Raw genomic sequence first — 138408 nt, forward strand, 5'->3', positions numbered from 1 at the left:
CCAAGGGCACAGTGGGGGGCTCGCCGTGCCCGCTGTGCTGCCAGGGGGGTCCTGTCGGTGGGACCCCCCTGTTCGGGGCACCCCTGCTGCCCCCACTGTGGTGCAGGGCGAAGGGTGCTGCCAGGGCCCCCCCCGGGGGCTGTTTTTGGGGGGTCCACAGGGCTGGAGTCCCCCGTGGTGCCCCGAGCACCAGCTGAAATAAAAGTTTACAACAGGGGCTGTGCCCTCTGCCTGTGCTGGGGGTCCTGGGGGGCCATGGGGGTGCCCCAGGGATGGGGGGTGACACTTTGGGGTGACACTGGGGACTGTGGGCAGGTGGCAGTGGTGGTGCTGCAGCCACACAGGTGGGAGCCACGGGACCACGGCCCCCTCCCACCATTTCCCACCCCTCAGAGCCACAGGCTGTGTCCTTTTGCCCCCTCATTTCTTTCCTTTTGCCCCCCATTTCTTTCCTTTTGCCCCCCATTTCCCACCCCAGAGTTGTCACCAAGCCTGTCCTTTTCTGTGCCACTCCCCTGTCCCCAATGCCACCGCCAGAACCAAACTGTCAGGCCGGGGGTATCAAAACTAAACTTTACTGGGGGGTGGCGGGACGGGGGGCACAGCCACAGGGTCCCCCGTGTCCCTGTGTCCCCGTGTCCCCCTCTCAGGGCCCCGGGGCGGGCGGGCGCCGCTCCTGCAGGGAGAAGGACTGGCTGCGGATGCGCAGGGCCACCTCCTGCGTGCGGAACGTCAGCCCGAAAATGTCCTCGTGGTAGCGGTTCTTGTCCTGGGGGACAGGCCTGGGTCAGCGCCAGGGCCGGGCTGGGGTCCCCTGGGGTGTCCCCTGGGGGCTGGGGACTGGGATATTGGGGTATTGGGATATTGGGATATCGGGATATTGGGATATCAGGATATCGGGATATTGGGATATTGGCCCGTGGTGTCCCCTGGGGACTGGGATATTGGGACATTGGGACATTGGGATATTGTGACATTGGGATATTGGGATATTGGCCCTTGGTGTCCCCTGGGGATTGGGATATTGGGATATTGGGATACTGGGATATTGGGATATTGGCCCTTGGTGTCCCCTGGGGATTGGGATATTGGGATATTGGGATACTGGGATATTGGGATACTGGGACATTGGGATATTGGGATATTGGGACATTGGGATATTGGCCCGTGGTGTCCCCTGGGGACTGAGATATTGGGATATTGGGATATTGGGATATTGGGATATTGGGATATTGGCCCATGGTGTGCTCTGGGGACTGGGACATTGGGATATTGGGATATTGGGATATTGGGATATTGGCCCGTGGTGTCCCCTGCGCGGTGTCCCCTGCGCGGTGTCCCCTGTGCTGTGTCCCCCCGTGGTGTCCCCTATGGTGTGTCCCCCGTGGTGTCTCCAGGCGCGTCCCCTGCGCTGTGTCCCCTGCGGTGTCCCCCCCCCTTACCCTCAGCTCGCTGATGACGTCCCCGGCCTGGCCCAGGGTCATGTCGCCCTCCTGGGCCAGGATGTGCTGCACGGTCTGCAGCACCTCGGTGGCCATGGTGACGTCCCCGCACACGTACATGTGTCCCCCGAGCTGGCAGAGCACCCGGTGCACCTCGGCCGCCAGCTGTGCCCGCAGCACGTCCTGCACGTAGGTCTGGGGACACACGGGGTGATGGCAGCCTGAACACCCCCCCTCCCCCCAAACCTGTCCCCAGGTCCCCATCCCTGCCCTGACCCTTTGTGTGCTGTCCCTGTCCTTGTCGGTGTCCCCAGCCCTTCATCTCTGGTTTAGTGAGAGATCATCACTCCCTGTCCTCTCTTCTCCATTTCCATCCTCACCCTGTCCTTGTCCCCATCCCACCTCCCTCCCCAGCTCCGTGCCCATCCCAGGCTCTCTCCATCCCCATCCCAGTCCCCCCCATGTCACCCCTGTCCCTGTCCCACCTTGGGGGTCCCGGGCTGGCGGGAGAAGGCCGTGAGCACCTGGCTGAGGGCGCCCTGCTCCCGGGCCTGCTCCATCTCCTCGCGGTAAATGTGGTCCAGGGCGGAGGAGCGGCACCCGAACACCAGCACCATGGGGCCCAGGGGGCCGCCTGTGGGGACAGTGTCCTCGTGTCCCTGCACCCCATGTCCTACAGACCCGCTCACCCCTGTCCTGCAGCCCCCCTGTCCCCATATCCCCAGCCAACATCCCCATCCCCATGTCCCTCTATCCCCATATCCCCACATCCCAATCTCCATCCCCATATCCCCCCTTCCCCCTGTCCCCACATCCCCAGTCTCCATCCCTGTCCCCACGTCCCCTATCCCCCTGTCCCCATGTCCCCCTATCCCTCTGTCCCCACATCCCACCATCCCCATGTCCCCACGCCTCCAGTTTCCATCCCCGTCCCCATGTCCCCATATCCCCCCCGTCCTCACATCCCTAGTCTCCATCCCTGTTCCCCTTTCCCCTGTCCCCATGTCCCCATGTCCCCATATCCTCCCTTCCCCCTGTCCCCACATCCCCAGTTTCCATCCCTGTCCCCCTGTCCCCCGTCCCCATGTCCCCCCAACCCCTTGCTCATTGTCACCATGTCTCTTGTCCTGTGTCCCAGAGCTGCCACGTCCTTGTGTCCCTGTCCCCATGTCCCCATGTCCCCTCAGTGCCTCCCATCCCCGGGTCCCTGTCCTCGTGTCCTCCCAGCCACCTGTCCCCCTGTCCCCATGTCACCATTCCGCCATCCTCTTCTCCCTGGTGCCCCATGGCGCCTGTTGCCCTGCCCTGCCACGTGTCCCCTGTCCCCAGCCGTGTCCCCAGCCCTGTCCCCTGTCCCCAGCCCTGTCCCCAGCCGTGTCCCCAGCCATGTCCCTTGTCCCCATGTCCCCTGTCCCCAGCTGTGTCCCCTGTCCCCAGCCATGTCCCCAGCCATGTCCCTGTCCCCAGCCGTGTCCCTTGTCCCCATATCCCCTTGTCCCCAGCCGTGTCCCCAGCCATGTCCCCTGTCCCCATGTCCCCTGTCCCCAGCCATGTCCCTCATCCCCAGCCGTGTCCCTCATCTCCAGCCATGTCCTTGTCCCCATATCCCCTTGTCCCCAGCCGTGTCCTCTGTCCCCAGCCGTGTCCCCTGTCCCCAGCCATGTCCCCAGCCATGTCCCCTGTCCCCAGCCATGTCCCCCGTCCCCAGCCGTGTCCCCTGTCCTCAGCCGTGTCCCCATGTCCCCAGCCATGTCCCCAGCCGTGTCCCTGTCCCCAGCCCTGTCCCCAGCCATGTCCCTTGTCCCCATGTCCCCTTTTCCCCAGCCGTGTCCCCAGCCTGTCCCCAGCCATGTCCCTGTCCCCAGCCGTGTCCCCAGCCTGTCCCCAGCCATGCCCCCTGTCCCCATGTCCCCTGTCGCACCTCCGGCCCTGAGCAGGCTCAGCCGGTGCTGCCAGAAGCTGCGGAAGGGGGCGATGCCGGTGCCGGGCCCCACCAGGATACAGGGGGTGTCGGGGGTGGGCGGCAGCCGGAACGAGGGGGCCCTGCGGCATCGGGGGTCACTGGGGGGAGCTGGAGCCCGACCCCGGGGGGGGGGGGGAAATGGGGCGGGGGGAGCTTGGGGGTGTGTGGGGAGGGTAGGGGAGCAGTTGAGGACAGACAGGGAGGGCGGGCAGGGACAGGCAGGGGGACAGAGGGGACAGGGAGGGGACAGGGAGGGCGGGCAGGGGGACAAGACAGGCAGGGGACACAGGCAGGACAGGCAGGGGACACAGGACGGGCAGGGGGACAGGGAGAACGGGCAGGGGGACAGAGGGGACAGAGGCAGGGGGACAGGGGACAGAGAGGGGGACAGGCAGGGGACACAGGCAGGGGACACAGGACAAGCAGGGGACACAGACAGGAGGACAGGCAGGGGACAGAGGGGACAGACAGGGGGACAGGGAGGGGGACAGGGGGGACAGGGAGGGGAGAGGCAGGGGGACAGAGGGGACACGGAGGGTGGGTAGGGGACAGGGAGGGCGGGCAAGGGAACAGAGGGGACAGGCAGGGGGACAGACAGGGGACAGAGGGGACAGGGAGGGGACAGGGAGGGGACACAGACAGGGGACACAGGCAGGGGACACAGGCAGCAGGACAGGGGGACAGACAGGGGACACGGGCAGGGGGACACAGGACAGGCAGGGGACACAGACAAGGGACACAGGCAGGACAGGGAGGGGACACAGGACAGGCAGGGGGCAGGGGGACACAGGCAGGGTGACAGGGGACAGACAGGGGACACAGGACAGGCAGGGGGCAGGGGACACAGGCAGGAGGACAGACAGGGGACAGGCAGGGGACACAGGACAGGCAGGGGACACAGGCAGGGGACAGGCAGAGGACAGGCAGGGGGCACAGACAGGGGGACAGGGGACAGGCAGGGGACACAGACAGGGGACACAGGACAGGCAGGGGACAGGGGGACAGGCAGGGGACACAGACAGGGGACACAGACACAGGACAGGCAGAGGACAGGCAGGGGACACAGGCAGGGGACACAGGACAGGCAGGGGACACAGGCAGGGGACAGTGACCCTCACCCCCGGATGAAGGCCGGCACTGTGTCCCCCGGCTGCAGCCGCGCCAGCCACGTGGAGCACACGCCGTGGTGGAGGGGCCCCTGCCCGTCTGTGGGGACCGGGGGGGGGCGTGAGGCTGCGGGGGGTGGGACCCCCAAAGGCAGCCCCGAGCAGAGACCCCCGGGCAGGCCGGGCGGGTGGGGGGCCCTGGGGACACTGGGGACACTCTGGGAACCCTGGAGATGCCCTGGGGGTGCCCTGGAGCCCCCAATGATGCCCTGGAGCTCCTGGAGATGCCCCAGAGGTGCCCTGGAGCCCCTGGAGGTGCCCTGGAGCTCCTGGAGATGCCCCAGAGCTGCCCTGGAGCCCCTGAAGATGCCCTGGAGGTGCCCTGGAGGTGCCCTAGAACCCCTGAAGATGCCCGGAGCCCCTGGAGGTGCCCTGGAGCTCCTGAAGATGTTCTGGAGCCCCTGAACATGCCCTGGGGGGTGCTCTGGAGCCCATGAAGATGCTCTGGAGGTGCCCTGGAGCCCCTGAAGATGCCCTGAAGATGCCCTGGAGCCCCTGGAGATGCCCTGGAGCCCTTGGGGGTGCCCTGGAGCCCCTGGAGATGCCCTGGGGTTGCCCTGGAGCCCCTGGAGATGCCCTAGGGGTGCCCTGGAGCCCTTGGACGTGCCCTGGAGGTGCTCTGGAGCCCCTGAAGATGCCCTGGAGCTCCTGAAGATGCCCTGGAGCCCCTGGAGATGCTCTGAAGGTGTCTGGAGCCCCTGAAGATGCCCTGGAGCCTCTGGAGATGCCCTGGAGGGGCCCTGGAGCCCCTGAAGATGCCCTGGAACCCCTGAAGATCCTCCAGAGGTGTCCTGGAGCCCCTGGAGGTGCCTGGAGCCCCTGAAGATGCCCTGGAGATGCCCTGGAGCCCCTGGAGATGCTCCAGAGGTGCCTGGAACACCTGAAGATGCCCTGGAGCCCCTGAAGATGCTCTGGGGGTGCCCTGGAGCCCCTGGAGATGCCCTGAAGATGCCCTGGAGTCCCTAAAGATGTCCTGGAGCCCCTGAAGATGCTCTGAGGTGCTCTGGGGCCCCTGAAGATGCCCTGGAGCCCCTGGAGGTGCCCTGGAGCCCCTGGAGATGCCCTGGGGGTGCCCTGGAGCCCCTGGAGTGCCCCACCGTCCCCATCCCTGCCCAGCCCCGCTCACTCTCGCTGTGGTAGGTGACCACGGCCACGGTGAGGTGGATCTCTCCCGGGTGGGCGGCGGGCGCGGAGCTGATGGAGTAATAGCGGGGCTGGAGCAGCGGGAGCTGGGAGAGCAGCAGCGCGGCCGGCAGGGCCACCGAGGGGAACTCGGCCAGAACCTCGGGCAGCGTCGGGCAGCGGAACCACTTCCACTCCTCGTAGAGCCGCGCGTCCTGCGGGGACAGGGCTGGGACAGGGGGACCCCCACTGGGCCTACAGGGACCCCCAGGGACCCCACACTGGGCCTACAGGGACCCCCAGGGACCCCCACTGGGCCTACAGGGACCCCCAGGGACCCCACACTGGGCCTACAGGGACCCCACACTGGGCCTACAGGGACCACCAGGGACCCCACACTGGGCCTACAGGGACCCCCACTGGGCCTACAGGGACCCCACACTGGGCCTACAGGGACCCCCAGGGACCCCACACTGGGCCTACAGGGACCACCAGGGACCCCACACTGGGCCTACAGGGACCCCACACTGGGCCTACAGGGACCCCCACTGGGCCTACAGGGACCCCCACTGGGCCTACAGGGACCCCACACTGGGCCTACAGGGACCCCACACTGGGCCTACAGGGACCACCAGGGACCCCACACTGGGCCTACAGGGACCCCCACTGGGCCTACAGGGACCCCACACTGGGCCTACAGGGACCCCCAGGGACCCCACACTGGGCCTACAGGGACCCCACACTGGGCCTACAGGGACCCCCACTGGGCCTACAGGGACCCCCAGGGACCCCACACTGGGCCTACAGGGACCCCCACTGGGCCTACAGGGACCCCACACTGGGCCTACAGGGACCCCACACTGGGCCTACAGGGACCACCAGGGACCCCACACTGGGCCTACAGGGACCCCCACTGGGCCTACAGGAACCCCACACTGGGCCTACAGGGACCCCCACTGGGCCTACAGGGACCCCACACTGGGCCTACAGGGACCCCCAGGGACCCCCAGGGCGAGGGGAGCGGCCCCCAGGCCGGGGTGGGGGGTGGCAGCGCCCCGGTGTCCAGTGGGGCAGTGGGTCAGGGTCCCGGAGTCCCAGTGTCCCAGTCAGCACCCCAGTGTCCCTCTGTCCCAATAACCCAGTCAGCACCCCAGTGTCCCAGTGTCCCAGTGTCCCAGTCAGCACCCAGTGTCCTTGTCAACACCCCAATATCCCAGTCAGCACCCCAATATCCCAGTCAACACCTCAGTGTCCCAGTGTCCCAATATCCCAGTCAGCACCCCGGTGTCCCAATTGGCACCCCAGTGTCCCAGTCAGAACCCCAGTGTCCCAGTGTCCCAATCAGCACCCAGTGTCCTTGTCAACGTCCCAGTGTCCCAGCCAGCACCCCAGTATCCACTCAGCACCCCAATATCCCAGTCAGCACCTCAGTGTCCCAGTATCCAGCCAGCATCCCAATATCCCAATATCCCAGTCAGCATCCCAGTGTCCCACCCAGTGTCCCAGTCAGCACCCCATTGTCCCAGTATCCCAGTCAACACCTCAGTGTCCCAATCTGCACCCGAATATCCCAGTCAGCACCCCAATGTCCCAGTGTCCCAATCAGCACCCCAGTATCCCACTCAGTACCCTGGTGTCCCAATGTCCCAGTCAACACCCTAATATCTCAGCCAGCACCCCAGTGTCCCAGTCAGCACGCCAGTGTCTCAGTATCCCAGTCAGCACCCAATATCCCAGTCAGGACCCCAATATCCCAGTCAGGACCCCAATATCCCAGTCAGCACCCCAGTGTCCCAATACCCCACTCAGTACCCCACTGTCCCAGTGTCCCAGTCAGCACCCCAATACCCCAGCCAACACCCCAGTCCCCCCCCCCAACCTGGGCCAGGCGCTGGAGCCGCTCCCTCTCCTCGGGCTCCCGGGCCAGGGAGCTCAGGAGCTGCAGGAACTGCGGGCTGGGAGGGGCCGCCACGTCCAGGTAGAAGGTGAGAGCCTGGGCCAGGGTGCAGGGGGGCAGCCGGGCCTGCAGCACCCAGCGGGGCCCGGGGCTGGACCCGCCTGGGGAGGGGGATTGGGGGGCTCAGTCCCGGCCTGTGTCCTCCCCACGGTCATTCCTCTTCTCCTTCTTCCTCCTGCCCCCCTCCCCAAGTCCTGGCTTATTCCTCTTCCTCTGTCCCTTCCCATTACCTTTCCTCAGACCATTCCTCTTCTCCTGCCTCAGTTTCTTCCCTTTCCCCTTTCCTCTCCCCAGTCCTCACCCCCTCCCCATCATCCCCCGGTCCGTAGTGACGGGACCCCCTCGTGTCCCCCTCCGGTACCGCTGGGGTCTCCCCCCCAGTCCCCCCCCGTGTTCCCGGTACCGCTGGGGTCTCCTCCAATCCCCCAATCCCCCAATCCCCCAATCCCCCCCGTGTTCCCCAATCCCCCCAATCCCCCCCATATTCCCGGTACCGGCGGGGTCCCCCCAATCCTCCCGTGCACCCCCCAATCCCCCCAATCCCCCCGTGGCCCCCCAATCCCTCCGTGTCCCCCCAATCCCCCAATCCCCCCGTGTTCCCCTCAATCCCCCCGGTACCCCCCAATCCCCCCAATCCCCCCATATCCCCAGTACCCGCAGGGTCCCCCCAATCCCCCCAATCCCCCCGTGTCCCCCCAATCCCCCCGGTACCCGCGGGGTCCCCGTCGCGGCTCTCCAGCCCCAGGGGCTGCTCGGGGGGCGGGGGGTCCTCCACACGCTCCAGGACGCCCCTGACCAGCTCCTGGCGGTTGGCGGGGAACACGCCCAGGTGGTCCCCGGGCAGGTACCGCAGCCCCCCCTGCTCGGCACAGCCCACCCGGACCAGCAGCGTCTGCCGGCTGCGGGCGGGGGTCAGGGGAGAATGGGGGGTCTGGGGGGTCTGGGGGGGCTGGGGGGGCGAGGGGGTCTGGGAGGTCTTGGGGGGCGAGGGGCACAGCGGAGGAGAATAGGGGTCTGGGGGTCTTGGGGGGGCGAGGGGTCAGTGGAGGGGGAACGGGGGGTCTTGGGGGGCGAGGGGTCAGCGGGGAAAAGGGGGTCTGGGGGGTCTGGGGGGGGCGAGGGGTCACTGGGGGACTCGGGGGGTCTGGGGGGCGAGGGGTCAGCGGGGGGAACGGGGGGGTCTGGGGGGTCTCGAGGGAGTGAGGGGTCAGTGGGGTGAAGGAGGGGTCAGCGGGGAGAACGGGGGGTCTGGGGGGTCTGGGGTCTCGGGGGGGTGAGGGGTCAATGGGGTGAAGGAGGGGTCAGTGGGAGGGAGGAGGGGTCAGTGGGGTCAGTGGGGTGAGGGGGGGGTCAGTGGGGTGAAGGAGGGGTCAATGGAGGGGTCAATGGGGGGTCAGTGGGGGGCAATGTGGGGCACACACAGAATGGGGACACCGGGGTAAAGCAGTCCCGGGGGTCCCGGGGTTTGGGGTCTCCTGGGGGTGTGGAGGGGGACAGGACACCCCGGGGGTGGGTGGGGAGCCGAGGGGGGGGTTATCCCTGTGCAGGGCGGGGGTCTCACCTGGACTCCTCACTCTGCAGGTTCTCCACGGACAGCACCGAGCACGGGAACACCTGGCGCTTGTGCAGCTGCGACAGCCCTGGGGGGCACCGGGGGGGGGGTGGGGGTCAGGGGGGAATGAGGGCACCGGGGGGATCAGGGGGAACACGGGGGGCACGGGGGGGTCATGGGGGAACTGGGGACACGGGGGGGGGTCAGGGGGGACACGGGGGGCTGGGGACACACAGGGGACACAGGGGGCTGGGGGGACGCAGAGGGGCACAGGGAGGGCTGAGGGGACACGGGGGACACGAGGGAACACGGGGATACGTGTAGGGCTGGGGGGGTCATAGGGGGACTGGATGGAGGGGCTGGGGAGGAACAGGGGTTTGGGGGGACATGGAGGGGCACAGGGAGGGCTGGGGGACACGGGGGGCTGGGGGGACACACGGGGGGCTGGGGGGACACACGAGAGGCTGGGGGGACATGGGGGACACAAAGGGACAGGAGGATACCTGTAGGGCTGGGGGCTCATAGGGGGACTGGAGGGACTGGGGTTTGGGGGGACACGGAGGGCTGGGGGGGCTGGGGACACACGGGGGACACGGGGGGACACGGGGATACGTGTAGGGCTGGGGGGTCATAGGGGGACTGGATGGAGGGGCTGGGGAGGAACAGGGGTTTGGGGGGACATGGAAGGGGACAGGGGCTGGGGAATTATGAGGTGACAGGCTGGGGGGCACCGAAGGGTCCTGGGGAGGTCACAGGGGGCTGGAGCTGTCCCAGGGGGGGCTGGGGGGCACCGAGGGGTCCTGGGGAGGTCACAGGGGGCTGGAGCAGTCCCAGGGGGGGCTGGGGGGGCACCGAGGGGTCCTGGGGAGGTCACAGGGGGCTGGAGCAGCCCCAGATCTGTGGGATGCTCGGGGATCCCACAGGATGCTCAGGGTGCTCTGGGGTGTCTCGGGGAGCCACCAGTGACAGGTGGGGGGTCACACGGGGGGTCAGGGGGTCCCGCAGGGTTTGGGGGGGGTCCCGGAGGGGTCGGTACCCGCCAAGGTCTCGGTGGCCTGGGGCTGTGGCACCAGCCGGTGCCTCTGGCGCTTCCAGCCCTGGGGGGGGGCGAACAGCTCCTCGGCCCCCGCCGCCCCATCCCCCACGCAGAACGTCTCACAGGCGGCCTGGGGGCACAGGGGGGGCTGTGGGTGCCCATGGGGGGCTGTGGGTGCCCCCCAAGCTGGGTACCTGAACACCAGGTGTGCCAGGGGGGCTGTGGGTGCCCCCAACCCGGGTACCTGAACACCAGGTGTGCCGGGGGGGCAGAAGGGCTCCCCAGGGCCCCCCAGGCCGTACCTGGAACACCTGGCGTGCCCAGGTGCGGAACGACTCCTCCTGCGCGCACAGCTCGTCGCCCTCGCCCAGGGGCAGCACCCGCTCCCCGCCCAGCTCCTCCAGCCGCGTGTCCACGGCCCGGGCGAAGGCACAGAAATGGGGGTACGCCCGGGACCCCAGCCCGAACACCGCGAACCTGGGGGGAGAGGGGGCCCAGAGTTGTGGGGGTACAACCGGGACCCCAACCCAAACACTGCAAACCTGGGGGGAGAGTGGGGGGAGAGGGGGCCCAGGGATGTGGGGTATCCCCAGGACCCCAACCCGAACACTGTGAACTGGGAGGTGAGGGTGCCCAGGGATGGGGGGCTACACCCGGGACCCCAACCTGAACACTGCAAACCTGGGGGAGAGTGAGGGGAGAGGGGGCCCAGAGTTGTGGAGGTATCCCCTGGACCCCAACCTGAACACTGTGAACCTGGGGGGAGAGTAAGGGGTGAGGGGGCCCAGGAATATGGGGGTATCCCCAGGACCCCAACCCAAACACTGACAAACTGGGGGGAGAGGGCACCCAGGGATATGGGGGTACACCTGGGACCCCAACCTGAACACTGCAACCTGTGGGGAGAGTGAGGGGAGAGGGAGCCCAGGGATGTAGGAGTATCCCCGGGACCCCAACCCAAACACCAACAGCCTGGCTGGGGATGTGCTGGGGATGCACTGGGGGGGATCCTCCCCAAAGTCAGAGGGGTCAGGCCATTTTCAGGCCATTACATGAAGGGGGTGACAGTTGGGGACCCCGTGGGCAGCTCCTGCCCCCACCCCACACCCGCAGGGCAGGCAGGGCTGGAGCTGCCAGGGCTGGGGTGGTCCTTGTACAGGGCACCCCAAACCCCAGCAGGGCAGTGTGAGGGGCAAGGACCCCCTCCCTGCTCCTGTGGCCATGGCCATGCCTCCCTGTGGCCTGGGGGCTGCGGGACCCCCAACATGCCCAGGCTGAAACCCCATCCCCATCCCATCCCATCCCATCCCCATCCCATCCCCGGCTCCATCCCATCCCCATCCCCTCCCCACCCATCCCATCCCCATCCCCATCCCATCCCCACCCCATCCCCATCCCATCCCCATCCCCATCCCCATCCCATCCCCATCCCCATCCCCATCCCATCCATCCATCCCATCCCATCCCATCCCCACCCCATCCCCATCCCATCCCATCCCCATCCCATCCCCATCCCATCCCCATCCCCATCCCCATCCCCATCCCATCCCATCCCATCCCATCCCCACCCCATCCCCATCCCCATCCCATCCCATCCCCACCCCATCCCCATCCCATCCCCATCCCCATCCCCATCCCATCCCCATCCCCATCCCCATCCCATCCCATCCCCATCCCCATCCCATCCCCACCCCATCCCCATCCCATCCCCATCCCCATCCCCATCCCATCCCCATCCCCATCCCCATCCCCATCCCATCCCCATCCCCATCCCCATCCCCACCCCATCCCCATCCCATCCCATCCCCATCCCATCCCATCCCCATCCCCATCCCATCCCCATCCCATCCCCATCCCATCCCCATCCCCATCCCACCCCATCCCCATCCCATCCCCATCCCATCCCCATCCCCATCCCATCCCATCCCCATCCCCATCCCATCCCATCCCCATCCCATCCCATTCCCCATCCCCATCCCATCCCCATCCCATCCCCATCCCATCCCATCCCATCCCATCCCCATCCCATCCCCATCCCATCCCCATCCCATCCCCAATCCCATCCCACCCCATCCCGTGGCCCCGTTACCTCAGGGCTCCCAGGGTTTCCTGCACTGTCTGTGTTGCTCAGCTGCCGCCGCTTCTTCTTCCAGGAGGACACGAGCTGGTCGGACTGGGAGACGCTGTTGAACCGCAGCTTGTAGCTCCTGGGGCATTGGAAGAGTCAGGGGGGATCCTGCCCCAGCCCCAGCCCCAGCAGGGACCCCCAGGGACCCCTCGGGGTGCTCACATGGGCGGCTCCGCCTGGGAGGTGCCGGTGTAGGGCGATGTCATCTCCATCAGGGCCTTGGAGAAGCTCTGCGGGGAGCAGGATGTCACCCCCACATCCCATCCTCATCCCATCTCAGTCCCCAATCCCATCCCATGGCATCCCATCCCACCTCATCCCATCCCATCCCATCCCATCATCATCCTCCCCTTATCCCCATCCCTATCACATCCTCACCCCATCCCATCATCATCCTCCCCTTATCCCCATCCCCATCCCATCTCATCCCATCCATCCCATCCCATCCCATCCCATCCCATCCCATCCATCCCATCCCTACCTCGGCACATTCCGGAGGGTCCCCGTTCCCAAATGTGCTGGTGACCACCAAGACCAGGGTCTCGTGCTCCAGGGCCACCACGTCGTACTCATCCATGCACAGCACCTTCGTGGGAACGCCAGGATTAGGGTCATCCCCACAGGGAACTGCCCCACGGAACTGCCCCATGGAACTGCCCCACAGAACTGCCCCATGGAATGGCCCCCTGGAACTGCCCCACGGAACTGCCCCATGGAACTGCCCCACGGAACTGCCCCATGGAATGGCCCCCTGGAACTGCCCCATGGAACTGCCCCAGGGAACTGCCCCACGGAGCTGCCCCATGGAACTGCCCCATGGAATTGCCCCATGGAACTGCCCCACGGAGCTGCCCCATGGAATGGCCTCATGGAACTGCCCCATGGAACTGCCCCACGGAACTGCCCCATGGAATTGCCCCATGGAACTGCCCCACGGAACTGCCCCACAGGGAACTGCCCCATGGAACTGACCCAGGGAACTGCCCCATGGAACTGCCCCACGGAGCTGCCCCATGGAACTGCCCCATGGAACTGCCCCATGGAACGGCCCCATGGAACTGCCCCAAGGAATTGCCCCATGGAACTGCCCCAAGGAATTGCCCCCTGGAACTGCCCCATGGAATTGCCCCATGGAACGGCCCCATGGAATTGCCCCATGGAACGGCCCCATGGAATTGCCCCATGGAATTGCCCCATGGAACTGCCCCATGGAACTGCCCCATGGAATGGCCCCATGGAACTGCCCCAGGTGTCTCCCCTCACCCAAAGGTGCCATAGGGGATTTTTTGGCCCTTGGGGGGAGGTGGGTGAGGGGAGCTGCCCCATTCTCCCCCTTTCCCCCCAGACCTTGGGGTCGAAGGCCCGTCGGAAGAGCTGGCACAGGTTCCAGGCGTAGGTCCGCGATTTCCCGGTCTCGGTGCCGTAGAGGATGGTGGCCTTGACCCGCCGGGCCATCACGTGCCCCATGAGCTTGGCCGAGATCTTGACGGCGCTGTGGGATCCCCAGGGTCACCATGGGGTTCCCAGGGATCCCAGAACTCCCATGGGATCCCCAGGGTCACCATGGGGTCACCATGGGGTTCCCAGGGATCCCAGAACTCCCATGGGGTTCCCAGGGTCACCATGGGGTCAGTGGGGATTCCCAGGGATCCCAGAACTCCCCAGGATCGTGGGGTTCACCTACTTGGCCACTTCCTTGAAGGTTTTTCTCCGGGTGACTGTGGTGCCTTTGGACACGTAAACCTTCCAGGCGTCCGGCTGTGGGGCAGAACGGGGCAGTTGTGGGGCAGAGGGGCCATGGGGGGCAGCTGTGGGGCAGGGGGGCCATGGGGGGCAGCTGTGGGGCAGAGGGGCTATGGGGGGCAGCTGTGGGGCAGAGGGGTTGGGGTCTGTGGGATTATGGAGCAGAGGGGTTGGGGAGTGGGGGGGTTTGGCTGTGGGGCAGAGGGATTGGGGTCTGTGGGGCTGGACCCACCTGGAATGTGAACTGGGGGTCATGGGGAGCCCTGGGGGTCATGTGGGCTCAGGGGGGGCTGGAAGACTCCCAAAGGGGCTGAGGGAGAGGGGAGCACCCTCAGCTGGTCCCAGGGGATGCCCAGGGGCTGCTGTGAGGTGTCCTGGGGGCATCTGTGGGGTGTCCTGGGGGCATCTGTGGGGTGTCCCGGGGGCAGCTGTGGGGTGTCCTGGGGGCTGCTGTGGGGTGTCCTGGGGGCAGCTGTGGGGTGTCCTGGGGGCTGCTGTGGGGTGTCCCGGGGGCAGCTGTGGGGTGTCCCGGGGGCTGCTGTGGGGTGTCCCGGGGGCAGCTGTGGGGTGATGCCAGTGGAGGGTGATGCAGAGGGTTGGGGGTCCCACAGGGATCAGCGATGCTCAGGGTGGTCCCAGAAAGTTCTGGGGGGCCCGGGGGGGTCAGTGCCAGCTGACTGAGGGTCTCAGTGACCCCCTGGGACAGGGGGCAGAGGGGCTGGGGAGCCATGGGGCAGGACCTGTGGGTCCAACCCCACACCTGGCAGCAGAAGGGGGCTGTGGGGCAGGATCCGTGGGTCCTGACAGGGGCTGTGGGGCAGGATCTGTGGGTCCTGATGGGGGCTGTGGGGCAGGATCAGTGGGGCGGGGACCACACCTGGTAGCGGAAGGTGGGGCTCAGGTGGTAGTTGACCATCTCCTGGTGGAAGACGGGGGTGAGGCTGCCTGAGAGGGGGGGCACGATCCAGGCCCAGTCGGCCGGACACCCCCCCCGGGCCCGCCCCTCTGCCGCCAGGTGCTTCATGAAGGACTCGGTGGCCGCGTGGTGGTCCACGATGGTCACCTGGGCCACCTGCGGGGACAGGGAGAACTTGGGCCACCTGCGGGGATGGGGGGCACAGGGATGTGGGGGTTCTATGGCCCGGCAGTGGGGGGATTCCAGCACTGGGGGTCCCGGCACCGGGGGTCCTGGCACTGGGAGTGTCCCTGTAGGGGGGTCCCAGCAGGGGGGTCCCAGCACTGGGGGTCCTGACACTGGGAGTGTCCCAACAGGGGGGTCCCAGCAGTGTGGGGGTCCCAGCAGTGTGGGGGTCCTGACACTGGGGGTCTGTCAGAGTCTGTCCGAGGATGTGTTATGCCCCACAACTGTCCCCGATGGTTGAAGACCAAGACCCCAAAGAGACTGGAGAGAGCCCCTGGCCTGGCTGAGGTGGGGCCTTGCCGAGGACTGATACGCATCTCCACGAGAATGGAATGCAAGAACAATAGCAGCTCGTTACAGTGGACTGAGCTGACTATACTGACCGTGCTAGAAGGGCACAGCTTGCCGCTTGTTCCTGAGCACCCAACTTTGACGCAGGTGCCTGCACTGGCCCAGTGCCCTCTTTGGCTCCATTCCACTCGCCTTGGTCCTTTTCCTGACCAGCCTATAAAGACTCTGCGGATCCCGTGCACCCTTTGTGATCACCCCACTGGAGAAGATCCCGTCCATGGGCATCTCTACGTCTTGAGGACCTCCGATTCTCCACGTGGTAGCTATAATCCCCCTTCCCCTCTTTCTCTATCTTTCTCACTATTCTCTATTTTCTCTCCCCACTCTCGCATTGTGGGCACTAAATAAAAGTGCATTTTTTGTTTAAGCAAACTGGTTTGTCCCCTGTTGTGTCTTTTGCGCTTTGAGATCCCCAAAACCAACCATCGGGTTCCCCGCATATGTTTGCGGACCCTGACAGGGTCCTGGCACTGAGCGTGTCCCTGCAGGGGGGTCTCAGCTGTGGGGAGTTCCCAGTTAGGGGGATCCCAGCACTGGGGGGTCCTGGCACTGAGAGTGTCCCTGTAGGGGGGTCCCAGCTGTGGGGAGCTCCTGGCAGGGGGATCCCAGCAGTGTGGGGGTATCCCAGCATTGGGGGTCCCAGCAGTGTGGGGGTATCCCAGCAGTGTGGGGGTCCCAGCAGGGGCTCCCAGCCCTGTGGGGGTCCCGGCACAGGGGGTCCCACCTGGAAGCTGTGCAGCACGGCCACGTTCACCTCCACGGCCGCCCGGTCCTTCCAGAGGGAGGAGCTGGTCCCCGTGTCCAGCCCCATGCGCTGGGCCACCTCCTGGGGGGGGGGCAGCAGGGCAGGGTGGGCCAGGGGGGTCGGTCGGGGGGTCCCCGAGGGGTCCCTGATGGGGTCCCGGATGGGGTCCTAGGGGTGGTGTCCTGTTTGGGGCACCAGAGACTCCCAGGGGGGTGCTGGGGGTGATCAAAGCGTGGTCCTGTGGGGGTCTCGGGGGGGTTCTGATGAGGGTCCCCAGGTGGGCCTGAAGGGGGTCCCAGAGTGACGACCCCAGTGGGAATTGCTGGGGGACTCCAGGGGCGCCCAGTGGGGGTCCCAAGGGAAATCTTGGGGAGTACCAGGGGGCTCCCAGAAGGGGTCCTGGGGTTCCCCAATGGAGTCCCAGGGCTGTCCTGGGGCTCCCTGCTCAGTCCCAGTGGGGGGGTCTCTGTGGGTCCCGGTCCAGCCCCGGTGGTCCCGCCCAGCCCCGGGGGGGGGGGTTGGTCCCTGCTCAGCCTCGGGGGGGAGGTGCCCGTTCAGTCCCGGGGGTCCCTGCTCAGCCCCGGGGGTCCCTGTCCAGCCCCGGGGGTCCCTGCTCAGCCCCGGGGGTCCCTGTCCAGCCCCGGGGGTCCCTGTACATTCCCGGTGGTCCCAGTCCAGCCCCGGGCTCACGCCCAGCCCCGGTGGTCCCTGTTCAGTCCCCAGGGGTCCCGCCCAGCCCGGGGGTCCCGCCCAGCCCGGGGGTCCCTGTACAGCCCTGGGGGGGTCCCGGTGGTCCCCTCCAGCCCCGGGGGGGTTCCGGTGGTCCCGCCCAGCCCCGGGGGGGTCCCTGTCCAGCCTCGGGGTCCCTGTCCCCCCCCGGGGGTCCCGGTGGTCCCTGTCCCCCGCTCACGGGCAGCACGTGGTAGCGGTGCGGGTCGCAGAGGTTGCGGGAGCCGATCTCGGTGCCCATGTACCAGCCATTGAACGGCGCCGCGGGGAACTCCAGCCCCCCGATCTCCAGCAGCAGGTTGGACACGGCGGGCAGGGCGTGCCAGCGCAGCCCCAGCTCCGAGAACCAGGGCAGCCTGGGGGGCACGGGGGGCGTGGGTGCGGCCCCACAGCGGCCCCACACCCCTCAAACCGGCCCCACAGCGGCCCCACAGCCCCACAGCGGCCCCACAGCGGCCCCACAGCGGCCCCACAGCCCCAAACCGGCCCTACATCCCCACAGCGGCCCCACAGCCCCAAACCGGCCCTACATCCCCACAGCGGCCCCACAGCGGCCCCACAGCGGCCCCACAGTCCTCAAACCGGCCCCACAGCGGCCCCACAGCGGCCCCACACCCCCAAACCGGCCCTACATCCCCACAGCGGCCCCACAGCCCCAAACCGGCCCCACAGCGGCCCCACAGCCCCCAGAGCCGGGACACATCCTCCATCCCTCCTGCACACCGGGGTCCCACCCAGGGATGGTCAGTGCATCGATAATTCAGTCAGGGAGAGGATCAGCATCCCGGAATTCCAGGATCCAGCCCAGGAGAGGCTCAACAACCCAGGACCCCAGCCCGGGGAGGGTCAACAACCCACTATCCCAGCCCGGGGAGGATCAGCATCCCGGTATTCCTGAATCCAGCCCAGGAGGGGGTCAACAACCCAGTATCCCACCCAGGGAGGAGCCAGCATTGCAGTATTCCACAACCAGTATCCCAGCCCAGGAGGAGCCAGAATCCCAGTATCCCTCAGGGATGGGATCTTGTCCCCACTGGGGTTCCCCAATCTCCATCCCCCAGCCCATCCCCTCCCCAAACCCTCCCCAGGGGTGACCCGGTGGGATTTCAGGGATGACCCGACGGGATTTCAGGGACAACCCAGTGGGATTTCAGGGATCACCCGGTGGGATTTCAGGGGTGACCCGGTGGGATTTCAGGGGTGACCCGGTGGGATTTCAGGGATGGCCTGGTGGGATTTCAGGGATGACCCGGTGGGATTTCAGGGATGACCCGGTGGGATTTCAGGGATCACCCGGTGGGATTTCAGGGATGACCCGGTGGGATTTCAGGGATCACCCGGTGGGATTTCAGGGATGACCCGATGGGATTTCAGGGGTGAGCCAGTGGGATTTCAGGGATGACCCGGTGGGATTTCAGGGATCACCCAATGGGATTTCAGGGATCACCCGATGGGATTTCAGGGATGACCCGGTGGGATTGCAGGGATGACCCTGTGGGATTTCAGGGATCACCCGGTGGGATTTCAGGGGTGACCCGGTGGGATTTCAGGGATCACCCGGTGGGATTTCAGGGATGACCCGGTGGGATTTCAGGGATGACCCTGTGGGATTTCAGGGATGACCTGGTGGGATTTCAGGGACAACCCGGTGGGATTTCAGCCCAGGTCACTGTGAGAGACCCCCGCGGCCCGAGAAGCTCCGGGGGGAGGCTCCGGGGGGTCGCAGCCCCACTCACGTCGGGTGGTGCAGCGGCACCTCCAGGACCAGCTCCGGGGGCAGCGGGAACAGCTCCGGGGACTCCTCGGGGCTCTGCAGCAGCAGCGGCAGCACGTCAAAGCGGCCCCCGCCGGGGGTCCAGCCGTGTTGGATGCAGAGCTGGGGGAGAACAGCGTCAGGGGGGCGTCCGGGAGGGGCCTGGGGGCGCAGGGGTTTGGGGGGGATGGGGAGGATGGAGGGGAGATGGAGAGAGGGATGGAGTAGTGTGAGGAAGGAGAAGGAAGAGAGAAATGGGAATGGAGGGCGCCATGGAGGGAGGATTGAGGTGGGGATGGAGAAGGAAGAGAGGAGGATGGGGAGGTGCTGAGCGGGGCTGGGGGGCGCAGGGGTTTGGGGGAGATGAAGGGGATGGGGAGGATGGAGAGGAGATGGAGAGATGGATGGAGTAGTATGAGAAGGGAGAGAGATGAAGTGGGAATGGAGGGCACCATGGAGGGAGGATTGAGGTGGGGATGGAGAAGGAATAGAGGAGGGATGGGGAGGTGCTGAGCGGGGCTGGGGGGTGCAGGGGTTTGGGGAGATGAAGGGGATGGGGGGGATGGGGAGGATGGAGGGGAGATAGAGAAGAGGGATGGAGTAGTGTGAGAAGGGAGAAGGAAGAGAGAAATGGGAATGGAGGGAGGATTGAGGTGGGGATGGAGAAGGAATAGAGGAGGGATGGATGGGGAAGTGCTGAGCTGGGCCTGGGGGCGCAGGGGTTTGGGGGAGATGGAGGGGATGGGGGGGATGGAGGGGATGGGGAGGATGGAGAGGAGATGGAGAGAGGGATGGAGTAGTGTGAGGAGGGAGAGAGATGAAGTGGGAATGGAGGGAGGATTGGGGTGGGGATGAGAGGGAGCAGAGGAGGGATGAGGGGCTCCGGGGGGCTCAGGGGTGCCCCCACCTCGGTGATGTCCACATTGGCCGGGTCCCCCCGCACGGAGCCGTCGGGCTGCCGGTACCCCGCGTAGCGGATCAGCTGCGGGTTCCAGATGCGGAAATCGCCGCGCCCCGGGGCCCGCGGGGGGAAGATGGTGATGGCCGACCTGGGGGGGACCGGGGGGGCGTCAGGACACCCCGAGACCGCGGGGGGTCTGGGGGAGCCGGGGAGGGTCTCACCGGATGTTGCCGCGGTTGGTGGCGAACTGGATGTGGGAGCAGAGGAGGCTGAACATCTCCCCCAGCCCCGCGCAGTCCCGGGCGTCAAACACCTGCGGGGGGCACAGGGTGGGCGTGAGACCCCTGGGGGGGCACAGGGTGGGCGTGAGACCCCTGGGGGGGCACAGGGTGGGTGTGGGGACCCCTGGGGGGGCACAGGGTGGGTGTGGAGACCCCTGAGGGGGGCACAGGGTGGGTGTGGGGACCCCTGAGGGGGGCACAGGGTGGGCGTGGAGACCCCTGGGGGGGGCACAGGGTGGGGTGTGGGGACCCCTGAGGGGGGCACAGGGTGGGCGTGGGGCACAGGGTGGGCGTGAGACCCCTGTGGGGGGCACAGGGTGAGTGTGGGGCACAGGGTGGGCGTGAGACCCCTGGGGGGGCACAGGGTGGGTGTGGGGACCCCTGAGGGGGGCACAGGGTGGGCGTGGAGACCCCTGGGGGGGGCACAGGGTGGGGTGTGGAGACCCCTGGGGGGGGCACAGGGTGGGTGTGGGGACCCCCGAGGGGGGCACAGGGTGGGCGTGAGACCCCTGTGGGGGGCACAGGGTGAGTGTGGGGCACAGGGTGGGCGTGAGACCCCTGGGGGGGCACAGGGTGGGTGTGGGGACCCCTGAGGGGGGCACAGGGTGGGCGTGAGACCCCTGGGGGGGGCACAGGGTGGGTGTGGGGACCCCCGAGGGGGGCACAGGGTGGGCGTGAGACCCCTGAGGGGGCACAGGGTGGGCGTGAGACTCCTGAGGGGGGCACAGGGTGGGTGTGGGGCACAGGGTGGGCGTGAGACCCCTGAGGGGGGCACAGGGTGGGTGTGGGGGACCCCTGCAGGGCAGGCGGGGTGGGACCCCCCGGGGGAATCAGATCAGGAGCTCCTTTGGGGCGGGGGTCCCCACGGGGATGGTGTGGGGTCTTTGTTGGGGTGGGAGCTCCCTGTGGGTCCTGTAGGACAGGGGTTGTGTGAGTTGGGGTCCCTCTGGGGTGGGGGTCCCCGTGAAACAGGTCTCTGTGGGGTGGGTGGGGGTCACCCACACCCATGGGACATGGGGCGCAGTATGAGGGTCCCCATGGGGTGGGGTGTCCATGGGGTGTCGGTCCCTGTGGGTTCCTGTGAGATGGAGTGGGGTCCCTGTGGGGTGAATTGGGGTGCCTTTGGTCCCCCAAAGCAGGGTCTCTGTGGGGTGGGGGTCACCACAGGACGTGGGGCACAGTATGAGGGTCCCCATAGTGTGAGGGTGACCGTGGGGTGTCAGTCCCTGTGGGTTCCCATGAGATAAGGTGGGGTTCCCATGAGATGCAGTGGGATTTCTATAGGGTAGGGTGGATTGGGGTGCCTTTGGTTCGGCATCCCCAGCAGTTTGGGGTGTCCCCAGCTATCTGAGGTGTCCCCAGGGGTTCGAGGTGTCCCCAGGAGTCTGAGGTGTCCCCAGCAGTTTGGGGTGTCCCCGCGGGCCGCGGTGGGTGGGGGTCCCCATGGGCTGTGGTGGGGGTCCCGGGCCATGGTGGGTGGGGGTCCCCGCGGGCTGTGGTGGGTGGGGGTCCCCAGGGCCATGGTGGGTGGGGGTCCCCGGGCCATGGTGGGTGGGGGTCCCGGGGGCCGCGGTGGGTGGGGTCCCCATGGGGCGCGGTGGGTGGGGGTCCCTGGGGGCTGTGGTGGGTGGGGTCCCCATGGGCTGCGGTGGGTGGGGGTCCCCAGGGGCTGTGGTGGGTGGGGGTCCCTGGGGGCTGTGGTGGGTGGGGGTCCCCATGGGCTGCGGTGGGTGGGGTCCCCATGGGCTGTGGGTGGGGGTCCCCATGGGGCGTGGTAGGTGGGGGTCCCAGGGGCCATGGTGGGTGAGGGTCCCCATGGGCCGTGGTGGGTGGGGGTCCCAGGGGCCATGGTGGGTGAGGGTCCCCATGGGCTGTGGTGGGGGGGGGTCCCCAGGGGCCATGGTGGGTGGGGGTCCCCATGGGCTGTGGTGGGTGGGGGGTCCCCATGGGCTGTGGTGGGTGAGGGTCCCCATGGGCCGCGGTGGGTGGGGGTCCCCAGGGGCTGTGGTGGGTGAGGGTCCCTGGGGGCTGTGGTGGGTGGGGGTCCCCGGGGGCTGTGGTGGGTGGGGGTCCCCAGGGGCTGTGGTGGGTGGGGTCCCCATGGGCTGTGGTGGGTGAGGGTCCCCATGGGGCGTGGTAGGTGGGGGTCCCGGGGCGCACCTGCAGCTTGTTCCACTGGATGCGGCCCACGCAGCGCGCCGCGTTCCGCCAGGCCTGCTTGGCGCCGAAGGTCAGCTCGGGCTCCCGCAGGCGGTACCAGCCCGAGCCCGCGATGTCCGCGGCCACCTCCCGCAGCCGCTGCGTGTGCGCGGGGGAGTTCTCCCTGCGGGGGAGACCCCCCTCAGTGCCCGGGCACGGGGACCACCCCCCAACATCCCCTGACACCGGGACCACCCCCCAGCACCCCACAGTTCTCCCTGCGGGGGAGACCCTCCTCAGTGCCCAACCAGCCCCGGGACCACCCCCCAACATCCCCCGGGCACCGGGACCAGCCCCGGGACCCCCAGACACCCCCCGACACCGGGACCAGCCTCTGGGACCACCCCCCGGGACCCCCAGTTCTCCCTGCGGGGGGAGACCCTCAGTGCCCCGGGCACCGGGACCGGCCCCAGACACTGGGACCACCCCCAGGACCCCTGGACACCGGGACCACCCCCCAGCACCCGCAGACACCGGGACCACCCCCCAGCACCCTCCGACACTGGAACCATAGAGGGTAGGGGGGCCAAGCAGGGACAGGGGTGTAGGGTGCTCTGGGGCAGGGATGGGGGTATGGGGTGTCACAGGGCAGGGATGGGGGATGAAGATATGGGGTGTCCCAGGGATGGGGATACGGGGTGTCCCAAGGCCGGGATGGGGATATGTGGTGTCTCAGAGCAGGGATGGGGATATGGGATGTCCCAGGGATGGGGATATGGGGTGTCCCAGGGCAGGGATGGGGATATGGGGTGTCCCAGGGCAGGGATGGGGGTATGGGGCACCCCAGGGCATGTCTGGCGCTATGGGGGTACCCTGGTGGGGGTGTGGAGTGCTCTGGGCAGGGATGGGGCTGTGGGCACTTTGTCGCAGGTGTGGATTTTTGGGGTGTCCCAAGACAGGGATAGGGATAAAGAGGTGTTTGGGGCAGGGGTGGGGCCGTGGGGTGCCCTGGGGCCGTGGGGTGCCCAGGGCATGGCTGGGGCTGGGCTGGGCTGTGGGCTGTGCCCGCCCTGGGGGCGCCGTGCCCACCCTGGGGGTGCCGTGCCCACCCTGGGGGTGCCGTGCCCACCCTGGGGGTCCTGTGCCCACCCTGGGGGTGCCGTGCCCACCCTGGGGGTGCCGTGCCCACCCTGGGGGTCCTGTGCCCACCCTGGGGGTGCCGTGCCCGCTCTGGGGGTCCTGTGCCCACCCTGGGGGTGCCGTGCCCGCTCTGGGGGTCCTGTGCCCGCTCTGGGGGTCCTGTGCCCACCCTGGGGGTGCCGTGCCCGCTCTGGGGGTCCTGTGCCCGCTCTGGGGGTCCTGTGCCCACCCTGGGGGTGCCGTGCCCACCCTGGGGGTGCCCGTCCCGCTCTGGGGGTGCCGTGCCCACCCTGGGGGTCCTGTGCCCACCCTGGGGGTGCCCGTCCCGCTCTGGGGGTCCTATGCCCACCCTGGGGGTGCCGTGCCCACCCTGGGGGTGCCCGTCCCGCTCTGGGGGTGCCGTGCCCGCTCTGGGGGTCCTGTGCCCGCTCTGGGGGTCCTGTGCCCGCTCTGGGGGTGCCGTGCCCGCTCTGGGGGTCCTGTGCCCGATGTGGGGGTGCCGTGCCCACCCTGGGGGTGCCGTGCCCACCCTGGGGGTCCCCAGCTCTGTCCCGGGGGTCCCCCCGCGCTCACCGCCGCAGGGACACGTAGTACTGGGTGATGAAGTCCCGGGCCAGCCCCAGCAGCTCCTCGGGGGGCCGCGTCCCCTCGGGGGTCGGGGCGGGCAGCGGCCGCGGCAGCACCAGCGAGCCCAGGCAGCGCTGGGCCGAGCAGGGCCCCTCCTGGGGGGGGGGATCATCGGGTGAGCCCCCCGACCCCCGGACAGGTGTCCTTGTCCCTGTACCCCCTGCCACACTGCCCCACCCAGGCCTGTCACCCCACAAACCTGCACCCCCAGCCCTGTTTGCCCCCCAATCTGCCCCCTGCCCTGCAGCCCCCCCAAAGGGGACTCCAGCCTGCGCCCCCATCCCTGCCCTCCCTCCTCCTTTTCACCCCTTCAGCCCCACATCCCACTGCCGGGCCGCCATCCCTGCGCCCCCAGACCCGCCCCACGGCCCCCGGCCGTGCCCTGAGCCCCCCAGACCCGCCCCCTGGACCCCCAGACCTGCCCGGACCCCCGGCCCTGCCCCTCGCCCCCAGACCCGCCCCGCGCCCCCCGGCCGTGCCCTGAGCCCCCCAGACCCGCCCCCTGGACCCCCAGACCTGCCCCTCGCCCCCGGCCCTGCCCCTCGCCCCCAGACCCGCCCCGCGCCCCCCGGCCGTGCCCTGAGCCCCCCAGACCTTCCCCTCGCCCCTCAGACCCCCAGACCCGCCCCTCGCCCCCCAGACCATCCCCGCGCCCCCCAGACCCGCCCCGAGCCCCCCGAGCCCCCAGCCCTGCTCTGAGCCCCCCAGACCCGCCCCCAGACCCCCGGACCTGCCCCTCGCCCCCCAGACCCGCCCCCGGCCCCCCAGACCCGCCCCCGGCCCCCCGGACCTGCCCCGCGGAGGCGCAGAGCGTGTCGTAGCTGATGCTCCCCGTCTCCCAGTTCTTCAGGCGGGCGAAGCGCGGGGGCTCCACCGGGGACGAGGGGGTCGGGCTGGGGCTGGGGGACACACAGGACACCCCTGAGACCTGCCCGGGCACGGGGGGCTTGGGGAGATACACATAGCCCCCTCCCCACTTGCTCTCGGACACCGAGACCCCCTCGGGTGGGGGGATCTGCCCCAGGGGATGGAGACACTCGAGTAATGGGGAGAGGGAAGGACTGGGGGCGTTGTGGGGGGACACTGGGGGAGGTCCGGGGGGTTCCCCAACATTTGGGGCACCGGGGGGGTCCCGTGTCCTCGGATCAGCTTCGTGGGGAGGGGGCTGGTGGGGAATAGAGGAATGGGGGGGCTCAGAGGGGGAAATGGGGATGGGGGACTGAGCTGGGGGATCAGGGGATGGGGAACAGGGGATGGGGAAATGGGGATGGGGAACAGGGGATGGGGGGACAGGGGAACAGGGGATGGGGAACAGGGGATGGGGAACAGGGGATGGGGGATCAGGGGATGGGGAACAGGGGATGGGGAAATGGGGATGGGGAAATGGGGATGGGGGACTGAGCTGGGGGAACAGGGGATGGGGGGACAGGGGATGGGGATCAGGGGAACAGGGGATGGGGGAACAGGGGAACAGGGGATGGGGAACAGGGGATGGGGAACAGGGGATGGGGAACAGGGGGACAGGGGATGGGGCATCAGGGGATGGGGGAACAGGGGATGGGGAACAGGGGATCAGGGGATGGGGAACAGGGGATGGGGAACAGGGGATCAGGGGATGGGGAACAGGGGATGGGGGAACAGGGGATGGGGAACAGGGGAACAGGGGATGGGGAACAGGGGATGGGGGAACAGGGGATGGGGGAACAGGGGATGGGGAACAGGGGATGGGGAAATGGGGATGGGGAACAGGGGATGGGGAACAGGGGATGGGGAACAGGGGATCAGGGGAACAGGGGATGGGGAACAGGGGATGGGGAACAGGGGATCAGGGGAACAGGGGATAGGGATCGGGTGATGGGAACAGGGGATGGGGATCAGGGGATGGGGATCAGGGGATGGGGGAACAGGGGATGGGGATCAGGGGAACAGGGGATGGGGATCAGGGGATGGGGGAACAGGGGATGGGGATCAGGGGAACAGGGGATGGGGATCAGGGAACAGGGGATGGGGAACAGGGGATGGGGAACAGGGGATGGGGGGCTGAGCTGGGAACTCAGGGAACGGGAGATGAAGACACGGGGGGCTGAGCTGGGGGGGTCAAGAGTTGAGGGCTCAGAGGATGGAGGGGGCGCGGGGCGTTCCTGGCCCCGGTGTGAACAATGGCCATGAGTCACACCGGGCTCCGGGCCACCTCCGGGGGGGGACACGCCTCCTGTCCCCTGCCCGAGCCCCCCCGAGCTGTGGGGTCCTCACTCCTCCATCCCCGCTGGACCTCACAGACCCCTCCCCATAAATCCCCCTGTGTGCCCCCACATCCCGTTCACCCCATGGGCTGCCGGGGCCACGCGGTGGGGCAGGAGACACTGTCCCCACGGCACGGGCAGTGCACACAGGGCTCTGCTGCCTGTGGGGTCCTGTCCTGCCCCAGGGCCCCACACCGGCCTTGGGGACACCTCCCCTGTGGGGTCACCTCCAGTGTGGGGTCACCCCCATGCCAGCCTTGGGGACACCTCCAGTGTGGGGACACCTCCAGTGTGGGGTCACCTCCAGTGCGGGGACACCCCCACTGAGGGGACACCCCCACTGAGGGGACACCTCCACTGTGGGGTCACCCCCATGCCAGCCTTGGGGACACCTCCCCTGTGGGGACACCTCCATTGTGGGGACACCTCCACTGTGGGGTCACCTCTGCTGTGGGGTCACCCCCACGCCAGCCCTGGGGACACCTCCACTCTGGGGACACCCCTACATCAGCCTTGGGGACACCTCCACTATGGGGTCACCCCCACTATGGGGACATCCCCACTGAGGGGACACCCCCATGCCAGCCTTGGGGACACCTCCGCTGAGGGGACAATCCCACTATGGGGACACCTCCAGTGTGGGGACACCCCCACTGAGGGGACACCCCCCCTGTGGGGACAATCCCACTATGGGGACACCTCCAGTGTGGGGACACCTCCAATGTGGGGTCACCTCCACTGTGGGGACACCCCCCCTGTGGGGACAATCCCACTATGGGGACACCTCCAATGTGGGGACACCTCCCCTGTGGGGACACCCCCACTGTGGGGACACCCCCACTCTGGGGACACGTCCCCACTGGACTCCTGCCATGTGTGAGTGTCCCCAGGAGAGAGAAGGGGGTCCCCAACAAGGCTCAGAGCTGTGGCAGGTGAGTGCTGGTGCCCCATCCGTCCTTTCCACCCCAAATCCTCCCCGTCCCACCCCTGTGCCCCACCTGGGGGTCCCGGCTGGTGCCCCATCTGTCCTTTCCACCCCAAATCTCCCCATCCCACCCCTTCTGTCCCCCTGTGTCCCCCCTGGGGGTCTCGGTGGATGCCCCATCCCTCCTTTCCACCCCAAATCCTCCCCATCCCACCCCTGTGTCCCACTGGGGGTCTCGGTTGGTGCCCCGTCTGTCCTTTCCATCCCAATCCTCCCCATCCCACCCCTGTGTGTCCCACCTGGGCACCCACCTGGGGGTCTTGGCCGGTGTCCCATCCATCCTTCCCACCCAAATCTCCCCATCCCACCCCTGTGTCCCACTGGGGGTCTCGGTTGGTGCCCCGTCTGTCCTTTCCATCCCAATCCTCCCCATCCCAGCCCCTGGGCACCCACCTGGGGGTCTCGGTGACAGCGGCAGGGCCAGGGGGGTCCTCGGGCGGGGGTCCCCGGGGCCGGGAGCAGAGGCCGAGGCCGGGGCAGGCTCGGGGGGCTCCGGGCAGGACCCCCGGCAGGTTCCCCATGGCGGCCCCTCTGAGCCGGGAGCGGCCGCCTCCCGCTTCCTCCGGCCCGGGGAAGTGACGGGGCCCCCGCCCCGAGACAATGGGCTCGGTCACCTCCCTGTCACCTCCGTGTCACCGCCGTGTCACCTCCGCTGCCACTGCCACTGCCACCCCACTGTCACTGTGACCGCCACTGTCACTGTCACTGTCACCGCCACTGTCACCCCACTGCCACTGTCACCGCCACTGTCACCCCACTGTCACTGTGACCGCCACTGCCACTGTCACTGTCACCGCCACTGTCACCCCACTGTCACCGCCACTGTCACCCCACTGTCACTGTCACCGCCACTGTCACTGTCACCCCACTGCCACCGCCACTGTCACTGTCACCACCACTGTCACTGTGACCGCCACTGCCACTGTCACTGTCACCGCCACTGTCACCCCACTGTGACTGTCACTGTGACTGTCACTGTGACTGTCACTGTCACTGTCACTGTCACCGCTGCTGTCACCGCCACTGCCACTGTCACTGTCACCCCACTGTCACTGTCACTGCCACTGTCACTGTCACCGCCACTGTCACTGTCACTGCCACTGCCACCCCACTGTCACTGTCACTGTCACTGCCACTGTCACTGTCACTGTCACTGTCACTGCTGCTGTCACCCCACTGTCACTGTGACCGCCACTGCCACTGTCACTGTCACCGCCACTGTCACCCCACTGTCACCCCACTGTCACTGTCACTGTCACCACCACTGTCACCACCACTGTCACCGCTGCTGTCACCGCCACTGCCACAGCTACTGTCACCCCACTGTCACTGCCACTGCCACTGTCACTGTCACTGCCACCGCCACGGGACACACCGGGGACACCATCGAGGGGAGACCACAATGTCACTCTCAACCCCCCCGGCTCAGTGGGGCCATGGGGAGGGGACCCAGAGAGGGGACAGGGCACCCAGGGAGGGGACAGGGCACCCAGAGAGGGGGACAGGGCACCCAGGGAGGGGACAGGGCACCCACAGAGGGGGACAGGGCACCCAGGGAGGGGACACGGCACCCAGGGAGGGGACAGGGCACCCAGAGAGGGGACAGGGCACCCACAGAGGGGACAGGGCACCCAGGGAGGGGACAGGGCACCCAGAGAGGGGACAGGGCACCCACAGAGGGGACAGGGCACCCACAGAGGGGACACGGCCTTTGGGGGGACCTGGGGACACACAGGACACCCGGGGGGACACAGCACTGGGGGATATTTGCCACTTGGGGGCCACGGTGGTGTCAGGGACCCCCATCCCGGCCACAGAACACTGTTGTCCCCCTCCCCACCTTTTCACCGAGCAATTGGGGACCTCGGGGGGGGGGGTCCCAGGCCGCCCCCAGCCCCCCCGGCCGTGGGGCGGATGTCCGGCGGGACCCCCCCCCCCCCATTTCCCGCTGCTCCCACCCCCCAATTCCGCCCATTGAGACGCTCCGGGGACCCCCAATGGGGACCTGGGGGGCCCTGCAGGGGGGATCCCACCCCCAGACCCTCCTGGGGACACCCTGGGGTGCGGGGGGCTTCACCCCGGCTCTCTGCGAGGAGGGTCCCCCCTGCAGTGACCCCGGAATGGGGCGGGGGTCGCGGGGGTGGCGGGGCCGGGGGGTCTGTGGGGTCTGTGGGGTCTATGGGGTCTGTGGGGTCTGTGGTGGGGTCTGTGGGGTCTGTGGGGTCTGTGGGGTCTGTGGGGTCTGGGGGGTCTGTGGGGCGTTTGGGGGGGTGTTTGGGGGGTGTTTGGGGGTGTTTGGGGGTGTTTGGGGGGTGTTTGGGGGTGTTTGGGGGGTGTTTGGGGGGTGTTTGGGGCTGTCCGGGGGGTGTGGGGGGTCCCATAGGGTGGGTCCCTCCGGAGGTTGGAGGTGGGGCAGTTCACGCAGCGACGGGAAACCGCGCCCGGTGCCGGCCCGGCGGTTCCTTCCTGCGGGGCGGGGGCTCCGGGAGGGGCGGGGGGGACAAAGCCGGGGCGGGGACACCCAGGGGGGACACCCAGGGGGTCCCATCGCCCCGTCTGGGGGGTCCCGGTGTTCCCCCCGCCCCCCCACAGGGCTGTGTGTCACCACAGAGACCCCCCCCCCTCCCACCATTGTCTGCCCTGCCCGGGGGGGGACTGGGCCATGGGGGGGGGCGGGGGTGATGGGGGGTCAGGGTTTGACCCTCTCTCAGCTCCCCCAGCCCCACAGACCCTCCTAATGCACAGCCTGCCCCCTGTTCCATGGCTCCCTCCGGCCCCACAGACCCCACAGATCCCACAGACCCCACCACAGACCCCATAGACCCCACCACAGCCCTCACAGACCCCACAGACCCCCCAGATCCCACCACAGCCCCCACAGCCCCCACCACAGACCCCACAGACCCCCCACAGACCCCACAGACCCCACCACAGACCCCACAGACCCCACAGACCCCACCACAGACCCCACAGACCCCCCAGACCCCACAGACCCCACAGACCCCAACACAGACCCCACCACAGGCCCCACAGACCCGACAGACCCCACAGATCCCACAGACCCCACCACAGACCCCCCCAGACCCCACAGACCCCACAGACCCCACCACAGACCCCCCCAGACCCCACAGACCCCACAGACCCCACCACAGACCCCACAGACCCCACAGACCCCACAGACCCCACAGACTCCACCACAGACTCCACAGACCCCACAGCCCCCACCACAGACCCCACAGACCCCACAGACCCCCGGCTGGGCTGAGCTCTGGTGGGTCTGGTCTGGCTGTTCACATCTGGTCGGATCTGAATGGTCAGTCCAGTCCAGTCCATTTATGTCCAGTCAATCCATTTGTGTCCAGTTGGTCCATTTGTGTCCTGCCAATCCACTTGTGTCCGAATGGTCCATTTGTGTCCGGTTGGTCCATTTGGGTCCGGTCAGTCCATCTGTGTCCAGTTGGTCCATTTGTGTCCGGCCGGTCCATTTTTGTCCGGCCGGTCCATTTGTGTCCGGCCGGTCCATTTTTGTCCGGTCGGTCCATTTGTGTCCGGCCGGTCCATTTGTGTCCGGCCGGTCCATTTGTGTCTGGCCGGTCCATTTGTGTCCGGCCGGTCCATTTGTGTCTGGCCGGTCCATTTGTGTCCGGCCGGTCCATTTGTGTCTGGCAGGTCCATTTGTGTCTGGCCGGTCCATTTGTGTCCGGCCGGTCCATTTGTGTCTGGCAGGTCCCTTTGGGTCAGGCCAGTCCTTTTTTGTCCAGCCGGTCCATTTGGGTCTGGTTGGTCCATTTGGCTCCGGTCAGTCCATTTGTGGCCAGCCGGTCCACGTGGGTCAGGCTGGTCCGTTTGGGTCTGGCCGGTTCATGTGGGTCCAGTTGGTCCATTTGTGTCCAGATGTTCCATTTGTGTCCGGCTGGTCCTTTTGTGTCCGGTCAGTCCATGTGGGTCCGGCCAGTCCATTTGGGTCCGGTTGGTCCAGTGGATCCATCCAGGTCCGTTCTGGTCCATTCGGGGCCGTTTGGGTCCATTTGGGGCCGCTCGGAGCCGGTCGGTCCGGTCGGTCCGGTCGGTACCGCTCGGTTCTGCTCGGGCCCGGTTGGCAGAGCCGGTCCGGCCAGACCAGTCGGTTCAGCCGGGCCGTTCGGGGCCGTTCGGGCCCGGTGTCTCCGGTCGGGTCCGTTCGGGTCCAGTCGGTCCGTTCGGGCCCGGTGTCTCCGGTCGGGCCCGGTGTCTCCGGTCGGTGGCTGCGGTCGCGGCGGGACCGGGGACGGCGACAATTTCAGCACCTGGGACAGAGACCGGGAGCGTTCCGGGCAGAGCCGGGCTGGGACTGGGACTGGGACCGGGCTGGGACAGAACTGGGACGGTGCTGGACCGGGATTTGCACTTGGGGCTGGGCTGGCGCTGGACCGGCACCGGGACTGGGACTGGGCTGGGCCGGACTAGGACTGGGACCAGACTAGGACGGTGCTGGACCAGCACCGGGACTTGGGGTTGGACTGGGACTGGGACTGGGCTGGGATGGTGCTGGACCAGCACTGGGACTGGGGCTGGACTGGGACGGCACTGGACCGGCACCGGGACTGGGACCAGCACTGGGACTGGGGCTGGACTGGGAATGGGCTGGGACGGCACTGGACCGGCACCGGGACTGGGACCAGCACTGGGACTGGGGCTGGACTGGGACGGCACTGGACCGGCACCGGGACTGGGACCAGCACTGGGACTGGGGCTGGACTGGGACGGCACTGGACCGGCACCGGGACTTGGGGTTGGACTGGGAATGGGCTGGGACGGCGCTGGACGGGCATTGGAACTGGGACCGGACTGGGACTGGGCTGGACCATCACTGGGACTAGGACTGGGCTGGTGCTGGACTGGCACTGGGACTGGGACCGGGATTGGACTGGGACGGCGCTGGACCAGAACTGGGACTGGGACCAGACTGGGACTGGGACTGGGACCGGACTGGGCTGGCGCTGGACCAGCACTGGGACTTAGGGCTGTACCGGGCTGTGACCACCACCGACACCAGGAACTGGAAGAGAACTGGGACTGGGCTGGGTTGAAGTGGGACTGGGATCAGCACTGGGACCAGCACCACGGTTAGGACTGGGATTGGTCTGGACTGGGACAGTGCTGGGACCCTGCCTGGACTGGGACTGACCTTTGATTGTGACTGGGACTGACCTTTGATTGTGACTGGGAGCATGACTGGGCCAGATTCGGACTGGGAGTGGATTTGGGTTCCACTGGACTGCTCTGGAAGTGGACTGGGACTGGAATTTGAACTGGGACCAGGACTTGGACTGGAACTGGGATTCGGACTGGATGGAGACTAGTACTGGGACCAGACCGGACTGGGATTGGACTGGAAAGGGGACTGGGATTAGGATTTAACTGGGACTGTGATTAGATTGGGACTGGGACCACAACTGGGCAGGATGGGGACTCAGTGAGGTCTGGGCTGAGACTGGGACAGGAACTAGAACTGGACAGAGACTGGAATTATGATTGGACAGAGATTGGGATTGGATTGGGGTTGGGCCAAGAACAAGGGCTGGTCTGGGACTGGGGCTGGGACTGGGGCTGGGACTGGGGCTGGGACTGGAACTGGACTGGGCAGAGGATTAGGCTGGGCCAGGATGGCGTGACTGAGGCTGGGAGGCTCCTGTCAGGACCCAGCCGGGGCTGTGCCTGGGGGCTTTGCTGCTGCCCCAAATGTCCCCGTGTCCCCGTGTCCCACTGTCCCTGCATCTCAGTGCTCTGGTGTGCCAGTGTCCCCATACCCTGATGTGCCAGTGTCCCCACATCCTGACATCCCAATGTCCCCATACCCTGATGTGCCAGTGTCCCCCTATCCCGACGTGCCACTGTCCCCCTATCCCGACGTGCCACTGTCCCCATATCCCGACGTGCCAATGTCCCCATATCCCAACGTGCCAGTGCCATGGGGATGTACTTTATCCTGGACTTTATTCTGGTGTCTTGGTGTCTCACTGTCCCCATGTCCCAGTGTCCCGGTGTCCTGGTAACCCAGTGCCACCATGTCCCCATGTCCCGACATCCCAACATTCCTGTGTCCCCGTGTCCTGGTGTCCCCCTGTCCCCATGTCCCCGTGTCCCCCTGTCCCCCTGTCCCCATGTCCCCATGTCCCCGTGTCCCCATGTCCCCATGTCCCCCTGTCCCCATGTCCCCGTGTCCCCATGTCCCCGTGTCCCCATGTCCCCGTGTCCCCCTGTCCCCATGTCCCCATGTCCTCCTGTCCCCCTGTCCCCATGTCCCCATGTCCTGGTGTCCCCATGTCCCCATGTCCCCGTGTCCCCCTGTCCCCCTGTCCCCCTGTCCCCATGTCCCCCTGTCCCCATGTCCCCATGTCCCCATGTCCTGGTGTCCCCGTGTCCCCGTATCCTGGTGTCCCCATGTCCCCATGTCCCCATGTCCCCATGTCCCCGTATCCTGGTGTCCCCGTGTCCCCGTGTCCCCATGTCCCCGTGTCCCCATGTCCCCATGTCCCCCTGTCCCACCTGTCCTCGCCGCAAAGGGGGGTCGGTACCGGGGTGTCCCCCAGGTGTCGCTGGGGGGTCCCCCGGGGGTGTAGCCGGGATCTGGGGAAGGGGGCGTGGCTCGGTATCTCATGGGCGTGTCCTTTTTACTGGGAAAGGGGGCGGGGCCAAGGATCTGCTGGGCGCCCCCGGGCGGGGCGGGGCGGGGCTGGGGGAGGGGTCCCGGCGCCCCCCGCGCCCATTGGCTGAGCCCGCGCTGGCCCCGCCCCCGGGCCCGCTGTCAACACGCAGCGCCCGCCGCGCCCGCCGGGCCGGGCCGAGCCCTGCCGAGCCCTCCCGAACCCGCCCGAGCCCTCCCGAACCCGCCCGAGCCCAGCCGAACCTGCCCGAGCCCAGCCGAACCCGCCCGAGCCCAGCCGAACCCGCCCGAGCCCTCCCGAACCCGCCCGAGCCCTGCCGAGCCCTCCCGAACCCGCCCGAGCCCTCCCGAACCCGCCCGAGCCCTGCCGAACCCGCCCGAGCCCAGCCGAACGGAGCCGGGCCGAGCCGAGTCGAGCCCAGCCGAACCCAGTGCAGCCGAGCCGAGCCGAACTGAGCCGAACCGAGCCGAACCCAGCTCAGCCCGCCCCAACCCAGCCCAGCCGAGCCCAGCCGAACACCGAACCGAGCCGAACTGAGCCGAACCCAGCCGAACCCGAACCCAGCCGAACCCAGCTCAGCCCAGCCCGCCTGAGCTCAGCCGAACCGAACCGGGCCGAGCCGAGCCCGGCCGAACACCTAACGGAACCGAACCGCGCCGAACCGAACCGAACAGAACCCGATCCCAGCCCAGCCGTCCCGACCCATTCCGAGCCGTTCCGAGCCGTTCCGACCCATTCCGAGCCGTCCCGAGCCGTCCCGAGCCGTTCCGAACCGTCCCGAGCCGTTCCGGGCCGTTCCCAGCCCCGGGCTCCCCCCCGGCCGCTCCGTGACTAAATAAGGCCGATGGCGCGGCGCTCACCGGGCGGGTAGAGCGGGGGGGGGGCTCGGCCCCGCCGCCCCCGGAGCCCCCCCGGAGCCCCCCCGGGCCCCCCCGGGCACCCAACACCGAACGGGGCCGGGCTGGGCGGGGGAGGCCCCCCCGGGACCCCCCGGAGCGGCGCCGTCCTTGGCTCAAGGGCAGCGGGACCCCCCCCGGTGCCCCCCCCGGTGCCCCCCCCGGCGCCGCCCATGGGCCCGGCACGATGCCGGTGCGGCGGGGGCACGTCGCCCCCCAGAACACCTTCCTGGACACCATCATCCGCAAGTTCGAGGGGCAGAGTGAGTGGGGGGCGCCGGGGGGAGCCGGGGGGGGGGGATTGGGAAACACCGGGAGACACCGGGGAGCACCGGGGGGGGGAGGGGGAGAGGGGGGTCTGGCCATGGGGGGTTGGGGTGGTGGGGACGAGCCTAATTGGGGAGGGGGCACCACCTGCTTCAACCCCCAGTATCCCCCAGTATCCCCCTGGGTGGGTTTGGGGTGACAGGGACAAGCCCAATTGGGGAGGGGGCACTGCCTGCCCCAGTAGCCCCCAGCAGCCCCCTGGGTGGGTTTGGGGTGATGGGGACAAGCCCAACTGGGGAGGGGGCACTGCCTACCCCAGCCCCCAGTAACCCCCAGTAGCCCCCCGGGTGGGTTTGGGGTGACAGGGACAAGCCCAACTGGGGAGGGGGCACCGCCTGCCCCAGTAGCCCCCTGGGTGGGTTTGGGGTGATGGGGACAAGCCCAACTGGGGAGGGGGCACCGCCTGCCCCAGTAGCCCCCCGGGTGGGTTTGGGGTGACAGGGACATTCCCAGCTGGGGAGGGGGCACTGCTCACCCTGGCATCCAGCTCCAGGTGGGGTTGGGGTGATGGGGACAAGCCGGGTTAGTGGGGGATTACTGCCCACCCTCTCCTCCAGCAGCCCCCGGCCCTGGGGGGGGGCACAACTGGGGCTTCCCCACAGCCCCCAAGGTGTGGAGCCCCCCCACCACCAGCCCAGGCTGCTGCGGGGCTGGGGGTCCCGTGTTCCCCCCCCCCACCATCCCAGGCTGCTGCAGGGCTGGGGGTCCCGTGTTCCCCCCACCACCAGCCCAGGCTGCTGCAAGGCTGGGGGTCCCGTGTTCCCCCCACCTCTGGGGCAGGGAGACCTGGCAGAGGGGGCTCTGGGGGGGCTCTGAAAAGTCTGGGGGTTCCCAGCCCCTCTGTGGGGTCAGGCCCTGAGCATCCCCCAGGCTGGAGACAGGGCAGGGATGGGGAGAAATGCTGCTGGGGGACAGGCTGGGGGTCAGGCCGGGGGGTGTCACCCTGCTGGGAGGTGTCACCCTGCTGGGGGTCAGGCCGGGGGTGTCACCCTGCTGGGAGGTGTCACCGTGCTGGGGACAGGCTGGGGGTCGTGAGGTCTGGCCTGGCTGGGCTGCTGCCCTTAGGATGTGGTTTGGGGGGTTCCCAGGGTCCCCATGGCGGGGGGGTCCCAGGGTCCCCATGGTAGTGGTGTCCCTAAGGGGGCTCTGCAGTTGTGGGGGTTCCCGTGGTGATGAGTCCCTGCTGTTGTGGGGTCCCTGTGAGGTGCCTGTGGTGGTTGTGGGGTCCCTGTGGTTATGGGGTCCCTGTGATGGTGGGATCCCAACAGTTCTGGGGTCCCCCATGGCAGTGGTGTCCCTAAGGGGGTTGTGGGGGTCCCTGTGAGGATGAATCCCTGCTGTTGTGGGGTCCCTGCTGTTGAGGGGTCCCTGTCACGATGAGGTTCCCTGTGGTTATGGGGTCCCTGCAGTGCTGGGATCCCCTGTGTCCCCGTGGTTATGGGGTCCCTGTGATGGTGGGATCCCAACAGTTCTGGGGTCCCCATGGCAGCGATGCCACCAGCTTTGGGGGGTCCCTGGGGAGCGAGCGGGATGACTCATGAAGTGTTTGCCCCTGGGAAAGCCGGACCCATGGACGGATGGAGGGACGGACGGGTGGACGGAAGGATGGATGGATGGATGGGTGAACAGATGGACGGATGGATGGATGGACGGACGGATGGAGGGACGGATGGAGGGATGGACGGACGGATGGATGGATGGACAGATGGAGGGACGGATGGAGGGATGGATGGATGGATGGATGGATGGAGGGATGGACGGATGGACAGATGGACAGATGGACAGACGGAAGGATGGATGGATGGAGGGATGGATGGATTGATGGATTGATGGATGGATGGACAGATGGACGGACGAATGGATGGAGAGGAGCCTCCCTGTGGGGCTGCCGGGCCGGGGGATGCTCCAGCCTAAACCCCCCCATCCCCTTGTCCCCTCCAGGCCGCAAATTCATCATCGGGAACGCCCGCGTGGAGAACTGCGCCGTGATCTACTGCAACGAGGGGTTCTGCCGGCTCTGCGGGTACTCGCGGGCCGAGGTGATGCAGCAGCCCAGCACCTGCGACTTCCTGCACGGGCCCCGCACGCAGCGCCGCGCCGCCGCACAGATCGCCCAGGCCCTGCTGGGCGCCGAGGAGCGCAAGGTGGAGATCTGCTTCTACCGCAAGGATGGTACGGACCCCAGGGGACAGCAGGGGACGGGGGGATAGCAGGGGACAGCAGGACACAGGGGGACAGGAGGACACAGGGAGACAGCAGGGTGGCACCAAGGGTGGCAGGTGTGGGAGCGCAAGGTGGAGATCTGCTTCTGCCACAAGGATGGTACGGACCCCAGGGGACAGCAGGGGACAGGGGGACAGCAGGGTGGCACTGAGGATGGCAGGTGTGGGAGCACGAGGTGGAGAGTTCCTTCTGCCACAAGGATGGTGCAGACCCCATGAGGGACCAGGGGACAGGGGGACAGGCAGGGACAGCAGAGTGGCACTGAGGGTGGCAGCACCAGGTGGAGATCTGCTTCCACCGCAAGGATGGTACGGACCCCAGGGGACAGCAGGGGACAGGGGGACAGCAGGGTGGCACTGAGGATGGCAGGTGTGGGAGCACAATTTGGAGATCTGCTTCTACCGCAAGGATGGTACGGACCCCAGAGGACAGCAGGGCACAGGGGGACAGGGGGACAGCAGGACATGGGGGGACAGCAGGGTGGCACCAAGGGTGGCAGCACAAGGTGGAGAGTTCCTTCTGCCACAAGGATGGGACCAGGGGACAGGGGGACAAGCAGGGACAGGAGGGCTGCACTGAGGATGGCAGCACCAGGTGGAGATCTGCTTCTACCGCAAGGATGGTACGGACCCCAGGGGACAGCAGGGGACAGCAAGGGACAGCAGGGTGGCACTGAGGATGGCAGGTGTGGGAGCATGAGTTGGAGATCTGCTTCTGCCACAAGGATGGTACTGACCCCACGAGGGACCAGGGGCACAGGGGGACACGGGGGGACAGCAGGGTGGCACTGAGGATGGCAGCACCAGGTGGAGATCTGCTTCTACTGCAAAGATGGTATGGACCCCAGGGGACAGCAGGGCACAGGGGGGCAGTGGGGCACAGGGGGACAGACAGGGACAGTGGGGTGGCACTGAGGGTGGCAGGTGTGGGAGCACAAGGTGGAGATCTGCTTCTATCTCAAGGATGGTGCAGACCCCCCTAGGAGGACTGGGTTGGAGACAGGGGGACAGCAGGGACAGGGGGACAGCAGGGACAGAGGGGACAGCAGGCACACAGGGGGACAGCAGGCACAGGGACAGACCTGGGTGCCAGGAGTTGTTGGCACAGGAGGGAACCCAAGGGAATCCCGGGGGTTCACAGTGTTGGTGGCTCCCAGCAGGGTGGCAGCCTGGCTCTGGTGAGGCACTGCCACCCTGTGAGTCCTCAGCCCTTCCTGGTGCCACCATGGCCAGCAGGAGGGACCCCAGGGAGCCCCAGGCTGTGGGTGCAGCGTTGTGGGGTGCAGGGATCCCCCCCAGAGGGCGATGCCACACTCAGGGGTGCTGTGTCACCTGGAGCAAGGACAAGGGAGAACTGGGCTGAGTGTCACAGTGCTGCCATCCCAACCAGGCAGGTGACACCCCGGGGGTCCCTGTGCCCCCCAGAGCTGCCTCCCCACATTGGTGGAGCTGGTGTTTCCCCTCCCCGTGGCCCTGTGCCAGTGCCAGGTGTCCCTGCTGTCACCAGGGCTGTCCCCGCTCTGGGCACACGGCCCCGGTTCCGCTGCTGGAGTAAACAAAGCTGGTGGCAGCTGCTGGTGTGGCCACGGCTCTGCTCAGAGCCACCACCACAGCCCCAGGAGCCCTGGGGGGGTTTGGGATGGGGCCAGGGGCACCTCTCCTGGCCCTGGGACCCTCATCACCCTGCCCGGCACACCCCAGTGCTCTCTGGACTGTGCTGTGGGGCACAGGAGGACATGGGTGCCCCCCTAAAATCTGTGTTGAGCCCCCTTGGGGTGACACTGATCAGCCCTGCCAGGCTGTGCCAGAGGGGTGGGGGATTGGGGTCCTGCTTGGGGCCTTCCTTGAGTCCCCACAGCCCCCAGCTGTGCCCCCCGAGCAGCGTGGGGGTCTCACCCCCTCCCAGCCCTCAAGGGGTGGCACAGGGGGTTCCCAGAACTGCTGAGGGGTCCCAACCTCTGCCAGGCCTTGGAAGCCTCTGTGGGGCCCATGGGGAGTGTGATGAGGGCCCTGGGGGTGCTCTGGGGCAGGGGCAGCCATGGGGACCGGCTGTCCCTTGGGATAGCAGATAGGAGCCTTGGCAGTGAGTTTTCCCTGGATTTGGGGTGTCCTGCTCCCACTGAGGGGCCCCTTGCTGGGGTGGGTGGTGGCCCTGGGGGCTGCAGTGATGCCACCACGGTTGTCACCTCCCCACAGCACTGTGCTGTGTGCCTGGGGGGTCCACTCAGTGCCCTGGGACCCCCAGGCTGTGGGGCAGGGCCTTGTCCCCAGTGCCTCCAGCATCCCTGCTGTCCCATGGGTGCCCCCAGGATTGTGTTGTGGTGCCCCCCACCCCCCTGCAGCCCCCACCCCGAGCCCCCGGCGTGCCCCAGTTCCCTATGCCGTGTCCTGGTTCCCGGAGCCGCCGCGGTGGAGCCGCCGCTGCTGCTGCAGCCATTTGTCTTCCCGACGTGTTGTTTGTGGTGCCGGGGACACGGGGAGGTCACGGCGCCCCTGGGGCACCTGTGTCCCCACAGAGACACCCCAGGGACCCCCAGGCTGGGTGGGGGACAGGGAGAGGCTACAGACCCCCCCCAGTGCTGTTGTGGCTTTTGGGGGTCCCCCCTGTGTGTGGCCCCCTGGGGTTGGTGCAGGGGGGGAGCACCGAGAGGAGCCAGATTGGGGCTTTGTCCTGAGATAAGGGGGGGCTTTGGGGGTCTCCTGGTGCCAGAGGGGTGTCCCCAGCCTGGCTGAGAGCTGGGGGGGCAGGGGTGGGGGTCCCAGGGCAGTGGGGGGGTGGGGGTGCAGGGGTGAGGGTCTCCAGGGCAGTTGAGTGCAGGGGTGGGGGTCCCAGAGCAGTGGTTGTGGTGGGGGTGCAGGGGTGGGGGTCTCAGGGCAGTGGGGGCAGGGGTGGGGGTCCCAGAGCAGGGGGTGCAGTGGGGGTGCAGGGGTGGGGGTCTCAGGGCAGTGGATGCGGTGGGGGGGGCAGGAATGGGGGTCCCAGGGCAGGGGGTGCAGTGAGGGGGGGCAAGGGGGTCTCCCCCCGCTTTGGGGGTCCCGGTGCCCCCCCCTGGCAGTCACAGGGTGCTGGGGGTGCAGTGAGGGGGTTTTGGGGGGATTTGGGGCTCAGCTCTGGGGGTGGGAGAGGGTGAGGGGGGCAGGTCTAGAACAGGATGCCCCTCTGTGTCCCCCCATGGCCCCCACCCCAGGGCTCCCCCCACGGCTTCACCTGCCCCCCTGGGGGTCCCCCCTTTGCCCCCCCACCCCAGGGCTCCCCCCATGGCTTCACCTGCCCCCCTGGGGGTCCCCCCATCGCCCCCTCTCCCCCAGGACCAGCCCCCACCAGGCAGCCAGACCGGGGGGGGTCTCAATATTCCCTGGGGGCGGCTGAAGCCGGCGGTGACAGCGACCCCTGTGCGTGTTGGTGGCACTAATCCCCTGGTGGCCAAAGCCTGGGGCCCCCCTGTGCCCCCCCGGGCTGGCCCCGCGTGTGCCGGGGAATCCCCCCGCCCCGGGACCGTGAACGGGGCCAGCTGGAACCCGCCGTGCCGGGCCCTGGGCCAGCCCTGGGCGGGGGGACACACCGCCTGGGGGGAATTCGGGCTTTGGCATCACCGGCGTGTCCCCAGAGCCCCCTCAGAGCCCCCTCAGAGCCCCCTCAGAGCCCCCTCAGAGCCCCCTCAGGGTGTGGGGTGCTGGAGGGAACAGGAAGCCCCCCCTTATCCCCCAGAGGTTGCCCCAGGCTGCCCTGACCCCCCCCCGGCCCAGCTGTGGCACAGGATTAACGCCACAGCTGTTAACGAGTTCTGAGCGGATTAACCCGGGCTGGCACCCCCAGAGCCCCCCGGGCCCCTCCCCAGCCCCGCTGCCCACGCACAGAAATGGCCAAAATATTTGGGGTGAGAAAGGGGGGGCACTCACACCCTTCAGTGCCTCAGTTTCCCCCCGTGTGGGGCAGCTGAAGTGGGGCTGAGTGGGGGAGTCGGGGTTGGGGGGCACACGGGGGGGGACCCCCAGAGTGGGGGGCAGGCCCAGGAGGGGGTCCCCAGTAGGGTTGGGGTGAGGAGGGGGCGCCCAGCAGGGACTGGGTGGGGCAGTGTGTCCCAGGATGTTTTGGGGTGTCCCCCAGGATGTTTTGGGGTGTCCCAGGATGTTTTAGGGTGTCCCAGGATGTTTTGGGGTGTCTCAGGATATTTTGGGGTGTCCTCATAGATGTTTTGAGGTGTCTCAGGATGTTTTGGGGGGTCCTCACGGATGTTTTGGGGTGTCCCAGGATGTTTTGAGGTGTCTCAGGATGTTTTGGGGTGTCCCCCAGGATGTTTTGGGGTGTCACTGCCCCTGTCACTGTCCCCCCTCCCCGCAGGCAGCTCCTTCCCCTGCCTGGTGGACGTGGTGCCCGTGAAGAACGAGGATGGCACCGTCATCATGTTCATCCTCAACTTCGAGGCCGTGAGGGAACCTGAGCCCGGGGAGGCCCCGACCCCCAGCACCAACCACTGGGTCACCCCGGCCCCCTGGGGGCCCGCAGGTATGGGGGGACAGGGACATGGGGACACAAACAGGTGTGGGGGGACAGGGACATTGGGTCACCCCAACCCCCTGGGGGCCTGCAGGTATGGGGGGGACAGGGACATGGGGACACAAACAGGTGTGGGGGGGACAGAGACAGTGGGTCACAAACAGGTGTGGGGGGACAGGGACACTGGGTCAGCCCCCAGGTATTGGGGGGACAGGGACAGTGGGTCACCCCAACCCCCTGGGGGCCTGCAGGTATGGGGGGGACAGGAACATGGGGACACCCCCAGGTATGGGGGGACAGAGACATTGAGTCACCCCCAGGTATGGGGGGACAGGGACACCCCCAGGTATGAGGGGACAAGGACACAGGGTCACCCCCAGGTATTTGGGGGGACAGGGACACTGAGTCACACCCTCCCAGGTCCCTGCAGGGGCAATGGGCTCAGTGCCACCAGGCCGGTGTCAGCCCATGTCCTGCTGTCCCCATGTCCCAGGTGTCGCTATAGGGCACATGAGGACAGTGGGCAGCACCATGGGGAGGGGGTCAAACCCTGCCCCTGACCCCTGCCCTGACCCCTGCCCTGACCCCTGCCCTGACCCCAGCCCTGACCCCTGCCCTGACCCCCAGCCCTGACCCCCTGCCCTGACCCCAGCCCTGACCCCTGCCCTGACCCCCAGCCCTGACCCCAACCCTGACCCCAGCCCTGACCCCAGCCCTGACCCCAGCCCTGACCCCAGCCCTGACCCCTGCCCTGACCCCAGCCCTGACCCCCAGCCCTGACCCCAGCCCTGACCCCCAGCCCTGACCCCCAGCCCTGACCCCAACCCTGACCCCCAACCCTGACCCCAACCCTGACCCCAGCCCTCACCCCAGCCCTGACCCCAGCCCTGACCCCAGCCCTGACCCCAGCCCTGACCCCAGCCCTGACCCCCAGCCCTGACCCCAGCCCTGACCCCCAGCCCTGACCCCAGCCCTGACCCCAGCCCTGACCCCCAGCCCTGACCCCAGCCCTGACCCCCAGCCCTGACCCCCAGCCCTGACCCCAGCCCTGACCCCAGCCCTGACCCCAGCCCTGACCCCCAGCCCTGACCCCTGCCCTGACCCCAGCCCTGACCCCCAGCCCTGACCCCTGCCCTGACCCCAGCCCTGACCCCCAGCCCTGACCCCCAGCCCTGACCCCAGCCCTGACCCCCAGCCCTGACCCCAGCCCTGACCCCTGCCCTGACCCCTGCCCTGACCCCTGCCCTGACCCCTGCCCTGACCCCAGCCCTGACCCCCAGCCCTGACCCCAGCCCTGACCCCTGCCCTGACCCCAGCCCTGACCCCCAGCCCTGACCCCAGCCCTGACCCCTGCCCTGACCCCTGCCCTGACCCCAGCCCTGACCCCCAGCCCTGACCCCAGCCCTGACCCCTGCCCTGACCCCTGCCCTGACCCCAGCCCTGACCCCTGCCCTGACCCCCAGCACGCAGCCGGTCCCTGTGGCCGCAGCAGCCCCACGGGGGGGATTTGGAGCCGGGTCCTGACCCCGGCCCAGCCCTGACCCGGCGCTGTCCCTCCCCAGGACGCAGCCGCTCCCTGCGGCTGAAGCTCTTGGCTCTCACCGGCAGCCGCCAGTCGCTGCCCCCCGAGCCCCCCGAGCCCCCGGACGTGGTGGTGGTGGACCCGGGGGTGATGGACCCCCTGGCCGTGGACCTGGCCCTCCCTGCCAGCGACTCGGGCCCCGAGGACGCCTCGTCCTCGCTGGATCCCGGCGCCGGGGACCGTCCCGAGGACGAGGCGGCGCTGATGGGGGACCCCGAGGTGACACAGCCGTCCCCGCGGGCCGAGCGCCTGGCGCTGGCCTTTGCCAACCACAGCCTGGCCCGGAGCCGGTCCCGGGAGCGCCGGTCCCGGGAGAGCCTCCGCAGCCTCCGCCGCGCGTCCTCCGTCGATGACATCGAGGCCATGAAGGGGGACGGGGACAAGCGATGCCACAGCCGACACGCCAGTGCCAGCGCCGGCCTGCACCGCGGGTCCAGCACCGGTATGGACAGCCTTGGGGATGGGGACATGGGGACATGGGGACAGCCTTAGGGATGGGGACATGGGGACAGCCATCGGGGCTGGGGACATGGGGACGTGGGGACAGCCTTAGGGGATGGGGACATGGGGACAGCCTTAGGGGATGGGGACATGGGGACATGGGGACATGGGGACAGCCTTAGGGGATGGGGACATGGGGACAGCCTTAGGGGATGGGGACATGGGGACGTGGGGACAGGGGGACAGCCTTAGGGGATGGGGACATGGGGACATGGGGACAGCCCCCAGGGCTGGGGACATGGGAACATGGGGACAGCCATTGGGGCCAGGGACAGCCCCCAGGGCTGGGACATGGGGACAGCCTTAGGGGCTGGGGACATGGGGACAGCCCCCAGGGCCGGGGACAGCCACTGGGGCTGGGGACATCAGGACAGCCCCCAGGGCCAGGGCCAGCCATTAAGGCCAGGGACAGCCCCCAGGGCCGGGGACATGGGGACAGCCACAGCCACACACCCCGGTGACCCCGCTGCCCCACAGCAGTGCCCGGGGCTAGAGGGGACTGGGGATCCCCCCATCCACCACCAAGACCCCCCCAGCCCCTCCCGCAGCCCCCTCGGCCCCACTGAGCCACAGTGTGGGACCACCCTGGGAACCACCTCGGGAATCACCTCGTTGGCCCCGGAGCCCGTTAAGCGCATTAAGATAAGGGACAATTACTATAATGATATTAAAGGTAACTGAGAGCAGCTCTGCAGGTCCCCGGGGGCCGGTGACACACGGCTGGGCCCTCCCCTGCCCTGGGGGCTCCACATTGGTGGGACCCCAACCCTGGAGGAGCTGTGGGATCCCCCCAGGGACTGTGGGACCCCTGTCACAGGGGCCTTGGGAAGCTGTGGGGCCTGTCCCGGGGGGCGCAGGGTCTGTGAGGCCCGGTGGCAGGAGCAGGATATGTGAGCCCCGGTGGCAGTCCCCAGTACCGGTGGCAGTCCCGGTGCCGTGGGACACCGTGGTGACAGTACCAATGCTGGTGGCAGTCTCGGTGCCATGGGACACCGCGGTGACAGTCCTGGCGCCGTGGGACGCCATGGTGACAGTGACAGTGGCAGTCCCCAGTCCCAGTGGCAGTCCCCAGTGCCAGTGACAGTCCCGGTGCTGTGGGACTCCACAGTGACAGTCCCCAGTGCCGGTGGCAGTCCCCGGTGGCAGTCCCAGTGCCGGTGGCAGTCCCGGTGGCAGTGGGACACTGCAGTGACAGTGACAGTGACAGTGCCGTTGTGTCCCCCAGGCGCGGTGGCCGCGGTGACAGTCCCGGTGCCGTGGGACACTGCAGTGACAGTGAGAGTGGCGGTGGCAGTCCCGGTGCCGTGGGACACTGCGGTGGCAGTCACCGGTGCCAGTGGCAGTCCCGGTGCCCTGGGACACTCTGGTGACAGTGACGGTGGCAGTGGCGGTGACAGTGACGGTGACAGTGCCGTTGTGTCCCCAGGCGCGGTGACAGTGGCAGTGGCAGTCCCGGTGCTGTGGGACACTGTGGTGACAGTGGCAGTGACAGTGCCGTTGTCCCCCCAGGCGCGGTGGCCGCGGTGACAGTCCTGGTGCCGGTGGGACACCGTGGTGACAGTGACAGTGACAGTGACAGTGCCGTTGTGTCCCCAGGCGTGGTGGCTGCAGTGACAGTCCCAGTGCCGGTGGCAGTTCCTGGTGCTATGGGACGCCACGGTGACAGTGACGGTGCCGGTGGCGGTGACAGTGACAGTGCCGTTGTGTCCCCAGGCATGGTGGCTGCAGTGACAGTCCTGGTGCTGGTGGCAGTCCCGGTGCTGTGGGACACCGTGGTGACAGTGACGGTGGCGGTGGCGGTGACAGTGACAGTGACAGTCTCGTTGTGTCCCCAGGCGCGGTGACAGTGACAGTGGCGGTGGCAGTTCCCGGTGCTGGTGGGACACTGTGGTGACAGTGACAGTGACAGTCCCGTTGTGTCCCCAGGCGCAGTGACCGTGGTGACAGTGACAGTGGCGGTGGCAGTTCCCGGTGCCGTGGGACACTGTGGTGACAGTGACAGTGGTGGTGACAGTGACAGTGACAGTCCCGTTGTGTCCCCAGGCGCGGTGGCCGCGGTGACAGTGGCAGTGACAGTGACAGTGCCATTGTCCCCCCAGGCGCGGTGGCCGTGGTGACAGTCCCGGTGCCGGTGGGACACTGTGGTGACAGTGACAGTGACAGTGACAGTGCCATTGTCCCCCCAGGCGCGGTGGCCGTGGTGACAGTCCTGGTGCCGGTGACAGTCCCGGTGCCGGTGGGACACTGTGGTGACAGTGACAGTGACAGTGCCGTTGTCCCCAGGCGCGGTGGCCGCGGTGACAGTGGCAGTGACAGTGACAGTGCCGTTGTCCCCAGGCGCGGTGGCCGCGGTGCGCAGCGCTCTGCTCAACTCCACGTCGGACTCGGACCTGGCGCGGTTCCGGGCCATCGGCCGCATCCCCCAGATCACCCTCAACTTCATGGACCTGCAGCCGGGGGGGCTCCTGGCCCCGCCCCCCGCCCCCCGCCCCATCATCGCCCCCACCAAACTGCGCGACCGCACACACAACGTCACCGAGAAGGTCACACAGGTGAGGCCCGGCCAGGGGACAGGGGGACAGGTGACACAGGTGAGGCCTGGAGGGGGGACAGGTGACACAGGTGAAGCCTGGGCAGGGGGACAGGTGACACAGGTGAGGCCCTGGTGGGGGGACAGGTGACACAGATGACACAGGTGAGGCCCTGGTGGGGGGACAGGTGACACAGGTGAGGCCCAGAGGGGGGGACAGGTGACACAGGTGAGGCCTGGGTGGGGGACAGGTGACACAGGTGAGGCCCTGGTGGGGGGACAGGTGACACAGGTGAGGCCTGGCCGGGGGGACAGGTGACACAGGTGGGGCCTGGGCAGGCGGACAGGTGACACAGGTGAGACCTGGGCAGGCGGACAGGTGACACAGGTGAGGCCCGGCCGGGGGACAGGGGGACAGGTGACACAGGTGAGGCCTGGAGGGGGGACAGGTGACACAGGTGAGGCCCTGGTGGGGGGACAGGTGACACAGGTGAGGCCTGGGGGGGGGGGGACAGGTGACACAGGTGAGGCCCTGGTGGGGGGACAGGTGACACAGGTGAGGCCTGGCTGGGGGGACAGGTGACACAGGTGAGGCCTGGAGGGGGGACAGGTGACACAGGTGAGGCCCTGGGGGCTGTGGAGGGCCCCGGGGCTGTGTGGTGCAGGAGGTGACTGGGAGGTGCAGGAGGTCACTGGGTGATGCAGGAGGTGACTGGGTAGCACTGGAGGTGACTGGGTGGTGCAGGAGGTGACTGGGAACACCAGGTGGTGGCAGAGGTGGCACGAGGTGCAGGGATGGCCAGGTTATACTGGACAATTTCAGTGAGGATGTGGCCGGGCTGTGCCAAGGTGGCCTGGCAGTGACAATGTGTCCCGGCAGTGACAAAGTGTCCCAGCAGTGACAACATGTCCAGGCAGTGCTGGAGGGGATGTGCAGTGCTGGAGGTGGCCGAGTGCTGCCAAAGTGTCTGAGTGATGCCAGAAATGTCCCGGCGATGCCAAAGTGACCCGGTGGTGCCAAAGTGACCCGGCAGTGCTGGAGGCAGCCGGGCAGTGCCAGGGAGGCTCGATGGTGCTGGGGGCTCTGCCCCAAACTGCCCTGGGGGGTCTGCCCCAAACTGCCCGGGGGCTCTGCCCCAAACTGCCCGGGGGGTCTGCCCCAAACTGGCCAGGGGGTCTGCCCCAAACTGCCTGGGGGGTCTGCCCCAAACTGCCTGGGGGGTCTGCCCCAAACTGACCAGGAGGTCTGCCCCAAACTGCCCAGGGGGTCTGCCCCAAACTGCTCGGGGGGTCTGCCCCAAACTGCTCGGGGGATCTGCCCCAAACTGCCCGGGGGCTCTGCCCCAAACTGCCCAGGGGGTCTGCCCCAAACTGCCCGGGGGTCTGCCCCAAACTGCCCAAGGGGTCTGCCCCAAACTGCCCGGGGGGTCGTGGCCACGCTGTTCTGGTGTTTTGGGTGCCGTGGCTGGGGGGAGCCGGGTCTGGGACAGTCCCTGGGGGGCTCCCAGTGAGATGTAGGGGGCAGACGCCTGTTAGTGCTGTGATCCCCCTGGCCTTGGTGCCATGATCCACCATCACCCCGGTGCTGTGATCCCCCTGGCCCCGGTGCCGTGATCCACCTCACCCCAGTGTGGTGATCCCCCATCACACCAGTGCTGTGATCCCCCTCACCCCTTTGCCATGGTGCCCCTGGCCCCTGTGCTGTGATCCCCCTGGCCCTGGTACCGTGATCCCCTATCATCACCTGGGTGCCATGATCCCCCAGGCCCCGGTGCAGTGATCCTCACTCCAGTGCCATCATCCCCCTCACCCCAGTGCCGTGATCCCCCTGGTCCCAGTGCCATGATCCCCATCACCCCTCACCTGTGACCCCCCTCACCCTGGTGTGATGATCCCCTTTGCCCCGGTGCCGTGATCCCCCTCACCCGTGATCCCCCTGGCCCCTCACCCGTGATCCCCCTGGCCCCTTTGCCATGATCCCCCTCACCCCAGGGCCGTGATCCCCATCACCCTGGTGCCGTGACCCCCTTTGCCGTGATCCCCTTTTCCCCGATCCCCCTGCCCCGGTTGTGTCCCTGCCGGTGCCCGGCCCTGGCCGTGGTCTCTAATCCCCTGCCCGTTGTGTAACCACCATCTGCCGCTGCACCGGGAGGCGCCTCTTAATTACACCCCGACATCCCTCCGCTAATGATCCGGGGGGGGGGGGGCTGGGGGGGCTGCGGGCATTCCCGGGGGGCCTGCGGGGTGGGGGGGGACCCGCCCTCGGTGCCGCCCCGGGGGTCCCTGGGGGTCCTGCGGTGTCCCCGCGGTGTCCCCGGGGGTCCTGGGATGTCCCCGGGATGTCCCCGGGGGTCTCCAGCAGCCGGCGGGGGATGGAGCGGCCCCGGAGCATCTGCGCGACCCCCCCGGGACCCCCCGGCCTGCACATGCCCGGGCACGTGAGGGAGCCCGAGGGGAGCGTGGCTTCACCTGGAGCTCCAGTCCCTCTGCCGGGGCTCCCACCTGGAGCTCCGGGGGTCTCCAGTCCCCTCCGGGGGTCTCCAGTCCCCTCTGGGGGTCTCCAGTCCCTCTGCCGGGGCTCCGGGGGTCTCCAGTCCCTCTGCCGGGGCTCCGGGGGTCTCCAGGCGCTCTGTGGGGTGTCCCCCCCTCATTCCCCATCCCCAAATCCCCCCAGCTCCCCTTGATTGCCTGGGCCGGGGTTAATTGTCCCCGGGGACATGAGGAGACAGCGGGGACAGGGGGGACAGAGGGGACACTCGGGGTGTGTTCTGGAGTGGGACCCCAGACCCATTCAGGGTGTGTTCTGGGGGGATCCCCGGGTGGGACCCCAGACCCATTCAGGGTGTGAGGACCCGGCGGTGCCACCAGCGGGGGGGGGGCGTCACTGGGGTCACATCAGCGGCATTGGGGGCGGGTTGGGGACTCCAGGGACCCCCCATTGCCCACCCCGGCCCTGCTGGCACCGCCTGGGAGGGCGGGGGCGCTGCCCCAGGTCCCTGTCCTTGGGGCTGGGGGTGTCCAGAGGGGCCGGGGGTGGCCAGGGGGGCCTGGAGGGCACAGCTGAGGGGCAGTGCCAGGCCTGGGGGTGTCCAGAGGTGGCAGGAGGGGCTGGGGGTGTCCAGGAGGGGCTGGGGGTGTCCAGGGGGCCTGGGGGTGTCCAGGAGGGGCTGGGGGTGTCCAGGAGGGGCCGGGGGTGTCCAGGGGGCCTGGGGGGGCACAGCCGTGGGGCAGTGCCAGGCCTGGGCTCTGGCCAGGGACACGGGGACATGGGGACACCGGGAGCCGTGAATCAGCCGGGGCTGCCAAGGCAGGGCCAGCTCAGCGCCACCGTCACTGTCCGTGTCCCCATCCCTGTCACTGTCCCTGTCCCCGTTCCCATCCCTGTCCCCATCCCTCTCCCCACCATCCCTGTCCTTGTCCCCTCCATCGCTGTCCCCATCACTCCCTGTCCTCATCCCCATCCCTGTCCCTGTCCCCATCACTGTCCTTGTCCCCCATCATTGTCCCCATCCCTGTCCCTGTCCGTGTCCCCACCCCCATCAATGCCCCCCATCCCCATCCCGCCGCTGCCGGGGCTGTGCAAGTCCCGCTTTGGGGGTCTCCGGTGTGGTTTGGGGGTCTCCGGTGTGGTCTGGGGGTCTCCGGTGTGGTCTGGGGGTCTCCAGTGCGGTCTGGGGGTCCCCCAGTGCGGTCTGGGGGTCTCCAGTGTGGTCTGGGGGTCCCCCGGTGTGGTCTGGGGGTCTCCAGTGTGGTCTGGGGGTCCCCCGGTGTGGTCTGGGGGTCTCCAGTGTGGTCTGGGGGTCCCCGGTGTGGTCTGGGGGTCCCCAGTGCGGTTTGGGGGTCCCCGGGGGGTTTGGGGGTCCCCAGTGTGGTCTGGGGGTCCCCCGGTGTGGTCTGGGGGTCCCCGGGGGGTTTGGGGGTCTCCAGTGTGGTCTGGGGGTCCCCGGTGTGGTCTGGGGGTCCCCCCTGGGGTCTGGGGGTCTCCGGTTCCCTCCGGACGGGATCAAACCCCGGTTCCTCCCCCCGTCCCTCCCCCGGGGAGTGGCTCAGCCCGGGGCCGGGTTGGGGGGGGGCTCGGGGGTCCCGCCCCGCTCCATCTGCCGCTCTCGGGGCCGGGGGGGGGGGGGGCTCGGGGACCCCCGGAGCGCGGCCATGGCCCCGGTGAGGGGGGACAGCGGGGACCGCCCCGACGGGGAGCGCCGGGACCGGGTCCGCCGGGCGGTGAGGGTCTCCAGCCTGGTGGCCCAGGAGGTGCGGGGGGCTCGGGGGGGCTCGGGGGGGCTCAGGGGGCTCTGGGGGGACCCGGTAGGACCAGGGGAGGGGGCTCGGGGGTCCTCACCGGGAGGGAATAGGGGGACCCGCAGTTTGTGCCACCGCTCGGGTTTGGGGGGATCTGGGGGGCTCTGAGGGGCACCGGGGCGCTCTGGGGGGCTCTAGGGGGCTCAGGGGGCTCGGGGGGGCTCGGGGAGACCCGGCAGGACCAGGGGAGGGGGCTCGGGGGTCCGCACCGGGAGGAAAAAAGGAGAACCCGCAGTTTGTGCCGCCGCCGCTCGGGTTTCGGGGGTCCCGGGGGGTTCCCACGCTGGTGGGGGGGGGATATGGAGCCTGGGGGGGCACCGGGGGGATCTGGGGGGCTCTGAGAGGCACCGAGGGGCTCTGAGGGGCTTTGAGGGGCTCTGAGCGGCACCGGGGGGCTCTGGGGGGCTCTGGAGAGGGTCCGGCGGGCGGTGAGGGTCTCCAGCCTGGTGGCTCAGGAAGTGCGGTGGACTCTGAGGGGCTCTGGGGGGCTCTGAGGGGCTCTGGGGAGGTTCTGGGGGGCTCTGAGGGGCTCTAGGGGGCACCGGGGGGCTCTGAGGGGCTTTGAGCGGCACTGGGGGGCTCTGGGGAGCACCGGGGGGCTTTGAGGGGCTCTGAGGGGCTCTGAGGGGCTCTGGGGAGCACCGGGGGGCTTCGAGGGGCGTTTGGTGGTCCCGGGATTCTCGGGGGGTCTCCCCCCACGGCGGCAGAGGGGACCCGGGGTTTATCCTGCCCTGAGGGGTCCCCGGGGTGTCCCCACACACCCCAATGGGGGGCGCTGAGCAGGGGGAGGGCGCTGGGGGTCTCAGCAGGCGGCTCTGAAGGGCTGGGGGCGCCTGGGGGGTCCTGGGAGGTCCTGGGGGGGTCTGAGTGTCCCCCGTTTGGGGAGGGGGTCCTGTAGCTCCTCACTGGGTCTGGGGTACCCCCACTGTTGGAGTAGGGGGGCACTGCTGGTTGTGGTGGGTGACCCTGGGGGTCCAGGGTGGTTGTGGTGGGTGACTTTGGGGGCCATAACCCCCCTGGGGGGTCCCCGCTGCCCACCCGGTGCCTTGGCCGGGCCCAGCTGTGTCCAGATGTGTCCAGATGTGCCGTGGTGGCTTGTGGGGTGATGTGGGGTAACGGCTCGTGGCTGATGTGGCCTCTGCTTTGTCCCTGGCGGTCCCCAGGGTGTCCCAGGCGGTCCCTGGGGTGTCCCAGGGTGTCCCAGGCAGTCCCCAGGTGGTCCCAGGATATCCCAGGGAGTCCCCAGGGTGTCCCAGGTGATCCCTGGGGTGTCCCAGGCAGTCCCAGAGTGTCCCAGGGTGTCCCTCGTAGCCGTTCCCTTGCCGGTGTCTTTGGGGCGTCTTTGGGGCGTCTTTGGGGTGACTTTGGGGTGACTTGGGGGCGACTTTGGAGCATCTTTGGGGTGTCTGTGGGGCGTCTTTGGGGTGACTTTGGGGCGTCTTTGGGGCGTCTTTGGGGCGACTTTGGGGCATCTTTGGGGTGTCTGTGGGGCGTCTTTGGGGTGACTTTGGGGTGTCTTTGGGGCATCTTTGGGATGGCTTTGGGGCGACTTTGGGGCGTCTTTGGGGCGTTTTTGGAGTGTCTTTGGGGTGTCTTTGGGGCAGCTTTGGGGTGTCTTTGGGGCGTCTTTGGGGTGACTTTGGGGTGCCTTTCGGGTGCCTTTGGGGTGACTTTGGGGCGCCTTTGGGGCGTCTTTGGGGCGACTTTGGGGCATCTTTGGGGCGTTTTTGGAGTGTCTTTGGGGTGTCTTTGGGGCGTATTTGGGGCGACTTTGGGGCGTCTTTGGAGTGTCTTTGGGGCAGCTTTGGGGTGTCTTTGGGGTGTCTTTGGGGTGTCTTTGGGGTGGCTTTGGGGTGGTTTTGGGGTGTCTTCGGGGTGTCTTTGGGGTGTCTTTGGGGCGTCTTTGGGGCGACTTTGGGGTAGTTTTGGGGCGTCTTTGGGGTGTCTTTGGGGTGACTTTGGGGTGGCTTTGGGGTGGTTTTGGGGTGACTTTGGGGTGGGTCAGCAGCACCGTCCCCGTGCAGGGCTCGGGGCTGGGGCGGTCGCACCGCCCCCCCAGGGACGTCACCCCGTCACGGGGCCTGTCCCCCACCCCACCCTGCCACGGGTGTCACAGGCAGCAGCGGGTGCCACCGTGTCCCCGTGTCCCCCGTGTCCCCATGTCGGGGGGTCCCGAGGGGGCTGCGACCCCCCAGCTCAGCGCCGTGAGTACCCCCAGGGGGGCAGCCCTGCAGGGTGGGGGGCTTGGGGGGTCCCAGCATTGGGGTGTCCCCTTGTCCCCACGGCGCCCCGGTGTCACCTGGCTGAGGGTGACCGCCCTGGGTGACACCTGCAGGGGACAGGGGGGGGTCATGGGGGGTGGGTGTGCCTGGGGGTGTCCCCAGGGGGGTCTCGGGGTCAGTGATAAGGTGGGTGTGAGTGTTTAGTGAGGTCTGGGGGTCTCAGGGGGCGTTGGGTGGTGCCAGGCCTGTGTTAGGGCAGGTGTGGGGGGCACAGTCAGGTGTGGGGGGCCCAGACAGGTGTGGGGGGCCCGGACAGGTGTGGGGGGCACAGGCAGGTGTGGGGGGCCCGGACAGGTGTGGGGGGCTCAGGCAGGTGTGGGGGGCCCAGGCAGGTGTGGGGGGCCCAGACAGGTGTGGGGTGCCCAGGCAGGTGTGGGGTGTCCAGACAGGTGTGGGGTGCCCAGACAGGTGTGGGGGGCCCGGGCAGGTGTGGGGGGCACAGGCAGGTGTGGGGGGCTCAGGCAGGTGTGGGGGGCACAGACAGGTGTGGGGTGTCCAGACAGGTGTGGGGGGCCCGGACAGGTGTGGGGGGCACAGGCAGGTGTGGGGTGTCCAGACAGGTGTGGGGGGCACAGTCAGGTGTGGGGGGCTCAGGCAGGTGTGGGGGGCCCGGGCAGGTGTGGGGGGCACAGACAGGTGTGGGGGGCTCAGGCAGGTGTGGGGGGCACAGACAGGTGTGGGGGGCTCAGGCAGGTGTGGGGGGCACAGTCAGGTGTGGGGGGCTCAGGCAGGTGTGGGGGGCCCGGGCAGGTGTGGGGGGCCCGGGCAGGTGTGGGGGGCTCAGGAAGGGGACACTGCCAGTGCTGGTGTTGGGTGTCTGTGGGTTCTGGATACCCACTGGGGCAGGATTTGAGGTTCTCTGGCTGTGGGGTATGTGCTGGGGCAAAATTTGAGGTTCTGTGGCTGTGGGACACTGCCGGGGCAGGATTTGGGGCTCTGTGGGGCACTGCTGGGGCAGGATTTGAGGTTCTGTGGTTGCGGGGTACCCGCTGGGGCAGGATTTGGGTTTCTGTGGCTGTGGTGTATGTGCTAGGGCAAAATTTGGGGTTCTGTGGCTGTGGGGCACTGCTGGGGCAGGATTTGGGGTTCTGTGGTTGCGGGGTACCCGCTGGGGCAGGATTTGGGGTTCTGTAGCTGTGGTGTACGTGCTGGGGCAGGATTTGAGGTTATATGGTTGTGGGGCACTGCCGGGGCAGGATTTGGGGTTCTGTGGTTGTGGAGTATCCACTGGGACGGGATTTGAGGTTCTGTGGCTGTGGGATACCCACTGGGGCAGGATTTCAGGTTCTGTGGCTGTGGTGTATGTGCTAGGGCAAAATTTGGGGTTCTGTGGCTGTGGGGCACTGCTGGGGCAGGATTTGGGGGTCTGGGACTGTCAGGTACCTGCCAGAGCAGGGCTGGGGATCCCTGTGGTATCCTGGGGGTCCCTGCCTAGTGCTGGGGGTCTCTCTTGGGTTCTGAGGGTCCCTGCTCAGTGCTGGGGGTCCCTATGGGGTGCTGGGGGTCCCTGCTGGGTGCTGGGGGGTCCTGCTGGGTGCTGGGGGTCCCTGTGGGATGCTGGGGGTCTCTGAGGGTCTCTGATGTGCTCTGGGGGTCTCTGGTGTGCTCTGGGGGTCTCTGGGTGTCTCTGGGGGTCTCTGGGGGGTCTCTGGTGTGCTCTGGGGGTCATTGGGTGGCTCAGGGGGTCCCTGGGTGTCCCTTGGTGTGCTCTGGGGTGCTCTGGGGTGCTCTGGGGGTCCCTGGGGGTCCCTGGGGGTCCCTGGGGGTCTCTGGGGGTCTCTGGGTGTCTCTGTTGTGCTCTGGGGCTCTCAGGGGGTCTCTGGGGGTCTCAGGGGTCTCAGTGTATCTGGGCCGCCCGTGGGCGCGGGTGTTTTGGGTCGCGGCAGGTGCGGCCCCGCCTGTCCCGGGGGGTGTCGGGGGTGTCACTGTCACCGCAGGTGTCGGGGACGCGTCACCGGGGCGGGAACGTGTCGTGTCGTGTCCTCGGGTGTCGCCGAACGTGTCACCGCCATCTGTGTCACCGTCACTGCGGGGGGGGGCACCGGGCCCGGGGACCCCCGAGCTCTGCGGGGCTGGGGGGCGCAGGGGGGGCTGGGGGGTGTCACCAGGGCTGGGGGGCTCAGGGGGGGCTGGGGGGTGTCACCAGGGCTGGGGACACGTTGGGCTGGGGGGTGGTGGCTTTGGGGGGCTGGGGACCCCATGGTTGGGGGTCCTGGGGGGCTCTGGAGACCCCATGGCTGGGGGTCCTGGGGGGCTCTGGGGGACCCATGGCTGGGGCTCTGGAGACCCCATGGCTGGGGGTCTCGGGGGGCTCTGGAGGACCCATGGCTGGGGGTCCTGGGGGGCTCTGGAGACCCCATGGCTGGGGGTCCTGGGGGGCTCTGGGGGACCCATGGCTGGGGCTCTGGAGACCCCATGGCTGGGGGTCTCGGGGGGCTCTGGAGGACCCATGGTTGGGGGTCCTGGGGGGCTCTGGAGACCCCATGGCTGGGGGTCCTGGGGGGCTCTGGGGGACCCATGGCTGGGGCTCTGGAGACCCCATGGCTGGGGGTCTCGGGGGGCTCTGGAGGACCCATGGCTGGGGGTCCTGGGGGGCTCTGGAGACCCCATGGCCGGGGCTCTTGGGGGGCTCTGGAAGACCCCATGGCTGGGGGTCCTGGAGGGCTCTGGATGCCCCATGGTTGGGGGTCTTGGGGTGCTCTGGGGGACCCGTGGCTGGGGGTCTCAGGGGGCTCTGTGTGTCCCCATGTCTGGGGGTCCCGGGGGGCTCTGGAGACCCCACAGTTGGGGGTCCCAGGGGTCTCTGCATGTCCCCCCCGTGTATGGGGGGCTGGCACAGGGAGGGGGATACCAGGACAGCCCCCCGCCCCTCTCTGCCCCCCCCGGGGCTACACTGGGGGCGGGAGGTGGATTTGGGGGATCCCCAGGTGTGTCTGTGGGGCGGGAGGTGAATTTGGAGGGTCCCAGGTGTGTCTGTGGGGCGGGAGGTGAATTTGGGGGTTCCAGGTGTGTCTGTGGGGCGGGAGGTGAATTTGGGGGGTTCCAGGTGTGTCTGTGGGGCGGGAGGTGAATTTGGGGGGTTCCAGGTGTGTCTGTGGGGCGGGAGGTGAATTTGGGGGGTTCCAGGTGTGTCTGTGGGGCGGGAGGTGAATTTGGGGGTTCCAGGTGTGTCTGTGGGGCGGGAGGTGAATTTGGGGATCCCCAGGTGTGTCTGTGGGGCGGGAGGTGAATTTGGGGGTTCCAGGTGTGTCTGTGGGGCGGGAGGTGAATTTGGGGGTTCCAGGTGTGTCTGTGGGGCGGGAGGTGAATTTGGGGATCCCCAGGTGTGTCTGTGGGGCTGTTTTGGGGGGGCTGTGACTAATTGGGGGGGGGTCCTGGCCACTCTCCCTTCCCATCCATCCCCCCCCAGTTACCTGTGGGGCCGGGGGGGGTCCCCATTTAGGGGTCCCCACTTAGGGGTCAGCTCAGATGGGGTGGGGTCCCCCCCAGCCCACAGGGGGGGCTATAGGGGTCGGGGGGTGCCTGAGGGGGGTCGGGGGGTGCCCGAGGGGGTCGGGGGGTGCCCGTGGGGGGCGGGGGTCTCTCCCCAGGGCCTCCCCCCGCCCCCCCCGCCCCAGGCCGGGGTTTGTCCCACTTTGCCGTGGCAGATGCGATAAATTTAGCGGCGAGAGCGGCTGGTGGCTGGAGCCGCCCCCCGGCCCCCCTTTCCTCCCCTCCCTCCCCTCCCCCCGGCCCCCCCGCCCCCCCCGCCCCCGCTCGAACCGCGGCCAGGAACGGACAGGACAGGGCAGGGGAGGCCGGGACTGTGGGGCTGGGGTCCAGAGTGTGGGGCTGGGGTCCAGACTGCGGGATCGGGGTCCAGTCTCCAGGATTGGGGTCCAGACTGCGGGGCTGGGGTGCAGACTGTGGGGTCGGGGTCCAGAGTGGGGGTTTGGGGTCCAGATTGTGGAGCTGGGGTTCAGGCTCCAGGGTTTGGGGTCCAGACTGCGGGGTCAGGATCCAGATTGGGGGTTTGGGGTTCAGATTGTGGGGTCAGGGTCCAGACTGAAGAGTTGGGGTCCAGATTGTGGCTTTGGGGTCCAGAGTGTGGGATCGGGGTCCAGAGTGTGGGGTCGGGGTCCAGACTCTGGGTTTGGGGTCCAGACTGCAGGGCTGGGGTTCAGACTCCAGGATTAGGGTTCAGACTGTGAGGTCGAGGTCCAGAGTGTGGGATTGGGGTCCAGACTGCAGGGTCGGGATCCAGATTGTGGAGCTGGGGTCCAGATTGGGGGTTTGGGGTCCAGACTGTGGGGCTGGGGTTCAGACTCCAGGTTTGGGGTCCAGACTCTGGGTTTGGGGTCCCCCTCCAGGCCCTCCCTGGGGACACCCCACACTTCCTGCCGGCACCGATGGGGGGCTCTGTGCCGTGGTACCTGTCACCCCCCGTGTCCCCAGGGCCCCGTGTGACCCCGTGACACCCCAGGGGACACCCCAGGGGACACCCCAGGGGACACGTGGGGGGTGTTGGGGTTCACCCCGGAACTGGGTCCCCATAGGCAGGGGACACGTGTGGCCCTGTCCCTGTCACAGGCGCGTGGGGACACGGTGACAGCGGGAATCCCCCGCCGGGGGTGGCGCCTGTGACGCAGCAGCTGCGGCGTGTCCCGGTGCTGTCACCGCGTGTCACCCGCCGAGTGTCACTGTGTGTCACCACGTGTCCCGGCAGCATCGCTGTGTGTCCCTGTGCTGTCACTGTGTGTCCCCGTGCCGTCACTGTGTGTCCCCGTGCTGTCACTGTGTGTCCCCGTGCTGTCACTGTGTGTCCCTGTGCCGTCACTGAGTGGCCCAGTGCTGTCACCGCGTGTCCCAGCGCCATGGCCGTGTGTCCCTGTGCCATCACTCTGTCCCTGGTGCTGTGTGCCCGTGTCACTGTGTGTCACCGTGTGTCCTGGTGTCATTTCTGTGTGTCCCTGTGCCATCACTGTGTCCCTGGTGCTGTGTGCCTGTGTCACTGCATGTCACTGTGTGTCCCAGCACTGTCACCGCGTGTCCCCAGTGCTATGTGCCTGTGTCAATGCATGTCCCGGTGCCATCACCGTGTGTCCCAGCACCATCGCCCTGTGTCACAGTGTCATTACTGTGTGTCCCTGGCACTGTGTCCCCATGTCACTGTGTGTCCTGGTGCAGTCACCAAGTGTCCCTGCCACTGTGTGTCTCTGTCACTGCGTGTCACTGTGTGTCCCAGCACTGTCACCACGTGTCCCGGCCATATCGCCGTGTCTCGGTGGCATCCCTGCGTGTCCCTGCCGCTGTGTGCCCATGTCACTGCGTGTCACTGTGTGTCCCAGTGCAGTCACTGCGTGTCCCTGCCACTGTGTGCCCGTGTCACCGTCTGTCACCGTGTGTCCCAGTGCCATCACCCTGTGTCCCAGCACTGTCACCGCGTGTCCCAGCACCATCGCTGTGTGTCCCAGAGCCGTCGCTGTGTGTCCCTGCCACTGTGTGCCCATGTCACTGTGTGTCCCGGTGCTGTCACTGTGTGTGTCTGGCGCCGTGTGCCCGTGTCACTGCGTGTCACTGTGTGTCCTGGTGCCATCTCCCTGTGTCCCAGCAGTGTCACCGTGTGTCCTGGTGCCATCTCCCTGTGTCCCAGCAGTGTCACCGAACACTCACATATCCCATCACCCCATGGCTGTTCCCACTGCCCCACGAGCCCCCCGGGTCTGGTGGCCCCTGGGGACAGAGGTGACAGGGCCTGTGTGCCGGGAGGGGCTGTGACACTGGGGGACACTGGGAACCACATCCTGGCCCGTGGGCACCACACAGGTTGGGGGACCCCCCTGGGATGTCCCTGGGATGTCCCTGGGTGTCCCTGGATGTCCCAGGTGTGTCCCTGGGTGTCCCTGGGTGTCCCAGGTGTCCCTGTGTGTCCCCGGGTGTCCCAGGTGTGTCCCTGTGTGACCCTGGATGTCCCAGGTGTGTCCCAGGTGTGTCCCTGGGTGTCCCTGACGTGTCCCTGGGTGTCCCTGGGTGTCCCTGGATGTCCCAGGTGTGTCCCTGGGTGTCCCAGGTGTGTCCCAGGTGTGTCCCTGAGTGTCCCTGGGTGTCCCTGGGTGACCCTGGATGTCCCAGGTGTGTCCCAGGTGTGTCCCTGTGTGACCCTGGGTGTCCCTGGGTGTCCCAGGTGTGTCCCAGGTGTGTCCCTGTGTGACCCTGGGTGTCCCTGGATGTCCCTGGGTGTCCCAGGTGTGTCCCAGGTGTGTCCCTGAGTGTCCCTGGGTGTCCCTGGGTGACCCTGGATGTCCCAGGTGTGTCCCTGGGTGACCCTGGGTGTCCCAGGTGTGTCCCAGGTGTGTCCCTGGGTGACCCTGGATGTCCCAGGCGTGTCCCTGGGTGTCCCAGGCGTGTCCCTGGATGTCCCAGGTGTATCCCAGATGTGTCCCAGGTGTGTCCCAGGTGTGTCCCTGGTGTGTCCCAGGCGTGTCCCTGGTGTGTCCCAGGTGTGTCCCTGATGTGTTCCCAGGCACTGTCCCCCCTGTCCCCCCTGTCCCCCCCACACCTGGGGCAGGTGTTGTTGCCCTTGGGGTGCCCAGGTGCCCTCAGGGGGTTGGGACGTGTCACCCATGGGCACCCACAGTGTCCCCACGGTGTCCGGGGAGGGCGGGGGGCTCTGGGGGCCGGGGGGCGCTCCCTGGCCGTGGCTGTGGCAGCAGCCCTGGAGCAGCCTGGGAAAAAAATTAAAAATTTCCGCCCCAATAATTCCTGTCGGATCCGGCTGGAGCGCGGCTGGAGAGCACCGAGCTGGGGGTCCTGCTGCTGCTGGGGGTCCTGCTGATCCTGGGGGGGTCCTGCTCATCCTGGGGGTCCTGCTGATCCTGGGGGGGGTCTCTGCTGATCCTGGGGGGGTCCCTGTTCTTCCTGGGGGTCCCTGTTGTTCCTGGGAGTCCCTGCTGCTCCTGGGGGGGGGGGGGTCCCCACTGCTCCTGGAGGGGTCTCTGCTGCTCCTGGGGGTCTCTGCTGATCCTGGGGGTCCTCACTGCTCCTGGGGGTCCCTCACTGCTCCTGGGGGTCCTCACTGCTCCTGGGGGTCCCTCACTGCTCCTGGGGGTCCTCACTGCTCCTGGGGGAGGGTTCTCACTGCTCCTGGGGGTCCCTCACTGCTCCTGGGGGTCCTCACTGCTCCTGGGGGTCCCAGGGCACCCCATGACCACCAGGTTGGGGTTGGGGGGTCCCTGCCCCCCCCAGGCCGGTGGGGAGTGACCCCTGCCCACCCCCCAGCCCCCTCCCCAGGGATGCTCCCCGCGCTGCTGCAGCTGCTGCAGGAATTCCCGGGTGGCGCCCCCCGCCCCGTGCCCCCCCAGCCCCCCGGGCCCCGTCCCACACTGAGGGTCTCCCTGTGCAGCTCCTGCCTGGGGCTGCCCCCCCGCGATGGCTCCGGGCACGGGCAGGAGGAGAAGGTACCGGGACCACCCCCCGACCTGCGCTTGGGGGTCCGGCTGGGGGGTGGGGGCGCCACAGGGGGGCGAGGGGCCCACCCTGGCATGGAGTGGCTGTGGGGGGCTCGGGATGTGTCCTCGGTGCTTGTTCGGGGGGGTTTAGGGGGTTATATAAATATATATATATTTTTTTTAAATAATATATATAAAGCTCTGGCTTTGTATTATTTATATATGTAAATATATATATTTATTTTTATATATCTCTTTATTTATTTATTTATTTATATAAATATATAATGAAAATATATTATATATTTATATATAAAATATATTTATATATATTTATTTATATATATAAAAATATATGTTTATGACATATTTATATTTATTTATATAAATATATTTATATATATATTTATTTTTATATATTTATATATATAAAAATATATATTTATTACATATATTTATATTTATTTATATAAATACATATATTCATTTAGATATAAAATATATATATTTACATAATATATATAAAGCTCTGCCTTTATATTATTTATATATATAAATATATTTATTTACATATATATTTATATATATAAATATATATTTATTATATATATTTATATTTATATTTTTATATAAAAATAGATATAGATATTTAAATAATATATCTAAAGCTCTGGCTGTGCATGGCAGGGTCACCCCAGCCCCCCCAGTGATACCCTCGGGGTTGTGGGGCCGGTGGGGCAGGTGGGAGGGGATAATTCCCATCCCCTCCCTGTGGGGCAGCAGCAGATGGAGCCCCACGAGGGGCCTGGAGGGACCAGGGGGTGCAGGGGGACTGTGACCCCCATGGGGCAGATGTGGGGCTGGGACCCCTGTGGGGTGGGCTGTGGGTCACCTCTCACCCTTGTTGTGGGGCTGTGGGGCTGTGACCCCTGTGGGGCAGCCCCAGGGATGGCCAGGACCCTGTGGGGCAGCCCCAGGGATGGAGGGATGGCCAGACCCTGTGGGGCAGCCCCAGGGATGGCCAGACCCTGTGGGGCAGCCCCAGGGATGGCCAGACCCTGTGGGGCAGCCCCAGGGATGACCAGGACCCTGTGGGGCAGCCCCAGGGATGACCAGGACCCTGTGGGGCAGCCCCAGAGATGGAGGGATGACCAGGACCCTGTGGGGCAGCCCCAGGGATGACCAGGGCCCTGTGGGGCAGCCCCAGGGATGACCAGGGCCCTGTGGGGCAGCCCCAGGGATGACCAGGACCCTGTGGGGCAGCCCCAGGGGTGACCAGGACCCTGCAAAGATCCCTGAGGTTCAGCCCCAGCATTTCTGGGTGTTGTACAAAGGGGCTGGGAGTGAGGAGGGGTCTGTGCCCCCCCGATGGGGATGCCAGGGGGTCTGTGCCCCCCCGATGGGGGTACCAGGGGGGCCGCGCCCCCCATGGGGGTGCTGGGGATGGCCACGGCTGAGGGTCCAGGGCACTGTGGTGACTGTGGGTGTTTGGGGTGGGAACTGCCCTGGTGGTGTTTGTGGGGCAGGAGGAGGTTGTGGGGCAGCTCTGTGGTTTTGGGAAGGGGGGGGGTTTATCCCCAGCTGTGCCCACCCTGGAACCCCTGGGGGTGTCCTGCACCCCCTCACTGCCTGGGCTGGGGTCTCTCTGCACCCCCAGACTCACAGAGCTGTTGATTTTGGGAAGGACCTTTAGGACTATCAGGTCCAGTGTTGACCCAGCACCTCTGAGTGGGGACCACATCCCCACCTCTCCCCAGGCTGGGGGTCTAAGCCCTGCAGCCCCCCAGAGACCCTTCCTTGCCTGTGTTGGGGTCCCACCTCACCCCAGAGAGTAACACAGAGACATTGAGGTTATAAAGAGCCCCTAAAACTGTTAAAAAGGGCCCCTAAAACTGTTAAAAAGGGCCCCTAAAACTGGCTCCAAGGCCACCAACTGATGTCCCCTGAGGGAATTGGGGTCAGAGGGGCTGTGAGGTGTTGGGGTGCAGGACTGACCCCCCTGTGTGCCCCCCACCCCAGGTGCTGTCCCTGGGCGCCGACGTCCTCCCCGAGTACAAACTGCAGGCGCCGCGCATCCACCGCTGGACCATCCTGCACTACAGCCCCTTCAAGGCCGTGTGGGACTGGCTGATCCTGCTGCTGGTCATCTACACGGCCATCTTCACCCCTTACTCGGCCGCCTTCCTGCTGAGCGACTCGGAGGAGGCGCAGCGGCACCACTGCGGCTACTCCTGCAGCCCCCTGAACGTGGTGGACCTGATCGTGGACATCATGTTCATCATCGACATCCTCATCAACTTCCGCACCACCTACGTCAACTCCAACGAGGAGGTGGTCAGCCACCCCGCCAAGATCGCCATCCACTACTTCAAGGGCTGGTTCCTCATCGACATGGTGGCCGCCATCCCCTTCGACCTGCTCATCTTCGGCTCTGGCTCTGAGGAGGTGGGTCACCAAAAAAAGAATCGCGCTCGCCCGTCGGGTAGAAGCAGGGAAAAAAAGGTTTGTTATGTGTGGAGGCATAAATGACTTGCAGAGACAAGGTGCTCTGCAAACCTGAGATGTTCTAGGATAAGGGACAAGGTATTCTGCAAATCTGAGTTGTTTTAGAATGTGTGGTTTTATTGCAAGGGTGGAAAGGGTTTTGCCTTCAGGTACCAGCCTGGGCTAGAGGGAAGTCCCAGAGAGAGAAGGAAAGAGAGCAAGAGGGGTAGAAGCAGGGAAAAGAAGGTTTATTATGTGTAGAGGTATCTGTGACTTGCAGGGATAAGGTGTTCTGCAAACCTGAGATATTCTAGGATAAGGGACAAGGTACTCTGCAAATCTGAGATATTCTAGAATATGTGGTGCTCTGCACACCTGAGACATTTTAGAATATGTAGTTTTATTGCAAGGGTGGTGGGTAAAGAGGGTTTTGCCTTCAGGCACCAGCCTGGGCTGGAGGGAAGTCCCAGAGAGAGCAAAGAGGGGTAGAAGCAGGAAAAGAAGGTTTGTTACGTGTAGAGGCATCCGAGACTTGTAGGGACAAGGTGCTCTGCAAATTTGAGATATTTTAGGATATGTGGGTTTATTGCAAGGATGGTGGGTAGAAAGGGCTTTGCCTTCAGCCACCAGCCTGGGCTGGAGGGAACCCCAAAGAGAGAGGGAGAATGAGCAAGAGGGGTAGAAACAGGGAAAATAAGGTTTGTTATGTGTAGAGACATCTGTGACTTGCAAGGACAAGGTACTCTGCAAACCTGAGATATTTTAGAATGTGTGGTTTTATTGCAAGGGTGGAAAGGGCTTTGCCTTCAGGCACCAGCCTGGGCTGGAGGGAAGTGCCAGAGAGAGAAGGAGAGAGAGCAAGAGGGGTAGGAGCAGGGAAAAGAAAGAAGGTTTATTATGTGTAGAGGCATGTGTGACTTACAGGGACAAGGTATTTTGCAAATCTGAGATATTTTAGAATATGTAGTTTTATTGCAAGGGTGGTGGGTAAGATGTTTTAGAATGTGTGGTTTTATTGCAAGGGTGGTGGGTAAAGAGGGCTTTGCCTTCAGGCACCAGCCTGGGCTGGAGGGAACCCCAAAGAGAGAGAGAGAGAGAGAGCAAGAGGGGTAGAAACAGGGAAAATAAGGTTTATTATGTGTAGAGGCAGCCGTGACTTACAGGGACAAGGTGCTCTGCAAACCTGAGATATTTTAGAATGTGTGGTTTTATTGCAAGGGTTGTGGGTAAAGAGGGTTTTTTGCCTTCAGGCACCAGCCTGGGCTGGAGGGAAGTGCCAGAGAAAGAAGGAGAGAGAGCAAAGAGGGTTTGGGCTGAGGAGAGGGGAGAGAGAGCAAGGGGCAGGGTCAGAGTGCAGGGGGAAGAGCAGGGAAAGGAGAGCGAGGTCCAGAGAGAGCCAGGTCCTGGTTCCAATCCATTCTATCTCCTTTTGTGATGAATATTCTAATTTACAGTGACCAACCAACACAAGACACAAAATCCTATAGAATCTCCACACAGCCTATAAGAACTACTACATTACCATGTGTTATATTTTAAACTCTAAAAACGACTCTTTAGACTTTTCTGTTTTGCTGCATTGACCTTTGGATCCCTCAGGCAGCAGAAGGGGATTGTTCAATCCAAAGGGATTCTCCTCCAGCTGCCCAGGCTGTTGTCTTCAGGTTCTATAGTAACTAAACTCAGTGTCCTACAACTCAAATTAAGCTTCCATTTCTATCTCGATTACAGGTTTCACATTTTCAGAATCTTTTGCCAAGCAATCATGTTTATAAGGTTTCCCTGATTCACCTTTCCCAACAATTATGATTTAGGGTTTATAGAGTATTTGGGATTTGGTCAAGGATTGGTCAATGAGAGGAAACACCTCTCTGACCCCAGTGGTCAATACAGAAATCCATCACTGAAAGGAATGAAAACAATATAGATTGTTTTGAGAGACTTTGAAGAAAAGTATGTAAACAATCATCAGAAGGCTCAGCATTATGGCAATAGAGGTGACACAGGGGACATGAGGGACAGGGCAGGGGGTGGCAGTGCCAGCTGGGGTTGTTTTGGGGCTGGGGGTTGGAAATATCCCCCTGAAAACTCCTGGGGGTTCCTTGGCCAGCTCAGGTCCTTGAGAGGCTTTGGACAAGACAAAAGATCCCAAAAGAGGCTTTTTCCCCCGGGATTAATCCAAGGAGTTTATTCTCGAAAGGTTCCAGGGGAGAAAAAGAATGAACAAGGAGGATCAAGGCCTTTTTTAGTCAGGAAAAGAGAGCTGGACCTCAGCCAGTGAGGTCAGGAAAGGAAGGAAGGGTCAAACTACGTGGTTACAGACTTTAGGGGTCCTGGGGAAAAAAACATTCCCCAGAGAAATACAACAGGGGTTGTGTTTGGGGGTCCCACCTGTGCCCCCAGTGCTGGGGTGGGTGTTGGGGTGGTGGGTGCTGTTCCCTGGGTGTTGGGTGGTTCCCTGGGTGCTGGTGGTGGGTGCTGTTCCCTGGGTGTTGGGGTCAACCCTGGGTGTTGGGGTGGTGGGTGCTGTTCCCTGGGTGTTGGGGTCACCCCTGGGTGTTGGGGTGGTGGGTGCTGTTCCCTGGGTGGTGGGTGCTGTTCCCTGGGTGTTGGGGTGGTGGGTGCTGTTCCCTGGGTGGTGGGTGCTGTTCCCTGGGTGTTGGGGTGGTGGGTGCTGTTCCCTGGGTGTTGGGGTGGTGGGTGTTGGGGTATTGGGTGGTTCCCTGGGTGCTGGGGTCTCCCATGGGGAGTCCCTGGGGGTCCCAGAGGCACCTCCAGGCCAGGACACAGCAGTGCCCCTGGTGACCTTCCCAAACCACCTTTGGGACACCAGGAGCACCTGGGGCTGACATGGGGAGTGGGGCCAGGGGCTCACAGCACCCTCTGCCCCCCCAGGGATGTCCTGGAGACCCCCTTTCCTCCCTCCCCAGCCCCCCTGGGGGCACCTGGGGCAGGGGGCACTCCCAGGGTGGGGGTACCTGACTTGGGGCAGGGACCCCCCAACCCTCCTGGGGTTCTGGGGGTGTCTCTTCACTGCTGACCCCCCCCCCTTTTTCCACCCCCAGACAGTGACACTGGTGGGGCCACTGATGTGGGGAGAGGGGATGGAGCCCCCCAACCCTTCTGTGGGTGCCTGGGGTCTCCCCACCCCCTGTAACCCTTTCCCTGCCATTCCCCATTTGTTGGATTTTGCCCTTTTCTGACCCAGAGATGAGGAAATTGAGAGGTGCTTTAAAAACTTTTATTCTGTTTTTAGTCTCATTTGGAGGATGAGACAATATAGATGTTACAGTTCACGCCATCACAATCAGAAGCCAAACTAGTTTTTAATTACAATACATTATAAGTGTTTTTTGGCCCATCAGCTTTTGCCACAAAATGCTTTTAATGCCTTAAAGCCAATAATCTAAAATCACCCCTCATGGGTCCTGCTACAATGCACCTTTCATAGATTTATTTCTCCAAAATATCCAGTCTTATTTGCAAGGCCATCATTTGAAACATTTCCAGTCCCATTTCTCTCTCAACAACGTCCATCCCATCCCGTGGCATTTTTAAATCAGCATTTCTTACCTCAAGGTTTGCACACAGACACACACACTGTGTGAGTGTCGTGGTTTGAAAGCAAAACCAGTGAGAGGCTCCGAGTCAGAAATACAATTTAATAAGAGGAAAGGAAAATAAAAATAAAATATACAAAAATATAAATACAAATTTATATAAATATATATTTATATAAATATATATTTATATAAATACAAATTTATATAAATATATATTTATATAAATATATATTTATATAAATATAAAATATATATTTATATAAATATAAAATATACAAAATAATACAAAAGAGCACTGACAGAGTCAGAACGCAACCTGAGCAGGGTGGTGGGAGCAGTCCAGGTGAGGGGCTCTTCTGTTACAGTCAGGGACATGAAAAGGACCACACTCACCTGTCAGGTAGAAGAAGGAAAAATAAAGCAGTTTATTATGATTTAGGGTTTATATAGTATTTGGGATTTGGTCAAGGATTGGTCAATGAGAGGAAACACCTCTCTGACCCCAGGGGTCAATCCAGAAGTCCATCACTGAAAGGAATGAAAACAATCCAGATTGTTTTGAGAGACTCCAAAGGAAAATATGTAAACAATCATCAGAAGGCTGAGGATTAGGGCGACAGTCTTCCTGAAGCAGTGATCCCACAGAAAGGTCTGGCAGCTCTGCTCCTCTGGGAATCCAGTGGCTCAGGGCTGCTTGTCCTGTCCCAAATCCCAGATTCTCTCCAGGTGGGAATGCTTGGCTCCTCCCCCTGGGCATTGGGAGCATCTCCCAATGGGATGAGGAGTCGTGCAGTGGCTCCTTGATGGCCCATTAAACAGAGAGAGCTCCTGGAGGGAGTTCCCTGTGAGTCCTGGGCAAGGCATTGATGGGCCATGAGCAGAAGAGCCCAAAGGAGGGGCCTGGGAAAACACTGCCCCACCTGGTTCCAACAGCTCATGGGGATGGGGATGGAATAAATACTGTGTGCACATCCTACACTGCAACACAGGACAACAAGCCTTCCATCAGGCTCTGAGAATCTCGGGGTTTATTGTTTTCTCTCACCCGAGATTTCAAGGCTGGTGGTTCGTGTGGGTCTGAGGGAGAGATTTTCCCTCCTCGACCTCTGAAGGATTTAAATCTGACTCTGTCTCTGGTTCTGTGGTTGGCAGGAGAATGATGAGGAGTCTCAAGGTTTTGGTTTTCTTGGTTTCTCACGTTGTTTATTAATTCTTATCTTACAATTCTTTGTGTCCGGCCAAGGTGTTCACAGCAGCCTGGACACGAGGTGACTGCCCCGTGATGGGAGGTCACTCTGCCTTTATACAGATAATTATGTGGTTATTATTTACAATTCTGTGCCAATGTCCATCACCTGCACTAACAGGGTCATTTCTACTCTGCCCCAACCCACTGAAACTCCCCTGTGCCCACGTCACTGCAGACAATGGAGGCCAAGGGAGAAGAAGAAGAACTTGGGACACCACCCTAAAATCACCATCCTGTCCCTTTGCATCTACATTCCAAAAACCCAAAACTACAAAATCTTCTGCACAGTGATAACCACACCACTGTCTGTTACACATTTGTGACTTGCAATTCTTCTCTGTGTTGGATGTTTTTCTCATGGACCAAAATCAAAGCCTGTGTCCTCCTGGGCTCTGTGCCAGGCAAACCCCCTGCACAGACCCCAGACCCCCCTGGAGAGACCCCAGACCCCCCTGGACAGACCCCAGACCCCCTGCACAGACCCCAGACCCTCCTGGACAGACCCCAGACCCTCTTTCTTGAGTCCCAAGCCTCTCTACTGAGCTCTATGACCTTCCAGGTCACCCAGAGGGATTCCCTGAACTCCAACATGAAAACCCTCCACAAACCCATTTTTTCCCCCTGGACAGACCCCAGACCCCCCTGTACAGACCCCAGACCCTCTTTCTCGAGTCCCAGGCCTCTCTACCAAGATCTGTGACCTTCCAGGGCACCCAGAGCAATGCCCTGGACTCCAACACAAGAACCCTCCACAAACCCATTTTTTCCCCCTGCACAGACCCCAAACCCCCCTGCACAGACCCCAGACCCTCCTGCACAGACCCCAGACCCCCCTGCACAGACCCCAAACCCCCTTGCACAGACCCCAAACTCCCCTGCACAGACCCCAGACCCTCCTGCACAGACCCCAGACCCTCTTTCTTGAGTCCCAAGCCTCTCTACCAAGATCTGTGACCATCCAGGGTGCCCAGAGGGATTCCCTGCACTCCAACACAAAAAACCCTCCACAAACCCATTTTTTCCCCCTCACTTTGCAGACCACCACTCTCATCGGCCTCCTGAAAACCGCCCGGCTGCTGCGCCTGGTGCGGGTGGCGCGGAAACTGGACCGATACTCGGAATACGGAGCGGCCGTGCTCTTCCTGCTGATGTGCACCTTCGCCCTGATCGCCCACTGGCTGGCCTGCATCTGGTACGCCATCGGCAACGTGGAGGGGCAGCGCACGGGCTGGCTGCACGCGCTGGGACAGCAGATTGGGAAGCCCCTGAACGGCAGCTACGGCCCCTCCATCAAGGACAAGTACGTCACGGCGCTCTACTTCACCTTCAGCAGCCTCACCAGCGTGGGCTTCGGGAATGTGTCGCCCAACACCAACTCGGAGAAGATCTTCTCCATCTGCGTCATGCTCATCGGATGTGAGTGGCTGCCGGGGGTGTTGAGAGGGGGTGTGTGAGTGTGTGTGTGCACACCTGTGTATGTGTGTGTGTGTGTGTGTGCACCTGTGTGTGTGTGTGCACACTTGTGTGTATGAGAGAACCTCTGCATGTGTGAGCACCTGTGTGTGTGAGAGAACCTGTGTGTATGAGTGAGCACCTCTGTGTGTGTGTCAGAGCACCTGTGTGGGGGTGAGAGGCTCTGTGTGTGTGTGTGTGCACACCTGTGTGTGTGTGAGAACACCTGTGTGTGTATCCACATCCCCGTGTGTGTGTGTGTGAGCGCCTGTGTGGGGGTGAGAGGCTGTGTGAGCGTGTGTGCACACCCCTCTGTGTGTGTGTGTGCACCTGTGCAGTTGTGAGAGGCTCTGTGTGTGTGTGTGTGTGTGTGTGTGAGAGGCTGTGTGTGTGTCCACACCCCTGTGTGTGTGTGAGCACCTGTGCAGCTGTGAGAGGCTGTGTGTGTGTGAGAGAGGCTGTGTGAGTGTGTGTGTGCACACCTGTGTGTGTGTGTGTGAGCACCTGTGGGGGGCTGAGAGGCTCTGTGTGTGTGTGTGTCTGCACACCTGTGTGTGTGAGAGAACCTCTGTGTGTGTGTATCCACACCCCTGTGTGTGAGAGCACGTGTGTGTGTGAGAGCACCTCTGTGTGTGTGAGCACCTGAGTGTGAGCACCTGTGCAGCTGCGAGAGGCTGTGTGTGTATCTGCACACCTGTGTGTGTGTACACTTGTGTGTGTGTGCATCCACACCTCTGTGTGTGTGTGTGAGAGCACTGGTGCAGCTGTGAGAGGCTGTGTGTGTGTGTGTGCACACCTGTGTGTGTGTGAGAGCACCTGTGTGTGTGTGAGCACCTGGGAGGGTGTGAGAGGCTGTGTGAGTGTGTGTGTGTGTGTCTGCACACCATTGTGTCTGAGAGAACCTCTGTGTGTGTGTGAGCACCTGTGTGGGGGTAAGAGGCTGTGTGAGTGTGTGTGTGCACACCTGTGCGTGTGTGAGAGCACCTGTGTGTGTGTGAGGCTGTGTGTGTGTGCACACCTGTGTATGTGTGTGTGTGAGCACCTCTGCAGCTGTGAAAGGCTATATGAGTGTGCATCCACACACCTGTATATGTGAGCACCTGTAAGTGTGTATCCACACCTGTGTTGTGTATGTTCACACCTCTGTGTGTGTATGTGTGAGTACCTGTGCAGGTGTTAAAGGTTGTGTGAGTGTGTATCCACACACCTGTATGTGCATGAGTGTGAGCACCTGTGTGTGTGTCCAGGTGTGTGTGAGGGCCCCGGGGACACTGGGGGCCTGTCCCCCAGCACCAGCTCCGAGAGGATCATCCCCATCTGTGTTGTGTGGATGGGATGTGGGTGACGGGGGTGTGAGAGCCCCTGTGTGTGTGCAGAGCTGTGTGTGTGTGTGCAGAGCTGTGTGTGTGCAGAGCTGTGTGTGTGCAGATCTGTGTGTGTGTGTGCAGATCTGTGTGTGTGTGCAGAGCTGTGTGTGTGCAGAGCTGTGTGTGTCCCCCCACTCATGTGTCTGCAGAGCTCTGTGTGTGTGTGCAGAGCTGTGTGTGTGCAGAGCTGTGTGTGTGCAGAGCTGTGTGTTTGTCTCCACACGTGTGTGCAGAGCTGTATGTGTGCAGAGCTGTGTGTGTCCCCACACATGTGTGTGCAGAGCTCTGTGTGTGTGTGCAGAGCTGTGTGTGTCTGCAGAGCTCTGTGTGTGTGTGCAGAGCTGTGTGTGTGCAGAGCTGTGTGTGTCCCCACACATGTGTGTGCAGAGCTGTGTGTGTGTGTGCAGAGCTGTGTGTGTGTGCAGAGCTCTGTGTGTCCCCATGTGTGTGCAGAGCCATGTGTGTGTCCCCACATGTGTGTGACACCTGGCTCTGTCCCCACACACACTGGGGTTCTATAGGAGCCCCCCAGGCCCAGTTTTGGGGCCAGCCCTGTTTGTCCCCCTCACTGCCCTCCGAGGTTTGGGGACACTCCGTGTCCTGTCCTCAGGTGACACGGGTGGGTGGGATGTGACTCTGGGGGGCGACAGGAGGTTCTGCAGAGAGATCTGGATCTGTGGGTGGGGACACCTGTGGGTCACACCAGCCCATGGGTCACACCAACCTGTGGGTCACACCAGCCCGTGGGTCACACCAGGCCGTGGGTCACACCATGCTGTGGGTCACACCAGGCCATGGGTCACACCAGCCTGGGGGTCACACCAGGCCATGGGTCACACCTGCCTGTGGGTCACACCAGCCCATGGGTCACACCAGGCCGTGGGTCACACCAGGCCATGGGTCACACCAGGCCATGGGTCACACCAGCCTGTGGGTCACACCAGGCCATGGGTCACACCAGCCTGGGGGTCACACCAGGCCATGGGTCACACCAGCCTGGGGGTCACACCAGGCCATGGGTCACACCAGGCCATGGGTCACACCAGCCTGGGGGTCACACCAGGCCATGGGTCACACCAACCTGTGGGTCACACCAGCCCGTGGGTCACACCAGGCCATGGGTCACACCAGCCCATGGGTCACACCAGCCTGTGGGTCACACCAGCCTGTGGGTCACACCAGGCCATGGGTCACACCAGCCTGGGGGTCACACCAGGCCATGGGTCACACCTGCCTGTGGGTCACACCAGCCCCATGGGTCACACCAGGCCGTGGGTCACACCAGCCTGTGGGTCACACCTGCCCCATGGAGCACCCATGGGTGGGCACAGGGGCTGGGACAGGCCCTGGGGGTGCTGTGCTGGAGGCTGGACACGAGCCCAGGTGTGCCCAGGTGGGCAAGAGGCTGATGGTGGCCCCAGGGCTGTGGCACCCCAGGGTGGGCACAGCCCAGGGCAGGGATTGTCCCCCTGTGCTGGCCCTGCTGAGAGACCCCCTGGAGTCCTGGGGGCAGCTGTGGAGAGACCCTGAGGGGCTGGAGCAGGTCCAGGGAATGGAGCTGGGGAAGGGTCTGGAGCCCCAGGAGGGGCTGAGGGAGCTGGGGAAGGGTCTGGAGCCCCAGGAGGGGCTGAGGGAGCTGGGGAAGGGTCTGGAGCCCCAGGAGGGGCTGAGGGAGCTGGGAAGGGGCTGAGCCTGGAGAAAAGGAGGCTCAGGGGGGACCTTGTGGCTCTGCACGAGTCCCTGACAGGAGGGGACAGCCGGGGGGGATTTGGGATCTGCCCCCAGGGAACAGGGACAGGAGGAGAGGGAATGGCCTTGAGTTGTTCCAGGGAAGGTTTAGTTGGATATTGAGAAAATCCCTTCCCCAAAAGGGTTTTCCAGCCCTGTCCCAGCTGCCCAGGGCAGTGGTGGAGTCCCCTTTGGTGTAGGAATTTAAAAACCCTATGGTTGTGACACTTGGGGACATTTTCAGTGGTGGCCTTGGCAGTTCCTGGGGACAGGTGGGCTGAGGCATCTGGGATTTGCCCTGATGGCAGAGATCTTGGTGACTCTTGGCACTGCTGTGACAATGACACTGTGACAATGGGGACCTCCATGACAATGATCCCCTCACAGTTATGGGGATCTGGTGGTGGGGACCCCTGTGACAATGGGCACTCCAGTGATGATGGGGACCCCTCCGTGATGGTGGGGACCCCCAGTGACAAGAGGTACCCCATGACAATGATCCTCTCACATTTATGGGGGTCTGGTGACAGTGGGAACTTGTGTGGTGATGGGAACCCCTGTGACACCCTCCTGTGATGGTGGGACCCCCAGTGACAATGGGGACCCTCAGTGATGATGGGGACCCCACACTACAGCCCTGCCAGCAGTGGGGGGTTTGGGGTGGGGTTTGGGGGTGCAGAGCCCCCCTGACCCCACTCCCCCAGCGCTGATGTCAGGCAGCATTTTTGGGAACACCTTGGCCACCACCCAGTGCTGGTACTCGGGGACATGGGGACTCTGCAGCCCCGGCCTGGGGAGTGACAGTGGGGTTTGGGGTGGTGTTTGGGGGTGCAGAGCCCCCCTGACCCCGTTCCCCCAGCATTTTTGGGAACACCTCAGCCACTGCCCAGTGCTGGTACCTGAGGACACAGAGGGGGACCCTGTAGCCCTGGCCTGGGGGATGGCAGTGAGGGTTTGGGGTGGAGTTTGGGGTGGGTTTGGGGGTGCAGAGCCCCCCTGACCCCGTTCCCCCAGCACTGATGTTGGGCAGCATTTTTGGGAACACCTAGGCCAGCACCCAGTGCTGTCACCTGGGGACACGGGTACCCTGCAGCCCCAGCCTAGGGGGTGACAATGAGGGTTTGGGGTGGGATTTGAGGGGTGCAGATCCCCCAACATGCCCCCCTCCCCATTACTGATGTAGGGCAGCATTTTTGGGAACACCTCGGCCACCACCCAGTGCTAGGACATGGGGACCCTACAGCCCCAGCCCGGGGGGTGACAATGAGGGTTTGGGGTGGGGTTTGGGGGTGCAGAACCCCCCTGACCCCGCTCCCCCAGCGCTGATGTCGGGCAGCATTTTTGGGAACACTGGATGTGTTTAAAAGGAAACTGGATGTGGCACTCGATGCCATGACCCAGTTGAGGTGTCAGGGCTGGGTTGGACTCGATGATCTTGAAGGTCTCTTCCAACCTGCACATTCTGTGATTCTGGGATTCTGAGACATGGGGACCCTGCAGCCCCAGCCTGGGGGATGGCAGTGGGGATTTGGGGTGGGGTTTGGGGGTGAAGAGCCCCCAACACACCCCGCCAGCATTTTTGAGAACACCTTGGCCACCACCCAATGCTGGCACATGGGCACCCGGAGGGGCACCCTACAGCCCTGGCCTAGGGGATGGCAGTGGGGATTTGGGGTGGGTTTGGGGTGGGGTTTGGGGGTGCAGAGCCCCCCTGACCCCGCTCCCCCAGCGCTGATGTACGCCAGCATCTTCGGGAACGTGTCGGCCATCATCCAGCGGCTGTACTCCGGCACGGCGCGGTACCACACGCAGATGCTGCGGGTGCGCGAGTTCATCCGCTTCCACCAGATCCCCAACCCGCTGCGCCAGCGCCTCGAGGAGTATTTCCAGCACGCCTGGTCCTACACCAACGGCATCGACATGAACGCGGTGAGACCCCAAAAAAACCTCCCTGGGACCCCTCCCCACCACGGCCCTCGGTGCCCCCTCCTCAAGGGAGCGTTACCAGTGCCATGATGGTTTGTTTTGGAGATCTCAAAGTGCAAAAGACACAGCAGGGGGACAACTCATCCCATCCCAATCCCTAATCCCATCCCCATCCCATCCCATCCCATCCCATCCCATCCCATCCCATCCCATCCCCATCCCCATCCCATCCCAATCCCATCCCATCCCATCCCTTTATCCCCATCCCATCCCATCCCATCCCTTTATCCCCATCCCATCCCATCCCATCCCATCCCATCCCATCCCATCCCTTTATCCCCATCCCATCCCATCCCATCCCTTTATCCCCATCCCATCCCATCCCATCCCATCCCATCCCATCCCATCCCTTTATCCCCATCCCATCCCATCCCATCCCTTTATCCCCATCCCATCCCATCCCATCCCATCCCATCCCATCCCCCCCATCCCATCCCATCCCATCCCATCCCCATCCCCATCCCATCCCATCCCATCCCATCCCATCCCATCCCATCCCTTTATCCCCATCCCATCCCATCCCATCCCCATCCCATCCCATCCCATCCCCCCCATCCCATCCCATCCCCATCCCATCCCATCCCCCCCATCCCATCCCATCCCATCCCATCCCTTTATCCCCATCCCATCCCATCCCATCCCATCCCATCCCATCCCATCCCATCCCCATCCCATCCCATCCCATCCCATCCCCCCCATCCCATCCCATCCCATCCCATCCCCATCCCATCCCATCCCATCCCCATCCCATCCCATCCCATCCCATCTCTCAGGGTCCCCAAACATCTGCGGGGAACCCGATGGTTGGTTTTGGGGATCTCAAAGCACAAAAGACACAACAGGGGACAAACCAGTTTGCTTAAACACAAAATGCGCTTTTATTTAGTGCCCACAATGCGAGAGTGGGGAGAGAAAATAGAGAATAGTGAGAAAGATGGAGAAAGAGGGGAAGGGGGTTACAGCTGCCAACGGGGAGAGTCGGAGTCCTCAAGGTGTAGAGATGCCCATGGATGGGATCTTCTCCAGGGGGGTCTCAATCCCAAATTTCAGGGTCCTGATCCCAAATTTTGGCTCCCAATCTCAAATTTTGAGCTCCCCATCCCAAATCTGGGTTCCCGATCCCAAATTTTGAGCTCCTGACCCCAAATTTTGAACTCCCGACCCCAAATTTTGAGCTCCTGACCCCAAATTTCAGGGTCATGATCCCGAATTTTGACCTCCTGTTCCCGAATTTGGGCTTGTGATCCCAAATTTAAGCCCCTGATCACAAATTTTGGGGTCCCCCTGTGCCCCCCTGTGCCCCCCTGTGCTCCCCTTTGCCCCCCTGTGCCCCCCTGTGCCCCCCTATGACCCCCCTGTGCCCCCTGTGCCCCCCTATGACCCCCCTGTGCCCTCTGTGCCCCCCCTGTGCCCCCTGTGCCCCCCTATGACCCCCCTGTGCCCTCTGTGACCCCCTGTGCCCCTCTGTGACCCCCTTTTAACCCCCCTATGCCCCCCTATGACCCCCCTATGCCCCCCTATGACCCCCCTGTGCCCCCCTGTGCCCCCCTATGACCCTCCTGTGCCCCCCTGTGCCCCCCTATGACCCCCCTGTGCCCCCCTTTTAACCCCCCTGTGACCCTCTGTGACCCCTATGCCCCCCTGTGCCCCCCATGACCCCCCTATGCCCCTCTATGACCCCCTTTTAACCCCCCTGTGCCCCCCTGTGCCCCCCCTGTGACCCCTGTGAGCCCCTATGACCCCCTTTTAACCACCCTGTGCCCCTCTGTGACCCCCTTTTAACCCCCCTATGTCCCCTTGTGACCCCCCTATGACCCCTGTGCCCCCCCTGTGCCCCCCTTTTAACCCCCCTATGACCCCCCTGTGCCCCTCTATGACCCCTCTATGCCCCTTGTGACCCCCTGTGACCCCCTGTGCCCCCTGTGCCCCCCCTGTGCCCTCTGTGCCCCCTGTGCCCCTCTATGCCCCCTGTGACCCTCCTGTGCCCCTCTGTGCCCCTCTATGCCCCCCTATACCCCCCTGTGCCCCCCCTGTGGCCCCCCTGTGACCCCCCTATGACCCTCCTGTGCCCCCCTCTGACCCCCTCTGACCCCCCTATGCCCCCCTATGACCCCCTGTGACCCCCCTGTGCCCCCCTGTGCCCCATGTACCCCACTATGACCCCCCTATGCCCCCCCTGTGCCCCTCTATGTCCCCCTGTGACCCCCCTGTGAGCCCCCTGTGACCCCCTATACCCCCCTGTGCCCCCCCTGTGGCCCCCCTGTGCCCCCCTATGCCCCCCTATGACCCCCCTGTGCCCCCCTATGACCCCCTATGACCCCCCCTATGCCCCCCTGTGAGCCCCCTGTGACCCCCTATACCCCCCTGTGGCCCCCCTGTGGCCCCCCTGTGACCCCCCTATGCCCCCCCTGTGCCCCCCTATGACCCCCTATGACCCCCTATGACCCCCCTATGCCGCCCCTATGCCCTCCCTGTGCCCCTCTATGTCCCCCTGTGCCCCCCTGTGACCCCCCTGTGCCCCCCAGGTGCTGAAGGGCTTCCCCGAGTGCCTGCAGGCCGACATCTGCCTGCACCTGAACCGCAGCCTGCTGCAGAACTGCGCCCCGTTCCGGGGGGCCACCAAGGGCTGCCTGCGGGCCCTGGCCATGAAGTTCAAGACCACCCACGCCCCCCCCGGGGACACGCTGGTGCACGCCGGGGACGTGCTCACCGCGCTCTACTTCATCTCCCGCGGCTCCATCGAGATCCTGCGCGGGGACGTGGTGGTGGCCATCCTGGGTGAGCCCCCCGAGACCCCCAGTGCCCCCAGACCCCCAGTGCCCCCAGACCCCCAGTGCCCCCAGACCCCCAGTGCTCCCAGTGCCCCCAGTGCCCCCAGACCCCCAGTGCCCCCCGACCCCCAGTGCCCCCGGACCCCAGTGCCCCCAGACCCCCAGTGCCCCCAGTGCCCCCAGACCCCCAGTGCCCCCGGACCCCCAGACCCCGAGTCCCCTAGGCCCCCAGTGCCCCCAGTGCCCCCAGACCCCCAGTGCCCCCGGACCCCCAGTGCCCCCAGTGCCCCCAGACCCCCAGACCCCCAGTGCCCCCGGACCCCCAGTGCCCCCAGACCCCCAGTGCCCCCGGACCCCCAGTGCCCCCAGACCCCCTAGACCCCCAGTGCCCCCAGACCCCCAGTGGCCCCGGACCCCCAGTGCCCCCGGACCCCCAGTGCCCCTAGACTCCAGGACCTCCAAGGGACAATGCAGGACCCCCAAGAGACACTGAGGGACCCCCGGGGACACTAAGGGACCCCCAAGGGACACTCCAGGACCCCCAAGGGGCACTGTGGGACCCCCGAGGGACACTCCAGGACCCCCGAGGGACACTGGGGGACCCCTGAGGGACACTTTGGATCCCCTAAGGGACAGTGAGGACCCCCAAGGGACACTGTGGGACCCCCGGGAGACACTCCAGGACCCCCAGGCCACCTCTAGGGGTCCTGCACTGTCCCCACAGTGTCCCTTGGGGGTCTCACAGTGTCCCTCGGGGGTCTCGCAGTGTCCCTTGGAGATCCCACTGTGTCACTCGGGGGTCTTGCAGTGTCCCCCAGGGGTCTGGCAGTGTCTCCCGGGGGTCCCACAGTGTCCCTCAGGGGTCCTGCAGTGTCCCCCCAGAGACCCCCTAATGACCCCCAGAGCCCCCCAATGACCCCCCAGTGAAACCCCAATAACCCCCCAGAGACCCCCTAGAGACCCCCCAAAGACCCCCAAAGCCCCTCAAAGCCCCCCAATGACCCCCCAGTGCCCCCCGCCAGGTAAGAACGACACCTTTGGGGAGCCCCTTCACCTCCACGCCCGTCCCGGGAAATCCCGCGCGGACGTTCGGGCTCTGACCTACTGCGACCTGCACAAGATCCTGCGGGAGGACCTGCTGGAGGTGCTGGACATGTACCCCGAGTTCTCCGACCGCTTCTGGGGCACCCTGGAGATCACCTTCAACCTGCGCGATGTGAGGGGGGAATGGGGGGGGGAAATGGGGGTCCTGAGCTGGCTGGGGGGTGTCAGGGAATGGGGGTGGGAAATGGGGGTCCTGGGCAGGATGGGGGGTGTCAGGGAATGGGGGTGGGAAATGGGGGGGGAAATGGGGGTCCTGAGCTGGATGGGAGGTGACAGAGAACGGGGAAATCCTGAAAAATTGGTGGTCCCGAAGAAATGAGGGGTCTGGGGGGACAGGGGAGGGGTCCTGACCAGTTTGGAGGGTCCTGAGCAAACTGGGAGTTCAGAGCAGGTTGGGGGGTTCAGGTGGTTTGGGGGGGGTTCAGGTGGTCTTGGGGGGATTCTGAGCAAGACAGGAGGGCCCTGGGAAAGGTTGGGGGTCTTGGGCAGGTTTGGGGGATTCTGTGTGATTTTGGGTGGAGGGTCTTGATCAAGGGAGGGGGCGCTGAGGAAATTCTGAGGGGCTGAGAGACCTGAGCAGGATGGGGGGTGATGGGGAATGGGAGTGGGAAATGGGGGTCCTGAGCTGGATGGGGGGTACCAGGGAATGGGGAAATCCTGAAAAATTGGTGGTCCTGAAGAAATGAGGGGTCTGGGGGGGACAGGGAGGGTCCTGACCAGTTTGGAGGGTCCTGAGCAAACTGGAAATCCTGAGGAAGTTGGGGAGTTCAGAGCAGGTTGGGGGGTTCAGGTGGTCTTGGGGGATTCTGAGCAAGACAGGAGGCCCTGGGAAAGGTTGGGGGGCTTGAGCAGGTTTGGGGAATTCTCTGCAATTCTGGGTGGGGGGTCCTGAGCAAGGGAGGGGGGGCTGGGAAAGGTCGGGGGTCCTGCAGCAGGTTGGGGGATTCTCTGTGATTTTGGGTGGGGGGTCTTCATCAAGACAGGAGGCCCTTGGGAAAGGTTGGGGGGCTTGAGCAGGTTTGGGGGATTCTCTGCAATTTTGGGTGGGGGATTCTGAGCAAGACTGGTGGGCCCTGAAAAGGGTCAGGGGTCTTGGGGAGCTTGGGGAATTCTGTGTGATTTTGGGTGGGGGGTCCTGATCAAGGAAGGGGGCCCTGGGAAAGGTTGGGGGTCTTGAGCAGGTCGGGGGATTCTGTGACCCCCCCTGTCACTGCGATTTTGGGTGGGGGGTCATGAGCACACCAGGAGGCCCCTGGAAAAGGGGGCTTGAGCAGGTTTGGGGAATTCTGTGCCATTTTGGGTAGGGGGTCCTGAGCAAGACAGGAGGGCCTTGGGAAAGGTCGGGGGTCCTGGGCAGGTTGGGGGATTCTGTGCCATTTTGGGTGGGGGGTCTTCATCAAGACAGGAGGGCCCTGGAAAAGGGGGCTTCAGCAGGTTGGGGGATTCTCTGTGATTTTGGGTGGGGGGTCCTGATCAAGACTGGAGGGCCCTGAAAAGGGTCAGGGGTCTTGGGGAGCTTGGGGAATTCTGTGTGATTTTGGGTGGGAGGTCTTGATCAAGGGAGGGGGCTCTGGGAAAGGTCGGGGGTCTTGGGCAGGTTGGGGAATTCTGTACGATTTTGGGTGGGGGATTCTGTGCAATTTTGGGTGGGAGGTCTTGATCAAGGGAGGGGGCCCTGGGAAAGGTCAGGGGTCCTGCAGCAGGTTGGGGGATTCCGTGCCATTTTGGTGGAGGGTCTTGATCAAGAGAGGAGGCGCTGAGCAAATTCTGAGGGTCTGAGAGACCCGGAGGGGGGGTCCTGACCAGTTTGGAGGGTCCCCAGCTGCCCCCCGTGTCCCCCCAGACCAACATGATCCCCGGCTCCCCGGGCAGTGACGAGCTGGACGGAGGATTCTCCCGCCTGCGGCGCCGCAAACTCTCCTTCCGCCGGCGCCCCGAGAAAGGTGGGGGGTCAGGGGGGGGCTGAGACCCCCGGGGGGGTACCCCAGGCCTCGGTGACCCCCGGTGACCCCGGTTTGTCCCCCCACAGATCCCCCCAGCCCCGCGGAGTCCCGGGCGCTGCGGGGGGACGGCCAAGCCCCCGGAGCCCCCCGGGGTCCGGCTGAGTGGGACCCCCCGAGCGGGTCCAGCTGCGGCTCCAGCGATGAGGAGGAGCCCCCCGAGCCCCCCCCGGGGGCCACCGCGCTGTCCCCGTTCCGGGGGGTCCCCCAGGCCCCCCCCGAGCCCGAGGAGAGGGGGGGCGGTGATGTGTGTAACCCCCTCTCAGGTGGGTCTGGGGGCTCTGGGGGGAGACCTCCCATTGCTCCCCTCCTGGATCGGGGGTCAGAGACACCCCAAAACCTGTCACTGCTGCCCCCAGCCCCTGTCACTGCCCCCTGTGTCCCCCTGTGCCCCCCAGCTGGGTTTGGGGAGCCCCCTCCCCACTCAGGGTCCTGCAGACCCCCAAACTCCAGCCCAGCCTCGCCCCCAGCCCTGGACCCCCACCCCACACTGCCCCTGGACCCCTGGACCCCCACCCCACACTGCCCCTGGACCCCCACCCCACACTGCCCTGGACCCCCACCCCACACCGCCCTGTGCCCCCTGGGGTCTCTCAGGGATGGGCTGGGGGTTCCCCCCTCCTGCTCTCCACTCTCAGGGTTCTACACCCCCTCCCCAAATTTGAACCCCCCCATTCTCCCCCAGAAACTGCCCCTGGACCCCTCAAATGGGGATTGGGGGGGTCTCAATCTTCCCCTCCCTATTTAAGGCCCCCCAAAACCCCCAGGACTCCTCCCCACCCCCCAAATCCCCCCAACCCTCCCCTCACTTCACCACCCCCTAAAACCACCCCCCCCCCCCCTTTTCCAGGCGCCTTCTCGGGGGTCTCCAACATCTTCAGTTTTTGGGGTGACCCCCGGGGCCGCCAGTACCAGGAGCTGCCCCGCTGTTCCCACGGGGGTCCCCCAAACCCCCCCCCGGGCCTGACCCGCCGCCAGCGCTGCGACCTGGAGTCCCGCCTGGACCTGCTCCAGAAACAGCTCAACAGGTGGGTCTGGGGGCTATGGGGGGGTCTGGGGGGCTCAACAGGTGAGTCTGGGGGGGCTCAACAGGTGAGTCTGGGGGGTTCAGGTGAGTCTGGGGGGCTCAACAGGTGAGTCTGGGGGGTTCAGGTGAGTCTGGGGGGCTCAACACGTGAGTCTGGGGGCTCAGGTGAGTCTGGGGGCTTGGGAGGGACCTCAGGGGGGCTCAACAGGTGAGTCTGGGGGCTCAGGTGGGACCTCAGGGGGGCTCAGGGCGGTGGGACCCCCATGGGAGCCCCCCCCCCACATTGCTGAGGGGTCTAGAGAATCCTGAGGAGGAAAAGGAGGAGGGGGAGATTCCCCCCAACCCAAACTAAGTCCTCCATCCCACCTGAGAGATGGGTAAGGGGCTGGGGGTCCTGGGGGGCTCGGGGAGGGGTGGCAGTGGGCCCTGGGGGGCTCAGGGGAGGGGTGGGGCAGGGGCTGGGGGTCCTGGGGCTCCTGGGGGGCTCAGGGAAGGGTGAGGCTGGGGGGTGGAGGGGTTTGGGGGGGCCTGCAGAGTTCTGAGTGGGGAGAAGGATGTGGAACCCCTCACCCCAACCTGAATCCTCCCCATCCCCACTGAGGTGGGTGCAGGGGCTGGGGGGTCCCAGGGGGCCCTGGCGGGGTGGGCAGGGGCAGGGGGTCCTGGGGGTCCCATGGGCTGGTGGAGGGGTGGGCAGGGGGTCCCAGGGGGCCCTGGAGGGGTGGGGCAGGGGCAGGGGGTCCTGGGGGGTCCCATGGGGTCCTGGAGGAGTGGCAGGGGGTCCTGGGGAGTCCCAGGGGCCCGGTGGAGGGGGTGGGCAGGGGGTCCCACCTCTCATCCCCCCCGGCTGCCCCAGGCTGGAGTCCCGGCTGAGCACGGACATCTCCTCCATCGTGCACCTGCTGCAGCGCCAGGTGCTGGTGCCCCCCGCCTACAGCGCCCTGAGCTCCCCCCACCAGGCGCCCCCCACCCTGCCCATCACCCCCATCCGGCCCCTGGCCCAGGTGAGACCCTGGGGGGTCCTGGTTTGGGGCTGTTCCCCTGTTTGGGTGGGTTGGGGCCACCCCTGAGCCCCCCAAATTCGGGGCTGTGTTTGGTTTGGGGGGTATCAGTTCCTTTTCCCATCCAGGGTGGGTTGGGGTCACTCCTGAGCCCCCCAAATTTGGGGTTGGGCCTGGTTTGGGGGGCATCATTTCCTCTTCTTGTCCAGGGTGGGTTCGGGTCACCCCTGAGCCCCCCAAATTTGGGGTTGTGCTGTTTTGGGGGCATCACTTCCCATCCATGGTGGGTTGGGGTCACCCCTGAACCCCCAAATTTGGGGTGTGCCTGTTCAGGGGGCATCACTTCCTCTTCCTGTTTGTGTGGGTTGGGGTTATCCCTGAGCCCCCCAAATTTGGGGCTGTGCTTGTTCAGGGGGCATCAATTCCTCTTCCTGTCCATGGTGTGTTGGGGTCACCCCTGACCCCCCAAATTCGGGGCTGTGCCTGTTCAGGGGGCATCACTTCCTGTCCAGGGTGGGTTGGGGCCCCCTCTGAGCCCCCCAAATTCAGGGCTGTGTCTGGTTTGGGGGGCGTCATTTCCTCTTCCTGTTTGTGTGGGTTGGGGTCACCCCTGAGCCCCCAAATTCGGGTCACCCCCCTCCCCAGCCCCTCCGTGCACGGGGGTCACCCATGGGGGTGCCGGTATTGGGTGGGGGGTGACCCCCGAGCCCCCGGTGCCGGGTCCCCCACACTGACCCCTCCCCGTTCCGCAGGTCCCGCGCCCCCCGCGCGCCCCGGACCCCCCGGACGTGGTGCTGCTGCTGGAGCCGCCCCCCCCGCGGCGCCGCTCCCTGCCCGGGGCGCTGCCCCCTCCCACGGGGACCCCCCCGGGGACCCCCCCCCTGCAGAGACACTGCTCCGACCCCGGCAGCTAATGGGAGCGCCGGGGCACGGCGGGACCCCCGGGACCCCCGACCCCGGAGTGTGGAACCCCCGGAGCCTCGAGACCCCCGACCCCGGAATGTGGGACCCCCAGAGCCTTGGGACCCCTGGAGCCCTCGGACCCCAGGACGTGGGACCCCTGGAGTCCTGAGACCCCGGAACACGGGACCCCCTGGACCCCCAACCCCGGGACACGGGACCCCCGGAGCCTCGAGACCCCCGACCCCGGAATGTGGGACCCCTGGGACCCCCAACCTGGAGCCTCGGGACCCCCAACCCCGGGACACGGGACCCCCGGAGCTTCGAGACCCCCAACCCTGGAATGTGGGACCCCCGGAGCCCTCAGACTCCAGGATGTGGGACCCCTGGAGTCCTGAGACCCCAGAGCCTCGGGACCCCCGACCCTGGAATGTGGGACCCCCGGAGCCCTGGGACCCCCGGAGCCCTCGGACCCCAGGACATGGGACCCCTGGAGTCCTGAGACCCCGGGACACGGGACCCCCAGAGCCCAGGACATGGGACCCCTGACCCCGGAGTGCAGGACCCCCGGAGCCCCAGGACCCCCGACCCCGGAACGCGGGACCCCCGGAGCCCTCGGACCCCAGGGCGTGGGACCCCTGGAGTCCTGAGACCCCCCAGAGCCCAGGACATGGGACCCCCGACCCCAGAGTGTGGGACCCCTCGCCCGGCAGCCCTGGACGCCCCCACCGGGACCCCCGGAGTCACCGGATCCCTGGCTCTGAACCGCGGGACCCCCCTGCAAGTCCTGGAGCCCCCCGATCCCCGATCCCGGAATGTGGGACCCCCAGAGTCCTCGGACCCCCGGGACCCCCAGAGTCCTCGGACCCCCGGGACCCCCGGAGCCCAGCACGTGGGACCCCCGGAGCCACAGGACCCTGTCCCCAGCATGTGGGACCCCCAAAGGCCAGGACGTGGGACATCCAGAGCCCTGGGACCCCCAACCCTGGAAGGTGGGGACAGAACTCCAGTCCCCTGGGACCCCCGGAGCCCCCCCGGGTCCTGCCTGCCGGGGTCCCCCACGGACACTGCCCTCGGTGCCGGCGGCCCCTGGGACCCCCCGTTATCCCACCTCACCCTGGGGCCCCCTGCCCTGGACTGCCAGACTGTGCTGCTCTTCCTCCTCCTCCTCCTCCTCCCGGAGCGCCGGGGGGTGCACAGGTGTGTGTGTGTGTGCACAGGTGTGCACGAGCGTGTCCCCAGGACGTCACATGTGTGTGTCAGGCCGGGGGGGTCCCGCTGCGCTGGGACACAGGTGTCACCCCCTCCCCAATCTGTGTGTGTGTCCCCCCTCTCCGTGTCCCCGCTGTGTGTCCCCCCCTGCCAGGACCCCCCCCACACACACACGGTGTGGCCTGGCGGGTCAGTGTGTCCCCTGCGTGTCCCCTGAGTGTCCCCTGCGTGTTCCCAGCGCGTCCCGGCTGAGGGAGGGGTCGGGAAGCTCCGTGTGTCCCTTCCCGTCCGGCCTGGCCGAGTGTCCCCCCGAGCCCCCCCGGGTGCTCCCCCTGCACAGCCGGGTGTCACACGGCCGTGTCACCCCACGCACAGGGAGGGGGACGCAGGGCTCGGGGGGCCGCCACCGCCCGGCCACCCCCGTAGCGTGTGCTGTTTGTCCCTTGTCACCCCTGCATGTCACCCCCGCGTAGGTGCCCCCAATAAACCAGACAGAGACCCCCCGGCTCCGTGTGTCACCGCCTGGGGGGTGACGGGGAGAGAAAACGACCTCGGGTGTCACAAACATTGTGACAGCTGGCGAGTGGTTGGGACATCCAGACGGGGACAGAGGAGGTGACATCACCTTTACTGAGCCCACCACGTGGCCTCGTGTGACACGTGCCACATCGCGCTGTCCCTGTGACACTGCGGTCCCGTGTGCTGGTGGGGAGGGTTGGCATCGCCGTCACCGAGCCTGACGAGGTGGCACCGTGTGACACAGTGTGACACATCCCACACCGCGGTGTCACCGGGGTCCCACAAGGCACCGGGGTGACAGGAGGTGACACCTCCTTCACTGGGCCTGGCATGTGGCAGCAGGTGACACATCCCACACCGCGGTGTCACCGGGGTCCCACAAGGCACCGGGGTGACAGGAGGTGACACTGCCTTCACCGGGCCTGGCACGTGGTAGCAGGTGACACGCTGTGGTGACATGTCCCAACAGCCTAGTGGCACCAGTGTCCCCGTGGGGTCACAGGAGGTGACCTGGTGGCACCAGTGTCCCCATGGGGTCAGGGGAGGTGACCTGGTGGCACCAGTGTCCCCGTGGGGTCGCGGGAGGTGACCTGGTGGCACCAGTGTCCCCATGGGGTCGCGGGAGGTGACACCGGTGCGGCGGCTGTGTCCCACATCACGTGGGGGCTCGTCCGGGCGCGCTGTGCCATGTCACACCTGGCGGTAGGTGCCGTTGTAGCTGAAGGGCTCGGGGGGCGCGCAGGGCCCGGGGCTGGGCGCGGTCCAGCGCTGGATCTCCAGGCGGGAACAGGCGGGCGGGTCCAGGGGCCGCACGATCACCGGGGCCCGCGACGCCACCGACGGGTCCTCGCTGAAGAAGTTGAAGGGGCGCAGGAAGAAGCCGACGGCGTTGCCGGGCGTGGCCGTGTTGGGAATGTCCTCGGCGTGGGGCACGTGCAGGAAGCCCACGGTCACCCAGGCCACCAAGTCCTGGAGGGGACACCGCGGTGTCAGTGACACCCTGAGGGAGCTGGGGACACCGGTGGGAGATGGGGAACCCTGTGGAAACTCCCCTCTGGAGATGGGGAACCCCCAAAAATGAGCCCCCTCTCTGGGGATGGGACCCCCCCAGGCCCCTCGGCAGCCCCCAGCCCCGTGTGTGTCCCCCCCAGGTGTCCCCAGTGTCACCTGGTCCTCAATGGTCTCGTTGTCACGGATGAAGTTCTCGAAGGTGACTGGGGGGTCCCAGGGGTCGTTCTGGGTGTAGATGCTGCTGCTGCTCGGCTCGTTCTCGTGCCGCCGTGTCACGGCCAGGTGGTACCTGGGACAGGTGAGGGGTGGGGTCAGCCTGTCCTGTCCCTCCCCTGGTCCCCCAGCTGTGCCACCCACGGCCCATCGTGTCAGGGGGACACAGGGTTGGGGAGAGGGGACACGGGGGTCCCCAGCTTTGTGTGCTCCTCAGCTCCAGGGGGACTCCCCAAGTCCCCTGAGGGACCCCCCAGCTCCCGAGGGTTTTCCCAGCCCAGGAGAGTCCCCAGATCTTGAAGGGGTCCCCATTTCCAGGGCTTCATCCTCTCCCAAGATGTTTCACAACTCCTGGAGACTCTTCAGCTCCCAGGAGTGTCCCAAATTCCCAAGGGGTTTCCCCAGCTCTGACAGCCCCCTCAGCTCTGGGGTGTCCAAAACTCCCAAGGGGGGCTCGAGCTCCTGAGGGGTTCCCCATCTCCAGGGGAGCCCCCAGTTCTGGACATTCCCAGGGTCCCAAGGACCAGCTCCAGGCCAGGATGGGGAGGCACCACCAGGTCAGTGTCACCGGGTGAAGGACACCGTGTCCCCACTTTGTGACACATCTGGTGAGGTGCCACCAGGTCGGTGTCACCAGGTGAAGGACACCGTGTCCCCACTTTGTGACACATCTGGTGAGGTGCCACCAGGTCGGTGTGACCAGGTGAAGGACACTGTGTCCCCACTTGGTGACACATCAGGTGACACTACAGCCCCCCTGCACTCCCCGTGCCCCACCTGGCCCAGGTGACACCGCGCTCCTCTCGCCACCCCCGGGGCAGGACGGGCCCGGCGTGGGAGCTGAGCTGCAGGCGGAAGGTGCGGCGGTGGCCCCAGCGGTTCCTCCGGCGCGGGTTGGAGAAGAGCAGGTACCGCGGGACCGGCCGGGCCAGGGGCAGCGCCGCCTCCCTCTCCCGCCGCCGCGGCTGCCGGTGGAGCCAGGGCTGCACCACCCGCGACCCCGCGCTCCAGGGGTTGGAGATGTTCTCGAAGCGGATGTCCATCGTCTCGAAGCTGTTGCCGGAGCCTGCGGGGACAAGGGTGTTGATGGAGGGGACGCAGTGGCACGGCCTCGGTGTGGGGTGGGACACCGCAGGGGTGTCACCATGAGTGTGGGACACCGCAGGGATGTCACCATGGGTGTGGGTTGGGACCTCATGGAGATGTCAACATGGAGGGGTGGGACACCGCAGGGGTGTCCCCGTGGAGGGGTGGGACACCGCAGGGGTGTCACCGTGGAGGGGTGGGACATGGGACACCGCAGGGGTGTCACCGTGGAGGGATGGGACACTCCAGGGATGTCACCATGGAGAGGTGGGACACCACAGGGATGTCACCATGGAGGGGTGGGACACCACAGGGATGTCACCGTGGAGGGATGGGACACTCCAGGGATGTCACCATGGAGAGGTGGGACACCACAGGGATGTCACCATGGAGGGGTGGGACACCACAGGGATGTCACCATGGAGAGGTGGGACACAGCAGGTGTGTCACCGTGGAGGGGTGGGACACCACAGGGATGTCACCGTGGAGGGATGGGACACTGCAGGGATGTCACCATGGAAGGGTGGGACACCACAGGGATGTCACCGTGGAGGGGTGGGACACCACAGGGATGTCACCGTGGAGGGGTGGGACACCGCAGGGATGTCACCGTGGAGGGGTGGGACATGGGACACCACAGGGATGTCACCGTGGAGGGGTGGGACGCCACAGAGATGTCACCGTGGAGGGGTGGGACACCACAGGGGTGTCACCGTGGGTGTGGGTTGGGACCTCATGGAGATGTCAACATGGAGGGCAGGGAGATGCCACCACCACAGGAGGCTGTGACCCCACAGATGGAGAGATGCCACCACCACAGGAGGCTGTGACCCCACAATCACATCATGGAGGGCTGGGGACCAGTTTGATACACCAGCATGGAGAGGAGGGCCTTTGAGATGTCACCATGGAGGATTGGGACACCTTGGAGGTGCCACCACCCTCACAGGGGGCTGAGACACCAGGAGATGCCACCACGGATGTGGGTTAGGAAATAACACCTTGGGGGACTGGGACTCCACAGAGATGCCACCATGGGGAGCTGGGACCCTCCAGAGATGCCATTGAGGGCTGGAGCCCCAGATGTCCCCAGGACAGGGAGATTCCACCCCCATGGAGAGGTGTGACCCTGCAGAGACGCCACCATGGAGGGACATCATCACCTGAGGGTGACACCCAGGTGACACCACCCTTCCAGCAACAAGTCACCTCAACCCCTGAAACCCCCCCGTGAGTCCAACCTCTCTCCCAACACCCTCCCCACACCCAGGGCGTGTCGGGAGCCATCAGGACCCTTCACCTGCGACATCCAGGTCCACCTTGTAGTGCACCAGGTGTGTGTGGATGTTGCCCAGGAGGTGGCTGTGCACGCGGCTGCCGTAGCGCCGGCCCTCGGGCGTGTAGAAGGTGGCGTGGATGTAGCCGGTGGCGTGCACCTTGGTCTCCAGCACCCCGTTGGGGTAGAGCAGGAAATCCCAGATGTAATCATAATTATAGACCGTGGAGGTCGTCCTGAGCACCAACGCCCGCCCCTCCAGCCCCGCATAGAAGTGGAAACCGCCCTGGAAGTCGCTGTCGAAGTGGCGGCGCAGGGGGACGCCCGTGGGCAGCTCGAAGACGCAGAGGGCGCGGCGGAAGCGCACGGGGCCGTCGGCGTCCAGGAGGTGGTGGGCGTCCAGGAAGGCGGCGCTCTCGGGGCAGTCCACGCCGGGCGCCAGCTCGTAGCTGGAGGCGCCCATGGCCCAGCCGGCGTCCATGTACTTGGTCTGCATGGCCGCCGGCGAGTGGCCGCCGTAGAAGGCGATGGCCTCCTGCACGCTCAGCTCCCAGGCCACGCGCTCCCCGCCGAAGCGCAGGTCGAAGAGCTGCAGGCCGGCCGAGGAGCGCAGGCGGAAGGCCAAGCTCCAGCCCCCGTACTCCAGGTGGTTCCCGCTCAGCCGGTACCGCCGGCCCTGCGGCTCGCACACCTTGGCGCCGTGCGCGTCCGTGGGGGTCCTGAAGTGGCCTCGAGGCTCGTAGCTGGAGAAGAGGCCTCGGGCAGGGAGCTCGGGCAGGATGACCAAAGGCAGATCCCCCCGGGCGTGGCTCTCAAGCAGCTCCTTCACGCTGCCGAAGTGGCGCCCGTTGTACCAGAGGCGCCGCACGGCCCAGCGCCGCGGGTCGGGGTCCCGGTGGTCCAGCAGCACCTCCAGCCCCACGGGGTGCAGGAAAAACCCCTCCACGAAGCGCTGGATCACCAGCCACGTGCGGCGCTCGCCGGGGCCCAGCCCGCGAGGCGCGATGTCGGAGTAGGTCAGGCAGCGCCGGGAGCAGTTCTGGAAACCGAAACCGGTGGCCTGGAGCAGCAGCGGCTCCAGAGGGGCCAGCGAGGCCACCAGAGCCTCGTGCAGCAGCTCGTACTCCAGCCTGGTCATGGGCCTGGCCCAGAAGGGCACGGCCTGGCCGCCCTTGAAGGCCAGCGGGCGGTAGGAGTTGGGCTTGGGCAGCGGCCCCACCACCAGCTCGGTGACGTTGGGTTCCTCTTGCGCCCCAAAGAAAACGACGGCTCGAGCCTCGCGCGGCGGCCGGGCCCCGCCGTGCTCCAGGAACCGCAGCGCCCGACGCTTCTGCGGGGGCAGCAGCTCCACCAGGAACAGAGAGTTCTTGGCCAGGGAGCCCCCCTGGCTCGGGGACAGCCCCAGCTCCGGCCGCTCCATCAGGAAGGTCCGCACGGCCCCCAGCTCGGCCGGGCTCAGGTCGGCGAAGATGGACGCGCGGTCCGAGGGGTCGGCGGAGGGGCCGGAGGTGGCCGCGGTGACCAGCAGGGACAGAGCCCAGGACAGCCCTGGCAGCCACATCCTGGGGACACGGGGACAGGGGGGTCAGTGCTGGGCAGGGAAGGGGGCAGGGCTGAGGACCCCCTGACCCCAGCGGTGCCACCAGCCCAGAAAAACTGGGGTGACCATGGAGTGACCCCCAGGAAAACCAGAGGGACCCAGGGGGGACCCCCAGGACAACCAGAGAGACCGAGGGGGGACCCCCAGGACAACCAGAGGGACCGAGGGGGGACCCCCAGGACAACCAGGAGGAACGAGGGGGGACCCCCCCAAAAAACTGGAACCACCATGAGGAGGACCAAAGGACTCAGAAAAAACAGGAGAAAAAACTGGTGACCCCCAGTGAAACCAGAGGAGCCAAGGGTGACCCCGGAGATACTGGGGACAACACGAGTGACCCCCCAAAAAACTGGGGGCACCACGAGTGACCCCCAAGAAAACCGGGGACACCATGGGGTGACCCCCAGTGAAACCAGAGGAGCTAAAGTTGACCCCAGGGAAACTGGGGACACCCCGAGTGACCCCCCAAAAAACTGAGGACACCATGGGGTGACCTCCAAAACCTTCCCCCCAGCCCAGAGCCTCTAAACACCCCCAAACCCTCTCCTGGGGCAGCTGTTGAACCCCAGCCCAGCGCTGAACCCCCCTGGGTGGGCCTGGGGGCACCCCCAATGTTGGACCCCCCCAAATCACCCCCCCCGACCGCGGGGAGCCCCCCAAAGCCCCCCACTCACCTGGCCCGGCTCTCCCGCCCCATCCGAGCAGCGCGGCCGGCCCGGGGCACTGACCCCTCCCCCCCCCGCGGCCCCCCCGGGCGGTCACTGACCCCCCTCCCCGCCCCCGGGGGCTCTGCCCCCCTCCCGCCCCCTCCTGAGCGGCCTGGGGGTCAAGGCCACTGGCAGGAGCGGTGTCCCTGCTGTCCCTGCTGTCCCTGCTGTCCCCCCTTGTCCCCTGCTGTCCCCTCACTGTCCCCTCTGTCCCCTCTGTCCCCTCTGTCCCCATGTCCCCCATATCCCCAATGTCTCCCCTGTCCCCCCTGTCCCCCATGTCCCCAATGTCCCCTTTGTCCCCCCTGTCCCCTCTGTCCCCTCTATCCCCCCTGTCCCCTCACTGTCCCCCCTGTCCCCAATGTCCCCCATGTCCCCCTGTCCCGCCATGTCCCCCACGTCCCCCCATATCCCCAATGTCCCCATGTCCCCTGTGTCCCCCCTGTCCCCTCTGTCCCCACTGTCCCCCCTGTCCCCAATGTCCCCAATGTCCCCAATGTCCCCAGTGTCCCCACCCCCCCAAATCCGCACCTTCTCTGTCTCCGCCGCATCTCGCCCACGTTGGGGGGGCGGGGGGAGGGACCCCCCGGTACCGAACCCGGTACCGACCCCCGGCCCGGCCCCGCCCCCCCCCCGCGGGGGGGTCGATGATCACCCGGGGGGCCCGAAGGCTCCGGGACCGCCCGGTCATTGTCCCCTCCCCCCCCCCGGCCTGGGGGAGGCTCCGGGTGATCAAATTCCGGGTGTGGAGAGATAAGAGAGATAAGAGAGATAAGAGAGAGATAAGAGCCGGGAAATTCCCACGGGATTTCCGGACCCCCCCCCCGGCTCGGCCTCCCCCCAAAAATCCGCCTGGAAAAGGTTTTGGGAGCCCCCAAAAATCCCCTGTTCACATGAGGACCCCCAAAAAATCCCTTTTTCCCATTGGGGACCCCAAAAAATCCCCCGTTCCCATGGGGACCCCCAAAAAATTCCCCCAAAAATCCCCCGTTCCCATGGGGACCCCCCCAATTCCCTTTTCCCATGGGGACCCCCCCCAATTCCCGTTGCCATGGGACTCCCCCCCCCCCATCCCCCGTTGCCATGGAAACCCATCCCCGGCCCCGCCCCTCTGCCCAAACCGGGGATAAAGGGGTTAAAAATGCCCGAAAAGGGGGATTGGGGGTAAAAGGCAAGTGAGGGGTAAAATAAACACGGAAATTTGGGGTCGGTGGTTGAAACAAAACAAAACAAAACAAAACAAAACAAAAAAAAAAAAAAAAACCCAAAAAACAAAACAAAACAAAACAAAAAAGCAAAAAAAATAAAAAAAACCACGCCAAAACTAAATAAACAAAAAAAAACCCAAACAAACAAAAAAAAAACAAACAAAAAAACCACAACAACAAAAAAAAAAACACCTAAACAAACAAAACAAAACAAAAATTTTAAAAACCCAAAAAAGCAAAAAAAAAAAAAAAACACCCCAAAACCAAATCAAACCAAACCAAAAAAAAAAAGCCAAAAAACAAAACAACACAAAAACAAAAACAAAAAACAAACAAACAAACAAAAAAAAACAAAAAGAAAACAAAACAAAAAACAATTAAACATACAAAAGAAAACAAAAAATTAAAAAAAACCAAAACAAAACAAAAAAAAACACAAAAAAAGAACCAAAAACAAAACAAAACAAAAAAACCCCAAAAACAAAACAAACAAAACAAAACAAAAAAATTAAGAAAAAAAAAAAAACAAAAAAGCAAAAAAACTCCAAAAAAAAAAAAAAAATTGAAAACCAAAAAAGAAAAAAACCCCAAAAACAAACAAACAAACAGAAAAACCCCACCAAAACAAAACCAAACGAAAAAATCCAAAAAAACCCAAAAAACCAAACCAAAAAAAAATAAAAATAAAATTAAAAAAAATTAAAAAAAAGGCAGATTGGGGATAATTGATTTTAAAACCCAAATAAAAAATGAATAATCGCTTTTAAACCAAAATAAAACCCCAGGAAAAGCCTTTGAAAAAAACCCAAAAATGATTTTCAGTGTTTTCAGTCCCCCCAGAGCGGGATGGGGGATGGGGGGGGGGATGGGGGATGGGGGGGGGGGGGATGGGGGATGGGGGAGGGGATGGGGTTTAACAGCAAAAAAAACCCAGGTAAAGTCATTTTAAATAAAAAAAATGGGAAAAGTGAATTTTAAATGGTCTGGGAATGGGGAAAGGGGTGGTAAAAGGTCCCAAAATTGGGGTGAGAGGATTTAAATGGGCAAAAAAGTCTCGAAATACGTTATTTTAAAAGAAATTATCATTTTAAATATTTATTTTTAATTGTATTTTTTATTTAAATTTTATTTATTTATTTTATTTATTTTTTATTATTGATTTTTTTTTCAATTTAAATTTAAATTATTTCTTTAAATAATTAAATATTTACTATTTTAAATTTTATTTATTTTTATTTATTTTTATTATTGAATTTTATTTAAATTTAAATTTAAATTATTTATTTAAATAATTAATTATTTATTATTTTAAATATTTCTTTTTAATTATATTTTTATTTAAATTTTATTTGGTTTTATTTAGTTTTTTATTATTACATTTTATTTAAATTTAAATTCAAATTATTTATTTAAATATTAAATATTTACGTTATTTTAAAATAAATTATTATTTTAAATATTTCTTTTTAATTATATTTTTATTTAAATTTTATTTATTTTTATTTTTTTAATTAAATTTTTAAATTTAAATTTAAATTATTTCTTTAAATAATTAAATATTTATTATTTTGAATATTTATTTTTAATTGTATTTTTATTTAAATTTTATTTGTTTTTATTTATTTTTGATTATTAAATTTTTAAATTTAAATTTAAATTATTTCTTTATATAATTAAATATTTATTATTTTGAATATTTATTTTTAATTGTATTTTTATTTAAGTTGTATTTATTTTTATTTATTTTTATTATTACATTTTATTTAAATTTAAATTATTTATTTAAATATTAAATATTTACGTTATTTTAAAATAAATTATTATTTTAAATATTTATTTTAATTGTATTTTTATTTAAATTTTATTTATTTATATTTATTTTTTTATTATTGAATTTTATTTCCATTTAAATTTAAAATATTTATTTAAATAATTAAATATTTATTATTTAAAATTTATTTATTTATATTTAATTTTTTATTATTACATTTTATTTAAATTAAAATTGAAATTATTTATTTTAATAAATACTTTTTTAATATTTAAATTTTAATGATTTAAAATAAATTAATAAAAAATAATAATTTAGTGATGATAAATAATAATAATAATAATTATAATAATAATAATTATAATAATAGTAAAGTCAAGAGAAATTATTTTTAAATGCCCCCAGAAAAGGGAGAAGGTTTAAAAAGCCCCAAAATTCTGAGTGGTTTTAAAGGAAAAATAAAATAAAATAAAAAGAAAGAAAAAAATAAATGGGTTTTGAAGACCCAAAAAAAAAAAAAAAAAGAAAAGAAAAAGAAAGAAAGAAAGAAAGAAAGAAGAAAAGATAAGAGAAAAGATGAAAAGAAGAAAAAAAGAAAAAAAAGAAAAAAAAAAGAACAAAAGAAAAAAGAAAAAAAGAAAAAAATAAAAACGAGAAAAGAAAAAAGAAAAAGAAAAAGAGAGAAGAAAAAAGAAAAAGAAAAAGAGAGAAGAAAAAAGAAGAAAAGAAAAAAGAAAAAAGACAAAAGTAAAAAGGAAAAAGAAAAAAAGTAGCAAAATGAAGAAGAAAAAAGAAAAGAGAAGAAAAGAGAAGAAAAGAGAAGAAAAGAGAAGAAAAGAGAAGAAAAGAGAAGAAAAGAGAAGAAAAGAGAAGAAAAGAGAAGAAAAGAGAAGAAAAGAGAAGAAAAGAGAAGAAAAGAAAAGAAAAGAAAAGAAAAGAAAAGAAAAGAAAAGAAAAGAAAAGAAAAGAAAAGAAAAGAAAAGAAAAGCTTTTAAAGCCAAAATTAAAAAACAGGAACAAGTGGTTTTAAAACCCCTCAAAACGGTATAAATAGTTTAACTTCCCCCTACCCTAAAAAAAAAAAAAAAGGAATAAACAACTTTAAAGCCAAAAAGTGAATCCAAAACCAGAAAAAGGCGTTTCCAAAGGCCCCAAAATGGGCACAGGAGCCCCCAAAGCTCAGGATAAACCATTCCCAAAGCCAAACCCAAGGGAAAAACCAAAAAAGCCAAAACAAAACAAAACCAAAAAAAAAAAAACACAACCCCCCCAAAAAAAGCCAAAACAAAATAAAAAAAATAAATTAAAAAACCCCCAAAAAAAACCCAAAAAAAAAAAAAAACTACACCAAAATAACAAAACAAAGGGAAAAAAAAAAAAGAAAATAATAAATGGTTTTAAAAGTTCTAAAAATGGTTCAAAGGGCTTTAAAGGCTTTGAAATGAGAGGAGTTTTCTCAAAAGGAAAAAAAAAAATCCATCAGTGTAAAATAAAAAGCAAAAGGATCTGGGATAAGTAATTTCCAAATGACTCCAAAAATGGGATTTGGAGTTTTAAAAGCCTCAAAAATCAGGTGAAGGGGCTCGAGGAGCCTCAGAAATGGGAGAAAAGGATTTTAAAGCCCCTCAAAAAAGAGGAAAAATTCACAGACGGGGAAAAGAGAGAAAAGGCAGAAACAGCCACAGGGAAATCCCACAGCAATAACAGATCACAGAGTGATCAATAACTGTCCCAATAACAGACAATCCCATAGATACCCGATCAATAGATACCCAATAACAGATCACAGAGTGATCAATAACTGTCCCAATAACAGGGCAATCCCACAGCAATCAATGGATACCCAATCACAGATTAATCCCACAGTAATCAATAACTGTTCCAATCCCAGAGTAACCCCACAGTAATCAATAGAAATCCAATAACAGATTAATCACACGGTAATCAATAGATACCCAATCACAGATTAATCACATAGTAATCAATAACTGCTCCAATCACAGACTAACCCCAGCAATCAATAGATACCCAATAACAGTGTGAAAATACAGCAATCAATAGCTGTTCCAATAACAGATTAATGACACAGGGATCAATAACTGTTCCAATAATGGGGCAATCCCACAGCAATAACAGATAATTCCTACAGTAATCAATAACTGCTCCAAGCACAGATTAATCACACGGTAATCAATGGATATCCAATTACAGATTAATCACACGGTAATCAATAGATACCCAATCACAGATCAATCACATACTAATCAGTAACTGTTCCAATCACAGATTAATCCCACAACAATCAATAGATACCCAATAACACATAATAACAGATATTCAATAACAGGTAATCATACGGTGATCAATAGATACCCAATCACAGATTAATCACGCAGTAATCAATAGATATCCAATTACAGATTAATCCCACAGTAATCAATAGATACCCAATAATAGATTAATCACACGGTAATCAATGGATATCCAATCACAGATCAATCACACGGTGATCAATAACTGCTCCAATCACAGATCAATCACACGGTGATCAATAACTGCTCCAATCACAGATCAATCACACAGTAATCAATAACTGTTCCAATCACAGATCAATCACACGGTGATCAATAACTGCTCCAATCACAGATCAATCACACGGTGATCAATAACTGCTCCAATCACAGATCAATCACACGGTGATCAATAACTGTTCCAATCACAGATCAATCACACGGTGATCAATAACTGCTCCAATCACAGATCAATCACACAGTAATCAATAACTGCTCCAATCACAGATCAATCACACGGTGATCAATAACTGCTCCAATCACAGATCAATCACACGGTGATCAATAACTGCTCCAATCACAGATCAATCACACGGTGATCAATAGATACCCAATGACAGATTAATCACACTAATCAATAACTGCTCCAATCACAGATCAATCACACGGTGATCAATAACTGCTCCAATCACAGATCAATCACACGGTGATCAATAACTGCTCCAATCACAGATCAATCACACGGTGATCAATAACTGCTCCAATCACAGATCAATCACACGGTGATCAATAACTGCTCCAATCACAGATCAATCACACGGTGATCAATAACTGTTCCAATCACAGATCAATCACACGGTGATCAATAACTGCTCCAATCACAGATCAATCACACGGTGATCAATAACTGCTCCAATCACAGATCAATCACACGGTGATCAATAACTGCTCCAATCACAGATCAATCACACGGTGATCAATAACTGTTCCAATCAATCCTCCCTGCAGCCAGTCCTGGGGTTGGAGTGATTGGGAATTTCGGATGTGTAAGGAACCATTAATTCATTAATCATTTAATTAACCGTTGCTTCATTAACCATTCCTCTCATTAACCATTAATTCATTAATAATTTAATTAACCATTTATTTCATTAACCATTTATTAACATTAATTCATTAACCATTAATTCATTAATAATTTAATTAACCATTTCTTCATTGACCATTCCTTTCATTAACCATTTACTCATTAACCATTCCTCTCATTAACCATTAATTCATTAACCATTAATTCATTAATAATTTAATTAACCATTTCTTCATTAACCATTCTTTTCATTAACCCTTTATTTCATTAACCATTTATTAATTAACCATTCCTCTCATCAACCATTTCTTCATTAATAATTTAATTAACCATTTCTTCATTAACCATTTCTTTCATTAACCATTAATTCATTAATAATTTAATTAACCATTTCTTCATTAACCATTTCTTTCATTAACCATTAATTCATTAATAATTTAATTAACCATTTCTTTCATTGACCATTTCTTCATTAACCATTTATTTCATTAACCATTTATTAATTACCATTCCTTTCATTAACCATTCTTTTCATTAATAATTTAATTAACCATTTACTCATTAACCATTTATTTCATTAACCATTTATTTCATTAACCATTCTTTTCATTATTCATTTATTTCATTAACCATTTCCTCATTAACCATTTCTCTCATTGGCCATTCCCTTGACTTTGGCTTTTTATAAATATAATATAATATAATATAATATAATATAATATAATATAATATAATATAATATAATATAACATAACATATTTTCTGGCTTATATATATATATAAAGTATAATATTTATATCTCTCTTTATGTATCTGCTTTATATTATATATAATTATAAATTGTTAATTATATAATACATAATATATATCATATAACACATATTATACATTATATGCCATATGTTATATTTATATATTATATATTATGCATTCTATATTATATGTATGTTACATGTATATAACATATAGCATATCATGTATTATATATTATATAATGTATTAGGTATATATATATCAATTTTGCTTGTTTATATTTACATATAAATTTTATATAAATAAATAATTTTAAATATATAAGATTATATAATACAACATATTTTCTATTTTATATATAGTATATGACATATAATATTTATATCTCTCTTTATGGATCTATCTGTTTTATATATTACATATAAAAATTATAAATTATAAATTATAAAACACATAATATATAACGAATATATTATACATTATATGCTATATATTATACTTTATATATTATATATTATGTGTTCTATACTATATATTATGTATTCTATATTATATGTATGTTACATGTATATAACATATAGCATATAATGAATAATATAATGTATTATATATACATATAAATTTTGCTTGTTTATATTTATATATAATTTTTATACATAATATAATATAATATAATATAATATAACATAATATAACATAATATAACATAATATAACATAATATAACATAATATAACATAATATAATATTACATAACATATTTTCTGGCTTATATATATTATAAAAAATATAATATTTATAGCTCTCTTTATGTATCTCTTTTTTATATATATATAAAATTATAAATTGTAAATTATATAATACATAATATATAACATATAACATACAGTCTATAATATACATTATATGCTATATGTTCTACATTATATATTATATATTATATGTATGTTACATGTATATAACATATAGTATAAAATGTATTATATATTATATATAATGTATTATGTATATATATCAATTTTGCTTGTTTATATTTACATATAAATTTTATATAAATAATATAATATAATATAATATAATATAATATAATATAATATTATATTATATTATATTATATTATATTATATTATATATGTAATATATGTAATATATTATATGTTTATCTCTCTTTAGGTATCTGTTTTATATAATATATATAAAATTATAAATTGTAAATTGTATAATACATAATATGTAACATATAATATATAACATATGCTATATATTATACATTATATGCTACATGTTATATATTATATAATATGTATTATGTATTTTATATATATGCCTTGTATATATAACATATAGCATATAATGTATTATATAGTGTATATTACCTATTTATTATATATTATAAACTATATATATTAAAATACTATATATAAATATATATATATTTATAAATACTATATATATATATAAACCTATATATATATAATATATATATATTTGACCCCAATCAATGCTGACTCTTTTTCCAGCTTTAACAGGCTGGTATATTGATATCCGAGTGTGTGTGTTTGTTCTGTGATTTGCTGGTGATTTTATCTGTGGAGTAACTGTGATAAAGATCTTCCCTCTGATATTTCCTGTCTGATAAATAATTCATTTCTATAAACAGGCCGGATCCGCTGTCACTGGAGCTGGGACAGAGCCATCCCTCACATTTAAACTGTTCAAACAAGATTTAAACTATTTCAACAACATTTAAACTATTTCAACAAGATTTAAACAATTACACAATCTGCTGCCAGGACTGCGGGTTTGGGGTTTGAGATCTCACTGCAGGTTTGGGGTCTGGGATCCCACTGCAGGTTTGGGGTTTGGGGTTTGGGGTTTGGGGTTTGGGATCCCACTGTGGGTTTGGGGTCTGAGATCCCACTGTGGGTTTGGGGTTTGGGATCCCATTGAGGGTTTGGGGTTTGGGATCCCACTGCAGGTTTGGGGTTTGGGATCTCACTGCAGGTTTGGGGTTTGGAGTTTGGGGTTTGGGATCCCACTGTGGGTTTGGGGTCTGGGATCCCACTGTGGGTTTGGGGTCTGAGATCCCACTGTGGGTTTGGGGTTTGGGATCCCATTGAGGGTTTGGGGTTTGGGATCCCACTGCAGGTTTGGGGTTTGGGATCCCACTGCAGGTTTGGGGTTTGGGGTTTGGAGTTTGGGATCCCACTGTGGGTTTGGGGTTTGGGATCCCATTGAGGGTTTGGGGTCTGGGATCCCACTGTGGGTTTGGGGTCTGAGATCCCACTGTGGGTTTGGGGTTTGGGATCCCATTGAGGGTTTGGGGTTTGGGATCCCACTGCAGGTTTGGGGTTTGGGATCTCACTGCAGGTTTGGGGTCTGGGATCCCACTGTGGGTTTGGGGTTTGGGATCCCACTGTGGGTTTGGAGTTTGGGATCTCATTGTGGGTTGGGGTTCTGGGATCCCACTGTGGGTTTGGAGTTTGGGATCTCATTGTGGGTTGGGGTTCTGGGATCCCACTGTGAGTTTGGGGTTTGGGATCCCATTGAGGGTTTGGGGTTTGGGATCCCATTGAGGGTTTGGGGTTTGGGATCCCACACAGAACTATCCCCTACAAATACCCAGCACGTATTAAATAGGATTTTTTTCTGCCAGCCCAGGGGATTTCTGGGCTTTGTATAAAATCCATCATCCCTGACACAGGGATGGGTTTGTTGGGGTTGTGTCCGTGGCAAACAGGGATTCACTTCAGCTCATCCCATGGAGCTGCAGGAATTCCCTGGTTGTTCCTGCTCCACTGGGAAAACAAACTCCTGGAACATGGAGGGGTTTGTTTTTGGGAAATTTGGGACAGGAAAGGCTTGGGGATGTGATTGTCTGGTAAGAAATACTGGAGGTGTAAAACCTGTGAGGGGAATAGAAATGGAGAATGAAATAGAAACGGAGAATGAAATAGAAATGAAGAATGAAATAGAAATGAGGAATGAAATAGAAATGAACTGGAGGTGTAAAACCTGAGAGTGAAACAGAAATGAAATCCAGCTCTGAGATGTGATCATGGCCATGAGGAGGACGGGGATGAGCTGGAGATGGGTGGAAGGACAGAAAACAAAAGCACCCAAGGGTGCAGCCCCTCTCCACCCTGCCAAGGCATCAGGGAAAAGGGGGATGAGAAAAGTCTCTTTAGAGTTTAGAATATGGGATGAATATAGAATATAGAATATAGAATATGGAATATAGGATATAGAATATGGAATATAGGATATAGGATATAGAATATAGAATATAGAATATTTAGAATATAGAATATAGGATATAGGCTATAGAATACAGAATATAGAATAGAGAATGAATATAGAATATAGGATCTAGAATTTAGAATATAGGATATAGGATATAGAATATAGAATATAAAATATAGAATATAAAATATTTAGAATATAGAATATAGAATATAGGATATAGGATATAGAATATAGGATGAATATAGAATATAGGATATAAGATATAGGATATAAAATATAGAATATAGAAAATAGGAAATAGAATATAGAATATAGGATATAGAATATAGAATACAGAATATAGAATACAGAATATAGAATATAGAATATAGGATATAGAATATAGAATATAGGATATAAGATATAGGATATAGAATATAGAATATAGAATATAAAATATAGAATATAGAATACAGAATATAGGATATAGAATATAGAATATAGGATATAGGATATAGAATACAGAATATAGAATATCGAATATAGAATATAGGATATAGGATATAGAATATAGAATATAGATTATAGAATATAGAATATAGAATATAGAATATAGAATATAGGATATAGAATATAGAATATAGGATATAGAATACAGGATGATGTGGTGATAGAGCAGTTCTCACGGGCTGTGTGCAAAGTCTGTAGGGTTTGTATCTTGCTGATTGGTCACTGTAAATCAGAATATTCAACACAAAAGGAGATGGAATGGATTGGAACAAGGTCCTCGCTCTCTTACCTCTCTCTTACCCCTCTCAGCTTTTTTACCTCCCTCACCTCACACCCTCTTTCTCTCCCTCTCTGTTTTTGGGGTTTCCCTCCAGCCCAGGCTGGTGGCTGAAGGCAAAGCCCTTTTTACCTTTTTCCTTTTCCCTTTTTACCCGCCACCCTTGCAATAAACCCACAAATTCTGGAATATCTCAGCTCTGCAGATTTCCCTCTCCCTGCCCTCCAAGGATGATCCTACACTTTGTGGTCCTGAGGGGCAGGAGCTGTGGGGGGCTCGGGGGTGTGAGGGATCTGGGGAGGTGTGAGGGGTTCAGGTGTGAAATATTCCATATGTGGGTCCAATATATAAAATTTTAATGTACAAAAGTTCTCATACAAAATACAAAACCTTTTAAATATAAAACATGCAGGTTTTTCACTTCAGGGGTCAAAGATCACCTTATGATTCAATTTTGACACAAAAATCCCCTATGGCTTTAATGTTGTTGAGGTTATAAACAAAATTAATTCCTTTTTCAAACTTAGTTTTTATTTTTCCTCCCCTTTTTTTTTATTTTCTTTGGGCAATTTTCCCCCTTCCCATTCCCTGACAATCCCCCTGCAGTGAACTCACCCCAGCCCAGAAATGTGAGGCGCAGAGCAGAGTTATAATCACTGTGCTGGTCAGAAAAAACAGGATTTTAATCTTATTTCACTTATTTCTCAGGACACAGGGACAGGAAAACCCAGCAGCACCTCGGACACGTTCAAAAAATATCTACAGGAGCAAAAATATCTACAGAAAATCTAAATTTCTGCATTTTGGATAAACAGGGAATGGATAAAATTTTTTTGGATATTGGATAAATGGATAAAATTTCTTTTGTTTTTTTAAAACCACACCATTCACTCATTAATATATATATTTTTTATTACTTCACTCATTAATTTTTTTTTTTTTAATTACCCAAATCATCATAAATTTAAAGCCTGGGCAGGTCTGGGAAGGTTCACACATGTTGGCACCATCCCAGATATTCATCAATCCCAGTTTGGTTGGATTTTCTAATCCTTAATTAGTCAAAACAAAATTATAAATCCACAAGGTAAAAAGTTTTTCTCTTGTTTGTTTTCCTTTTTTCAGTAAAAAGGCAAAATACAACAAGCAAAACCCCAAACTAACAATACGTGAAACGGTTTGTTTTACACAATTCTGTCGATATTTGATCTCCCAAAAAGCCGTTGTCATTAAAACACAAATAAATCACCAAAACCAACAAACCGATAACACAAAAAAACGATGGAGGAAATTAAAAATCCCGTCGGTTTCTATCCCTGAGTTCCTCCAAAAAACAAAAGCGAAAGCTCCACCCGCCGCAGACGGACCGTTATTTAAAAATAAATGAATTTTTAAAAGGAACCATCCCTGGGGGTGTTTTGAATCGGTTCCGTTGTGAAACCACAGAAGTGGCTAAAAGGGTTTAAAAGCCGCGATCTCATCGGGTGTTCTCATCCCAACCCTCCCCACTGGGGTGTTCTCATCCCAAACCCGGCCCAGCCTCGAGTTCCCGAGCTCGGTTTGGGTGTCGAGGGAGCGGCGGCACTTCCAGGAAAAGGGAACGGCCAAACCCGCCCTGTCTGCGGGAATTTTTGTGTCCGGCACAGGCCGGAACTTGATGGTCTTGAAAGTCTTTTCCAATCTAGTCATCCTGTGGGTTCTGTGAATTCCGTGAATTCTGTGAATTCCGTCAATTTTGTGAATTCCGTGAATTCCATCAATTCTGTCAATTCCGTCAATTCAATTCTGTGAATTCCATCAATTCCGTGAATTCCATCAATTCCATGAATTCTGCAAATTCCGTCAATTCAGTCAATTTTGTGAATTCTGCGAATTCCGTCAATTCTGTGAATTCCATCAATTCTGTCAATTCAGTCAATTCTGTGAATTCCATCAATTCTGTGAATTCTGTGAATTTCGTCAATTTTGTGAATTCCGTGAATTCTGTGAATTCCGTCAATTCAGTTAATTCTGTGAATTCCGTCCGTTCAGTCAATTTTGTGAATTCTGTGAATTCTGTGAATTCTGTGAATTCCGTCAATTCAATTCTGCGAATTCCATTAATTCTGTGGATTCTGTGAATTCCATCAATTCTGTGAATTCTGTGAATTCTGTGAATTCCATGAATTCAGTTAATTCTGTGAATTCCATGGATTCTGTCAATTCTGTGAATTCTGTGAATTCCGTCAATTCCATAGTTCTGTGAATTCCATGAATTCAGTCAATTTTGTGAATTCCGTCAATTCTGTGAATTCCATTAATTCCGTCAATTCCGTCAATTCAGTCAATTCCGTCAATTCCATGAATTCTGTGAATTCTGTGAATTCTGTCAATTCTGTGAGCTCCGTGAGCTCCACGCCCTGTGCTCACCTGCCCAGGTGAATTATTTCCTCTGTGGTGTTCGGGCTGGGGGTTTGCGATGCTCAATCCTGGAGCTGGAACAAAAATCTGAATTAGCGGCACCTCCAGGAATCAGATTTTGTGCTGTAACAAACCCCAAAAATTCAGGAGTGGGATGGGATGGGATGGGATGGGATGGGATGGGGATAATGGGATGGGATTTAATGGGGATGGGATGGGATGGGATGGGATGGGATGGGATAATGGGATGGGATGGGATGGGATGGGATGGGATGGGGATAATGGGATGGGATGGGATGGGATGGGAGCCCAGGAATGGCCTTTTTCCATGTCTGAAATCTCATCCAGGAGCCCGGAGTGACCTCAGGGAGCAGCAGTGACCCTTATCACCGTCACTGATAACATTTGCTCCGGTGATTTTAACTCTTTGCTGCCCACCCCGCTGCCCTAAAACTGATTTCAATTCTCCCGATTCACAGCCAGATTTTATCGCCCCCATGTCATTTTTGTCACCAAAAATGGGTAAAATAAAACTCCTTCACACCAGCGCAGGAATTCTTCATCTGGCTCAATCCACGGGGGGATTTCTCCTCCCCAGTTCTGCCTGTGCTGGACACAAAAATTCCCGTTTGGATCCCGAATTTCACACCCAGATTCCCTGATTTTCCCAAAATAAACAACCCCAAGGATCTGTTGATAACCAGGAATTTTACAAGACTCAGAAAAGTCAATCCCAGTGCAATTAAATATTTAATTTCATCAGAACTCTGAGACCTGGGAAAGTTTTGCCAACTCCCAACACCAAAACCTGGGCAGGTCTGCAGAATGAACCTGCCAATAATTCCCTTTTTTGACCAGCCCTGGAGGTGCCTTCTGCCTCCCTCAGGATTATTTTCCAAACAAATCCTGATTTTTCAATGACTGATTTATTAATTTCTGTCATGTCTGTGCTCACTTTATCCCTCTGCAAACAGAATCAATTCCAATTATTTATTCCAATTATTTATTGAATTATTTATTCAATTCCAATTATTTATTCCAATTGCAAACAGAATTCAAACATTCCCTATTTCCCAACGTGCCCCCTGACGTTTCGGTTCTGTTATTCATTAATTGTTTTCGTTCTGTCACTCATTAATTTAAATTAATTCCCTGCCCACGCGAGGTCACCAATCACCTGCTGGGATGTTTCTGAGTTTCCAGGGAGGGGTTGAGTGTTTGTTTTGATCATCAATATCCAGTTCTGGATCCTTTTTATCCACCAAGGTCGGGATTAACACACAGGAGTTCATGGCCTGACTTGGGTGTTTGTTAATTTTTATTTATTTACAGATTTATGAGCCCTGAACTGGCAAATCAGAGAAAAAAAGGTGAAATGGAGCAGCTCTGACTCTTCCCAAGGTTATTTAAGTGTTAATTACCCAATAACGAGGTGACACCTCGATTATTTATATTATTTATATTATTTATATTATTTATATTATTCATATTATTTATATTGTTTATATTTTATATTATCATAATATTTATATTATTTATATTATTTGCATTATTTATATTATTTATATTATTTATATTATTTGTATTATTTATATTATTTTTATTATTTATATTGTTTATATTATTCATATTATTTTTATTATTTATATTGTTTATATTATTATATTATTTATATTATTTATATTACTTATATTATTTGTATTATTGATATTATAGATATTATTGATATTATTTGTATTATTTATATTATTTGTACTATTTATATTATTTATATTATGTATATTATTTCTATTATTTCTATTATTTACATTATTTATATTATTTATATTATTTACATTATTTATATTATTTATATTATTTATTATGAGTGACTCTTATATTATTTGTATTTGTTTTATATATTATATATATCAAATAATGACCCAATAATGACCACCCAAGGCCCACCTTTTTCACCCAATTACAAAAATTGGGTGAATCCACCCCAAATCCAGGAAAAAGAACGAAGAAGGTGAAGAAGAAGGACCCGGACAACGCCTTAAACAGAGGACACAGAGAAGATTTTCTTTTTTGGTTATTCCCATCCAGCTGTGCCCAGGAGGGCACAGAGAAGATTTTTTTTGTTATTCTCATCCAGCTGTGCCCAGGAGGGCACAGAGAAGATTTTTTTTGTTATTCTCATCCAGCTGTGCCCAGGTGGGCACAAAGCAGATTTTTTTTGTTATTCCCACCCAGCTGTGAGAGGAATTGCAAATCACCAGGAAGTTGAAAACAGTAGTTTAGCACAGCAGAAGATGCAAAATTCAGTAGTTTTAGGGTTTTTAGAATAGAAGGGACAAAATGAGGGAATTTGGGTGGTGCCTCGTGTCCCTCTCCTTCTTTCTCCTCCATCCCCTGGGGTGGTGATGGCACAGGGCAGTGACAGTGGGTTGGGTCAGAGCAGAAATGACCCTTTTAGTGTGAGCCCTGGGCATTGGTGTGAAATTGTAAATACCCCACCCGTGGTTATCTGTATAAATGTGAGGTGACCCCATCGGGGGCCGTCCCCTCATGGCCCAGCCCTGCCCAGACCTCGGCTGGGAGAGAGAAAACTCTGAGAGATCAAATAATAAACAACAGGAGAAACCTGAAAACAGAACCTTGAGGACTCTGCTTTTTTATACCAACGTGACTCAGGGATTTTAGAGGGCCAAAGACTTTAAAAAACCTGAATCTGTGGTGAGAAAACCAACCCGAGACCCCTGGGGCTCTCTTGGAGTCCAGGGCATCCCTCTGGGCGCCCTGGGAAGTCACAGACCTCGGTAGAGAGGCCTGGGACCCCAAAAAGAGGGTCTGGGGTCTGTCCAGGGGGGTCTGGGGCCTGTGCAGGGGGGTCTGGGGTCTGTGCAGGGGGTCTGGGGTCTGTGCAGGAGGGTCTGGGGTCTGCCCAGGGGGGTTTGGGGTCTGCCCAGGGGGGTCTGGGGTCTGTCCAGGGGGGTCTGGGGCCTGTGCAGGGGGGTCTGGGGTCTGTGCAGGGGGGTCTGGGGTCTGTGCAGGGGGTTTGGGGTCTGCCCAGGGGGGTCTGGGGTCTATCCAGGGGGGTTTGGGGTCTGCCCAGGGGCGTCTGGGGTCTATCCAGGGGGGTCTGGGGTCTGCCCAGGGGGGTCTGGGGCCTGTGCAGGGGGGTCTGGGGTCTGTGCAGGAGGGTCTGGGGTCTGTCCAGGGGGGTCTGGGGTCTGCCCAGGGGGGTCTGGGGTCTGTGCAGGAGGGTCTGGGGTCTGTCCAGGAGGGTCTGGGGTCTGCCCAGGGGGGTCTGGGGTCTGTCCAGGGGGGTCTAGGGTCTCTCCAGGGGGGTCTGGGGTCTGCCCAGGGGGGTTTCCCTGCCCCAGAGCCCAGGAGGACACAGGCTCTGATTTTGGTCCATGAGAAAAACATCCAACACAGAGAGGAATTGCAAGTCACAAATGTGTGACAGACAGTGGTGTGGTTATCACTGTGCAGAAGATTTTGTAGTTTGGGTTTTTGGAATGTAGATGCAAAGGGACAAGATGGAGGATTTAGGGTGGAACCCTGAGTTCTTCTCCTTCTCCCTTGGCATCTTCTCCACTTCTTCTCCACTTCCATCTCCTGCAGTGACGTGGGCACAGGGGAGTTTCAGTGGGTTGGGGCAGAGTAGAGATGACCCTGTTAGTGCAGGGGATGGACATTGGTATGGAATTGTAAATAATAACCACATAATTATCTGTATAAGAGGCAGTGACCTCCCATCACAGGGCAGTCCCATCGTGTCCAGGCTGCTGTGAACACCTTGGCTGGACACAGAGAATTGTAAGATCAGAATTAATAAACAACACGAGAAACCAGAAAACCAAAACCTTGAGACTCCTCATCCTTCTCACACCGAGCTCAGCACAGACACACAGACACAGAGTCAGACAGCAAACCCCAAATCCTTCAGAGCTCAAGAGGGAAAATCCCTCCCTCGAGCCCACAGGAACCACCAGCCTTGGAATCTCGGGTGAGAAACAACCAGATAAAACCCTTGGGGCTCCTGTCTGGTTTGTCCTGCCTGGGGACACTCCCAGTCCCACTGTCCCCTCTCTTTACAAACTCAGCCCCCGATCATTGCAAACACTGCACTCGGTGTTTCCCAGGGAGGGGCTGTTCCCCCAATCTCCCCCAAAGCTTCCCTGGGCACCCCAGGGGGATTCTCCCCCAGGATCCCCCCCTGCCCTGCACTGCATGAGCCACTTCCCATTGAAACTGAGTGACATCCCAAACCTCTTCCGTGTGTGAACATCCCAAAGTGTGGCATCCCAAACCCATTCCTGTGTAGGAACATCCCAAAGTGTGACATCCCAAACCCATTCCTGTGTAGGAACATCCCAAAGTGTGACATCCCAAACCTCTTCCATGTAGGAACATCCCAAAATGTGCCATTCCAAACCTATTCCTGTGTAGGAACATCCCAAACCCATTCCTGTGTAGGAACATCCCAAAGTGTGACATCCCAAACCTCTTCCATGTAGGAACATCCCAAAGTGTGGGATCCCAAACCTATTCCTGTGTAGGAACATCTGTAGGGATTTTTCTCCGTGGATGGCAGGGACAAGGAGCTCTGCAGAGCTGAGATGTTCTAGAAACACGGGGGTTTATTATTCCAAGGGTGGTGGGTAAAGAGGGCTTTGCCTTCAGCCACCAGCCTGGGCTGGAGCAAAGCCCTAAAGAGAGAATGGGGAGAGAGAGAGAGAAGAGAGCTCAGGGGGAAAAACGGGGCAGGAGCAGGGGAAAAACGTGGGGAGAAAACAGGAGCAAGTGAGGGGAGAGAGAGGAGAGGGGATGGGCCAAGAGAGGTGAGGGAAGAGGGTGAGAGGGCCAGAGGAGAGAGGTGAGGGCAAAAGGGAGGAGAGCCAGGACAAGAAAGGAGAAGAGGGGAGAGGAGAGGAGAGGAGAGGAGAGGAGAGGAGAGGAGAGGAGAGGAGAGGAGAGGAGAGGAGAGGAGAGGAGAGGAGAGGAGAGGAGAGGAGAGGAGAGGAGAGGAGAGGAGAGGAGAGGAGAGGAGAGGAGAGGAGAGGAGAGGAGAGGAGAGGAGAGGAGAGGAGAGGAGAGGAGAGGAGAGGAGAGGAGAGGAGAGGAGAGGAGAGGAGAGGAGAGGAGAGGAGAGGAGAGGAGAGGAGAGGAGAGGAGAGGAGAGGAGAGGAGAGGAGAGGAGAGGAGAGGAGAGGAGAGGAGAGGAGAGGAGAGGAGAGGAGAGGAGAGGAGAGGAGAGGAGAGGAGAGGAGAGGAGAGGAGAGGAGAGGAGAGGGAGAGGAGAGGAGAGGAGAGGAGAGGGAGAGGAGAGGAGAGGAGAGGAGAGGAGAGGAGAGGAGAGGAGAGGAGAGGAGAGGAGAGGAGAGGAGAGGAGGTGGAGAGGAGAGGAGAGGAGAGGAGAGGAGAGGAGAGGAGAGGAGAGGAGAGGAGAGGAGAGGAGAGGAGAGGAGAGGAGAGGAGAGGAGAGGAGAGGAGAGGAGAGGAGAGGAGAGGAAGGAGGAGAGGAGAGGAGAGGAGGAGGAGAGGAGAGGAGAGGAGAGGAGAGGAGAGGAGAGGAGAGAGGAGAGGAGAGGAGAGGAGAGGAGAGGAGAGGAGAGGAGAGGAGAGGAGAAGAGGGCGATCCTCTTGTTACAATACAATATATCCTTTTTTCTGTTGAATATTCTAATTCACATTGACCAACCGGCGTGAGATACAAAACCTACAGACTTTGCCTGCAGCCTGTGAGAACTACTACATCACCATGTCATTTTACATTCTAAACTCTATAGACTCCTTTCTCATGCCCTTGTTCCCGGATGTCTTTGCCAAGGTGGAAAGGCAACATTCTTGTCTTTTGTTTTCCTATCTTCAGCTCATCCCTGTCTTCCTGCCTGCCATGCTCACATCTCCAAACTGGCTTCCATTCCTATTTCACTCAGGTTTTGTATCTGCAGTATATTTTATCATGCAGTCATATTCGTAAGTCCTTCCTGTCCCGTCTTTCCCAACAAACAAACGTCCCAAACCGTGCCATTCCAAACCCATTCCCATCTAGGAGCATCCCAAAATGTGCCATCCCAAAGCCATTCCCATGTAGGAACACCCCAAAATGTGGAATTTTAGGCATTCCCAACCCATTCCCATTTAGGAGCATTCCAAAATGTGCCATCCTAAAGCCATTCTCACGCAGGAGCATCCCAAAATATGGAATTTTAGGCATTCCCAACCCATTCCCATGCAGGACCATTACAAAATGTGAATTCCAAACCCATTCCCATGTACGACCATCCCAAACCCATTTCCATGTCCCAAAAAACAGAATTTCAGCCATCCCAATCCCATTCCCACACAGGAACCCCCAGAAGGGCCCCAAACCCTCAGGGACCTTTAAACCCCCCCAGGGAAGTTTTCCTTCCTCCCTTTAAAGGGAAGAATCCCTTGTCCTCGTCCCTCCCATCCAGGAGCCAAAACTGTCCCCAGAAATCCCAGAATCACAGAATGTGCAGGTTGGGAGAGACCTTCAAGATCATCGAGTCCAACCCAGCCCTGACACCTCAACCAGGTCATGGTATCGAGTGCCACATCCAGTTTCCTTTTAAACACATCCAGGGATGGTGACTCCACCACCTCCCCAGGCAGACCATTCCAGTATTTAATGACTCTTTCTGTGAAAAACTTCTTCCTGATATCCAACCTGTATTTCCCTTTGAGCAGCTTAAGACTGTGTCCTGTCCTTCTGTCAGTTGCTGTCTGGAGAAAGAGACCAACCCCAGCTGTCCACAACCCACCTTCAGGGAGTTGTAGAGAGTGATCAGGTCACCTCTGAGTCTCCTTTTCTCCAGGATAAACACCCCCAGCTCCCTCAGTTGTTCTTCATATGGCTTGTTTTCCAATCCCTTCACCAGCCTTGTTGCCTCCTCTGGACACATTCAAGCATCTCAATGTCCATCCTGAACTGAGGGGCCAGAGCTGGACACAGCACTCAGTGTCCATCCTGAACTGGACACAGCACTCGAGGTGTGGCCTGACCAGTGCCCAGTCCAGGGACAGAGTGACCTCCCCGCTCCTGCTGGCCACACCATTCCTGATCCAGGCCAGGTGCCATTGGCCCTCTTGGCCACCTGGGCACACTGCAGGCTCATGTTCAGCCGCTGCTGACCAGAACCCCCAGGTCCCTTTCTGCCTGGGCACTGTCCAGCCACACCATCCCCAGCCTAGAGCACTGCAGGGGTTATTGTGGCCAAAGTGCAGGACTGGACACTTGGACTCATTAAACTCCATCTTGTTGCACTCTGCCCACCCATCCAACCATTCCAGGTCTCTCTGCAGAGCCCTCCCACCTGCCAACAGATGAACAAATGTTCCCAGCTTTGTGTCATCTACAAATTTACTAATGAAAGACTCAATACCCTCATCTGTAGAAGCATCCGTGACTTACAGGGACAAGGGACTCTGCAAACTTGAGATATTCTAGAATATGTGGTTTTATTGCAAGGGTGGTGGGTAGAAAGGGCTTTGCCTTCAGCCACCAGCCTGGGCTGGAGGGAAATCCCAGAGAGAGAGCAAGAGGGTGAGCGGGCAAGAAGAGGGAAGAGAGCTAGAGGAACGTGGCAGGGGTCAGAGTGCAGGGGGGAGAGAGAAGAGAAGAGGGGACAGGGCAAAGAGGAAAACCAAGAGAGCGAGGTCCAGGTTCCAATCCATTCTATCTCCTTTTGTGATGAATATTCTAATTTACAGTGACCAACCAACACAAGACACAAAATCCTATAGAATCTCCACACAGCCTATAAGAACTACTACATTACCATGTGTTGTGTTTTAAACTCTAAAAACTCCTCTTTAGACTTTTCTGTTTTGCTGCATTGACCTTTGGATCCCTCAGGCAGCAGAAGGGGATTGTTCAATCCAAAGGGATTCTCCTCCAGCTGCCCAGGCTGTTGTTTTCAGGTTCTATAGTGACTAAACTCAGTATCCTACAACTCACAGTGAGCTTCCATTTCTATCTCGACTACAGGTTTCACATTTTCAGAATCTTTTGCTCAGCAATCATATTTATAAGGTTTCCCTGATTCATCTTTCCCAACACTCATCCATGCTGTCAATACAAATACTGAACAGGGCTGGCCCCAGCACAGACCCCTGAGGAACAGCACTGGTGAGTGTCCCCAGCTGGATGCAGCACCATTCCCCAGCACTCTCTGGGCCTGGCCATGCAGCCAGTTCCTAACCCAGCAAAGAGTGCTCCTGTCCAAGCCCCGGGCTGCCAGCTTATCCAGGAGTGTGCTGTGGGAGACAGTGCCAAAGGCCTTGCTGAAGTCCAAACAGACATCCACAGCCCTTCCTGCATCCACCAGGCAGGTCACCTGGTGTTGGGAAAGATCAATCAGGGAAACCTTATAAATACGATTGTTTAGCAAAAGATTCTGAAAATATGAAACCTGTAATGGAAATAGAAATGGAAGCTCACTTTGAGTTGTAGGATACCAAGTCTTAGTTACTCTATAACCTGAAGACAACAGCCTGGGCAGCTGGAGGAGAATCCCTTTGGATTGAACAATCCCCTTCTGCTGCCTGAGGGACCCAAAGGTCAATGCAGCAAAACAGAAAAGTCTAAAGAGTCGTTTTTAGAGTTTAAAATATAACACATGGTAATGTAGTAGTTCTTATAGGCTGTGTGGAGATTCTATAGGATTTTGTGTCTTGTATTGTTGGTCACTGTAAATTAGAATATTCATCACAAAAGGAGATAGAATGGATTGGAACCAGGACCTGGCTCTCTTGGTTCTCTTCTCTTCTCTTCTCTTCTCTTCTCTTCTCTTCTCTTCTCTTCTCTTCTCTTCTCTTCTCTTCTCTTCTCTTCTCTTCTCTTCTCTTCTCTTCTCTTCTCTTCTCTTCTCTTCTCTTCTCCTCTTCCCCCTGCACTCTGACCCCTGCCATGTTTCTCTGGCTCTCTCTCCTCTTCTTGCCAGCTCACCCTCTTGCTCTCTCTCCTTCTCTCTCTGGCACTTCCCTCCAGCCCAGGCTGGTGGCTGAAGGCAAAGCCCTTTCTACCCACGACCCTGCAATAAACCCACATATTCTAGAATATCTCAGGTTTGCAGAGTCCCTTGTCCCTGTGAGTCACGGATGTTTCTACAACCTTTACCGGGTACTGAGGTCAGGCTGGAATTACTGGGATCCTCCTTCCCACTCTTCTTGGGAATGGGGAAAAAATAAAATTCTTTATCCCCAAGGGAGGGGAATTCCTGCTCCTTAAGGCTGCCCTGGTGATGGGGAGTTTTATTTTCAGTGGTTTTTGGGTAAATCAGGTTCTTTAGGGCTGGATTTCCCTTGGGAAAGTGACCCCTGAGGGGGTGAGAAAAGGAAAGAAAAAAAAAAAAGGAAGAAAAAGAAAAGAAAAAAAAAGGGAAAAAAAAAGAAAAGAAAAAAAAAAGGGAAGAAAAAAAAAAAAAAAAAAAGAAGAAAAAAGAAAAAAAAAAGGAGAAAAAAGAGAGAGAAAAAATAAAAAAGAGGAAAAAAGAATAAAAAAGGAGAGAAAAAAAAAAATAAAAAAAAAATAAAAAGAGAGAGAGAAAATGAAAACTGGGACAGCCCAAAACAGCCACAGCCGGGGGCGGCAGGAGGTGACAGGGAGGGGACAGAGAGGGGACAGGAGGTGACAGGGAGGGGACAGAGAGGGGACAGGGAGGTGACTTTGGGGGGGATTTGGGGGATATTTGGGGGATGTTTGGGGATCTTTGGGGGGGATTGGGGGGCATTTGGGGGATCTTCGGGGGATGTTCCCTCCTGGAAAGAGCTCTCAGAGGGGGTTTGCCAGCCCGTGGGGATGTGACACTTGGGGACATTGTCAGGGGTGGCCTTGGGGCATCTGGGGGTTTTCCCACCCCCTGATCTGCCCGTCCCAGTTTGTTTCCCCAGCCTGTCCCAGTTTGTTTCCCCAGCCCCTCCCAGTTTCCCCAGCCCGTCCCAGTTTGTTTCCCCAGCCCCTCCCAGTTTCCCCACCCCGTCCCAGTTTTGTTTCCCCAGCCCGTCCCAGTTTCCCCAGCCCGTCCCAGTTCCCCCAGCCCGTCCCGCCCTCGCTCCGGCTCCGTGGGGAGTCTGTCCCCATTCCCAGGGAATGTCACCATCTGTCCCCTCTGCTCCTGACACGGCCTGGGGACATTCCCAGTGCCCTCAGTGCCTCCCCAGTGCTCCCAGTGCCCCCCCAGTGCTCCCAGTGCCCCCAGTGCCCCCAGTGCCCCCAGTGCTCCCAGTGCTCCCAGTGCCTGGGGACATTCCCAGTGCTCCCAGTGCCCCCCCAGTGCCCCCAGTGCTCCCAGTGCCCCCAGGGCTCCCAGTGCCCCCAGTGCCCCCCCGGTGCTCCCAGTGCCCCCCCAGTGCTCCCAGTGCTCCCAGTGCCCCCAGTGCCCCCCCAGTGCTCCCCCAGTGCCCCCCCAGTGCCCCCAGTGCTCCCAGTGCCCCCCCAGTGCTCCCAGTGCCCCCAGTGCCCCCCCAGTGCTCCCAGTGCCTCCCCAGTGCTCCCAGTGCTCCCAGTGCCCCCAGTGCTCCCCCAGTGCTCCCAGTGCTCCCCCAGTGCTCCCCCAGTGCTCCCAGTGCCCCCCCAGTGCCCCCTCAGTGCCCCCAGTGCTCCCAGTGCTCCCAGTGCTCCCCCAGTGCTCCCAGTGCCCCCAGTGCTCCCCCAGTGCCCCCAGTGCTCCCAGTGCCCTCAGTGCTCCCCCAGTGCCCCCAGTGCTCCCAGTGCTCCCCCAGTGCCCCCAGTGCTCCCAGTGCTCCCAGTGCTCCCCCAGTGCTCCCAGTGCTCCCAGTGCTCCCCCAGTGCCCCCAGTGCTCCCAGTGCTCCCCCAGTGCCCCCAGTGCTCCCAGTGCTCCCCCAGTGCCCCCAGTGCTCCCAGTGCTCCCAGTGCTCCCAGCGCTCCCCCAGTACCCCCAGTGCTCCCAGTGCTCCCCCAGTGCTCCCCCAGTGCTCCCAGTGCTCCCCCAGTGCTCCCAGTGCCTGGGACATTCCCAGTGCTCCCAGTGCTCCCAGTGCTCCCCCAGTGCTCCCAGTGCTCCCAGTGCCCCCCCAGTGCTCCCAGTGCCTGGGGACATTCCCAGTGCCCCCAGTGCTCCCAGTGCCCCCAGTGCTCAGGGACATTCCCAGTGCCCCCAGTGCCCCCAGTGCTCCCAGTGCTCCCAGTGCCCCCAGTGCTCCCAGTGCCCCCAGTGCTCAGGGACATTCCCAGTGCCCCTAGTGCCCCCAGTGCCCCCAGTGCCCCCAGTGCCCCCCCAGTGCTCCCAGTGCTCCCCCAGTGCTCAGGGACATTCCCAGCGCTCCCAGTGCCCCCCCAGTGCTCCCCCAGTGCTCCCAGTGCTCCCAGTGCCTGGGACATTCCCAGTGCCCCCAGTGCCCCCAGTGCTCCCAGTGCTCCCAGTGCCCCCAGTGCTCCCAGTGCCAAACTGGGAACAGCTCTGGGGTTCCCCTGGATGGACTGGGCCAAACTGGGAATGGCTCTGGGGCTGCAGGTCCCCCTCAGGTGTGTGGGTCCCTCCCTCCACAGCCTCATTTGCATTTTTTACTCATTTCTACATTAATTCAGATTTGGGGGGTTCATTTGGGGCAGGGGGGACACTGGGTGATACTGGGGGATACTGGGGGCCACTGGGAAGCACTGGGAGTACACTGGGGGACACTGGGGGGACACTGGGGGACACTGGGGGGACACCTGGGGGGACACTGGGGGACACTGGGGGGGACACTGAGGGGAACACTGGGGGGACACTGGGGAACACTGGGGGGACACTGGGGGACACTGGGGGGGACACTGGGGGGTCACTGGGAGGACACTGGGGGGGACACTGGGGGACACTGGGGGGACACTGGGGGGGACACTGAGGGGGACACTGGGGGGACACTGGGGAACACTGGGGGGACACTGAGGGGGACACTGGGGGGACACTGGGGGACACTGAGGGGGACACTGAGGGGGACACTGGGGGGACACTGGGGGGACATTGGGGGTCACTGGGGGGACACTGGGGGGGACACTGAGGGGGGACACTGGGGGACATGGGGGGACACTGAGGGGGACACTGGGGGGACACTGGGGGGGACACTGGGGGGACACTGGGGGGACACTGGGGGGACACTGGGGGACACTGAGGGGGACACTGAGGGGGACACTGGGGGGACACTGGGGGGACATTGGGGGTCACTGGGGGGACACTGGGGGGGACACTGAGGGGGGACACTGGGGGACATGGGGGGACACTGAGGGGGACACTGGGGGGACACTGGGGGGGACACTGGGGGGACACTGGGGGGACACTGGGGGGACACTGGGGGACACTGAGGGGACACTGGGGGGACACTGGGGGGACACTGGGGGGGACACTGGGGGGGACACTGGGGGACACTGGGGGGGACACTGGGAGGACACTGGGAGGACACTGGGAAGACACTGGGGGGACACTGGGGGGGACACTGGGGGGGACACTGGGGGGGGACACTGGGGGGACACTGGGGGGACACTGGGGGTCACTGGGGGACACTGGGGGACACTGGGGGACACTGGGAGGACACTGGGGGGTCACTGGGAGGACACTGGGGGGTCACTGGGAGGACACTGGGTGTCTCAGGCTGTCACAAAAGTCCTGTCCTGGTTCAACCAGGACAAAGAGCCCAGAGGAATCTCCTCCCTCCCTCCCTCTTCTCTCCCTGCCCTTCCTCCCAATTAAAGAGAACAAATAGAATAGAAATAAATAGAATTAAATTGAATAGGGAGAACAGAATGGAGCAGGGAGGAGAACTGGACTAAGCAGAAGAGAACGACTGGAACAACTTAAATAGAATAAAATAAAACAAAAACAGAAAGAATATAAAAGGGTATTAAATGACATACAAAAAAAATTAAAAATAAATATTAAAAAATTCTGGGTTTAAATACAAACACGGGCCAGGGCAGTGGTGGGACTGGCAGGGACTGAAAAAATTCCCTGGAGGGACAATCCAGGATCCGAAGGGTCTTCAGGGCCTGAAGAGAACACGGAGCAACATCCCAGGGGGATTTTGATTTTCCAAGGGCCAAAGATACTCCAAGGTCAGAGGGGACACGGAGAAGTGCAAAGGTGACACGGACAAACGTCCCACAGGGAATTCCCAGGGCCCAGAGGGACCAGGGGGAACATCCCAGGTACTTTAAGGTGCAAAGAGAACGTGGAGACACATCCCGGAGGGAATTCCCAAGGCCCAGAGGGACACGGAGAAGCCCCGGGGTTTCAGAAGCCCCCGGAGGGGTCCCTGTGCCCGGGGGGGTCCCTGTCCCTGTCCCCAGCCATGTCCCCATCCCTGTCCCTGTCCCCAGCCATGTCCCCATCCCTCTGGGGGGACCTGTCCCTGAGAAGGTCCCTGTCCCTGAGCGAGTCCCCATCCCCACAGGGGCCCCTGTCCCTGTCCCTGTCCCTGTCCCTGAGCGAGTCCCTGTCCCTACAGGGGCCCTTGTCCATATCCCTTGGCCTGTCCTTGTCCCTATCCCTACCCCTGAGCAAATCCCTGTCCCCACGAGCATCCCTAGTCCTGTCCCTGTCCGTGTCCCTGTGCCCACGTGGGTCCCTGTCCCCTCGGGGGTCCCTGTCCCTGTCCTTGCAGGGGTCCCTGTCCCCGTTCCCAGGGAGGTCCCTGTCTGTGTCCCTGTTCCCGCAGGTGTCCCTGCTGTCCCTGTCCTTGGGGGTGTCCCTGTCCGTGTCCCTTCGGGAATCCCTCTGTGTGTCCCTGTCCCTGTCGCCAGGCAGATCCCTGTCCCCGGGGGAGTTCTTCTCTCTATCCTTGGGGGTGTTCCTGTCCCCAGGTGGGTCCCTGTCCCTGGGGGTGTCCCTGTCCCTGTCCCCAGGGGTGTCTCTATCCCTGTCCCTGTCCCCATGCCCATCCCCGCTGTCCCCCCGGCAGCCCCGCTGTCCCCTGCGCTGTGCCCTGATGTGGCTGCGGGAGGCGAAGGCGCGGCCGCCCCGGGGCCAGGGGACGCTGCGGGGCCGGGAATGGACCCGGCGGTGCAGCCACAGGTGGCCCCGGTGCGGGAAGGCGCGGCCGCACTCGGGACAGGCGTGGGCGCGGGGCCGCTGCGGGGGGCCCGGGGGGCTCCGGGGGGCTCGGGGGGCCCGGTGCGTGTCCCGGTGCCGCAGCAGGTCCCCCCGCAGGCAGAAGGCGCGGCCGCACTCGGAACAGCCGTGCCGGGCCCCCCGCCCGCCCCGCAGCCTCTTGTGCGCCAGGAGGTTCTGCAGGTGCCGGAAGGATTTCCCGCAGGTGCGGCACAGGTGAGGCCGCTCCGGGCCGGGAACCGGCCGGGGGAGGGGCCTGGGATGGGCCCCCGGGCCGGGGGGAGTCCAGCGGGAGGGGGGGACACCCAGCCCCGGTTCCTGGTGGGGTCCCCTGGAGTCGTCCTGGGTGTCGGAGCTGCTGGAGGCGCCTGCTGGGGACAGAGTGAGTGTCACCTCTGTGGGACAGTCCTGAGCACCCCTGGGACACCCAGCCCGGCCCAGGGGGGGCAGAGAGGGGCTACAGCCCCACAGAGACCCCCCAGCCCCACAGAGACCCCCCAGCCCCACGGGGAGTCCCTAAGGTGTCACCAGGAGTGTCCTCAGGGGTGTCCCCAGGGGTGTCCCCAGGGTGTCCCCAGGGGTGTCCCCAGGGGTGCCCCCAGGGTGTCCTCAGGGGTGTCCCCAGGGGTGTCCCCAAGGTGTCCCCAGGGTGTCCCCAGGGGTGTCCCCAAGGTGTCCCCAAGGTGTCCCCAGGGGTGTCCCCAGGGGGTGTCCCCAGGGGTGTCCCCAGGGTGTCCTCAGGGGTGTCCCCAGGGGTGTCCCAATGTCCCCAGGGGTGTCCACAAGAGGCGTCCCCAGGGGGTGTCCCCAGGGGTGTCCCCAGGGGTGTCCCCAGGGGTGTACCCAGGGTGTCCCAGGGGGTGTCCCCAGGATGTCCCCAGGGTGTCCCCAGGGTGTCCCCGGTCACTCACAGCTGTCACTGGTGTCGGGGGCCCCGCTGAGCCCCCCAGGGCAGGGAAACCCCCCGTGCGGCTCCTCCATGAGGCTGAACCTGGAGTTGGGGTCTGGGGGGGAGAGAGGACCCTCAGGTGGGGTCTGGGGGGAGAGAGGACCCTCAGGTGGGGTCTGGGGGGGACAGAGGACCCTCAGGTGGGGTCTGGGGGGGGCAGAGGACCCTCAGGTGGGGTCTGGGGGGGACACAGGACCCTCAGGTGGGGTCTGGGGGGGAGAGAGGACCCTCAGGTGGGGTCTGGGGGGGGGCAGAGAACCCTCAGGTGGGGTCTGGGGGGGACACAGGACCCTCAGGTGGGGTCTGGGGGGAGAGAGGACCCTCAGGTGGGGTCTGGGGGGGACACAGGACCCTCAGGTGGGGTCTGGGGGGGACAGAAGACCCTCAGTGACCCCACAACACCAGGGGAGTGTCATTGTCACCAGAGAACCACCCCAGGCTGGGGGTGTGTGTGGGGGTACCCGGTGCCCCCTCCCCACACCTGGACACACCCAGAGACCCCCAGATGGGGCTGCAGACCCCCAGCTCAGCCCCAGAACCCCCAGCCCTGTGCCCAGAGACCCCTGGCTGACCCTGTAAACCCCCGGCGGATCCCCTAGACCACCCCCCAAACCCCCGGCAGAGCCCCCAGACTCTCAGCCAACCCCCAAACCCCTGGCAGAGCCCCCAGACCCCCAGACAACCCCCCAAACCCCCAGCGGAGCCCCCAGACCACCCCCCAAACCCCCGGCAGAGCCCCCAGACCCTCAGAAAACTCCCCAAACCCCCAGACAGAGCCCCCAGACCCCCAGCCAACCCCCCAAAACTCTGGCTCAGCCTTCAGCCATGTCCCCATCCCTGTGTCACCCCTGTCCCCGTGTCACCTCCATCCCTGTGTCACCCCCATCCCTGTGTCACCCCCAGCCCCAGGACATCCCTGTCCCTGTGTCACCCCCGTCCCTGTGTCACCCCAGGACCCCCCCAGGACCCCCCAGCCCTGTCCCCTCACCCCTGTCCCCCCAGCCCTGTCCCCTGACCCAGACTGGCCAGCAGCCCGCAGGTGTATCTCATGACGTCCCTGTGTCACCCCAGGATCCCCCAGGACCCCCCAGGACCCCCCAGGCCTGTCCCCTGACCCAGACTGGCCAGCAGCCCATAGATGTCGCTCATGACGTCCCTGTGCAGGTCCCTCTGCCAGGGCTCCAGCCGGGCCCACTCCCCGGGGGAGAAGCTCACGGTCACCTCCTGCAGTGTCACCCCGGGGGGACCCCCCTGCCAGGGACAGCGGTGGGGGGGGGGGTGAGGGGGGGCGGCCCCGAGGGATCCCCCCCCCCCCCGGGTATTCGATCCTCCCCCGCCCCACCCCGTTAATCCCGACCCCCCGCCCCTCTGTAGGGACCCCCGGGACCCCCTCGAGCCCCCCTGAGCCCCCCTGGGACCCCTGAGCTCCCCCGGGACCCCCCGGGACCCTCGAGCCCTCCCGGGCCCCCTGAGCCCCCCTGGGACCCCCGAGCTCCTCAGAGACCCCCGAGCCCTCCCAGGACCCCCCATCCCTCTCTAGGGACCCCCGGGACCCTCCCCCGTCCAGGACCGGCCCCTCTGCCAGGACCCCCAGGACCCCCCGGGACCCCTCGGCTTCCCCAGACCCCCCCCAAGCCCTCCCAGGACCCCCGAGCTCCTCAGGGACCCCCGGGACCCTCCCCGCCCAGGGCTGGTCCCTCCGCCGGGACCCCCGAGCTCTCCCGGGACCCCTGAGCCCCCTCGGGACCCCCCTGAGCCCCCTGAGCCCCCCAGCCCCCGGGCTCACCCCGGGCTCACCCTCTGCATGTCCGGGCGGGGCCCGATGGCGGCGGCGGAAGGGGCTGGGCCGGGAAACGGAACCGGAACCGGGGAACGGAACCGGAACCGGGAAACGGAACCGGAACCGGGGGGACAGAACCGGAACCGGAACCGGGGGGACAGAACCGGAACCGGGGGGACAGAACCGGAACCGGGGGGACAGAACCGGAACCGGAACCGGGGAACAGAACCGGAACCGGGAGGACAGAACCGGAACCGGAACCGGGGAACGGAACCGGAACCGGAACCGGGGAAACCGAACCGGGGGACCGGCCTGGTGACTGCGGGGGTCTGGGAGCCCCCACGGAGGGTCCCACAGCCCCCCCAGGACCCCTCAGGACCCCCAGAGACCCCCCAAGATCTCCCCAGGACCCTCCCAGGATCCCCCAGGACCCCCCAGGACCCCCCAGGACAGGGACACCCGGGGCTCCCCCGGTCCTGCCCCGCAGCCCCTGTGCCCAAAGCTCCCCAAAACCAGCCGGGGGGACACTGGGGGTCCCCGGGAGAGCAGGGGAGCACAGCCACACCCCTGGGCAGTGTTTGTGTCCCACCTGGGATGTCCCCAAGTGTCCCCAGGAGGGCAGGGGAGCACAGCCACACACGTGGGCAGTGTTTGTGTCCCACCTGGGGTGTCCCCAAGTGTCCCCAGGAGGGCAGGGGGAGCACAGGAATGCACCTGGCCCGTGCCAAAGGTTGTTTGTGTCCCACCTTGAGTGACATTGGGCGTCCCCAGAAGGGCAGGGGAGCAGAGCCACACACCTGGCCAGTGTTTGTGTCCTAGCTGGGGTGACACTGAGTGTCCCCAGGAGGGCACAGCCACACACCTGGCCAGTGTTTGTGTCTCACCTGGGGTGACACCAAGTGTCCCCAGGAGGGCAGGGGAGCACAGCCACACACCTGGGCAGTGTTTGTATCTCACCTGGGGTGACACTGGGTGTCCCCAGCAGGGCAGGGGAGCACAGCCACACACCTGGGCAGTGTTTGTGTCTCACCTGGGGTGACACTGGGTGTCCCCAGGAGGGCAGGGGAGCACAGCCACACACCTGGGCAGTGTTTGTATCTCACCTGGGGTGACACTGGGTGTCCCCAGGAGGGAAAGGGAGCACAGCCACACACCTGGCCAGTGTTTGTGTCCTAGCTGGGGTGACACTGGGTGTCCCCAGGAGGGCACAGCCACACACCTGGCCAGTGTTTGTGTCTCACCTGGGGTGACACTGAGTGTCCCCAGGAGGGCACAGCCACACACCTGGGCAGTGTTTGTGTCTCACCTGGGGTGACACTGGGTGTCCCCAGGAGGACAGGAGAGCACAGCCACACACCTGGCCAGTGTTTGTGTCCCACCTGAGGTGACACTGGGTGTCCCCAGGAGGGAAAGGGAGCACAGCCACACACCTGGCCAGTGTTTGTGTCCTAGCTGGGGTGACACTGGGTGTCCCCAGGAGGGCACAGGCACACCCCTGGCCAGTGTTTGTGACCCAGCTGGAGTGACATTGAGTGTCCCCAGGAGGACAGGAGAGCACAGCCACACCCCTGGCCAGTGGCAAAGGCTGGCTGTGTCCCCGTCAGGTGTGGGAACAGTAAAACAGGACTCAAATCCTGCTGAACTCATGGCAGTAGATGTGGCAGAGAGGGCCACAAGCCCTGGCAGGCAGAGGAGGCCCCTGGAGGAGGAAGAGATCGGGGTGAATGTTGGTGTGTTTGAGTGCAGGACAGCACAGGCCTGTACGAGTCTGTCAGCCCAGAGTTGGGCAATGTTACTGAGAAACACAGATAGGGTTGTCATGGTTGTTATTGTTGTTATTAAGTAAGTGGTTATTTTTAGCTCGTGCTTGAAAGGTACATAAACCAGCAGTGAGTTCAGTAAAATCAGCTTTGTGATGTAAACCATGGAGTCCTGTGTCTCCTATCACCCGAGAGTCAGTGAGACCCCACTGTGACACCCCCAAGTGTCCCCAGGGAGCACCGGGGACATGGTGTCACCCCAGGGGATGTGACAGTGACCCTGGGGACAGCCACCCCCATCCTGAGCTCTCACTTGGTGTCCTGGTGAGGTTTGGTGGTCACGGAACACAAATGGAAGGTACTGGCACTGATAACCAGTACTGATAACCAGTACTGATAACTGGTATTGATAACTGGTACTGGCACTGGTAACTGGTCTGGTAACCGGTACCGATAACTGGTACAGATAACTGGTACTGGTAACTGATAACTGGCACTGATAACTGGTATTGATAACTGGTACTGGTAACTGGTACTGGTACTGATAACTGGTACTGGTGATGATAACTGGTAGTGGTAACTGGTACTGGTAACTGGTATTGATAACTGGTACTAATAACTGATAACTGATACTGATAACTGGTACTGGTAACTGGTACTGATAATTGGTAACTGGTACTGGCACTGTTAACTGGTCTGGTAACCGGTACCGATAACTGGTACAGATAACTGGTACTGGTGATGATAACTGGTATTGATACTGGTAACTGGGACTGATAACTGGCACTGATAACTCGTACTGGTAACTGGTACTGGTAACTGGTACTGACAACTGGTAGTAGTAACTGGTAACTGGTACTGACAACTGGCACTGATAACTGGTACTGATAACTAGTACTGGTAACTGGTACTAATAACTGGTACTAGTATTGATAACTGGTAACTGGTAGTGGTACTGGTACTGGTAACTAGTACTGATAACTGGTACTGATAACTGGTACTGGCACTGTCCTGGTGACCCCCCCTGGCCAAGGGCTGGAGGGCAGAGCCTCTCCTGGGGCTCAGGCCAGGACTGAGACCCCCAAGACCCCCCTGTGTGCCCCCCACCCAGTCCCAGAGAGAGAGAACCCGGAGCACCAGAGCCATCAGAAGCTTTTATTTTAAATAACCTCAAAAAATAGAATTGCAGAGAGCAGAGCTGTGGGAGGGGGACTGGAGGGGGACCCCCCTGCCCGGCCGGGGCTCTGGGGGTGCTGTCCTGGTGTCTGTCCCACGGGAGGATCCCATTCCCTTTGGGATGAGGCAGCTCCCAGTGGTGTCTGTGGCTGAATTTTTGCCCGAGGCCGTGGACCCCCAGTTCTGTCACTCCAGGGGGGACACGGAGATGCCACACAAAGCCCAGCAAAGCCCCCCCTGTGCTCTCTCTGCCGCTGGAGCCTCCCCCAGGCCCCCACCAGCACCACCAGCACCACCAGCACTCCTCCACCTCCATCTCCAGCGGCACCCCCCGTCCCAAATCCGGAATATTGAGTCCCAAAGCGCGCGGTTATCCAGAGCAAGCAGAAGCACAAGCTGCCCCCCCAAACCCCCGGCACCGGAGGCGTCTCCGGGGCCCTTCAGAAAGCAGAGCTGAGCCTTTCCAGGCCTTTTTTTCTGGCTGTTTTCCCAGCCCCACACGGGATCTCCAGAGGTCAGCCCGCAGCAGGACGAGCCCCAGCACTCCCATCCACCCCAACCGTGTCCTTGGGGATGTCACCCCGTCCCCAACAGGGTGGAAGGTTCTGGAAGCAGAGAGAGAGTCCCTTGAGGGCCCCTCTTGTCCCAATTCTGGCTCTGGTGGATGCAACTCCACCGTGTCCAGCTCTCCCTGGTCTGTGTGGCTGGAGCCACCGCAGCAGAGCTGAGTCCAGCCTTGTGTCCTCCAGCCCTTTGGTGTCTTCCCACAGCCGTGGCTGTGCCGTGTCCCAGCCGGGCTCTGCTTTGCCCCACAGCCCCTGCTGGAGGCTGCTGCAAGTCCCAGGGCTGAATCCAGCTGGCAGTGTCACCTTGGCAGCAGCCCTTGGAGCTGTCCCTTTGGCTCTGTCCCCTCGGCTCCATCCTCCTCCAGGGTCACCGTGGCTGAGCTGAGCGTGGGCGCCGAGGTCCAGCCCTTGCTGGGGGGGTCCCGGTGAGGGGGCAGTTCATTGTGGGGGATCACAGGCAGCCAGGGCAGGGTGGGGGGTCCTGCTGCGGGGGTCTCGGTGTGGGGCTCACAGGCAGCCGGGGCACGGGGCTGGTTTCTCCTCGCCGCATTCCCTCTCTGGTGCTCCCGGTGCTCCCGGCACTCCTGGAGCTCCTGGTGCTCCTGGGACACCTGGAGCTCCTGGGACACCTGGTGCTGCTGTCACTCCTGGCACACCTGGAGCTCCTGGGACTCCTGGCACACCTGGAGCTCCTGGCACTCCTGGCACTCCTGGAGCTCCTGGCACTCGTTTATCCTCAAAGGAGCGACCGCAGCCCCCAGCCTTGGCCCAGAGCTGCCCACGGGGAGGCTCAGGAGGGCGGGGGGCCAGGCAGGCAGCACAGCAGCACGGGGGAGGCATCCCCGGCGCTCGGGGGCTCGGACCCCCCCCAGGACACTTACAGGGGGGCACCGGGGCTGGAGCAGCACCAGGGCCGGGCGGGGGCTCCTCCTGCATCAGCTGCAGGAGGATATCAGCAGCTCCCGAGGGGCTGTCGGGGCGCGCAGGGGGAGCCCCACGAGAGCAGGGGGGCAGCAGCAGCGCGGGGGGCTCAGGGCCCTTGCCCAGCGGGTCCCCGGCGGTGCAGGGCGGGGCCAGGCCGGCGCCGTGGGTGCGGCGGTGCCGCAGCAGGTGAGCCTTCTGGCTGAAGCCCTTGCCGCAGTCGGCGCAGCGGAAGGGCCGCTCCCCCGTGTGCGTCCGCAGGTGCACGGCCAGGTTCACCTTCTGCCGGAAACGCTTCCCGCACTCGGCGCAGGTGTGGGGCCGCTCGGCGCAGCCGTGGGGACACTCGGCACAGGCGTGGGGACACTCGGTGCAGGTGTGGGGACACTCGGCGCAGGCGTGGGGCTGCTCGGTGCAACCGTGGGGCTGCTCGGTGCAGCCGTGGGGCCTCTCGGCACACGGGTGGGGCCGCTCGGCGCAGGGATGAGGATGCTCGGCGCAGGTGTGAGGATGCTCGGCGCAGGCGTGGGGCTGCTCACAGCTGTGGGGCCGCTTGCTGCAGGCGTGGGGCTGCTCCGTGCAGCCGTGGGGAGGACACTCGGCGCAGGGGTGCGGCCGCTCGGCGCAGGGGTGAGGCTGCCCGGCACAGGGGTGGGGTCTCTCCGTGCAGGGGTGAGGATGCTCCGCACAGGGGTGAGGAGGACGCTCCGTGCAGGGGTGAGGAGGATGCTCCGTGCAGGGGTGAGGATGCTCCGTGCAGGCGCGGCGCTGCTCGGCGCAGGTGTGGAGCCTCTCGGCGCAGCCGTGGGGACGCTCGGCGCAGGGACACTTGGTGCAGGTGTGCAGCTGCTCGGTGCACCCGTGGGGCCTCTCGCCGCCGCCATGGCCCGGCCGGAGCCCCCCGTGCTCGGCGCAGGCCTCCCCGCACAGCCCGCAGGGGAAGGGGCTCCCGGCGGGGTCCAGAGCGCCGGGGGCCGCGCCGGGGGTCCCGGTGTGCACCCGCTGGTGCACCCGCAGGGACAGTTTGCTCTTGAAGCGCTTGGGGCACTCGAGGCAGGTGAAGGGCTGGCGGCCCAGGTGCGTCTTCTGGTGGGCCAGCAGGTTGGGCTTCTGCGCGAAGCGCTTCCCGCACTGGGCGCAGGCGAAGGGGCGCTCGCCCGTGTGCACCCGGTAGTGCGTCACCAGGTTGCCCTTCTGGTTGAAGCGGCGGCCGCAGACGCCGCAGGTGAAGGGCCGCTCACCTGTGTGGATGCGCTGGTGGGTGGCCAGGTTGGTTTTGAGGCTGAAGCGCTTGCCGCAGGTGTCGCAGCGGAAGGGGCCGCGCCCGCCGGGGCCGTGCCCGTGCCGCGGCAGCCGCTCGCACTGCGCCAGGCCTCGCCCGCACTCGGGGCACGGCCAGGGCCTGCCCTCGCCCGCCGCCCGCCCCGGGGGGGACCCGGGGGGCTGCTCGGCCCCCGGCTCGGCGGGGGCAGCGCCGGGGCACGGCTTGTGCCCGGCGTGGCTCTTCTGGTGAGCGACGAGGGCCAGCCACAGCCCGAAGCTGTTCCCGCACTGGTTGCAGATGAAGGGTTTCTCCGGGGGGGCCGTGGAGGCGTCCCCCGGCCCCGGCTGCGCCCCCAGGGGCCCCAGGAGGGGAGGGCCGGGGGCAAAGGGGGCGGCGGGCGCCTCGGGGGGCCGCAGCAGGGGCAGCTTGGGGCAGAAGCCGTCGCCGCAGTGGGCGCAGGGGAAGGTGGGCTCACCCTGGGGCGGGGGCGGGAAGGCCTTTTCGGGGCCCGGGAAGAGCTCGGCGCCCTCGGGGAGCTTCGGGGCGGACGGGAGCGGGGCGAAGGGGGCGGGGTCCTGCGGGGCGGGCGCGGGGGGCAGCAGGGTGGGCGCGGCCCCGAAGGGCGCGGCGGGGGCCGGGGGGCCGCGCGCGGGGCAGCGGCGCTGGCGGGGGATGTGCGTCTTCTGGTGGGCCTTGAGGGACACCTTGTCCTTGAAGCACTTGTGGCACTGGGCGCAGGGGAAGGGGCGCAGGTCGGTGTGGGTGCTCTGGTGCGTGACCAGGTTGGTTTTCTGGGTGAAGCGCTTGCCGCACTGGGCGCAGGCGAAGGGCCGCTCACCTGTGTGCACCCGGTAGTGCGTCACCAGGTTGGTTTTCTGGTTGAAGCTGCGGCCGCACAGGAAGCAGGAGAAGGGCCGCTCGCCCGTGTGGATGCGCCGGTGCGTGATCAGGTTGGGCTTCTGCCGGAAGCTCTTGCCGCACTCGGGGCACACGAAGGGCGCGTCCTCGGGGCAGCCCCGCGCCGGCGCCCGCGCCCTGGCCTTGCCCTCCTCGGGGTGGGCGCCGTGGATGCGCTGGTGGGCCAGCAGGTTGGCCTTCTGCGAGAAGCTCTTGCCGCACTGGGCGCAGGGGAAGGGCCTCTCGCCCGTGTGCACCCGCCGGTGCGTCAGCAGGTTGGGCCTCTGGCTGAAGCTCTTCCCGCAGTCCCCGCAGCGGAACGGCTTCTCCCCGGTGTGGATGCGCTCGTGGGTCACCAGGCTCTGCTTCTGACGGAAGCCCTTCCCGCACTGGCCGCAGCGGAAGGGGCCGGGGACGCCCCCCTGGGACCCCCAGCAGCCGCCGCGGGGAGCCGGGGGGTCCCGGGGGGGCTCGGGGCCGCGCTGCCCGCCGGGGAACCAGCGGCCGGAGCTGCCGCCCGCGGCCGGGAACAGCTCCAGGGCGCCGGCGCCGATCCCGGGCTTCTCCTCGGGTTCCACCTTGCTCACCCGCCCGGGCTCCACTGCACCGGAGAGAGCCCGGGGTTATCCCGGCTCCCGGAGAGGGTTCGGGGCTGTCCCGAGCGGGGAGGACCCGGGTCCAGCCTCAGTTTCCTTGTGGGGCGCTCACAGCTGAGCCCCATGTGGGGACATGGGACACCTCAGCTGCCCAGGACTCTCCTGGTCTGTGACCCCCAAAAGGGCTCTCAAATCTCCCAGTTTGTGACACTCGGGTCCAAAATGGTCCAAACTGGCTCAGAATGGCAAAAATTGGCGTAAAATGGCCAAAAGTGGCTCACAGAACTGGCCCGCAATGGCCACGAACTGGCTTAAGATTACCATAAATTGGTTATAAATGGCTCTGAACTGGCCCAGAACAGCTGCAAAATGGCTGAAAACTGGCCCAAAATGGCTGAAAAAGGTCTTTGAGCTGGTCCAAACTGGCTCAGAACAGCTTGTAACTGGCACCAAAAAGTTTTAAACTGGCCCAGAATGCCCTCAAACCATCCCAGCTCCCCCATTCCCACTGATCAGGACCCCAAACCATCCCATCCCCCAGTCCCACTGCTTCAGACCCCAAACCATCCCATCCCCCAGTCCCACTGCTTCAGACCCCAAATCATCCCACTCCCCAGTCCCACTGCTCTCCCATTCCCATAGATCAAGTCCCCAGATCATCCCAGCCCCCAATCCCACTGCTCCCCCATTCCTACAGATCAGGACCCCAAACCATCCCAGCCCCCCAATCCCACTGCTTCAGACACCAAATCATCCCACTCCCCAGTCCCACTGCTCTCCCATTCCCACAGATCAGGACCCCAAACCATCCCAGTCCCCCATTCCCACAGGTCTGGACCCAAACCATCCCACTCCCCAATCCCACTGCTCCCCCATTCCCACAAGTCTGGACCCCAAACCATCTCACCTCCCAATCCCACTGCTCCAGACCCCAAGCCATCCCAGCCCCTAATCCCACTGCTCCTCCATTCCAAGAGATCTGGACCCCAAACCATCCCACTCCCCAATCCCACTGCTCTCCCATTCTCACAGATTCAGACCCCAAACCATCCCAGTTCCCCAGTCCCACTTCTCCGGACCCCAAACCATCCCAGTCCCCCATTCCCTGGGGAAATGGACCCCAAACCACCCCACTCCCCCATTCCCACTGCTCCAGACCCCAAACCACCCCACTCCCCATTCCCCAGGTGTGCACTCACCAGCGCAGGGGCTGCCCAGAGCCTTGGAATCCTCTGGGCCGGTCCGTGCGGCTCCGAACGGCTCCTCCGGCGGCTTCATCCCAAACAGACCCCCTGGCTTAAAGAACCTGTACCCTGGGGGGACAGGGGGCACTCGGGATCAGGGACTGGGATTGAGCTGCTCCTGGGAGAACCAGGCTCTGCTTATGGGGGATGGAGCTGCTCCTCAAAAATGGGGATCCAGGTAAAACGGGGATCCAGGTAAAATGGGGCTCCAGGTAAAACGGGGCTCCAGGTGAAATCGAGCTCCAGGTGAGGCAGCACAGAGCCATCCCCGGGCTCTGAGCTCTTCCCACAGCCCCTCCCAATCCCCGGGAATCCCCAGAACGCTTTCATCATCCCAGTTCAAAGTTCCCACAAAAATGTGTGGAAAATTCCAGCCCCGGCCCGGGCTGTGCCCCCCACTCCCTCCCTCCCTCACTCACCCGTGCAGGGGTCCGAGGGGATCTCGGCGCCCACGGCATCCAGCTGGGATCCTGCCCTCGGGGCCGGGCTCAGCCGGGAGTACGGGAGCAGGTCCAGGGCGTGGGCGGGCTGGGGAGGGAGGGGGCAGCGGCTCAGCGGGGTTTTGGGGCCGTTTGGGGGTGTTTGGGGACTTTTCTTTGGGTTTGGCCCCAGGCGAAGGGCAGGGATGGTGCCCCTGCTGCTGCAGACCCAACTGTGAGGTCTGGGTTCCTTGCTCTGGGATGGAGCCTGAATCCTGCTCCCCAAAACACATCTCTGCTCCCCAAAATGCATCCCTGCCCCCAAACCACATCTCTGCCCCCTAAACCACATCTCTGCTCCCCAAAACACAGCCCTGCTCCCCAAACCACATCTCTGCTCCCCAAGTTACATCCCCACCCTTCCAAACCAAACCCCTGCTCCCCCAAAACACATCCCTGTCCCCCAAAACACATCTCTGTTCCCCAAACCACAGCCCTGCTCCCCAAAATTGCATCTCTGCTCCCCAAACCGCATTGCTGCCCCCCAAAACACAGCCCTGCTCCCTCAAACCCCATCCCTGCTCCCCCAAACCACATCTCTGCTCCCCCAAACCATATCCGTTCTCCAAACTGCATCCCTGCTCCCCAAAACTACATCCCTGCTTCCCAAAACCATATCCCTGCTCCCCAAAACTACATCTCTGTCCCCCAAACTACATCCCTGCCCCCCAAACCCCAGCCCTGCTCCCCAAAACACATCCCTGCCCCCCAAACCCCAGCCCTGCTACCCCAAACCACATCTCTGCTCCCCACATCACACCCCCACCCCTCCAAACCCCTCCCCTGCTCCCCCAGCACATCCCTCCTCCCCAAACAAGATCCCCGTTCCCCCAAACCAGACACCCAACCCCAAACTCCTCCAAACCGGCCCTGCAACCCCCAAACCACTGCCCACCCCCCAAAAAACAGCTCCTTTTCCAGCCAGGAGCTCTGCCTGGAGGGAGGAACCTTTTCTGAGGAGCCAGTCCCGCTTTTCTGGGGACACTGACCCCTCCCCAAGCCCCCCGGATTCCTCCTGTGTCCCCCCCAAAACCCACTGGAATCAGGGATTGGAGGCCCCCCCCCCACGCTCCAGGACTTCCCAAAGCTCCAATTTCCTGGAAAAACTCTTTGGGGGGGGGGGGGCTCTAGAGGTCGAGGAAAAAAATCACCGAAAAATCTCCCAGCCCTAGGAATCCCCCCAAAAGTGCTGGGGTTTTGGAGGAGGAGGGATCCCTCCAGGAATCCCCCCAAAAGTCTTGAGGTGGTGGAGGAGCTGGGGTTCCCCAAGGAATCCCCCCAAAAATCCCCCAAAAGTGCTGGGGGGTGGAGGAGCAGGGATCCCCTCAGGAATCCCCCCAAAAATCCCCCCAAAAGTGCTGGGGTTTTGGAGGAACGGGGATCCCCCCCAAAAATTCCCCCAAAAGTGCTGGGGGGGTGGAGGAGTGGGGAAATCCCCCCAAAAATCCTCCCAAAAGTCCTGGGGTGGCAGAGGAGCAAGGATCCCCCCAAGAATCCCCCCAAAAGTGCTGGGGTTTTGGAAGAGTGGGAGATCCCCCCAGGAATCTCCCCAAAATTCCTGGGGTGGCGGAGGAGCAGGGATTGCCCCAGGAATCCTCCCAAAAATCCCCCAAAAGTGCTGGGGTGGCAGAGGAGGGGGGATCCCCCAGAAATCCCCCCGCGGGTACCTGGGGCGCTCCCCCCGCCGACATCTCTCCCCCCGGGGCTCTGCCCCTTCTCCTCGGGGGCTCCTCCTTCTTCTTCTTCTTCTTCTTGTCCCGGCCTCGGCCTGGTCTCCTTCCGCCACCGAGCCTCCCTCAAATGGCCGCGGCCTGTCCTGGGAGAGCGGGATGTGAGCGGGGCCGGGAGCGGGGATGGGAACGGGAAGGGAACGGGAAAGGGAACGGGAACGGGAACAGGGCCCGGAGAAACGCGGCGATCCCGGAGCGGCCTCGGTTCCCCCTCCCCGGCCTGGTCCGGCCTCCTCCTCCTCCTCCGCCTCCCCCCGGAATTTGGGGTGCGGAAGGCGCCGAGCGGGGCCGGAAGTGGCTGTGAGCGCCCGGCCCCGGGGGGTGATGGGAGTTGTAGTTCGGGAGGGGATGGGATTGGGTGGAAAGGGTGGGATGGGGGGGAGAGAGCGGGGATGGAAATGGGAATTGGGAATGGGACCGGGATAGGGAATGGGACCGGGATAGGGAACAGGGAATGGGAATGGCTCCGGGAATAGGGAATGGAACCGGGATAGGGAATGGCACCGGGAATGGCCTTGGGAGTCGGAATAGCCCCGGGATAGGGAATGGCCCAGAGAACTGGGAATGGCACCAGGAATAGGGAATGGCCTCGGGATAGGGAATGGAACCGGGAAAAGGGAATGGCCCAAAGAACTGGGAATAGAGAGAACTGGGAATGGCCTCGGGAGTTGGGAATGGCCCCGGGAGTCGGGAATGGCCCCGGGAGTCGGGAATGGCCCCGGGAATGGAACCGGGATAGGGAATGGCACCGGGATAGGGAATGGCCCAGAGAACTGGGAATGGCCTCGGTATGGCATCGGCTTGTCCAGCCTGGAATAGCCCCGGGAACTGGGAAAAGCCCCGGGAACAGGGAATGGCCCCAGGAATGGTCCCGGGAATTGGGAATGGCCCTGGGATCGGGAATGGAACCGGGATAGGGAATGAAACCGGGATAGGGAATAGCTTTGGGAGTTGGGAATAGCCCCAGGAATCGGGAATAGCCCCGGGAGCTGGGAATAGCCCAGAGAACTGGGAATGGCCTCGGGAACAGGGAATGGCCCCGGGAATGGGGAATGGGACCAGGATAGGGAATGGAACTGGGAGTCGGGAATAGCCCAGAGAACGGGGAATAGAGAGAACTGGGAATGGCCCCGGGAGTCGCGAATGGTCTCGGGAACCGGGAATAGGGAATGGTCCTGGGAGGGGGGAGTGGGACCGGGATAGGGAGTGGCCCAGAGAACTGGGAATGGCCCCGGGATAGGGAATGGTCCTGGAATAGGGAATGACACCGGGATCAGGAATAGCCCAGAGAATTGGGAATGGCTTCTGGAACCGGGAATGGCCCAGGCACGGCATCGGCTTGTCCAGCCTGGAATAACCCTGGGAATGGCCCCGGGATAGGGAATGGCCCTGGGAGTCAGGAATAGCCCCAGGAGCTGGGAATAGAGAGAACTGGGAATGGCCTCGGGAACAGGGAATGGCCCTGGGAGCTGGGAATAGCCCCGGGAGATGAGAACAGCTCCGCAGTCAAGAATAGCCCCGGCACAGCAGCGCCTGGAAAACCGGGAACAGCCCCGGGAAGGCCCGGACCCCCCACTGCCCGGGGGGGTCCCCATTGGACACCCCCAAACACCACCCGAGACCCCCCAATGGCCCCCCAGACCGCCCCATTGCCCCCCAGACCCCCCTGTGGCCCCCCCCGGCCCCTCCCCGGGAAACTCACGGGCCGCCGCTGCCCCGCGCCGCGGTGACGTCACACGCCCCACCGCGGTGACGTCAGCGCGTCGGTGACGTCACGGTGTCAGCCCCGGCCGCGCCCCGTTCCGGGTTAGGGGGGGAGGGGGCGGGGCCTGGGGGGGACAGCGCCCCCTGGCGGGGCCGAGGGACAGCGCGGCCGCGGGGGGGGGGGAGGGGATGGAGAGACCCCGCCCCCCGGAATGTCACCCCAGTGTCCCCCAGTGCCCCCCAGTGCTCTCCCAGTATCCCTCCAATGTCCCCCAGTGTCCCCCAGTATCCTCCAGTGCTCCCACAGTGTCCCCCCAGTGTCCTCCCAGTGCCCCTCTTGTGTCCCCCAGTTCCCCCCCAGTGTCCCCCCAGTCTCCCTCAGTGTCCCCCAGTGTCTCCCCAGTGCCCACCAGTACGCCCCCAGTGCCCCCAGTATCCCCCAGTGTCCCCCAGTGTCCCCCCAGTGCCCCCCAATGCCCCCCAGTACTTCGTCAGTGTCCCTCAGTGCAGTCTCAGTGTCCCCGAGTGTCCCACCAGTGCTCCCCAGTGTCCCCCCAGTGTCCCTCAGTGTTCCCAATGTCCCCCAGTGCTCCCCCCAGTGTCCCCCAGTGCTCTCCCAGTAACCCCCCAGTATCCCCCAGTGTCCCCTAGTTCAGTCTCAGTGTCCCCCAGTGTCCCCCAGTGTCCCCCCAGTGTCCCCCAGTATCTCCCCAGTGCTCCCCAGTGTCTCCCAGTAACCCTGCAGAGCCCCACAGTGTCCCCCAGTGTCCCCCAGTGTCCCCTAGTGTCCCCCTAGTGTCCCCCCAGTGCAATCTCAGTGTCCCCTACTGTCCCCCCAGTGCCCACCAGTACTCCTCCAGTGTCCCTCAGTGTCCCCAATGTCCCCCAGTGCAGTGTCAGTGTCCCCTACTGTCCCCCCAGTGTCCCCTACTGTCCCCCCAGTGTCCCCCAGTATCCGCCGTGTCCCCCAGTGCTCCCCCCAGTGTCCCACAGTGTCCCCCAGTGTCCCCCAGTGCTTCCCAGTGCAGTCTCAGTGTCCCCGGGGTACCAGAGCCATTCCCGGGGGACAGGAGCCATTCCCGGTATCAGGAATTTGCCCCCGGGGGCAGGATGTCATTCTCAGCGGGACATGACAACATTCCCGGCGGGCAGGAGCCATTCCCGGGGAATACAAACCCATTCCCAGGGAATACAAACCCATTCCCGGGGCAGGATTTTGTTCCCCAGGACAGGATCCTGTTCCCCAGGGCAGGATGTCATTCCCAGCGGGACACAAAGCCATCCCAGGGGGACTGGAGCTTGTCCCCAGGGAGCAGGAGCTCATTGAGCTCATTCCCGGGGGGCAGGAACCCATTCCAGGAGCCTGCAGCCCATTCCCGGGGGACAAGGGTTTGTTCCCGGGGGACTAAAACCCATTCCCAGAGGACTAAAGCCCGTTCCAGGAGGACTAAAGCCCATTCCCGGGGGCAGGAACCCATTCCCGAGGGACTGGAGTTTGTTCCGGAGGACTAAAAACCATTCCCGGGGGACTAAAGCCCGTTCCAGGGGACTAAAGCCCATTCCAGGGGACTAAAGCCCATTCCAGGAGGACTAAAGCCCATTCCAGGGGACTAAAGCCCATTCCAGGGGACTAAAGCCCATTCCAGGAGGACTAAAGCCCATTCCCGGGGGACTAAAGCCCATTCCCGGGGACTAAAGCCCATTCCCGGAGGACTAAAGCCCATTCCCGGGGGCAGGAACCCATTCCCGAGGGACTGGAGTTTGCTCCCGGAGGACTGGAGCCCGTTCCAGGAGGACTGAAGCCCATTCCCGGAGGCTGGAGTTTGTTCCCGGGTGAAGGCTTTGTTCCTGGGGGACTAAAGCCCGTTCCCGAGGGACTAAAACCCATTCCAGGAGCCTGGAGTTTGTCCCAGGGGACTGAAGCCCATTCCAGGAGACTGGAATTTGTTCCCGGGAGAAAACAAACCGGAGTTTGTTGTCAGGAGCCGCTCCGGGCTCTGCGGGCTGTTCCCAGGGCAGGATATTGGGGATGACGCCACTCCCGGGGTCTCCCCTCCCATATCCCATATGCCATATCCCATATCCCATATCCCATATCCCATATCCCATATCCCATATCCCGTATCCCATATCCCATATCCCATATCCCATATCCCATATCCCGTATCCCGTATCCCATATCCCATATCCCATATCCCATATCCCATATCCCGTATCCCGTATCCCATATCCCATATCCCATATCCCATATCCCGTATCCCGTATCCCATATCCCATATCCCATATCCCATATCCCATATCCCGTATCCCGTATCCCATATCCCATATCCCATATCCCGTATCCCGTATCCCATATCCCATATCCCATATCCCATATCCCATATCCCATATCCCATATCCCATATCCCATATCCCATATCCCGTATCCCGTATCCCATATCCCATATCCCATCCCATTTCCATCCCATCCCATCCCGGGCCCCTCTGGCCGGGGGGCTGGGCTGGGGACTGGGATGGGATTGGGATGGGACTGGGATGGAAATGGGATGGGCTGGGGGGGTCAGATCACGGGGGATGGGCTGGGCTGGACTGGGATGGGCTGGACTGGGATGGGATGGAATTGGGATGGAAATGGGATGGACTGGGGGTGTCAAATCACGGGGGATGGGCTGGGCTGGGCTGGAATTGGGATGGAAATGGAATGGACTGGGGGGGTCAGATCACGGGGGCTGGGCTGGGATGGGCTGGGCTTGGATTGGGATGGAAATGGGACGGGCTGGGATGGGATGGACTGGGGGGGTCAGATCACGGGGGATGGGCTGGGATGGGCTGGGCTGGACTGGGATGGGCTGGGCTTGGATTGGGATGGAAATGGGATGGACTGGGGGGGTCAGCTCACCCGCGGGGCCGTCCCGGGGGCGGATTTGGGGGCAGATCCCAGGAAATGGGCTGATCCAGCGGATCTCCGCTCCCCCGTGCCCGTTGGGATGAGGCTCCCGGTGGCCCTGGCGGTGGCCCTGGCGGTGGCCCTGGCGGTGGCCCAGGGCCAGTCCCCGCTCCAGCGCCGGGTGGTCCGGGACGTGCTGGAATATTTCCACGGGCGCAGCAACGTGCATTTCCTCTTCAAGGAGAGGGACGTGGATGGGGTCATCGAGAGGGTGAATAACGGGAATCCGCACCGGGATTTGGGGACCGGGAACGGGGAGGGGGATTGGGGTCATGGAGCGGGGCAGCAAGAGGGTTTGGGACTGGGATCCTGCACCGGGATTTGGGGACCGGGAATGGGGAGGGGCAGGGGGGAAATGGGGAAATGGGGAAATGGGGAAATGGGGAAATGGGGAGGGGGATGGAGCGTCCAGGGGGGGGAGCAGGCGGGGAAGGGGTTAAAAAGGGGGAGGAGGGATTGGGATTTGGGATTTGGGGTTCAGGAATAGGGAAAGGGTCGGGGAGGTGTCCTGGAAGGAGCAGGGGGTGAATGGGGTCATGGAGAGTGGCAGCAATAGGGTTTGGGGACTGGGATTTGGGGACTGGGGTCTGGGATGGCCACAGGAATGGGGAGGGTGTTGGGGTGACTCAGGGGGGACAGAGGGAGGGTTGAGGAGGGGATTGGGGTGTCCCAGAGGGAATAGGTGGGCACTGGGTGGTCCCAGAGGGAACAGGCAGGCTCTGGGGTGTCCCAGAGGGAACAGGCAGGCTCTGGGGTGTCCCAGAGGGAACAGGCAGGCTCTGGGGTGTCCCAGAGGGAACAGGCAGGCTCTGGGGTGTCCCAGAGGGAACAGGCAGGCTCTGGGGTGTCCCAAAAGGAACAGGCAGGCTCTGGGGTGTCCCAGAGGGAACAGGCAGGCACTGGGGTGTCCCAGAGGGAACAGACAGGCTCTGGGTGTCCCAGAGGGAACAGGCAGGCTCTGGGGTGTCCCAGAGGGAACAGACAGGCTCTGGGTGTCCCAGAGGGAACAGGCAGGCTCTGGGGTGTCCCAGAGGGAACAGGCAGGCTCTGGGGTGTCCCAGAGGGAACAGGCAGGCTCTGGGGTGTCCCAAAGGGAACAGGCAGGCTCTGGGGTGTCCCAGAGGGAACAGGCAGGCTCTGGGGTGTCCCAGAGGGAAGAGGTGGGCTCTGGGGTGTCCCAAAAGGATTAGGTGGGCTCTGGTCCCAGGTGTCCCAGGTCCACCCCGGGCTGGGCCCTGCTGGCCGGGCTGAGCTCAGTTATCCATTAACAGACCTGAGCTGATCCCACAGCCGGGTCACCCCGGGGTGCCCTGGACACTGCCCCGTGCCTGGCCAGGGCCAGACTCCAGGGACCCCCCACCTGGGGCCACTTGCCCTTCTTGGGCCACCCTGGGCTCATCACTGGGATGGATTTACCGGAGGGTCTCCAGGATCCAGGATCCCTCCTGGATTTCAGGGTGTCCCCAAGGATTTGGGGTTGCTCTGGGAGCTTTGGGGTCTCTCTCAGGGGTTGGCATTTGTGGGGTTCAGGGTTTGGGGTTGCTCTGGGAGCTTTGGGGACCCTCTCAGGCATTGGCATCAGTGGGGTTTAGGATTTGGGGTTGCTCTGGGGGCCGTTGGGTCACTCCTGGGGTTTGGAATTCCTGTGGGAGCTTTGGAGTCCCTCTCAGGGGTTGGCATCTGTGGGGTTCAGGGTGTCCCCAAGGATGTGGGGTTGCTCTGGGAGCTTTGGGGTCCCTCTCAGGGATTGGCATTTGTGGGGTTCAGGATGTCCCCAAGGATTTGGGGTTGCTCTGGGGTCACTCCTGGGGTTTGGGGTCTGTATTTCCCTGGGAATCTGTGGGGTTTGGGAGTCTCTCAGGGCGGTGAGGATCCCTCCAGGGCCGTGCCATGCCCTGTCACCCCTGTCCCCACAGGAGGACACCTCGGGGACGTTCGTGCAGCTGCGCCTGGGGCTGGCACAGACGGCGTGTCGCAAGCGAGCGCCACAGCGGCACTGCCGGGTGCTGGAGAGCCGGGTGAGGGGCCTGGGGCTGTCCTGGGCTGTCCCCCTGCCCCGGGGCTGTCCTGGGCTGTCCCCCTGCCCTGGGGCTGTCCTGGGCTGTCCCCCTGCCCTGGGGCTGTCCTGGGCTGTCCCCCTGCCCCGGGGCTGTCCTGGGCTGTCCCCCTGCCCTGGGGCTGTCCTGGGCTGTCCCCCTGCCC

The 138408-nt window shown here is 61.2% G+C and overlaps 7 protein-coding genes across 8 annotated transcripts in view; 3 read left to right on the forward strand and 4 right to left on the reverse strand.

Moving 5' to 3' along the window:
- Window positions 1-199, forward strand: part of ATG9B (autophagy related 9B) — a gene marked incomplete at its 5' end in the record, with an annotated part of 5260 nt that extends 5061 nt beyond the window's left edge. The window contains one exon of the mRNA XM_083872724.1: window positions 1-199. This exon is cut by the window's left edge and continues 44 nt beyond it.
- A 447-nt stretch (window positions 200-646) lies between these two features.
- NOS3 (nitric oxide synthase 3) lies at window positions 647-27665 on the reverse strand (the record flags this gene model as incomplete). The annotated part of the gene is given in 27 exon segments (XM_083872737.1): window positions 647-769; window positions 1443-1637; window positions 1928-2076; window positions 3364-3485; window positions 4524-4611; window positions 5698-5908; window positions 7573-7751; window positions 8362-8549; window positions 9212-9290; window positions 10239-10368; window positions 10541-10715; window positions 12328-12344; window positions 12346-12445; window positions 12529-12596; window positions 12848-12952; window positions 13714-13858; window positions 14051-14124; window positions 14987-15181; window positions 16326-16427; window positions 17257-17431; window positions 18812-18951; window positions 19736-19877; window positions 19951-20042; window positions 22171-22333; window positions 23863-24011; window positions 24707-24815; window positions 27538-27665. Coding segments are annotated over 27 exon segments (3543 nt in total).
- A 7209-nt stretch (window positions 27666-34874) lies between these two features.
- On the forward strand, window positions 34875-83001 carry KCNH2 (potassium voltage-gated channel subfamily H member 2; the record flags this gene model as incomplete). The annotated part of the gene is made up of 15 exons (XM_083872749.1): window positions 34875-34950; window positions 36956-37186; window positions 41579-41743; window positions 43297-43758; window positions 46155-46369; window positions 62375-62800; window positions 68689-69067; window positions 73928-74127; window positions 76710-76962; window positions 77978-78171; window positions 79903-80002; window positions 80089-80325; window positions 80910-81087; window positions 81943-82090; window positions 82840-83001. 15 exons carry the CDS (start codon window positions 34875-34877, stop codon window positions 82999-83001), a joined length of 3426 nt encoding a protein of 1141 aa, XP_083728875.1.
- Window positions 83002-85401: 2400 nt separating this feature from the next.
- On the reverse strand, window positions 85402-91201 carry AOC1 (amine oxidase copper containing 1). 2 transcript variants are annotated; one of them, XM_083879463.1, is made up of 5 exons: window positions 91143-91201; window positions 88329-89866; window positions 86720-87008; window positions 85886-86018; window positions 85402-85687 (listed from the first exon to the last, which is right to left on the reverse strand). In XM_083879463.1, the coding sequence occupies exons 1-5, from the start codon at window positions 91160-91162 to the stop codon at window positions 85409-85411; spliced, it is 2259 nt and encodes a 752-aa protein (XP_083735589.1). In that variant the 5' UTR covers window positions 91163-91201; the 3' UTR covers window positions 85402-85408. The 2 variants fall into 2 exon arrangements, with proteins under 2 accessions (XP_083735589.1, XP_083735588.1); XM_083879462.1 differs by lacking the exon at window positions 91143-91201 and adding an exon at window positions 90579-90610.
- Window positions 91202-117627: 26426 nt separating this feature from the next.
- LOC310915683 (zinc finger protein 688-like) lies at window positions 117628-120991 on the reverse strand (the record flags this gene model as incomplete). Its single annotated transcript, XM_083872759.1, has 5 exons — window positions 120940-120991; window positions 120258-120393; window positions 119105-119197; window positions 118068-118561; window positions 117628-117633 (listed from the first exon to the last, which is right to left on the reverse strand). The coding sequence occupies exons 1-5, from the start codon at window positions 120946-120948 to the stop codon at window positions 117628-117630; spliced, it is 738 nt and encodes a 245-aa protein (XP_083728885.1). The 5' UTR covers window positions 120949-120991.
- A 2827-nt stretch (window positions 120992-123818) lies between these two features.
- Window positions 123819-131807, reverse strand: LOC310910516 (uncharacterized protein). The gene is made up of 4 exons (XM_083863303.1): window positions 131493-131807; window positions 129766-129874; window positions 129302-129415; window positions 123819-128107 (listed from the first exon to the last, which is right to left on the reverse strand). The coding sequence occupies exons 1-4, from the start codon at window positions 131514-131516 to the stop codon at window positions 124932-124934; spliced, it is 3423 nt and encodes a 1140-aa protein (XP_083719429.1). The 5' UTR covers window positions 131517-131807; the 3' UTR covers window positions 123819-124931.
- A 4330-nt stretch (window positions 131808-136137) lies between these two features.
- RARRES2 (retinoic acid receptor responder 2) overlaps window positions 136138-138408 on the forward strand; it is a 4828-nt gene continuing 2557 nt past the window's right edge. Inside the window, exons 1-2 of the mRNA XM_083863317.1 lie at window positions 136138-136417; window positions 138123-138224. Of these exons, the coding sequence (XP_083719443.1) occupies window positions 136247-136417; window positions 138123-138224 (273 nt within the window). The 5' untranslated portion in view covers window positions 136138-136246. The remainder of the gene's footprint in view (window positions 136418-138122; window positions 138225-138408) is intronic.

The sequence above is a fragment of the Zosterops lateralis genome (assembly GCF_965231275.1).
Source record: "Zosterops lateralis genome assembly, chromosome: 1".
Lineage (NCBI taxonomy): Eukaryota > Metazoa > Chordata > Aves > Passeriformes > Zosteropidae > Zosterops > Zosterops lateralis.

Excerpts from the sequence above, each read along its gene's own strand:
- AOC1 (XM_083879462.1), bottom strand. The coding sequence starts at position 90,601 with ATGGGGCGGGAGAGCCGGGCCAG. Across the intron at positions 89,867-90,578 it reads GGGCGGGAGAGCCGGGCCAG|GATGTGGCTGCCAGGGCTGT; the intron begins GTGAGTGGGGGG and ends CCGTGTCCCCAG. Across the intron at positions 87,009-88,328 it reads GGTGGACCTGGATGTCGCAG|GCTCCGGCAACAGCTTCGAG; the intron begins GTGAAGGGTCCT and ends TTGTCCCCGCAG.
- LOC310910516 (XM_083863303.1), bottom strand. The coding sequence starts at position 131,516 with ATGTCGGCGGGGGGAGCGCCCCAG. Across the intron at positions 129,875-131,492 it reads CGGCGGGGGGAGCGCCCCAG|CCCGCCCACGCCCTGGACCT; the intron begins GTACCCGCGGGG and ends CTCCCTCCCCAG. Across the intron at positions 128,108-129,301 it reads TCTGGGCAGCCCCTGCGCTG|TGGAGCCCGGGCGGGTGAGC; the intron begins GTGAGTGCACAC and ends TCTCCGGTGCAG.